General features: G+C 42.8%; 2 protein-coding genes and 44 non-coding genes across 46 annotated transcripts; 7 read left to right on the top strand and 39 right to left on the bottom strand.

Moving 5' to 3' along the window:
- Window positions 1–3,584: 3,584 nt before the first annotated feature.
- trnat-cgu (transfer RNA threonine (anticodon CGU)) lies at window positions 3,585–3,658 on the top strand. The gene has a single exon. It is a non-coding gene; the product is annotated as a tRNA-Thr (tRNA).
- Window positions 3,659–4,692: 1,034 nt separating this feature from the next.
- trnat-agu (transfer RNA threonine (anticodon AGU)) lies at window positions 4,693–4,766 on the top strand. The gene has a single exon. It is a non-coding gene; the product is annotated as a tRNA-Thr (tRNA).
- Window positions 4,767–5,473: 707 nt separating this feature from the next.
- Window positions 5,474–5,547, top strand: trnat-cgu (transfer RNA threonine (anticodon CGU)). The gene has a single exon. It is a non-coding gene; the product is annotated as a tRNA-Thr (tRNA).
- An 831-nt stretch (window positions 5,548–6,378) lies between these two features.
- On the top strand, window positions 6,379–6,452 carry trnat-ugu (transfer RNA threonine (anticodon UGU)). Its single transcript has one exon. It is a non-coding gene; the product is annotated as a tRNA-Thr (tRNA).
- Window positions 6,453–6,816: 364 nt separating this feature from the next.
- On the top strand, window positions 6,817–6,890 carry trnat-ugu (transfer RNA threonine (anticodon UGU)). The gene has a single exon. It is a non-coding gene; the product is annotated as a tRNA-Thr (tRNA).
- A 734-nt stretch (window positions 6,891–7,624) lies between these two features.
- On the top strand, window positions 7,625–7,698 carry trnat-agu (transfer RNA threonine (anticodon AGU)). The gene has a single exon. It is a non-coding gene; the product is annotated as a tRNA-Thr (tRNA).
- A 14,462-nt stretch (window positions 7,699–22,160) lies between these two features.
- Window positions 22,161–22,233, bottom strand: trnav-cac (transfer RNA valine (anticodon CAC)). The gene has a single exon. It is a non-coding gene; the product is annotated as a tRNA-Val (tRNA).
- A 745-nt stretch (window positions 22,234–22,978) lies between these two features.
- Window positions 22,979–23,051, bottom strand: trnav-cac (transfer RNA valine (anticodon CAC)). Its single transcript has one exon. It is a non-coding gene; the product is annotated as a tRNA-Val (tRNA).
- A 15,537-nt stretch (window positions 23,052–38,588) lies between these two features.
- Window positions 38,589–38,661, bottom strand: trnav-aac (transfer RNA valine (anticodon AAC)). The gene has a single exon. It is a non-coding gene; the product is annotated as a tRNA-Val (tRNA).
- A 407-nt stretch (window positions 38,662–39,068) lies between these two features.
- trnav-aac (transfer RNA valine (anticodon AAC)) lies at window positions 39,069–39,141 on the bottom strand. Its single transcript has one exon. It is a non-coding gene; the product is annotated as a tRNA-Val (tRNA).
- Window positions 39,142–39,355: 214 nt separating this feature from the next.
- On the bottom strand, window positions 39,356–39,428 carry trnav-uac (transfer RNA valine (anticodon UAC)). The gene has a single exon. It is a non-coding gene; the product is annotated as a tRNA-Val (tRNA).
- A 648-nt stretch (window positions 39,429–40,076) lies between these two features.
- Window positions 40,077–40,149, bottom strand: trnav-cac (transfer RNA valine (anticodon CAC)). Its single transcript has one exon. It is a non-coding gene; the product is annotated as a tRNA-Val (tRNA).
- Window positions 40,150–40,272: 123 nt separating this feature from the next.
- trnav-aac (transfer RNA valine (anticodon AAC)) lies at window positions 40,273–40,345 on the bottom strand. The gene has a single exon. It is a non-coding gene; the product is annotated as a tRNA-Val (tRNA).
- Window positions 40,346–40,898: 553 nt separating this feature from the next.
- Window positions 40,899–40,971, bottom strand: trnav-cac (transfer RNA valine (anticodon CAC)). Its single transcript has one exon. It is a non-coding gene; the product is annotated as a tRNA-Val (tRNA).
- A 475-nt stretch (window positions 40,972–41,446) lies between these two features.
- On the bottom strand, window positions 41,447–41,519 carry trnav-uac (transfer RNA valine (anticodon UAC)). Its single transcript has one exon. It is a non-coding gene; the product is annotated as a tRNA-Val (tRNA).
- A 2,617-nt stretch (window positions 41,520–44,136) lies between these two features.
- Window positions 44,137–44,209, bottom strand: trnav-aac (transfer RNA valine (anticodon AAC)). Its single transcript has one exon. It is a non-coding gene; the product is annotated as a tRNA-Val (tRNA).
- Window positions 44,210–44,976: 767 nt separating this feature from the next.
- trnav-aac (transfer RNA valine (anticodon AAC)) lies at window positions 44,977–45,049 on the bottom strand. Its single transcript has one exon. It is a non-coding gene; the product is annotated as a tRNA-Val (tRNA).
- Window positions 45,050–54,087: 9,038 nt separating this feature from the next.
- LOC143715745 (uncharacterized protein F54H12.2-like) lies at window positions 54,088–55,395 on the top strand. Its single transcript, XM_077207480.1, has one exon. The coding sequence runs from the start codon at window positions 54,088–54,090 to the stop codon at window positions 55,393–55,395; it is 1,308 nt and encodes a 435-aa protein (XP_077063595.1).
- Window positions 55,396–67,016: 11,621 nt separating this feature from the next.
- trnav-uac (transfer RNA valine (anticodon UAC)) lies at window positions 67,017–67,089 on the bottom strand. The gene has a single exon. It is a non-coding gene; the product is annotated as a tRNA-Val (tRNA).
- A 669-nt stretch (window positions 67,090–67,758) lies between these two features.
- On the bottom strand, window positions 67,759–67,831 carry trnav-aac (transfer RNA valine (anticodon AAC)). Its single transcript has one exon. It is a non-coding gene; the product is annotated as a tRNA-Val (tRNA).
- Window positions 67,832–68,266: 435 nt separating this feature from the next.
- Window positions 68,267–68,339, bottom strand: trnav-uac (transfer RNA valine (anticodon UAC)). Its single transcript has one exon. It is a non-coding gene; the product is annotated as a tRNA-Val (tRNA).
- Window positions 68,340–69,009: 670 nt separating this feature from the next.
- Window positions 69,010–69,082, bottom strand: trnav-aac (transfer RNA valine (anticodon AAC)). The gene has a single exon. It is a non-coding gene; the product is annotated as a tRNA-Val (tRNA).
- Window positions 69,083–71,748: 2,666 nt separating this feature from the next.
- On the bottom strand, window positions 71,749–71,821 carry trnav-uac (transfer RNA valine (anticodon UAC)). The gene has a single exon. It is a non-coding gene; the product is annotated as a tRNA-Val (tRNA).
- Window positions 71,822–72,490: 669 nt separating this feature from the next.
- On the bottom strand, window positions 72,491–72,563 carry trnav-aac (transfer RNA valine (anticodon AAC)). The gene has a single exon. It is a non-coding gene; the product is annotated as a tRNA-Val (tRNA).
- A 435-nt stretch (window positions 72,564–72,998) lies between these two features.
- trnav-uac (transfer RNA valine (anticodon UAC)) lies at window positions 72,999–73,071 on the bottom strand. The gene has a single exon. It is a non-coding gene; the product is annotated as a tRNA-Val (tRNA).
- Window positions 73,072–73,741: 670 nt separating this feature from the next.
- trnav-aac (transfer RNA valine (anticodon AAC)) lies at window positions 73,742–73,814 on the bottom strand. The gene has a single exon. It is a non-coding gene; the product is annotated as a tRNA-Val (tRNA).
- A 2,883-nt stretch (window positions 73,815–76,697) lies between these two features.
- On the bottom strand, window positions 76,698–76,770 carry trnav-uac (transfer RNA valine (anticodon UAC)). The gene has a single exon. It is a non-coding gene; the product is annotated as a tRNA-Val (tRNA).
- Window positions 76,771–77,440: 670 nt separating this feature from the next.
- Window positions 77,441–77,513, bottom strand: trnav-aac (transfer RNA valine (anticodon AAC)). The gene has a single exon. It is a non-coding gene; the product is annotated as a tRNA-Val (tRNA).
- Window positions 77,514–77,948: 435 nt separating this feature from the next.
- trnav-uac (transfer RNA valine (anticodon UAC)) lies at window positions 77,949–78,021 on the bottom strand. The gene has a single exon. It is a non-coding gene; the product is annotated as a tRNA-Val (tRNA).
- Window positions 78,022–78,358: 337 nt separating this feature from the next.
- On the bottom strand, window positions 78,359–78,431 carry trnav-uac (transfer RNA valine (anticodon UAC)). The gene has a single exon. It is a non-coding gene; the product is annotated as a tRNA-Val (tRNA).
- Window positions 78,432–78,817: 386 nt separating this feature from the next.
- trnav-uac (transfer RNA valine (anticodon UAC)) lies at window positions 78,818–78,890 on the bottom strand. Its single transcript has one exon. It is a non-coding gene; the product is annotated as a tRNA-Val (tRNA).
- Window positions 78,891–79,603: 713 nt separating this feature from the next.
- trnav-aac (transfer RNA valine (anticodon AAC)) lies at window positions 79,604–79,676 on the bottom strand. The gene has a single exon. It is a non-coding gene; the product is annotated as a tRNA-Val (tRNA).
- A 435-nt stretch (window positions 79,677–80,111) lies between these two features.
- On the bottom strand, window positions 80,112–80,184 carry trnav-uac (transfer RNA valine (anticodon UAC)). The gene has a single exon. It is a non-coding gene; the product is annotated as a tRNA-Val (tRNA).
- Window positions 80,185–80,521: 337 nt separating this feature from the next.
- Window positions 80,522–80,594, bottom strand: trnav-uac (transfer RNA valine (anticodon UAC)). The gene has a single exon. It is a non-coding gene; the product is annotated as a tRNA-Val (tRNA).
- Window positions 80,595–86,380: 5,786 nt separating this feature from the next.
- On the bottom strand, window positions 86,381–86,453 carry trnav-cac (transfer RNA valine (anticodon CAC)). The gene has a single exon. It is a non-coding gene; the product is annotated as a tRNA-Val (tRNA).
- Window positions 86,454–86,576: 123 nt separating this feature from the next.
- On the bottom strand, window positions 86,577–86,649 carry trnav-aac (transfer RNA valine (anticodon AAC)). Its single transcript has one exon. It is a non-coding gene; the product is annotated as a tRNA-Val (tRNA).
- A 214-nt stretch (window positions 86,650–86,863) lies between these two features.
- On the bottom strand, window positions 86,864–86,936 carry trnav-uac (transfer RNA valine (anticodon UAC)). Its single transcript has one exon. It is a non-coding gene; the product is annotated as a tRNA-Val (tRNA).
- A 460-nt stretch (window positions 86,937–87,396) lies between these two features.
- trnav-aac (transfer RNA valine (anticodon AAC)) lies at window positions 87,397–87,469 on the bottom strand. Its single transcript has one exon. It is a non-coding gene; the product is annotated as a tRNA-Val (tRNA).
- Window positions 87,470–89,135: 1,666 nt separating this feature from the next.
- trnav-uac (transfer RNA valine (anticodon UAC)) lies at window positions 89,136–89,208 on the bottom strand. Its single transcript has one exon. It is a non-coding gene; the product is annotated as a tRNA-Val (tRNA).
- A 266-nt stretch (window positions 89,209–89,474) lies between these two features.
- trnav-cac (transfer RNA valine (anticodon CAC)) lies at window positions 89,475–89,547 on the bottom strand. The gene has a single exon. It is a non-coding gene; the product is annotated as a tRNA-Val (tRNA).
- Window positions 89,548–90,495: 948 nt separating this feature from the next.
- Window positions 90,496–90,568, bottom strand: trnav-cac (transfer RNA valine (anticodon CAC)). The gene has a single exon. It is a non-coding gene; the product is annotated as a tRNA-Val (tRNA).
- A 529-nt stretch (window positions 90,569–91,097) lies between these two features.
- Window positions 91,098–91,170, bottom strand: trnav-uac (transfer RNA valine (anticodon UAC)). The gene has a single exon. It is a non-coding gene; the product is annotated as a tRNA-Val (tRNA).
- Window positions 91,171–92,155: 985 nt separating this feature from the next.
- On the bottom strand, window positions 92,156–92,228 carry trnav-uac (transfer RNA valine (anticodon UAC)). The gene has a single exon. It is a non-coding gene; the product is annotated as a tRNA-Val (tRNA).
- A 266-nt stretch (window positions 92,229–92,494) lies between these two features.
- trnav-cac (transfer RNA valine (anticodon CAC)) lies at window positions 92,495–92,567 on the bottom strand. Its single transcript has one exon. It is a non-coding gene; the product is annotated as a tRNA-Val (tRNA).
- A 123-nt stretch (window positions 92,568–92,690) lies between these two features.
- On the bottom strand, window positions 92,691–92,763 carry trnav-aac (transfer RNA valine (anticodon AAC)). The gene has a single exon. It is a non-coding gene; the product is annotated as a tRNA-Val (tRNA).
- An 18,122-nt stretch (window positions 92,764–110,885) lies between these two features.
- Window positions 110,886–140,820, bottom strand: LOC143715743 (FGGY carbohydrate kinase domain-containing protein-like). Its single transcript, XM_077207479.1, has 10 exons — window positions 140,780–140,820; window positions 138,701–138,816; window positions 138,452–138,580; window positions 132,056–132,159; window positions 131,872–131,979; window positions 112,915–112,976; window positions 112,697–112,847; window positions 112,047–112,121; window positions 111,791–111,911; window positions 110,886–110,908 (listed from the first exon to the last, which is right to left on the bottom strand). The coding sequence occupies exons 1-10, from the start codon at window positions 140,818–140,820 to the stop codon at window positions 110,886–110,888; spliced, it is 930 nt and encodes a 309-aa protein (XP_077063594.1).
- Window positions 140,821–142,280: the final 1,460 nt, after the last annotated feature.

Genomic DNA, 142,280 nt, shown 5'->3' with positions numbered 1-142,280 from the left:
AAATGAGTTATGCATGTTTAAACGGGTTAAAAGGGGGCGCCTATACTTTAAATCTTTCAAGAGCTTGATGTTACATTCAGTAAAATGCAAATGTGGTTTGGCATTTGCAAATTTTACTCATGGAACTCTTCTCTTTACTGTACGCAACTTATTCTATTTGTTTACAGAGTAAGGAAATAGATTTGCTGTAAGTCAAAGCTTGTCTAAGCCTATATAGTTACGTCCATCTCGTGCATAAATACTGACTTTTCAGCGAGTAAACAGTTTTGATCGCTAGGTAGCTCTCTGCTTGTAGATGCAGCCAAAATTTAGGTGAATTTACATCAACCTAACAATAATTTGTAAGGTCTTTACTTTGTAGAAAGGGGAGCATCACCCAAGTCTACGTGTATATAACACTGTACTGAGATTCCTTCGTCAGAAACAGATTAAGCAATACTGCAATTTGGATTCCTTCAACCAAAGCAGACTAATAAATACCGGTACAGTTTGCATGCCGCTGAGATGAGATTCCTTTGTCAAACAGACTTACGCTTTAATGCTGAAATTACCGATACCAGTTAAGACCCCTTTTTTTTTATTTTTTATTATTATTATTTTAAGTAGAGATGTCAATTCCAGCTATCGTTTTATCTGCATTTAGACAAGCCAGCAGCTAGTGATCAAAATGTGTATCGCATATCATGTCCCGTTTGGATCGGAATGATCAAATAAGCACTTTTTTAGGATAACAGTAGTTACGAAGGGGCTATAGGTCATGCTAGTTTTCCTGTAACCCTTCATTGTCATGGAAACTAATGTGTAGCAGTGCCAATTCAACCAGCATGTAGCAAATGTTTGTTTCAAAAGAGTCGTGCATAGTCTGTTGGCAGGTGAGGCTTACACGTCCATTCAAGATTTCCTTTATATCAGTAAAATTCTACTTTTACTAATGCAGAGTCTTGCTGCTCTTTGAGCACACATTTTCATCTACTTTAAAAGTTTTATGTCCTATGTTGACCAGGGACTTTTTAGCAGAGTCTTGCATTGTTTTCATGCTGTGTGCCTTCTGGCTTTGCAGTTCAGAATCAATGGGGTCTTAGGAACCTTTTCTGGGGAGGCCTTCTGTGTTAGAGGCCTTCTGCATCAGGTCACGCATCGTTGAGTGGGCATTGCGTGGGGGCAGGTGAAAATATGGTGACTAACTGGTTTTGGAGGAAAAGTTTCTTGAAGCTGGTGTCCTCCTCCGTCACAGGTTCGTTGTAAGTTCCACAGAAAACTCGTTCGGAGTCGGTGGTGGTAGCACAGGCCCTTCTAGGTCTGTCCTGCTTGGTGTTTGGGCAGGGCCCAGCTGGGCTAGATGTGTCTAGATCAGATGGAGTCTGTCTCGGTGTGCCACACCGGCTGCAGGTGCAGACTGCAGGTGAAAATCAATGTCTCGTGGATTGGCAGGGATGTCTCTGACCTTTCACTTGAGATTGTTGAGTGTCACTTCATGTGCCATTTCAGGGATTGTCTGAGTTACCTTTTCCTCCTGCAGCTGCAGGGGCTCTCAGGACACTGTCTGGTGAAGTGTTAAGCCGAGGGCTTTGGCTCCTCCCCCCCTTTGTGCAGGGCTGGGGAAGCTTACGCTGCTAATGTGAAGGTCAGCAGGGTCCATCTTTCTTGTGTGGTCCATTTGCAGTGGGTTGGACTGTTGCAGCTCTCTTTGGACCACATGGAGTGCGTCAATAATGTTACAGCATCGCTAAGTCAGTGTTCGGACTTCCGCTGCACATTGATGGCTTTAGCTCTCTTTGAGTTCAACCATTTCTTTAAGTTCTTTGAGTGAAACAGTTCTTTACCCGTCGGTTTGCAGGTGCTCAGAGCTGTCGTCCGCCTGAAAACTGATGATCTCTTTCAGTTGCTCTGCTCTGTCAGGGTCCTTGCATCTGTCCTGTGCCTTCTCCCGTTGAGCAGGGTTCGTTCTCTGTGGAGTCCTGTGGCTGGCAGCGTTAGTTCATTTACCTCCTGTTTGAGGCCTGCGGGAGCATGGCCAAGGAGAAGATAATGCTGGTCAGCTCTTGGTGGCTCAGGCTGGGTGTCAGACGTCTGCTTTCATTGTTGCCTAACTGTTCCTTCCTCTGCCGTGGCAGGTCGTTGCCTGCTTCAGGCTGAAGGATGTCCATGACACTGCTCTGCCGGGTCTTCAGGTGGTCCTGGTGGCAGAGCTGGGTGTCTGAGGCCTACTGGAACACTTGTGGGAACACGAGAGAGAAATGGCAAAGGCAAATGCAAGTTTCTACAGAGGTTGTGAGCTATCTGTGTGGGAGAATGGCTATGTGGAGCAGCTAAAATTTAGTGTTGGTGAGCACACACAACAAAAAAAAAAAAGTTTTGAGTATCTTAGTTGACGTGCTTTAAGCAGCATCGACTGATGACTGGGCTCTTACATGTCATAACCTATTACTCAAAAATGCTGATGGTTCTTCTCACATGTTGTGCTACGAGAGTAACAGATAGAGCAAAACCAAAATAAAACAATGGGATGAAACCAGAAAAGAAGAGGAAGAAAGGAGTGTTTTACCTATTTAGGTTTAGCTAGGAGACATAGGTAAACAGGAGTCACTTATGGGTTATGCTGCTGTTAGACTAAGCTACCAGGGACACATCAGACATCTCAAGGTCCAAAAGAAGAAGAAGAAACAATGGGAAGTGTTTCCAGTTCTGTCTGGGGCCTACTGTGCGTTTGTGTTTAGCCGTACTTCATGTACTTAGCTTGGTGCTAAGGAGTGAGGATGGGTAAAACACAGACAGGAAGTAGGATATTAATGACCTGTGTAACTCGCTATGGAAACAACAGTCGCTAGATATTGTAATCCTATAGAGAGAGCGAAGATGAGGATAGTGACTAGTCATCTAAAATAAGGTAAAGGTAAAGTTAGAACGTCCTTATAGCTCTAAGAAAACTAAAAGGAAAGGGAAGCGTATCAAGTAATTTAATTAAATTTCAAATTTAGTTAAGCCCTTCTTTTTTTCTTCAATCAGAAACGTCTTGGACGTCTTTACCAGACTGACATTTGCTTAAAGCTGGGGTTTTCCAACTTTTTCAGAAGCCTACGCAGCACATTTTTCTTCTTTTCCTTATTGAGCACACCCAAGTCAGATCGTCCAGTACGTTACTTATCAATCAATTATTTGATTCACCTGTATTAAATGAGAGAGATAATAAAAAAAAAAATATATATGTGGTGCAGATGCGCTTCAAGAATGGTTTGCAAGCTCCTGGCTTAGGCCTGAAATCTGCTAGTACCGATTGATATGGTCAAGCCTATGGATATTTGTACAAACAAAGTCTTTAAATATATGAAGAATAATACATGGATATCTTTCTGGATTTTGCCCTTTCATATCAGAAGAAGGCTCAGGAAACATTTTAGGCATTACTATCGAGAGTGTAGAGCCAAAATTAAATGAGTTCAGACATTCCCTTGAGGCGTGAAAGGCCCTCGTGTTTTGGAAACAATCCTCTTACCTCTAAGGGACCTCGTTCATGACGTGATCAGCTGTTTTCCTGATGTGGTACCTCTTTTAGACTTGTTTTACCAACAAATTTCACAGTACCTGACGCTGTGGCTTAGCTGGTCAAAGCGCCTGTCTCGTAAACAGGAGATCCTGGGTTCAAATCCCAGCAGTGCCTTTGGCACAGGATATGGGAGTGCTTAACCTTTTCACATATGAAAGTCTTTGCATGACGAACTGTGTTTACCTGCACAAAACTGGAAAAACTTAAGAAGTGCTGCGCATGCAACACTTCCCTGAAGTGTGTCATTTTATGGTACAATGGATAGAACTTTGGACTTCTAGGATGCGAATGGAGAAATTCCCTGGTTGTGAGTCCCACCAGAATAGTCAGTGGCCTCTTTTGCTCTGATGTCTCTGTGAGTCAGACATATGTTTAAAACTGGGGTCCACAAACTACTTCAGAAGCATACCCTTCACGTTCTGCTTATTTCCCTTATTGGACACACCCAACTCAGATCACAGAGTACTCTACTAAGTAGCTCAATTAACTCTGTTGAAATAAGGAAGATAACGAAAATGTATAGCGTCTGGGAGGTTTCGAGAATGGTTTGAAAACCACTGGCTTAGGCCAGAATCTGCTACTTCCTATTGTTGAGATCCAGCCTCTGGATGTATTCAAAACAGTCTTTACAAATATGAATATATAATTCATGAAAATCTTTCTGGATTTTGTCTTTCACAGGATTTTGTCTGGATACCCTTCACGTTCTGCTTATTTCCCTTATTGGACACACCCAACTCAGATCACAGAGTACTCTTCTAATTAACTTAAGTCACCTATTTAAATAAGAATAGGTTGAAATCCACTGGCCTAGGCCAAAATCTGCAACAACCTATTGTTGGCCACCTACCTAGAAAAAAAGAAGAAAAAAAACACGCTTTCCATTTCTCCAAGCTGAAACAGCATTTAGATGTATCGTAACTGGAGGTTCCCGAAACATTTGAGACACGAGTACTGAGAGTTTCGATCCAGAAATAAATGGCTTGAGATATTCCCTTGTCCATCAACAGAAGCCTGCACACCTTTCAGGTTTTGGAAATAATCCTGTAACTTCAAAGGGACCTATTCATGATGTAATCAGCTATTCTCCTGACATGCTACCTCTTTTAGACTTTGTATACAAAAGCATCGAACCACTGACAGTAACTGGCGCTGTGGCTTAGTTGGTTAAAGCGCCTGTCTAGTAAACAGGAGATCCTGGGTTCGAATCCCAGCAATGTCTTATCTGTGGCTTCTAAGAGTAGTCATTCAATCATCTCTGATGTGAAAGACAATCTGGACTTCTCGGTTGCAAATGAAGGTTTTAAAAAGTGTGCCGTTTTTTGGGTCCCACCAGAGTCACGAATGGTGTCCCTTTGCACAGACGTCTTTACCAGATTGACATTTGCTTAAAGCTGGGGTTTTCCAACTTTTTCAGAAGCCTACGCAGCACATTTTTCTTCTTTTCCTTATTGAGCACACCCAAGTCAGATCGTCCAGTACGTTACTTATCAATCAATTATTTGATTCACCTGTATTAAATGAGAGAGATAATAAAAAAAATATATATATGTGGTGCAGATGCGCTTCAAGAATGGTTTGCAAGCTCCTGGCTTAGGCCTGAAATCTGCTACTACCGATTGATATGGTCAAGCCTATGGATATTTGTACAAACAAAGTCTTTAAATATATGAAGAATAATACATGGATATCTTTCTGGATTTTGCCCTTTCATATCAGAAGAAGGCTCAGGAAACATTTTAGGCATTACTATCGAGAGTGTAGAGCCAAAATTAAATGAGTTCAGACATTCCCTTGAGGCGTGAAAGGCCCTCGTGTTTTGGAAACAATCCTCTTACCTCTAAGGGACCTCGTTCATGACGTGATCAGCTGTTTTCCTGATGTGGTACCTCTTTTAGACTTGTTTTACCAACAAATTTCACAGTACCTGGCGCTGTGGCTTAGCTGGTCAAAGCGCCTGTCTCGTAAACAGGAGATCCTGGGTTCAAATCCCAGCAGTGCCTTTGGCACAGGATATGGGAGTGCTTAACCTTTTCACATATGAAAGTCTTTGCATGACGAACTGTGTTTACCTGCACAAAACTGGAAAAACTTAAGAAGTGCTGCGCATGCAACACTTCCCTGAAGTGTGTCATTTTATGGTACAATGGATAGAACTTTGGACTTCTAGGATGCGAATGGAGAAATTCCCTAGTTGTGAGTCCCACCAGAATAGTCAGTGGCCTCTTTTGCTCTGATGTCTCTGTGAGTCAGACATATGTTTAAAACTGGGGTCCACAAACTACTTCAGAAGCCTACCCTTCACATTCTGCTCATCTCCCTTATTGGACACACCCACGTCAGATCATTGAGTACTCTACTAAGTAGCTCAATTAACTCTGTTGAAATAAGGAAGATAACGAAAATGTATAGCGTCTGGGAGGTTTCGAGAATGTTTTGAAAACCACTGGCTTAGGCCAGAATCTGCTACTTCCTATTGTTGAGATCCAGCCTCTGGATGTATTCAAAACAGTCTTTACAAATATGAATATATAATTCATGAAAATCTTTCTGGATTTTGTCTTTCAGATCAGCTGAAAGCATAGCAGAGATTGCTTTCCATTTCGCCCAGCTGAGACAGAATTTAGATGTATTGTAACTGGAGGTTCCAAAAACATTTCAGACACAAGTATTGAGAGTTTCAGATATTCCCTCTTTCTTCAACAGAGCCCTGCATGCCCCTCGGGTTTTGGAAATAATCCCCTAACCTCTTTCATGATGTAATCAGCTATTTTCCTGACCTGCTACCTCTTTTAGACTTTTTATGCCAACACATTGTAGAGAGTTCAGCAAGTGGCGCTGTGGCTTAGTTGGTCAAAGCGCCTGTCTTGTAAACAGGAGATCTTGGGTTCGAATCCCAGCAGTGCCTATGCCACAGGATGTGGGCACCACTCACTTAATCTTTTACATATGTAAATCTTTGCATGCTGAACAGTGTGCATCTGCACAAAATGAGGAAATCTAAGAAGTGATGTGCATGCAATAGCGTCTTAAAGTTCGTCTTTTGTGGCTCTTTGGCGCAATGGATAGCGCATTGGACTTCTAGATTGTGAATGGAGATATTCAAAGGTTGTGGGTTTGAGTCCCACCAGAGTCGTGCATACCCTCTATTGCTCAGATGTTTTGGAAACAATCCTCTTACCTCTAAGGGACCTCGTTCATGACGTGATCAGCTGTTTTCCTGATGTGGTACCTCTTTTAGACTTGTTTTACCAACAAAATTCACAGTGTCTGGCGCTGTGGCTTAGCTGGTCAAAGCGCCTGTCTTGTAAACAGGAGATCCTGGGTTCAAATCTTAGCAGTGCCTTTGGCACAGGATATGGGAGTGCTTAACCTTTTCACATATGAAAGTCTTTGCATGACGAACTGTGTTTACCTGCACAAAACTGGAAAAACTAAGAAGTGCTGCGCATGCAACACTTCCCTGAAGTGTGTCATTTTATGGTACAATGGATAGAACTTTGGACTTCTAGGATGCGAATGGAGAAATTCCCTGGTTGTGAGTCCCACCAGAATAGTCAGTGGCCTCTTTTGCTCTGATGTCTCTGTGAGTCAGACATATGCTTAAAACTTGAATCCACAAACTACTTCAGAAGCATACCCTTCACGTTCTGCTTATTTCCCTTATTGGACACACCCAACTCAGATCACAGAGTACTCTACTAATTAGCTTAAGTCACCTATTTAAATAAGAATAGGTTGAAATCCACTGGCCTAGGCCAAAAGCTGCAACAACCTATTGTTGGCCACCTACCTAGAAAAAAAGAAGAAAAAAAAACACGCTTTCCATTTCTCCAAGCTGAAACAGCATTTAGATGTATCGTAACTGGAGGTTCCCGAAACATTTGAGACACGAGTACTGAGAGTTTCGATCCAGAAATAAATGGCTTGAGATATTCCCTTGTCCCTCAACAGAAGCCTGCACACCTTTCAGGTTTTGGAAATAATCCTGTAACTTCAAAGGGACCTATTCATGATGTAATCAGCTATTCTCTTCTTATAGACTTTGTATACAAAAGCATCGAACCAGTGACAGTAACTGGCGCTGTGGCTTAGTTGGTCAAAGCGCCTGTCTAGTAAACAGGAGATCCTGGGTTCGAATCCCAGCAGTGCCTAATCTGTGGCTTCTAAGAGTAGTCATTTAACCTTCTCTGATGTGAAAGCTTAAAGCTTGTCTTTTGTGGCTCTGTGGCGCAATGGATAGCGCATTGGACTTCTAGATTGTGAATGGAGATATTCAAAGTTTGTGGGTTTGTCATATGGGTAATTAATAAATAAAAACGTATCGATACAAGGCCCCCACTCCAGAGCATTTTTTCACACACCGGCTTGTCTTGTGGATGTCTTGTGGATGCCATACCACCTTTGGAAGGTCAGGCTGTGCTGTCCTGTGTGTGGAGAATCAGAGTGTTCTGGTTAACCTCCACCAGCTGCATGGATGTTCCTCCCATCACCAAGCTGTTGCCCAGTACAAGCTGCCTTATCCTGCGATAGTCTTGCAGGATCAGAGACAATCTTGACAGGGCTCCCTTGCCTTTTCTTTTGGGGCTTGGGTGGACAGTGCAAAGTCTGATGAAGATGGTCTCCAGCAGACGGCAACAGTCAGGCCACTGAGCAGGTGCGCTGCTTGCACCCAGCACACATCTGGTGGTGCTCTCTACACCAGGGTGAGTGGGCTTCTTCGGGACCTTGAAGCGTCCACTCAGCAGTCTCTTTCGGCATCGACTGTCTTACACCACCCGTTCCTTGTCCCGGTCATCCAGGTTCTGCCAAAGAGCAATTATGGTGTTGGCTTCCTGGTTGGTCAGGCTGAGGGCTGTGTGGTCCCGGAGATCCACCAGATATTCTGCCAGCTGGTCCACATGTTGATAACCCGGGATATTTTGGTAGTCAACAGCCTATTAAAAAACACAAACATGCAATACAATTATTACATCACATCTGTCTAATGCATAATTCCATAACTGATTGTGTTATTTTCCTGTTTATCACCGTAAAGCACTGTATAGTACAAAGCAGAGAGAGCGCCATTCTTGACATTTTACAAAGCACCAAATAAATAAAGATGACTTGACTTGATGTGTATTTGCAGCTTACAAATGAATTTAGGCTGTACTTTTAAATGTAAAATATGTGGAAAGTCTGGATTTAAAGCACTGGATGTTAATTCATCATAATTATTCTAGTTAATTTGAAAGACATACAAAGGAGTAGTATTTACCGTCTCTTCTTCATCATCATCCTGACCAGCATCCTCTGGCTCTGAGGGGAGAGTTGAAACAGATGTTTCAGAGGGAACAGGTGTGACAGCAGTCCCTGAGGGTCCAGGTGATGAAGGAGACTGTGTGAGGACAAGTTTGGGGTCAGGGACCAGTGAAGGGGATGTGGAGCCCAGTACAGGTGTGGCACTGCTGGTGACCAGGGTGGAAGAACCCAGTGTCAGTGTGGAAGAGGGTGGTGACAGAACAGCCTCCGGATCTGCTATTGTGTGATCCTCGCTGATGTCACAGAAGCCCTCATCTTCATCTCGCTCCTCCACACTGAGGTCCTCAATGAGCTCTGCTGTCTGCTCAGAGTCAGGATTCATGTCCTGCAGTGCCTGACCAGTCTGCTGGAACAGATACTGCACTCCAATGAGCTCACCTGAAATAAAAACAATAAACAAACGGAAATTAAATAGAATGTTGTGTATCATATTTGATACATTAGGCTTTTGTAGTAGCTCATATAGTGTGAGAATATAGAGCTCATCGTCAAGGAGAAAAAAAACAAAATAGTTTTATTAAGAGGCCAAACACGTTTAATTATGGGGGCAAAACATGAAATGAAATGCAATACAATGATGATTGAGAGAAAAGTCTGATGATCATTTTGATATTTACATGTAACATGATTTTCTAATCAAGTGAACCCAAGCTGCTTCAGTCTAGTAACTAGTCATTAAATATTACTAACAATATAAAAGTTATTCTTACAATTACTTTATAAAATCAGTAAAGGTTTTACAATGAAAAGAAACGTGAAGCACGAGCTGAAGGTGGACACTTTTACAATTATACTAAAAGACTATAATCAATCAGACGACAGAGGGCATGTTTCCTAAAAATTTTTGATCATGTTGATCATTTAGAGTCCTTTAGAAACTTGCATATCAATTATGATACAATCGACTCTATAGGGTTAAATCTGACATACAGACGGAGGTTACACAGAAATTGCAAGTTGATAAAATAAAAAATATATAAAACAATTCTCACCGGTGTAACATGCAGGGGGACAAAACGTGGGGACCACTTTCCTGCCAAACAGCTTTTCATAATTGCCGTTTACACAGTGAACAAGTTCTCCTGTGTAGCTGCGGCTTCAAGCTGATGGCTCCAAAGCTGATGGCTCCGATGACAGGGAAGCAGCCTCCCGGTCCTGGTTCCACCGGTGTAGACCCTCCAGCAGATAAATCTGAAAGTTCAGACTGTTTGCACTGGTCCCTGTAAATAGACACAACAGTGTTTAGGAGGTGTTAAAGGAACACACAAAAACACTTAATGCTCTTTCTTTACACCTGCACAGTGTGTGTGACAAAGACAATACCTGGGATGAAACGGTTCAGGTGTAAATGAAAGGACTCGAGAGAAGTGGAGCCTCTGGCACATCTGTAGGTCTTCAGAAGCACACCTCCCTTGTTTAGGCTCCCTGTCTCTGTATAGAGCACAACACCAGGGGGGTCTTGAATGCATTTCACATGCTTCTTCTGGACATTCCAGATGTGCTCCATCCTTTCTCGGTCCAGGAGAGGAACACCCAGGGAGTCTTTGCCCTTGCTGCTCAGGAGCTCTGTAAGCAGCCGCTCAAGGAGAAGGATGGTAGTCTCCTCTCCACAGGTCCTCCTCCGGCAATGGAGTGCCAGCTCATTCCTGGTAAGATGCTTGTTGACATCTTCATCTGTCAGCGCAGGCCAACCCTGGGATATCAACAGCTCTCTCTTTGCTTTGCGAAGCATAGAAACATCAGCCGCATCCCACTCAAAAATGCACGCTGACAGCCGTGACATGAAGATGGGATACAGCTGATGGGCATCAGTTGTACACCCCATGGCAATCCTGCGCATAAAATGCCAGATGTCCAAGCGAATCATGAGATCAGGCCACCCTCTGAATCTGGTTTTCAGCTTGGTCTCACCCACATCAGTGCAGCAGCCACAGTCCACGTACAAAACAGCAGGTGGATCCACACTAGCCTGCTGGTACCTTTTCACCAGACCATCGACCATCATGTCCAGTCCTGCTCCTTCCTGTGCTGTCAGCACACTCATGAGCACCTGACCAAACTCATTGCCAACAGAGGTAAGCCAGAGTCCCGTTCCCCTTGCCGTCCCAGCCAGCTTCTTAGTGATCTGCAGTAGATGACAGGAAGCATGCAATGCAATGAAACATCACACCATGTAGAATATGATACTCATGCTCTTATAATGATATAACAGTAAACACCATAAATTAACAAAAATCCCCTGCTAACCTTTTTAGTGGAATCCATCTTCAAGACTGAACCATACGTAGATGTTATCCTTGCATGGATTCATCCAGCCTTGTCAGGATGTCTTGGCTGTACACGGTGAGCAGCCACTTGCAGCTTGGGACCACTGTAGGCTCTGGGGGTTCCTGGAATTGTATTTGCAACACCCCGGGTCGTTTGAGGAAGTCCACACATTGGGTGGTGTACCGGGCCATACGCTGGAGCCACTCCTCACTGTGGTTCTCACGCAGCTGTTTGATGACACGGGACTGTTGCCTAGGCCACGCTCACGCAGGAGCCGAATGACTCTCATATCACAGGCATACCTTAGGAAAAGCTAAATCCACACATTCATATATTTTACACAACTGATTTGTAAAGTATTTGCAAACATATGTGATGATGGGCTATCAACTGGATGTGGAATTAAAGTGTACTTACTTCCGCGTGAGGATGACCCGAAATTCAGAGCGATTGCCCAGATCCAGCTGTTGCAGGACAGTCTGACTCCAGGACACATGCGAGGCTTTACACTTGGTACAGATGAGGGTTTCTGTGACCATGTTGTACATCCTATCGATGTCCAGAACCTGCCGTGCCCTTTTGTGCAGACCGCCTCCAGTCAGCTGATGCTGCCCGCAGGCAGAATTGGGACAGAGAGCCTTGATCTTCCAAAGCTTGTACGGCATCCACAGCAACAGAGCAAGACAAAAAAATCTGTCTGGAGCTGGAGCCTGGTTGTAAATAAGTGCTGGCTGTGGTGGGTAATACCAGAGCTGTAGGTTGTCTCGAAGCTCTGGTTTTCCCTTGGGCCCCATTTTAAAAAGCCTGCTGGCAATCCACCTGTGATCCTCTGGTGGCAAAGTGTCCGACCACAAACGATGCAGTCGAACTAGAGATGCATCTTGCAGTAATGCCCCCGAAGGAGTAGTCTGTGAATGAAAAAGACAAAACATTTAGTCTAGCAGGTCATTTATTTAATTACCGCTTTATCTATTCAAGACTACCCTCATATAAAATAGAAAATATTGGATGTCAAAAACGTACTTAAGGTTATAGAATAAAATGTATACATTTGTTCCAATAGTTTTCAGAATTGTGTCAGCTGCTAGCACTAATTTGTGTGACTACTGAGTTGTGACAGTTAATATGCAAATTCAATTATTTTGGACCAATAAAATTTGAAATTACTTACCGAGACAACATGCAATGAAATATAATATATGTTGCATATATAACAAGAGAAAGAAACAGTCATAACTATCCAATAATTTTAACTAATCCTAGATGGAATTATACAATACTGTTTAAAGGTCTATGTTCAGTAAGATTCTTTTTGTTTTTGAAATATGATTAAAATACAGTCAAAAACAGTAATAGTGGGAAATAATATTGCAATTTAGGATCGCCGCTTATTTGAATCTGTTTTCAAAAGTATTTACAGTTTTTTTCAATCGCTAACAAGCGCTTACCCATACTTCAGATACTTTTTCCTAAACTCTTAACACAGACTCACACCAACAAAACACAATTGGCCAAATTGATAATTTTCTTCTCAAGAACACATTTTGTTACAGATTTTTATGATTGTTTACACACTAAAATAAAAATTTCCACACAATTTGCAAAATTCTACTCCAATGAGCAAAACCCCTCCGCAGATTTGCACAACATTACACACAATGTCTGCCTTACCCTTATAGCAAAACATTACACACGGTGATTTGTAAAACTCTACACACATTTTCACACCTTAGACACAGATAAGGATTGTGAGGTTACTTCCTTGTCATTACAAAGCCCCGGATTGCCATTGACCACACTAATGAATGAATTGGATATGCACATCCATCAGGCGTGGAAGCACACATGTGCTAATTTGAAAACGCATCACTCAGGAGTGCTATAAAAGGCAGCAGGTGAGTTCACCTGTCTTCAACAAAAATGGAAGGAGCTAGAAGAAGAAGAAGAAGAAGAGTGAGAATAAGAGGGGGGGGCTCAAAGAGGAGATGAAGGAGGTAGAGGAAGAGGAGAAGGAGGTAGAGGAAGAGGTGAAGGAGGTAGATGAAGAGGAGAAGGAGGTAGAGGAAGAGGAGAAGGAGGTAGAGGAAGAGGTGAAGGAGGTAGAGGGACCATGGACTGACACCGATGGAAGCTGGACAAAGAGTTCAACCAAATCTCTGGTTGATACTGTAACTGAATAGTTACAGTATTCTTGTTGCTTTTACAGCAGTTTTTCTTCAGAGTCAAACTGTATGTACTTCATGCAGTAATTTTAATTTGTCTACAGATTTTATTTTTTTCATTGATTTCATTGTTGGTTGATTACTTTAACTGATTATGGTAAGAAATACTGTAAATAAATACTTGAAATATGAGTCTGCAGAAATCAGTGTTGTGCAGTGCTTGGTAAGTTTATAGTAGGCCTATTTGTGTACATTCTCCCTATATCTCAAACTAATCATGAAGAATGTTGTTTGTGTGTCACAATTTTTTTTTTCATCTAAATTATCCCTTACATAACAATGTCTGGCCAAAAATCTAGCACATGCTATTTCCTAAAAATATTATTTTTACAAATGTGTTTTTTATTTATCACAACAGTGTGAAACTGGTTACAATAGTGTCTGATCATTGAGGACTGTGTTGGTTAAATGAAAACTAATAGCATTTTCACAAATATGTGTATATCTTTTGACTGAAGTGTGTATGTTTTGACAGAAGTGTGTCATTTTCCAAACAATCTAGAAATTATGCCAATTGAGTGTGGTGTTTGGATAATTGTGATTACATTTTGAAAAAAAGAACCCGGTTTTCAAAATTGCGTGTAAACAATTGAAAAAAACTGTAAATATATACTAACTCTTGTAAGGAACTCAGCTTTTTGGAAATATTAATAATCAATAATATCTTGTTATTATTAATTATAAATATTTGGGTCAGTTAATTGGATTAACTTGATGTGGCTGAATTAATATTACAATCAATTAATCAGTTCTTCCAACGAACTCTTTTGATTATTAATTTATTCTAAGAAAAGGGTATCTTCCATGGCCACCGAAGAATAATTATTTCTTCGCCTGTACTTGTACTTTGAGCCAGTAGCAAAAACCGTGATCGTAAAGTGACTTGTATTGCAAGCAAAACAGAACCAAATACATATTATGTACAAGTTTTATTAACTAAATATAGATATTTATATGAATATAAATAAACTAAACAACATACACACATGAATACATAAATAGGTTAGTGATAGGATGAAGTTGGAAACCGGAAGAGGGTCTATGAGAAGAACCATCAGAATTTCATTTTACACATTTCATTGAATTGAATACTTGCATTTGTAATGGGAACAATTCTTGAAGTTGTTGAAAATTGAAGTCGTTGATGGTTCCGGCAGTGTCAAGTGGAAGTTGGTTGAGCGTTCTCTTTCTCCAGGACCGCATGGCTGGTTTGGGCAAGGCCTGGGACTCTGTTGAGGCCACGCCGAGCACCCAGGAGAAGTGAGGAAGTCGGAAGGATGGGTGATTGGAGTCGTTGTTGGTTGGAGTCTTTGTTGGTTGGAGTCTTTGTTCCAAAACTCCTGAGATTGTCCTTGGTTCTTTGTGAGAGAGTCTTCTCTCTTTTCCATGAGGCCGGATCTGGTTGGAATCGAGGCCTGCTGGGCCCTGGGGCCCCCGTGGAGGGGGAGGGGGCTCCCCAGTCTCACCAGAACAGTGTTGCGGCTGGATGAAAAACTAAGAGAGGCAGGTCACATGTGGACTGTCTCTAATAAGGCCTGGAGAAGATCCTCCCCTAAGGGTTGAACTCGACCAATCAGAAAGGGGACATGTCTGAGAGGGAAAGTGGCTCTTAGTTGATTTATGGATCTTTGTCCCTAGGAAGATTATACCTTCATTAATGCTAAAATAGCTATAACACATCCACACTGCATTCTAGAAGAAGGTGATGTACATCAAAGTGTGAGTCATTAAATGAGGATTAGTTAGGTAGGAGGCACTATACAGGTGAGGTTACATTGATCGTTAGTTTGTTGTATACCAGGATACATACCATAATATATACCTAATAGTACACGAGACAGTAAACCATTTACACTGTTTCTTTCACAGTTTTATGCATGTTCATTTATAGATCAGTTAGTCTATGATTAATGCAGCAAAGTCTGTTTTAAAGAGGGTTTCTGTTTCATAGTCTCTCTCTTGAGTATGTGGCCACATTCCTCGGAGGTCGTAAAATCTCCTTGTCATGCCCTGTAACATGACACTGTTTCTGCCCTTGTGTTTGTTCATTTGGGCTGTGTGAGGAGTTTCATAAACCTTTGTATATAATGAATAATTAGTATGTGTCTGATTGGTCCATACCCTACAGATCCCCCCTCTCGATCGTTGTTGTCCCCCCTCAAGGACAACCACGAGCGAAGTTGGAAGTGCAGAGAGATCGGACACACACTTGTCATAGAAGGCTGGAAGGCCATGGTGGCCTCTGGTTGCTCGTGTCTTCTGGAGCGGTGGTCGTTCCACGGCTGGTGATGTGGACAGTAGCCAAGTCCAGGTCTCTGCAGCAGGTGTTGAGGCAGCAGGTGTTGGGACATTCTGAAGTTCATTAGTTTTGGGGCAGGTGTTTCCTTGTGGTTGCAGGAAGTGGTTAGGCCTCTATGTAGCATAGAGAGGTTTTCAAGCTGACATGGTGCTGGTGGCCGGAGGTCAGAAGGTGGTTGTTAGCCTCTCAGTCACGAGAGGTCTGAAGGATTGAAGTGTTGTTCTGTCCTTATGGTGGTTCCGACGCAAGCTTGCCTAAGCTGGGGTGGGCAAGGAGTCGGAAGCTTGTACCTTACAGGACTCCTCGGGTGAGTCCTGTGCAGGGAGCTATTTTGCGTGTGTCAGCGGCTCCAGTAACTCTGAGGCAGGTGCGTCCAGCTGTCCTTGCGGAGCCTCAGATTGACACCTGTGTGAAGGGTATGGAAGAGGATGCTGTCGTTGACAGCCGTGGTCTTCCTGTGGTGTTTGCAGGGTGCTGTCCTCCATGGCTTCTCCAAGGGGCTTGGCTGGTACCTGGGTTGTTGCCATGGTGACAGTTCTGTGCTGGTCCTGGGCATGCTCAGTCCAGCTGCATTGAATCTGGTTCGAACCTCAGTGTCTAGCTGGTCTGTAAGGCTTTGGGCACAGGTCCGCTCCTTGTGGGACGCTGTGATCTATTATGTGAGGTTGTTTACCTTCTGTTTTATACCCATAAGGTGGGGTAAGGAGATGAGAATCTTGATCACCCCGGTGTGGCTGTAACTCTGGCTTGGGGCATGGGTCGTTTGTCCTCTTCTCTCATGGTGCAGTTCCGTTGGCTCCGGTGCCGTCGGATGTCAGCAGCCATGGGTGGAACAGTGTTCCTCGCGATGGCTTGTCAGTCTTTTCGTTCTCCTAACCGGTTAAGGTCAGGTTAAGCAGAGGATCTGCAACATTTTGGCACACCTGTGGTGAGAGACTAATGCATGACCCTAGAAAGTTCAGAGCCACGGTTTAATGGGTTCGCTAGATATGTAGCATAAAGCTAGGTATTTCATGTGTAGCTAGCTAGTGAAGTGTGTATTGTATCCTTATCATCTTAGCTGTGAATGTTAGGAGGCTAAGACTTGTGTGGTTCCGAGAGTATTTCCTGGAAAGGGCATAGCCGAGATGAAATAAATGACTTAAGATGGTTCTTATGACTAAAATATTTCTCTGGACTTAACTGGTGGTTCACTACGGCTTGACGAAGTGAAGAATAGGAGGAAAAAGGACAGCTTTCCTATTCAAATTATGCTTATTATCAATCCTCGGGACTATAGTTATGCCCTAGTAATCGTTGAAGTTACTTGTGTTGCAGGGTCATAAAAATTAGTGCACTTGTTGAAAATAAACAAAATCACAAATAAAGGTGTCTCTGGTTCCTTTCTGGGCCCTATGGGAAATGGAACCACATTTGAACAAGAGAAGAAATGGAAATAAATCATATACATGACAGTATAGACAAGTGAATAGCTGACTGCTATTATTATCGAAGTAAAATAAAAATAAAAAGGACTTAAGTAAGTGATAAAAACAGCCGGAATGATCTGAAATTGAGAGTAATCAATAGCACTAGTGACTAACCTTTAGATTTGCCTGGACCAAAACTCCATAGTGGGTCACAGCTGTTGCGTGTTTAAGACCACACCGTGTGTGTCCCTCCAAAGGTTTAGTCAACATGCTGATGAAAATTCTCATAACTATAAGAATTCTTCTCTAGCTACATAGCTTACATGTAATTAAACTTGGGTTTAATTGACAGGGCATCTGCAAATTTAGCCTACAGCGCTCAGCAAGGACTATGCCTAAACTAGTGAAGGTGAAATTCAGCTGAGAAGAATTGAAAGTAAGGAAAGAGAAAAATTAGAAACCCTAAATGGGGTTAAAGAAAGTATTTTAGAATACTTTGCGCTGTATACATAAAAGCTGTAATTAAGGCTTCAAGTAAATGATGCTAACCGCTAACTGTAGAAGTTATTATGTAGCTTAGCCTAAGCTGGATGGATGCTAGGTTAGCTTAGCTTAGCCTAAACTGGATGGACACTAGGTTAAGTTAGCTTAGCCACCTAGGCTGGTTTGTTTACAAGATGACGTCACGAGTTAGCACTTCCTGTGACAAGTCGTTGTCATGGGAACCAGTGCATGTAAGAACAATTCAACAGTCCATGAAGAATGTCCGCACATTTTAAATGAGTTATGCATGTTTAAACGGGTTAAAAGGGGGCGCCTATACTTTAAATCTTTCAAGAGCTTGATGTTACATTCAGTAAAATGCAAATGTGGTTTGGCATTTGCAAATTTTACTCATGGAACTCTTCTCTTTACTGTACGCAACTTATTCTATTTGTTTACAGAGTAAGGAAATAGATTTGCTGTAAGTCAAAGCTTGTCTAAGCCTATATAGTTACGTCCATCTCGTGCATAAATACTGACTTTTCAGCGAGTAAACAGTTTTGATCGCTAGGTAGCTCTCTGCTTGTAGATGCAGCCAAAATTTAGGTGAATTTACATCAACCTAACAATAATTTGTAAGGTCTTTACTTTGTAGAAAGGGGAGCATCACCCAAGTCTACGTGTATATAACACTGTACTGAGATTCCTTCGTCAGAAACAGATTAAGCAATACTGCAATTTGGATTCCTTCAACCAAAGCAGACTAATAAATACCGGTACAGTTTGCATGCCGCTGAGATGAGATTCCTTTGTCAAACAGACTTACGCTTTAATGCTGAAATTACCGATACCAGTTAAGACCCCTTTTTTTTTATTTTTTATTATTATTATTTTAAGTAGAGATGTCAATTCCAGCTATCGTTTTATCTGCATTTAGACAAGCCAGCAGCTAGTGATCAAAATGTGTATCGCATATCATGTCCCGTTTGGATCGGAATGATCAAATAAGCACTTTTTTAGGATAACAGTAGTTACGAAGGGGCTATAGGTCATGCTAGTTTTCCTGTAACCCTTCATTGTCATGGAAACTAATGTGTAGCAGTGCCAATTCAACCAGCATGTAGCAAATGTTTGTTTCAAAAGAGTCGTGCATAGTCTGTTGGCAGGTGAGGCTTACACGTCCATTCAAGATTTCCTTTATATCAGTAAAATTCTACTTTTACTAATGCAGAGTCTTGCTGCTCTTTGAGCACACATTTTCATCTACTTTAAAAGTTTTATGTCCTATGTTGACCAGGGACTTTTTAGCAGAGTCTTGCATTGTTTTCATGCTGTGTGCCTTCTGGCTTTGCAGTTCAGAATCAATGGGGTCTTAGGAACCTTTTCTGGGGAGGCCTTCTGTGTTAGAGGCCTTCTGCATCAGGTCACGCATCGTTGAGTGGGCATTGCGTGGGGGCAGGTGAAAATATGGTGACTAACTGGTTTTGGAGGAAAAGTTTCTTGAAGCTGGTGTCCTCCTCCGTCACAGGTTCGTTGTAAGTTCCACAGAAAACTCGTTCGGAGTCGGTGGTGGTAGCACAGGCCCTTCTAGGTCTGTCCTGCTTGGTGTTTGGGCAGGGCCCAGCTGGGCTAGATGTGTCTAGATCAGATGGAGTCTGTCTCGGTGTGCCACACCGGCTGCAGGTGCAGACTGCAGGTGAAAATCAATGTCTCGTGGATTGGCAGGGATGTCTCTGACCTTTCACTTGAGATTGTTGAGTGTCACTTCATGTGCCATTTCAGGGATTGTCTGAGTTACCTTTTCCTCCTGCAGCTGCAGGGGCTCTCAGGACACTGTCTGGTGAAGTGTTAAGCCGAGGGCTTTGGCTCCTCCCCCCCTTTGTGCAGGGCTGGGGAAGCTTACGCTGCTAATGTGAAGGTCAGCAGGGTCCATCTTTCTTGTGTGGTCCATTTGCAGTGGGTTGGACTGTTGCAGCTCTCTTTGGACCACATGGAGTGCGTCAATAATGTTACAGCATCGCTAAGTCAGTGTTCGGACTTCCGCTGCACATTGATGGCTTTAGCTCTCTTTGAGTTCAACCATTTCTTTAAGTTCTTTGAGTGAAACAGTTCTTTACCCGTCGGTTTGCAGGTGCTCAGAGCTGTCGTCCGCCTGAAAACTGATGATCTCTTTCAGTTGCTCTGCTCTGTCAGGGTCCTTGCATCTGTCCTGTGCCTTCTCCCGTTGAGCAGGGTTCGTTCTCTGTGGAGTCCTGTGGCTGGCAGCGTTAGTTCATTTACCTCCTGTTTGAGGCCTGCGGGAGCATGGCCAAGGAGAAGATAATGCTGGTCAGCTCTTGGTGGCTCAGGCTGGGTGTCAGACGTCTGCTTTCATTGTTGCCTAACTGTTCCTTCCTCTGCCGTGGCAGGTCGTTGCCTGCTTCAGGCTGAAGGATGTCCATGACACTGCTCTGCCGGGTCTTCAGGTGGTCCTGGTGGCAGAGCTGGGTGTCTGAGGCCTACTGGAACACTTGTGGGAACACGAGAGAGAAATGGCAAAGGCAAATGCAAGTTTCTACAGAGGTTGTGAGCTATCTGTGTGGGAGAATGGCTATGTGGAGCAGCTAAAATTTAGTGTTGGTGAGCACACACAACAAAAAAAAAAAAGTTTTGAGTATCTTAGTTGACGTGCTTTAAGCAGCATCGACTGATGACTGGGCTCTTACATGTCATAACCTATTACTCAAAAATGCTGATGGTTCTTCTCACATGTTGTGCTACGAGAGTAACAGATAGAGCAAAACCAAAATAAAACAATGGGATGAAACCAGAAAAGAAGAGGAAGAAAGGAGTGTTTTACCTATTTAGGTTTAGCTAGGAGACATAGGTAAACAGGAGTCACTTATGGGTTATGCTGCTGTTAGACTAAGCTACCAGGGACACATCAGACATCTCAAGGTCCAAAAGAAGAAGAAGAAACAATGGGAAGTGTTTCCAGTTCTGTCTGGGGCCTACTGTGCGTTTGTGTTTAGCCGTACTTCATGTACTTAGCTTGGTGCTAAGGAGTGAGGATGGGTAAAACACAGACAGGAAGTAGGATATTAATGACCTGTGTAACTCGCTATGGAAACAACAGTCGCTAGATATTGTAATCCTATAGAGAGAGCGAAGATGAGGATAGTGACTAGTCATCTAAAATAAGGTAAAGGTAAAGTTAGAACGTCCTTATAGCTCTAAGAAAACTAAAAGGAAAGGGAAGCGTATCAAGTAATTTAATTAAATTTCAAATTTAGTTAAGCCCTTCTTTTTTTCTTTAGCTGAATATAAGAATTCAGGCTGAAACAAACGTAAATAACTAAATTGAAATAAAATAAAAATAAATAAAAAAAATGTATGTAAACATTGTGTGTTCTCATAGCTCTGGTAACTAGAGGGGAACTTGACTAAGCAAATTGATTTAATTAAATTCCCAATTTAATTAAATTCAATTTAACTGAATAGGACTATTCAGGCTCAACAGGTGTAAATACACAAAATAAAATAGGGGTAGATTTAAGTAAAAATAAAAGAAACACAAATAAAAACCCAAAGTATCTGGGTTTCAATCTGAAAGTGAAACCAAGAGGAAGGGGTCGAGAGAGAGAAAGAGAGAGAGAAGAGGGTGGTTTAACCCTCTTATGAGACGTGCTTCGTGAAGCTCTGACACCAGGGTGAATCATTCGTCTCAAATCATTCGGAGTGTATCACTGCTAAGGTCACGTGATTTTATTAAACTGGGCTTCGTTACGCGTCATAGCTGTTTCGAAATTGTTTTAAATTTCAACGGTTCGTGAACCATTGTGTATCTGGTCTCTATGTGATCTCGTATCACTTTATAGATTCGTACACATTTAATGACGCATTTGATAAAGGGTCTGATTGACTTTCAAGTCAAGCTTTCATAAAACGAGCCCTACGGTTTACTAAGATATTATGCCTTGAAAGACACCTCATATTAAACGATATTAGGTAGCTCGCGGATTGCCATTACCTGATTACACCTTTTGATAAAACCTTTGCGATTGGTTTGTAAAAGGTGTTTCGTTGATTTGAGTTTCCGCTACGCTTTCACGTGTTGGGCGAATGTGATGACCACTACACTACAGAAACCTAATGTTGAGAGGGATGTGCTTTTTAGAAGATGGCTCCTTCCATAATCTGCCCTGCAAGCAGTGTGACAGTCTGTAAATTCCACAAACAACAGAACAGAGGTTATTCGGCATGGCAATCTGCCTACAGCTCCTTGGTACGATGGCCTTCACAAGGGTTATGTAGCGAATTGCAGCATTTATATTTAACATGCCTCCACTTGTTTCCACCCAGTTTTGAACTGAGGACCTGTCGCGTGTAAAGCGAACGTGATAACCACTACACTACGGAAACTTGATGTGGATGTCAGTCCCACCTCTTCTAGGGTACGCTTGTTCAAAAACGACTGAAACTATAGACTGCCCAGTGTTTTAAACATGGCAAAAAGCTGCTAATTTTGTTGGCAGACCAAACATTTTTTATTACTGTACAGGAAACCTCAACGGTCATTTGTTTTATTTTTGACAGAAAATGTGCCTGCATCCCTGCAAGTGTACTGACCTGATCAAGCGAAAACCACACACAGTTTCCACCCAGTTTCGAACTGGGGACCTTTCGAGTGTGAGGCGAACGTGATAACCACTACACTACGGAAACACACCTTCAGGTTGCAGACATAAATCTTTAGGTGCACGCTTATTAAAAGGCATATAAAGGAAAGGAGCGCTGCTACTAGTGTGGCAAAAAGTTTAAATTTTCTGTCAGAATCCAACCACTGTTTCTGCTCGGTTTCGAACAGAGGACCTTTTGCGTGTTAGGCGAACGTGAGGAACACTACACTACAGAAACCTATTGATGAGGTACATGTGCTTTTTAGAAGATGGCTCCTTCCCATAATCTACTCTGCAAGCAGTGTGACAGTCTGTGAATTCCACAAACAACAGAACAGAGGTCATTCGGCATGGCAGTCTGCCTACAGCTCCTGGGTACGATGGCCTTCACCTGTCTTAAAAGTAAGGGTTTTGTATCGAATTGCAGCATTTATATTTAACATGCCTCCACTTGTTTCCACCCAGTTTTGAACTGAAGACCTTTGCGTGTAAAGCGAACGTGATAACCACTGCACTACAGAAACTTGATTTGGACGTCAGTCCCACTGCTTCTAGCGTACGCTTGTTCAAAAGCGACTGAAACTATAGACTGCCCAGTGTTTTTAACATGGCAAAATGCTGCTAATTTTGTTGGCAGACCGAACATTTTATATTACTGTACAGGAAACCTCAATGGTCATTTGTTTTATTTTTGTCCTTTTCTAAAGAGATTAAACCACAAACATCCCTGCAAATGTAACTGACCTGCTCAACAGAAAATCGCATACGAAATTTTTGCAAAAACCACCCACAGTTTCCGCCCAGTTTCGAACTGGGGACCTTTCGCGTGTGAGGCGAACGTGATAACCACTTCACTACGGAAACACATCTTCAGGATGCAGACATAAATCTTTAGGTGCACGCTTATTAAAAAGCATATAAAGCAGTGGTCTCAAACTCAATTCCTGGAGGGCCAGAGCTCTGCACAGTTTTGCTCCAACCCTAATCAAGCACACCTGATTCAGCTAATCAAGGTCTTCAGGATTGCTAGAAACTTCCTTGCAGGTGTGAGTTTGAGCTGGTTGGAGCTAAACTGTGCAGAGCTGTGGCCCTCCAGGAATTGAGTTTGAGACCACTGATATAAAGGAAATGAGCGCTTCACCCACCTAGTGTGGCAAACAGTTTACATTTTCTGTCAGAATCCAACCACTGTTTCTGCTCGGTTTCGAACCGAGGACCTTTCGCCCTTTAGGCCACCGGGTTAGGGAAGGGGACCCCCGCGCGTCGCCCCCTAGGTGATTTTTCGGGGACCGGCCGACGGTGCCGACGAAATCCGGCCCCCTCGCCCGCGATCCGGGCATCGGCCACAGGGGGGCGACTCGCCGACCGCCCTCAGTCGATTCGACACGCGCCGAACAGGTTGCGGGCGGGCGTCCACGGAGCGCACGCGCGTCCCCCTGACCGCCCTTTCGCGAAATTCCCTGACCGCACCCACCGACCACGGAGCGCCCGTCCGTCCCACCTGTGACCTGCGAACAGCCCCCTGGCCACGCCCACTGACACGAACAGCCTATTCGTCCCACCGACCGCCTGTGTGACCACGAACGGCCTTTTCGCCCACGGCCAACCTGGGTGACGGCCCCTGGCCCCGCCCACTGACACGAACAGCCTATTCGTCCCCCTAACCGCCTGTGTGACCACGAACGGCCATTTCGCCCACGGCAAACCTAAGTGACGGCCCCTGGCCACGCCCACTGACACGAACAGCCTATTCGTCCCCCTAACCGCCTGTGTGACCACGAACAGCCTATTCATCCCACTGACCACCTATGTGACCATGAACGGCCTATTCATCCCACCGACCGCCCAGTGACCACGGACAGCCTATTCGTCCCACTGACAGCCTATGTGACCACGAACGGCCCGTCCGTCCACGGCCAATCTAAGTGACGGCCCGTGGCCCCGCCCAGTGACTACGGACAGCCTATTCGTCCCACTGACAGCCTGTTTGACCACGAACGGCCCGTCTGTCCACGGCTAATCTAAGTGACGGCCCGTGTCCCTGCCCAGTGACCACGGACAGCCTATTCGTCCCACTGACAGCCTGTTTGACCACGAACGGCCCGTCTGTCCACGGCCAATCTAAGTGACGGCCCGTGGCCCCGCCCAGTGACCACGGACAGCCTATTCGTCCCACTGACAGCCTGTTTGACCACGAACGGCCCGTCTGTCCACGGCCAATTTAAGTGACGGCCCGTGGCCCCGCCCAGTGACCACGGACAGCCTATTCGTCCCACTGACCGCCTGTGTGGCCACGAATGGCCTATGTGTCCCATCAGAAGAACTATACATTATTAGACTTAAAATGGCATGTCCATGGACAGCCTATTTGAACTCTGTCAAATAAGTTACAGGTCGGCAAAGTAAGGGCCCACCTGTAACTTATTTGACAGGGTCCAAATAGGCTGTCCGTGGTCAATGCATTAATAGGTCATATTTCATAATTACAGTGGTTTTATTAGGTGAAACCTACTGTACACCACACAGGGGCCACAATACAACACACTGATGTACATTAAAGCTATCAATTATGCATAATTAGCCTAAAAATGGACTGTCCACGAACAGCCTATTTGGACCCTGTCAAATAAGTTGCAGGTGGGCAAAGTAAGGAACCACCTGTAACTTATTTGACGGGGTCCAAATAGGCTGAGCGTGGTCAATGCATTAATAGGTCATATTTCATAATTACAGTGGTTTTATTAGGTGAAACCTAATGTACACCACACAGGGGCCACAATACTACACACTGATGTACATTAAAGCTATCAATTATGCATAATTAGCCTAAAAATGGACTGTCCACGAACAGCCTATTTGGACCCTGTCAAATAAGTTGCAGGTGGGCAAAGTAAGGGCCCACCTGTAACTTATTTGACGGGGTCCAAATAGGCTGTCCGTGGTCAATGCATTAATAGGTCATATTTCATAATTACAGTGGTTTTATTAGGTGAAACCTACTGTACACCACACTGGGGACACAATACAACACACTGATGTACATTAAAGCTATTAATTATGCATAATTAGCCTAAATATGGACTGTCCACAGACAGCCTATTTGGACCCTGTCAAATAAGTTACAGGTGGGCAAATTAAGGGCCCACTGTAGCCTAAAAATGGACTGTCCACGAATAGCCTAATTGGACCCTGTCAAATAAGTTACAGGTGGGCAAATTAAGGGCCCACTGTAGCCTACAAATGGACTGTCCACAGACAGCCTATTTGGACCCTGTCAAATAAGTTACAGGTGGGCAAATTAAGGGCCCACTGTAGCCTAAAAATGGACGGTCCACAGACAGCCTATTTGGACCCTGTCAAATAAGTTACAAGTGGGCAAAGTATACCTGTAACTTATTTGACGGGGTCCAAATAGGCTGTACGTGGTCAATGCATTAATAGGTCATATTTCATAATTACAGTGGTTTTATTAGGTGAAACCTGCTGTACAACACACTGGGGACACAATACGACACACCTATGTACATTAAAGCTATTAATTATGCATAATTAGCCTAAATATGGACTGTCCACGAACAGCCTATTTGGACCCTGTCAAATAAGTTACAGGTGGGATCTTTTTTATATTTTGTTGTCATGATTGATAAAAATGCATAAAAATGATTAAATATCAATTTTAAGTTCATCTTTGGGCCCCCCTGAGCAATTAGCAGCCTTCAGAACCCCGAAATTCCACTGTCCACGAACAGCCTAAATTTTTGAATGGGATAAGTTGCAGGTGGGACGTCCAGATCTCAGCCTCTGGACACAATTTGGAGCTGAAACCTGAAACAGGGCCCACCTGTAACTTATTTGACGGGGTCCAAATAGGCTGTCCGTGGTCAATGCATTAATAGGTCATATCTCATAATTACAATGGTTTTATGTCGTCAAACCTACTGTAAACCACACTGGGGACACAATACAGCACACTGATGTACATTAAAGCTATTAATTATGCATAATTAGCCTAAATATGGACTGTCCATGAACAGCCTATTTGGACCCTGTCGAATAAGCTACAGGTGGGATGCTGTTTTTAACTTAGACATTTTCAGCGGATGAATCCCCGTAATGATTAGGCGATTTTATCACATGTGGTGAAGTCCCACCTGCAACTTATTTGACGGGGTCCAAATAGGCTGTCCGTGGTCAATGCATTAACAGGTCATATTTCATAATTACAGTGGTTTTATGAGGTGAAACCTACTGTACACCACACAGGGGACACAATACAACACACTGATGTACATTAAAGCTAATAATTATGCATAATTAGCCTAAAAATGGACTGTCCACGGACAGCATTTAGGGCACCCGTCAAATAGGTTACAGATGGAATGCTGTTTTTAACTGTAACGAACTTAACGGGGTACTACGGACCCCAGTCTTTGCGGACCGTCTGAGGGGACCCTGAGGGGCCACAGATTTCAAATCGGAGCCATTCGGAGCTATTGGGACCGTTGCGTGGGGATGTCCACCAAACGCCTATGAAAATGAATGGGATAAGTTGCACGTGTCAGTGGCTCCCGCGCGGCCCCCGGGGGTCCGAGGGGCCCCAAACTCTACAAAAAGTTGCGTCACGTGGCCCTCTGCGACAGACAGAGCGGGCTAGGTCGAGACATGCCAAGTTTATTTTTAGCTATTTTTTATGCACCTCTCTGTCTCCCATTGATCTCTATGGGAGCATGTGTCTGCAAGGGTTAATTCAGCAGTTAGGATTAGACGGCCTACTTGTTCCAACTTATGTGCAACTTATTCCATGGGGCTGTTGGTGGCCAATTAGCGTGAAAAAAGGTCAGAGGGACGCGGAACTCTAGAACCCGTCCCCGGGGCCCGTGACGAGACCCACGTGTCGGTTTCGGGCCGATCGGGCGTTTCCTTCAAAGCGTTTGGCTGAAACACATACTTAGAACCGATCTAGAACCACCAAGCCCGTGATCTAGAACCGGGGGCCCCCGGACCACAGCCGTGCCGAATTTGGGGCCGCTGCGACCTTTCGACCCCTTTTGGCCCCTGTTTTTTTGACGTCCCACGTGCAACTTATTCCATGGGGCTGTTGGTGGCCAATTAGCTTGAAAAAAGTTCAGAGGGACGCGGAACTCTAGAACCCGTCCCAGGGGCCCGTAACGAGACGCATACGTCAGTTTCGGGCCGATCGGACCTTTCTGTCCACCCTTCACCGAGCACATGGTCCAATTAATGGCAGCCCTCTTGCACACACAGAAAGACATATGCTCAGTAGAACCAAAAGTGAGGAGATTTTTGAACAAAAAAATGATACACTTGGAACCGATCTAGAACTCTGCGATCCGGGATCTAGAACCGGGGGCCCCTCGACTACCAGGGCGGCGAATTTGGAGGCGGTGCGACCTTTCGACCCCTGTATTTCCGCCCTCCCACGTGCAACTTATTCAGTTTAAACTTCACAGTCGCTTCCAGGTCAAGGGGGGCTTTTTTCGGCCAAATGAGCAGTTTTGGGCACGGAACTCTAGAACCCGTCCCCGGGGCCCGTGAAGGGACGCATATGTCAGTTTCGGGCCGATCGGGCGTTTCCTTCGAACCGTTTTGCTGAAACACATACTTAGAACCCATCTAGAACCACCAAACTCGTGATCTAGACCCGGGGGCCCCCGGACTACCGCCGTGCCGAATTTGGGGCCGCTGCGACCTTTCGACCCCTTTTGGCCCCTGTTTATTTGACGTCCCACGTGCAACTTATTCCCTGGGGCTGTTGGTGGCCAATTAGCGCGAAAAAAGGTCAGAGGGACGCGGAACTCTAGAACCCGTCCCAGGGGCCCGTGACGGGACGCATACGTCAGTTTCGGGCCGATCGGACCTTTCTGAAACACGTCCACCAAACACCTGTGGAAATGAATGGGATAAGTCACACGTGTCAGTGGCCCCTGTACGGCCCCCGGAGGTCCCACGGGCCCCAAACACTGCGTGCCGGGGCCCCTCGGGCCCCCGAACGACATAGCAGGTGGACGAGTCTCTAGAGCTCAGGGCTAATTTTTTCTCCACATTTGTTCAAGTTTCTCTTCAAATGCCACTTGCACTCATAGTCAGGTCATAGACTGGCATTCCCTCTTGAAGGGTCAAACTGAAAACACACTCGGAACCGATCTAGAACCACCAAACCCGGGATCTAGAACCGGGGGCCCCCGAACACCCACCGCGTCGAGTTTGGGGCCGCTGCGACCTTTCGACCCCTTTTGGCCCCTGTTTTTTTGACGTCCCACGTGCAACTTATTCCATGGGGCTGTTGGTGGCCAATTAGCGCGAAAAAAGGTCAGAGGGACGCGGAACTCTAGAACCCGCCCCAGGGGCCCGTGACGGGACGTACGTGTCAGTTTCGGGCCGATCGGACCTTTCTGTCCACCCTTCACCGAGCACATGGTCCAATTAATGGCAGCCCTCTTGCACACACAGAAAGAAATATGCTCAGTAGAACCAAAGCGAGGAGATTTTTGCACAAAAAAATTATACACTTGGAACCGATCTAGAACCCTGCGATCCGGGATCTAGAACCGGGGGCCCCTCGACTACCAGGGCGGCGAATTTGGAGGCGGTGCGACCTTTCGAGCCCTGTATTTCCGGCCGCCCACGTGCAACTTGTTCAGTTCAAACTTCACAGGCGCTTCCAGGTCAAGGGGGTGTTTTTTGGCCAAACGAGCAGCTTTGGACGCGGAACTCTAGAACCCGTCCCAGGGGGCCGTGACGGGACGCATACGTCAGTTTCGGGCCGATCGGGCGTTTCCTTCGAACCGTTTTGCTGAAACACATACTTGGAACCGATCTAGAACCACCAAACCCGTGATCTAGAATCGGACCACCGTCCACCAAGTACCTGTGAAATCGCATTGAATAAGTTGCACGTGTCACTGAACCTCGTTCGGCCCCTGGAGGTGCTAGGGGCCCGAAACTTCTTGGAAAGCTGCGTCACTCGGCCCCGGAAAGCACACAGAGAGGGGAACGTCTAGTCACACAAAAAAAATACTTGTTGCCCAATGTCCACAGAACACCTATGAAAATCAATGGGATAAGTTGTACGTGGGACGCTTTGCCGTTTGGCCCCCGGGGGCCCTGGCGGCCCCAAACTTAATCTGCCTACTGTCACTGGGGCCCAGAAAGACCCTGGGGGATGTAGAAAGCTGAACCATGTGTGGATCAGGCCGAACCACCGAAACGCACACTTGGGAACCACGTAGAACCTTGAAACTAAGGATCTCGCCCCGGGGCCCGCTGGGCTACCCTCACGCCAAATTTCGAGGCCCTGTGACTTTTCGGCTCAGAGTTAGAGACACAGTGAATTGAGACAAAAAACAGGTGGTTAGGGGTCAAAATAGGCACTTTGTGGTACTGAGGATGACTATGGTGAAGTTTAGGTGGTTAGGGGACCCCACAGGCACTTCGTGGCAATGGAGAAGAAAATAGGTGGTTAGGGGTCAAAATAGGCACTTCGTGGTACTGAGGAAGACTATGGTGAAGTTTAGGTGGTTAGGGGACCCCATAGGCACTTCGTGGCAATGAAGAAGAAAATAGGTGGTTAGGGGTCAAAATAGGCACTTCGTGGTACTGAGGAAGACTATGGAGAAGTTTAGGTGGTTAGGGGACCCCATAGGCACTTCGTGGCAATGAAGAAGAAAATAGGTGGTTAGGGGTCAAAATTGGCACTTCGTGGTACTGAGGAAGACTATGGTGAAGTTTAGGTGGTTAGGGGACCCCATAGGCACTTCGTGGCAATGAAGAAGAAAATAGGTGGTTAGGGGTCCAAATAGGCACTTCGTGGTACTGAGGAAGACTATGGTGAAGTTTAGGTGGTTAGGGGACCCCATAGGCACTTCGTGGCAATGAAGAAGAAAATAGGTGGTTAGGGGTCAAAATAGGCACTTTGTGGTACTGAGGAGGACTATGGTGAAGAGTAGGTAGTTGGTGTACCCCAAAAGCACTTGGTGGACTCCCACGTGGTGCAATGGCACCCCCAGAGGCGTCCACAGAGAGCCTATGGTAATATATGCTAATCTTGGCCTCTTTATATGCGATTTTGGAAAAGTGACACGGCACCACTGAATAAGCAGCTTGTGTCGTCCATTTCGAGCACGCGGACCTCGAAGTGTCGGTGCTGACAATGGCAACTTAAATGAATGGGGAAAAGCAAACGTGATAACCACTACACTACGGAAACTTGATTTGGACGGCACCCACCTAGTGTCATTCGGCATTGCAGTCTGCCTACAGCTCCTTGGTACGATGGCCTTCACCTGTCTCAAAAGTAAGGGTTTTGTAGCATTTATATTTAAAATGCATCCACTTGTTTCCGCCCAGTTTTGAACTGAGCACCTTTCGGGTGTAAAGCGAACGTGATAACCACTACACTACGGAAACTTGTTTTGGACGTCAGTCCCACCTCTTCTAGGGTACGCTTGTTCAAAAGCGACTGAAACTATAAACTGCCCAGTGTTTTTAACATGGCAAAAAGCTGCTAATAGGCGGCGAGCTACATAGGCCTACCGTGCACCCCCCCCACCTCCCAACAAAACCATACTTTTCTGAAAGGTCTGGATGTGTAGAATATGAATCTGAATGTTAACATTGAAAATGTTGGGTTGCACTACCTGTTTTAGGCCTGTGAATAGGGAAACCCTAAAAAACGATTGTAAGCGATTTTAACACGTCGAGATTGTCCTAGTCAATCAGAACAGCTTTTAGGGGACCCAATACACACTCAAACTTAACATATGATGACTTAGGTCAAATATCTACCATGCTGCTTATTGGTAGGTGTCTAAAATGAACATAGGTAAGGCTTTATGTTGATATAATGAGCCCATTTCATGCATAGGCCACGACCTAGATTCGCCTATCATACACCCCAACCCCCTCCCCTGACAAAATCATGCTTTTCTGAAAGGTCTGGATGTGTAGAATATGAATCTGAATGTTAACATTGACATTTTTGGGATACACTACCTGTTTTAGCCCTGAATATGGAAACCCTAAAAAACGATTTTAAGCTATTTTAACACGTCGAGATTGGCCTAGTCAATCAGAACAGCTTTTAGGTTACCCAATACTCTTACTACACTACATTGATAGTTACTTTAAATAGTTGTTTTTAATTATTTTTTATTTAATATAGTTAAGGCCTTGTATGGATATAATCGATCAAGGTCCATTTCCATAGTATCAGTTAATATGCTAACGTGCTAACATTCCAACCCTCATTACCCTTTCCATCAAAGGTGTGTGGCTCACAAGTCATTTCATTGACAAATCAGAAACCTGTCTGGGTTGTTCATCCAATGACAAAATAAGATATTTGTTGAATTTTCATTAATAGTTTCCTCTGTGTCAGACAGGTATATAAAGACCGTCCTGAAAGACTGTTCTTACTCACACAGACAGATTCTCCAAGTCTGCATCCTCTGCCTATACAGCAAGAAATTTGTTTCACTGAATTGCTCGATGTTTGATATTTTAGTTTACAATTTAATATAATTGACCCGTCTTACTACACTACATTGATGCTTACTTTAAATATTTGTTTTTAATTATTTTAAATGACATTTGATAGATTAATAGATATATACTTTATTCATCCCAAAGGGAAATTTTAGACGTCCAGTAGCTTATACATACACACACACACACACACACACACACACACACACACACACACACACACACACACACACACACACACACACACACACACACACACACACATATCTCATACACATAGATAATCTAGTCGGTTATATAATTGGTTTCTTCAACATAGCTGAACTGCTCAGTTATGTCTGAGTCAAGACATGAGTCAGTGGGCCAAGTGACTGCAGGTCCTTCAAGGCATAGGGGATGTCATGGGACAAAACCAAAGTCCAGATGCATTGTGCATGTCCCTGGTCTTGTATATGGACCACTCGTGCAATTATGGGCAAACGCAGATTCTGATGCAAGATTAGCCAGAATGAAAGAAATACGTGACAAGAGATTAGCTGAACCACTGGAATCTGCTCACAGAATGACTGTAACCTGTGAACTTACACCAGACACCCTTACAGAAGGTGATGGATATCACAGAGAATGCTACCAAAGATTCACCATGAATCTCAAAAGACTCGACCAGAAGCCTGAACTATTAGCAGCAAGTTCAAGGCAAAGTCAGAGGGCCTCAACTGGTGACAAGGTGCTCTTCACACCTGACTGTATATTCTGCAACTCAATTACACGGAAGAAGGTAAAAAATAAAGGGATATGGACGACTGAGGGGTTAAGAGAGTTTGAGTGTGATGGGTAGAGAACAGTCCTCAAAGTTGCAGAACAAAAATTTGATGAAAATTCATCAAGAAAAATGGAGAAGTGCAAGCACAGAAAACAAGGCCAAACAAATCCAACTAGTAGAAGCTCACGGTGAGGCATTTGGTGCTGTATCTCGAGTAATTGACAAGGAAATCATCGGCAGAAACAAAATGATGAAATTGACTGATCTGACCAAAATCTACATAGCTCATCTGGAATGCACAAACTTCCCCAATCCCAAATTGCGTGGGGAAAAGCTCAAAGCTAAGCTAGAAACACATGGACAATACAAGGAAAAGGTGGCATTCTGCAAGCTAAACAAAAAAGGCCGTTTCTCGACATACATTGTGTACAACTCACAAAGTGACATTACAAACCTAGTGCAGTGTGCATATGAACTTGGTTCCAAAGACATGATCCAGGAGACTGGCCATTATCTACATGAGGAGATTCTGGAAAGCTTTGCAAAAGCTGATGAGTTGAGATGGCCACCCTCTGCCCAGGATCTTGTAAGCATGAACATTGTAATTCCATCTAATTTGGAGACATTTCTGTGTCATGTGATATGTGGCAAACCAAAATCACAAAGCTCCAAAATGAACAGGCTTGTAAATTCAATAGGGCAAGACATATGTCGCGCCACAACAAATGGAGAATGGAAACTTCCAAAGCATATGCTTATATGCATGACACTTAGACACCTTTTCAGGAGTGAAAAATGAATTACCCTATTTAATCGATTGGGCCATTCAGAGAATTATACATTCTCCCTTGAACTGGAAACTGCACTTGCTGAGGCTGTGGCTGAGACATCCAGTCTTTTGTCTACACAAATCATTAGATCACCAGGATCCCCTTCCATTTTCCACTCAGAATTTGATAATTTTGATCAGTTGCTCAACAACTTAACTGGAATGGATTCAATTCACACTGCACATGGCATTATGTTACAGGACATAGAAGGCAAGCCGGAGAATCATGGCGGAGTCCGTATCGATATTCCATCCACTTCCAGGAAAACAAAACGACATTCTTTTGAGCAGGGGTCAGCTGAAGCTCTTCCTGACTGCTATATTACACAACGGAAAAGTCCTCAAATAACCATACACCAAAGAGTAATTCCTGATGGTGAGAGGGCTCTTCAAGATGCTACCATGAAGCACTTTCTGTGGGTCTTGATCCGTACAGCATGCAGCAAATCAGATCAACAATTTCCAGGATGGACAGGTTTCATCACAATGTCAGGACGAACCCCTGAAAGTCTGACAACTATTGATTATTACCCTGTTATTCCAAGCCCAATTACAGACTACAAGACAGTAAAAGAATGCCTTCGATATGCTGAGGAGGCAACAGCAGAAATCCAACAACAGTATGTTGTTACAACATTCGACTTGGGGGTATGCATGAAAGCATATCCCCTGATTTGGAATGATCAATCTAGGTATGATAAACACATAATATTGATTGGTACATTTCATCTGGCTTGCGCATATCTGAAGATGGTGGGCAAGAAAATGGATGGATCGGGTCTCTCTGATATCTTGTTGGAAGCTGGGCTGATTGCATTAGGTTCTCTTCAAGGTGTCCTTACTGGTAAACATTATGACAGATCACTACACTGTCATAAGGCAGTATTGGAATGTCTTGAAAGACTTCTCCTATCACAATACCTCACAAGTATTGGAGAGAAAGAAGTATTCTCTCAATTACCAGAGGGATCAAAGGGGATACTAGATGAACTGCTGAAAGCTCCTTCTAAAGAAGCCTTAGATGCAACAAGGAATGATGTTCCACTGCAGAAGTACATCGAAGGATATCAACAGTTTCGAGAGAGTGTAAAAGCTGGACATCTAGGGAAGACAGCACAGCTGTGGACATCTTACATGGACCACATCTGGTTGGTACTGTCTCTCATCCATGCAGTGAAACATAATGATTTTCCCCTTTATGCTCAGTGTTTGCACCTTATGGCAGACCTGTTTTTCAGCTTTGGAGGCCAGAATTATGCCAGATATCTCTCTTACTTCTCCATATTCATTGCGAACATTGAAGTGTCACATCCTGGAGCCACAGAGTTGTTGAAAAGAGGGGCTATTAGCGTTGCACGTTCCTTCATTCCAGGTAACCGCTGCGTCGTAGATAAAACTATGGAGGAGACCTTCATGCGACATGCTAAATCTCATGGGGGTGCTGGTGGAAATGCTTTTGGTGTGTCAGGAATTCTGACAAATTATGATGCCTACCAACGTTGGGTACGAACAACCCATGCTAGATCTCAGTATGTTAATGCAACCCTCAGTATGGCTGACATGCTGTCTGGAACAGCTGCAGAAACCAAGCATAATGAGCTTCGTCCAGCTGAGATGTTGAGGAGTGAAAAGTTGGTGAGAAAAACAATTGAGGCAGTGGAGAGCTTCCTTAACCCTTTTGAGTTGGGAAGCACTGACAACTTGTTTATTCTTTCTTCTGATGCTGCAGTATCTGCTGAGGTCCAAAGAGATGTTTTGAGAGCTGAACAAGCAGGCAAGGTTGCCAAGGATATTTTTATTGCGACACGCCTGGAAAAAGGTTGTGACTTCTTTGAGCCTATCAAGCGCCTTGGCCTCAAAACCTTCACGGACATGAACAAAAAGAGCAAAGTTACAACAACAACACACAAAGTAATACAGTATCAGCAGCAAGGGAACATTGCTTTCCAGTTGTTCATGAAGTCCCAACAGCAAGGTCTACAATTGGACATGAGGGAACTACTCACGTACCCCTTGACTCCTGTGCCGTACAGTATAGGCACTGCTGATGGTTTCTTGTCCAAAACAGATAAGTCAAAGTCATTTGCTTACCTGGTAAAAGCCATCAATGATGCTGCCCTACCATCCACAGATCAAACTCTTGTAATTATTGATGGAAATGCCTACTTTTACTTCTTGAAGGAGGTACCAGGCAGCTTCAAACAGATATGCAGTAAGGTGTTTGACATGATGCCAAAGACAGGCAATGTTGTGTTCAGCACAGATAGTTACTTCCCCAATTCTGTGAAAACAATGGAAAGACAGAGGAGGGGTTGTGGTCAAAAGCTTATCATAAAAGGTGAAAATACCAAAAGGCCAGCAGATTGGAAACAGTTCCTCGCCAATGATGAAAACAAGCAACAATTTATTGCACTACTCATCCGCCTTTGGAGTGAAGACTCATATGCCAGGAAGCTACATGGGAGACAAGTGATCATAACCTGTGAAGGAACAGCATATCTGCTAACGTCTGAAGATGGCAGCTCAACATGCAGAACAGAAGTCCTGAGCCTTAAGTCTACCCAAGAAGAGACAGATTCTAGAGTCATTCTCTACTGTGACTTTGCCAGAGACAACAACTACAGCAATGTTGTCGTTAAGAGTCCTGATACTGACATATTTTTCATCTTGTTACACTATGCTCTGGCAATGTCAGACTTAAATATTATGTTTCACACTGGCACAGGAAACAAGAAAAGGCTCATTGATGTGAGTGAAATGTCTCGTAGTTACTCTCAGCAACATTTGACAGAACTAATGGCACTTCACGCCTTCAGTGGTTGTGATACCACTAGTGCATTCAAGGGGTTAGGCAAAGTCAGGCCATTGAAAACCCTCTCTAGGATGCCAAAGTTTGGAGAAACTCTTGCCAGGCTGGGAGACACATGGGATGTACCGAGGGATCTCTTTGATCTCCTCAATGAGTTCACCTGTGCTCTGTTTAGTAGACCACGAGTACGAAGTGTTGATGAGTTGCGTTTCTTGCGAATGAGTGAGCTGTGCTCCAAAGATGACAAGCATCTAGCCCACTCAAGAAATGTGGACCTGGCTACACTCCCCCCATGTGGGAGGAGTTTAGAGCAACACATCAGCAGGGTTAACTACCAGGTTGGAATATGGAAGGTGGCCCATATTGCCAACCCTGACATCCCTGATGCTTGCAATGGACACGGTTGGACACTGGTTGACCAAAAGATTGAGCCTCTGTGGTATGAGGGATGTGTTCTCCCACAGCAATTGGCAGATATCATTGAATCTGTGAGTGGCAGGGATGAGGAAGATGAATCAGATGATGATAGCGTAACAGATGAACAGTACTTATCTGATGATGACAACTCTGAGTCAGACCAGGATTGAAAAACAGTTTGAGTGTCATGTTACACCTGACATATGCATGAAATATACATGTATTTTATTGATTGGTAAAACATATTACCCTAATAGTAGGTCATTATACCTACTATTTGTTCAGTGTTTCTTTGGGAAAGGGAAGCTATGTATGCTGTAGTTCTCTTACAGCATGTGTGTGTGTGTGTGTGTGTGTGTGTGTGTGTGTGTGTGTGTGTGTGTGTGTGTGTGTGTGTGTGTGTGTGTGTGTGTGTGTGTGTGTGTGTGTGTGTGTGTGTGTGTGTGCGCATGATGTATATAGGTCTTGTGTGTTAATGTGTGTTCTTGTGCATTTGTGTGTGTGTGCGCATTCAGTATATAGTTATTTTCAATGCTGTATGTAGTTCTTGTATATAATTATTGTGCGTTTGTGTGTCTGTGTGCATGCTTGCATGCTGTATATAGTTCTTTTCCATGCTGATTTTAGCTTTTGTATATAGGCCTAGTTATTTTGTGTGTCTGTGTGCATGCTGTATATAGTTATTTTCCATGCTGATTGTAGTTTTTGTATATAGTTATTTTGTGTGTCTGTGTGCATGCTGTATATAGTTCTTTTGAATTTGTGTGTGTGTGCATGCTGTATATAGTTAATTTCAATGCTATATGTAGTTCTTGTATATAGTTATTGTGCGTTTGTGTGTCTGTGTGCATGCTGTATATAGTTCTTTTCCATGCTGTATGTAGTTATTGTATATAGTTATTGTGTGTGTCTGTGTGCATGCTGTATACAGTTCTTGTGAATTTGTGTGTGTGTGTGTGCATGCTGTATATAGTTATTTTCCATGCTGTATGTAGTTCTAGTATATAGTTATTGTGCGTTTGTGTGTCTGGGTGCATGCTTGCATGCTGTATATAGTTCTTTTCCATGCTGTTTGTAGTTTTTGTATATAGTTAGTGTGTGTCTGTGTGCATGGGAAATCCGGAAATTACAAAGGTAAACAACAGCACGACACACGTAGATGGTGCACGTGTCAGCAACGTCTTTGTTATTAAACATTGTGAAGTGCTGTTCCAATCCCATCTATACCTATCTGAGCTCATGTGGTCTCACACACTCACTAACTTAGCACCTGAGATCAATTAAGTCTGTGAGTCTTTAGTCCTTAGTCCTCAGGGCTCACTTTGGGATTGGCCCTTCGTGTGTGTGTGCATGCTGTATATAGGAAATGGGCTCATTAAATCAACATAAGGCCTTAACTATATTAATTTTAGTCACTTACCAGGAAGCAGTATAGGGTGCCCTTTGATCTAAGTCATCATATGTTAAGCTTGAGTGTGTAATGGGTCACCTAAAAGCAGTTCTGATTGACTAGGCCAATTTCGACTTGTTAAAATCGCTTAAAATCGTTTTTTAGGGTTTCCCTATTCACAGGCCTAAAACAGGTAGTGCAACCCAAAATTTTCAATGTTAACATTCAGATTCATATTCTACACATCCAGACCTTTCAGAAAAGTATGGTTTTGTTGGGAGGTGGGGGGGGGGGGGGTGCACGGTAGGCCTATGTAGCTCGCCGCCTATAATTTTGTTGGCAGACCGAACATTTTATATTACTGTACAGGAAACTTCAATGGTTATTTGTTTTATTTTTGTCCTTTTCTAAGAGATTAAACCACAAACATCCCTGCAAGTGTACTGACCTGCTCAACAGAAAATCGCATACGAAATTTTTGCAAAAATCACCCACAGTTTCCGCCCAGTTTCAAACTGGGGACTTTTCGCATGTGAGGCGAACGTGATAACCACTACACTACAAACACGTCTTCAGGTTGCAGACATTAATCTTTAGGTGCACGCTTATTAAAAAGCATATAAAGGAAATGAGCGCTGCACCCACCTAGCGTGGCAAAGAGTTAAAGTTTTCTGTCAGAATCCAACCACTGTTTCTGCTCGGTTTCGAACCGAGGACCTTTCGCGTGTTAGGCGAATGTGATGACCACTACACTACAGAAACCTATTGATGAGGTGCATGTGCTTTTTAGAAGATGGCTCCTTCCCATAATCTGCTCTGCAAGCAGTGTGACAGTCTGTAAATTCCACAAACAACAGAACAGAGGTCATTCTGCATGGCAGCCTGCCTACAGCTCCTTGGTACGATGGCCTTCACCTGTCTCAAAAGTAAGGGTTCTGTAGCATTTATATTTAAAATGCATCCACTTGTTTAAGCCCAGTTTTGAACTGAGGACCTTTTGCGTGTAAAGCAAACGTGATAACCACTACACTACGGAAACTTGATTTGGACGGCACCCACCTAGTGTCATTCGGCATGGCAGTCTGCCTACAGCTCCTTGATAAAGGAAAGGAGCACTGCTACCACCTAGCGTGGCAAAAAGTTTAAATTTTCTGTCAGAATCCAACCACTGTTTCTGCTCGGTTTCGAACCGAGGACCTTTCGCGTGTTAGGCGAACGTGATGACCACTACACTACAGAAACCTATTGATGAGGTGCATGTGATTTTTAGAAGATGGCTCCTTCCCATAATCTGCTCTGCAAGCAGTGTGACAGTCTGTGAATTCCACAAACAACAGAACAGAGGTCATTCGGCATTGCAGTCTGCCTACAGCTCCTTGGTACGATGGCCTTCACCTGTCTCAAAAGTAAGGGTTTTGTAGCGAATTGCAGCATTTATATTTAACATGCCTCCACTTGTTTCCGCCCAGTTTTGAACTGAGCACCTTTCGCGTGTAAAGCGAACGTGATAACCACTACACTACGGAAACTTGATTTGGACGGCACCCACCTAGTGTCATTCGGCATGGCAGTCTGCCTACAGCTCCTTGATAAAGGAAAGGAGCACTGCTACCACCTAGCGTGGCAAAAAGTTTACATTTTCTGTCAGAATCCAACCACTGTTTCTGCTCGGTTTCGAACAGAGGACCTTTTGCGTGTTAGGCGAACGTGATGAACACTACACTACAGAAACCTATTGATGAGGTACATTTGCTTTTTAGAAGATCGCTCCTTCCCATAATCTACTCTGCAAGCAGTGTGACAGTCTGTGAATTCCACAAACAACAGAACAGAGGTCATTCGGCATGGCAGTCTGCCTACAGCTCCTGGGTACGATGGCCTTCACCTGTCTTAAATGTAAGGGTTTTGTATCGAATTGCAGCATTTATATTTAACATGCCTCCACTTGTTTCCGCCCAGTTTTGAACTGAAGACCTTTGCGTGTAAAGCGAACGTGATATCATGGCATGTGCTTTTTAGAAGATGGCTCCTTCCCATAATCTACTCTGCAAGCAGTGTGACAGTCTGTGAATTCCACAAACAACAGAACAGAGGTCATTAAACCAAGAACATCCCTGCAAGTGTACTGACCTGCTCAACAGAAAATCGCATACGAAATTTTTGCAAAAAACACCCACAGTTTCCGCCCAGTTTCGAACTGGGGACCTTTCGCGTGTGAGGCAAACGTGATAACCACTACACTATGGAAACAAGTCTTCAGGTTGCAGACATAAATCTTTAGGTGCACCCTTATTAAAAAGCATATAAAGGAAATGAGCGCTGCACCCACCTAGTGTGGCAAACAGATAAAATTTTCTGTCAGAATCCAACCACTGTTTCTGCTCGGTTTCGAACCGAGGACCTTTCGCGTGTTAGGCGAACGTGATGACCACTACACTACAGAAACCTATTGATGAGGTGCATGTGATTTTTAGAAAATGGCTCCTTCTCATAATCTGCTCTGCAAGCAGTGTGACAGTCTGTGAATTCCACAAACAACAGAACAGAGGTCATTCGGCATTGCAGTCTGCCTACAGCTCCTTGGTACGATGGCCTTCACCTGTCTCAAAAGTAATGGTTTTGTAGCGAATTGCAGCATTTATATTTAACATGCCTCCACTTGTTTCCGCCCAGTTTTGAACTGAGCACCTTTCGCGTGTAAAGCGAACGTGATAACCACTACACTACGGAAAATTGATTTGGATGTCAGTCCCACCTCTTCTAGGGTACGCTTGTTCAAAAGCGACTGAAACTATAGACTGCCCAGTGTTTTTAACATGGCAAAAAGCTGCTAATTTTGTTGGCAGACCGAACATTTTATATTACTGTACAGGAAACCTCAATGGTCATTTGTTTTATTTTTGTCCTTTTCTAAAGAGATTAAACCACAAACATCCCTGCAAGTGTACTGACCTGCTCAACAGAAAATCGCATACGAAAGTTTTGCAAAAATCACCCACAGTTTCCGCCCAGTTTCGAACTGGGGACCTTTCGCGTGTGAGGCGAACGTGATAACCACTACACTACAGAAACCTATTGATGAGGACATGTGCTTTTTAGAAGATGGCTCCTTCCCATAATCTGCTCTGCAAGCAGTGTGACAGTCTGTGAATTCCACAAACAACAGAACAGAGGTCATTCGGCATGGAAGTCTGCCTACAACTCCTTGGTACGATGGCCTTCACATGTCTCAAGAGTAAGGGTTTTGTAGCGAATTGCAGCATTTATATTTAAAATGCATCCACTTGTTTCCGCCCAGTTTAGAACTGAGGACCTTTCGCGTGTAAAGCAAACGTGATTACCACTACACTACGGAAACTTGATTTGCACGTTAGTCCCACCTCTTCTATAATCTGCTCTGCAAGCAGTGTGACAGTCTGTAAATTCCACAAACAACAGAACAGAGGTCATTCTGCATGGCAGTCTGCCTACAGCTCCTTGGTACGATGGCCTTCACCTGTCTCAAAAGTAAGGGTTTTGTAGCATTTATATTTAAAATGCATCCACTTGTTTCCGCCCAGTTTTGAACTGAGGACCTTTTGCGTGTAAAGCAAACGTGATAACCACTACACTACGGAAACTTGATTTGGACAGCACCCACCTAGTGTGATTCGGCATGGCAGTCTGCCTACAGCTCCTTGGTACGATGGCCTTCACCTGTCTCAAAAGCAAGGGTTTTGTAGCGAATTGGAGCATTACATTTAAAATGCCTCCACTTGTTTCCAACCAATTTTGAACTGAGGACCTTTCGCGTGTAAAGCAAACGAGATAACCACTACACTACGGAAACTTGGTTTGGACCTCATTCCCACCACTTCTAGTGTACGCTTGTTCAAAAGCGACTGAAACTATAGACTGCCCAGTGTTTTTAACATGGCAAAAAGCTGCTAATTTTGTTGGCCGAACATTTTATATTACTGTACAGGAAACCTCAATGGTCATTTGTTTTATTTTTGTCCTTTTCTAAAGAGATTAAACAACAAACATCCCTGCAAGTGTACTGACCTGCTCAACAGAAAATCGCATACGAATTTTTTGCAAAAATCACCCACAGTTTCCGCCCAGTTTCAAACTGGGGACTTTTCGCGTGTGAGGCGAACGTGATAACCACTACACTACAAACACGTCTTCAGGTTGCAGACATAAATCTTTAGGTGCACGCTTATTAAAAAGCATATAAAGGAAATGAGCGCTGCACCCACCTAACGTGCCAAAGAGTTTAAATTTTCTGTCAGAATCCAACCACTGTTTCTAGTCGGTTTTGAACCGAGGACCTTTCGCGTGTTAGGCGAATGTGATGACCACTACACTACAGAAACCTATTGTTGAGAGGGATGTGCTTTTTAGAAGATGGCTCCTTCCCATTATCTGCCCTGCAAGCAGTGTGACAGTCTGTAAATTCCACAAACAACAGAACAAAGGTCATTCGGCACCCACCTAGTGTCATTCGGCATGGCAGTCTGCCTACAGCTCCTTGATACGATGGCCTTCACCTGTCTTAAAAGTAAGGGTTTTGTAGCGAATTGCAGCATTTGTATTTAACATGCCTCCACTTGTTTCCACCCAATTTTGTACTGAGGACCTTTCACGTGTAAAGCAAACGTGATAACCACTACACTACGGAAACTTGGTTTGGATCTCATTCCAACCTCTTCTAGCGTACGCTTGTTCAAAAGCGACTGAAACTATAGACTGCCCAGTGTTTTTAAGATGGCAAAAAGCTGCTAATTTTGTTGGCAGACCGAACATTTTATATTACTGTACAGGAAACCTCAATGGTCATTTGTTTTCTTTTTGTCCTTTTCTAAAGAGATTAAACCACAAACATCCCTGCAAGTATACTGACCTGCTCAACAGAAAATCGCATACGAAATTTTTGCAAAAACCACCCTTAGTTTCCGCCCAGTTTTGAACTGGGGACCTTTCGGGTGTGAGGCGAACGTGATAACCACTACACTATGGAAACAAGTCTTCAGGTCAAGCAGTGTGACAGTCTGCCCAGTGTTTTTAACATGGCAAAAAGCTGCTAATTTTGTTGGCCGAACATTTTATATTACTGTACAGGAAACCTCAATGGTCATTTGTTTTATTTTTGTCCTTTTCTAAAGAGATTAAACAACCGAGGACCTTTCGCGTGTTAGGCGAATGTGATGACCACTACACTACAGAAACCTATTGTTGAGAGGGATGTGCTTTTTAGAAGATGGCTCCTTCCCATTATCTGCCCTGCAAGCAGTGTGACAGTCTGTAAATTCCACAAACAACAGAACAAAGGTCATTCGGCACCCACCTAGTGTCATTCGGCATGGCAGTCTGCCTACAGCTCCTGGGTACGATGGCCTTCACCTGTCTTAAAAGTAAGGGTTTTGTATCGAATTGCAGCATTTATATTTAACATGCCTCCACTTGTTTCCGCCCAGTTTTGAACTGAAGACCTTTGCGTGTAAAGCGAACGTGATATCATGGCATGTGCTTTTTAGAAGATGGCTCCTTCCCATAATCTGCTCTGCAAGCAGTGTGACAGTCTGTGAATTCCACAAACAACAGAACAGAGGTCATTCGGCATGGCAGTCTGCCTACAGCTCCTGGGTACGATGGCCTTCACCTGTCTTAAAAGTAAGGGTTTTGTATCGAATTGCAGCATTTATATTTAAAATGCATCCACTTGTTTCCACCCAGTTTTGAACTGAGGACCTTTCACGTGTAAAGCAAACGTGGTAACCACTACACTTCAGAAACTTGATTTGGACGTCAGTCCCACCGCTTCTAGGGTACGCTTTTTCAAAAGCGACTGAAACTATAGACTGCCCAGTGTTTTTAACATGGCAAAAAGCTGCTAATTTTGTTGGCAGACCGAACATTTTATATTACTGTACAGGAAACCTCAATGGTCATTTGTTTTATTTTTGTCCTTTTCTAAGAGATTAAACCACAAACATCCCTGCAAGTGTACTGACCTGCTCAACAGAAAATCGCATACGAATTTTTTGCAAAAATCACCCACAGTTTCCGCCCAGTTTCGAACTGGGGACTTATCGCGTGTGAGGCAAACGTGATAACCACTATACTACAAACACGTCTTCAGGTTGCAGACATTAATCTTTAGGTGCACGCTTATTAAAAAGCATATAAAGGAAATGAGCGCTGCACACACCTAGCGTGGAAAAGAGTTAAAGTTTTCTGTCAGAATCCAACCACTGTTTCTGCTCGGTTTCGAACCGAGGACCTTTCGCGTGTTAGGCGAATGTGATGACCACTACACTACAGAAACCTATTGATGAGGTGCATGTGCTTTTTAGAAGATGGCTCCTTCCCATAATCTGCTCTGCAAGCAGTGTGACAGTCTGTGAATTCCACAAACAACAGAACAGAGGTCATTCGGCACCCACCTAGTGTCATTCGGCATGGCAGTCTGCCTACAGCTCCTTGGTACGATGGCCTTCACCTGTCTCAAAAGTAAGGGTTTTGTAGCGAATTGCAGCATTTATATTTAAAATGCATCCACTTGTTTCCACCCAGTTTTGAACTGAGGACCTTTCACGTGTAAAGCAAACGTGGTAACCACTACACTTCAGAAACTTGATTTGGACGTCAGTCCCACCGCTTCTAGGGTACGCTTTTTCAAAAGCGACTGAAACTATAGACTGCCCAGTGTTTTTAACATGGCAAAAAGCTGCTAATTTTGTTGGCAGACCGAACATTTTATATTACTGTACAGGAAACCTCAATGGTCATTTGTTTTATTTTTGTCCTTTTCTAAGAGATTAAACCACAAACATCCCTGCAAGTGTACTGACCTGCTCAACAGAAAATCGCATACGAATTTTTTGCAAAAATCACCCACAGTTTCCGCCCAGTTTCGAACTGGGGACTTATCGGGTGTGAGGCAAACGTGATAACCACTACACTACAAACACGTCTTCAGGTTGCAGACATTAATCTTTAGGTGCACGCTTATTAAAAAGCATATAAAGGAAATGAGCGCTGCACACACCTAGCGTGGAAAAGAGTTAAAGTTTTCTGTCAGAATCCAACCACTGTTTCTGCTCGGTTTCGAACCGAGGACCTTTCGCGTGTTAGGCGAATGTGATGACCACTACACTACAGAAACCTATTGATGAGGTGCATGTGCTTTTTAGAAGATGGCTCCTTCCCATAATCTGCTCTGCAAGCAGTGTGACAGTCTGTGAATTCCACAAACAACAGAACAGAGGTCATTCGGCACCCACCTAGTGTCATTCGGCATGGCAGTCTGCCTACAGCTCCTTGGTACGATGGCCTTCACCTGTCTCAAAAGTAAGGGTTTTGTAGCGAATTGCAGCATTTATATTTAAAACGCATCCACTTGTTTCCGCCCAGTTTTGAACTGAGGACCTTTCGCGTGTAAAGCAAACGTGATAACCACTTAACTTCCGAAACTTGATTTGGACGTCAGTCCCACCGCTTCTGGGGTACGCTTGTTCAAAAGCGACTGAAACTATAGACTGCCCAGTGTTTTAAAAATGGCAAAAAGCTGCTAATTTTGTTTGCAGACCAAACATTTTTTATTACTGTACAGGAAACCTCAACGGTCATTTGTTTTATTTTTGTCCTTTTCTAAAGAGATTAAACCACAAACATCCCTGCAAGTGTACTGACCTGCTCAACAGAAAATCGCATACGAAATTTTTGCAAAAACCACCCACTGTTTCCACCCAGTTTCGAACTTGGGACCTTTTCGCGTGTGAGGCGAACGTGATAACCTCTGCACTACGGAAACACGTCTTCAGGTGGCAGACATAAATCTTTAGGTGCACGCTTGTTAACCCTCTGGGGTCCAAAGTGTTTTTGGGGTTCTGGAGGTGTTCTGACATGCTCTAACATTTGAGCTTTTTTCAGTTATTTATAAACATGTTAATGGCAAAGGTGTAAATTCACTCTATATAGCACAAACAGGGCTACCATAATATGTTAGCAAGATGTATGTACATGTTTGTATTTTTGAGAGAATATTGTTTATGCATGGTTATTGAAAAAACTAAAACTTAAAGTCTCTGAAATAAGGCCACAAAACACATACTAAATATGTGTCCACAAGACTTTTGACTAATTGATGTTCTCGCCTAGGATTTTTGCTTCAAAATGATCTGAAAATCATCCTTCCAAATCATTCACATAAAACAATACATTGATTTAAATTTAGTAAAACACTTTTTGTTTGGAAAGGCAATATGCGAAATGGGCGTGACTCATGTATAATGGTCTGATTCACACCTGTGAAGACAAAAGACCTGCTTAATGAGCCGCATAATGAGCTTTCCACAGGTGTGTCACTGAGCCACAAGAAAGAATACAAGGACACAAGAAAAGAAATGTGTATATATACTACAAAATTGGTTCACAGTTGGAAACATCTATAAAAAATAGTATTTTTCCACTTGTATTTTTGCTTGCAAATTGTATAATATCCAAGGTGAACATTTCTAGTAATTGTGTAGTTAATTCTCATACTGTATTTTCAGAAAGTTTTGAATATGTATCCTCTCCCCAAATTTGTCACTAATAAAACACAATACAAATAATTTGAAGAGAAGGCTTATATTGACCTTTTAAGATTTTGTTTACATCTACCTTGTAAATATATTATTTGCTATTTTATTAAAAAGGTTACAATTACAGCAACAATTAAAATAACAATATTTCAAGTGTAATATTTCTTTGTAAAAACTAAAGTGTACATTTTATCATACATATTTCAAATTTAAGGATTCATTAGTTTGAATAAAGCCTACATTGGAACAAACACTATAATAGCATCCTAGTTGATGACTTTATTTTTGACAAAACAAACATAGCCTAATATATTTAACATTTGAGCAGAAATTGGTGAACAAAAGCTTATTCAATGTGGCAGTAGTCTATAGTTTAGGCTACAGTAAACAGTTAATAATCTATTTAAAACTAGTCAACAAAATGTTGTCTTTCATATTTCTTCTGTAACATAGGCATATTGTTTGTTGTTTTTATGATAGCCTATATTAGGGCATATAAATATTAATTTGCAGTTTAATACGTTGCTAATACAAAGACATTTTAACGTTATTTCAACCTATTTCAGTCGATTTTCACTCATCTCAGTATAGCAATAGGGTTTGGTAAAAACTGTTCAGTTCATTCATTCACACACGCGATTCATATTTAAACAGTCTTTTTGCAGTTTACATACACTATGATATCGCGATTAGAACAATAATAAAAAAACTTACTTCTCAGATGGATATTTCATATTTCTTTGTAAAAACTAAATTATACATTTTATCATACATATTTCATAGTTAAGGATTCATTAGTTTGAATAAAGCCTACATTGGAACAAACACTATAATAGCATCCTACTTGATGACTTTATTTTTGACAAAACAAACATAGCGTAATATATAACATTTGAGCAGAAATTGGTGAACAAAAGCTTATTCAATGTGGCAGTAGCATATTTTACATTAAACAGTTAATAATCTATCCAAAACTAGTCAACAAAATGTTGTCTTTCATATTTCGTCTGTAACATAGGCATATCGTTTGTTGTTTTTATGAGCCTATATTAGGGCATAAATTTTAATTTGCAGTTTAATACGTTGCTAATACAAAGACATTTTAACGTTATTTCAACATATTTCAGTCGATTTTCACTCATCTCAGTATAGCAATAGGGTTTGGTAAAAACTGTTCAGTTCATTCATTCACACACAGACGCGATTAATATTTAAACAGTCTTTTTGCGGTTTACATACACTATGATATCGCGATTAGAACAATAATAATAAAGAACTTACTTATCAGATGGATCCGTTGCTCCTCGGAATGAAAAAAAAACAGCACATGTTCTGAGGTAAATGTCCCAGGATTACTCCTCACACAGCCTCGCAAGAAGAAATAGTAGGCTACATTAATCTGATGATTACATTTGTTGTGTTATCGCGTTTATGAGGGGCGTTGACACTTTGCATGTGTTGCTTCAGATCATTTGCGTTTGAATACCGCGCGCTCTCCGTGGGCGTGTCAGATTAGCAGAATAATGAGCTAAGAGAACGATAAGTAGATCGGCTGACACCTCTCTCTTTTTTAATAGATTACATAAACAGAGAATATTTATTTTAGTTTTGAATTAGATATTTTAAAAGTACAAACTTAAATGATTATAAAGATATATTGCTCGTGCTTGTGTGAATAGTATTCGCTGAGCTTTGTTTAAGTTTAGAGACGTGCACCAGAAAAAAATTTAACGGAGACAGAGAGGCAGAAAGCACACCCTGTTTATTTTCTTCATTTTACAAAAGCACACGGTTTTGATGTTAATGTGAGTGTACACAAAAAAAGAAGACCCTCTATAGTTTATAATCATGTATTGATTTTATTTATATGACGTAAAATGACGGAGTATTTTAAGTCTATGTTGCTGCTATGTGGAAAAAAAACGACCCAAGAGAGTTAAAAAGCGTATAAAGGAAATGAGCGCTACACTCACCTAGCGTGGCAAACAGTATAAATTTTCTGTCAGACCCCAACCACTGTTTCTGCTCGATTTCAAACCGAGGACCTTTCGCGAGTTAGGCGAATGTGATGAGCACTACACTACAGAAACCTATTGATGAGATTGATGTGCTTTTTAGAAGATGGCTCCTTCCCATAATCTGCCCTGCAAGCAGTGTGAGTAGTTATAACCATTCGGCTTATGTCAAAATGATTTATGACCCTATGATTGACAGGTGGGCGGGGCTAACCTTTGACCTTCCGGAGGGTGTTCCGGAGGTCCTTTGATGTAGGGATTAACCTTTGACCTTCCGGAGGGGTTGTTCCGGAGGTCGCTTAATTTAGGGATTAACCTTTGACCTATCGATCGATCAAGTTGACAGTTGTCTTTACCCTATTGACCTTTGTATGATATGTGAAGTGGCCAGTTGTCTTTGCCAGTTGTCTTTGCCCCATTGATTTTGACCTATTGACCCCGGGGGGAAATAACTTCTTGGTGTGGGAAATCCCCTCCGTGTCGGGGTGAGAAAATAATTTTTCTAATGTCGCATATAGATTAGAATAGATTAGAATTACAAAAGTAAAATCATCTTACCGTTTCACTATGGTGAAGAATTGGATTAAAGTTGACAGTCTCCGCACTGTGTGTGTGTGCGTCTGTCTGTGAGTGTGTGCGTGTCATCCGATATCCTGGCATTCCTGAGCACGCTATATAAATAGGGACTGTGTGTTGTAGCCAGACCAGAAAGAGAACCATGAGCTACATGAGCATGGATGGTTCATCCTCCCCTAAAACCCCAGAGATGGCGCTGACCAGCAAGATGATGGAAAGTCTGACTATGGCACCGAGAAAGGCCATTGGACACGTCCGTTTGACAAACTTTCTCCATGAAACTTCGGAATGGACTCAAGCTGAATATATGATGTGTAGTAACCGTGTATTCGGGTACAAATTTCATAAACCCTCACGAATTGTTATACTCTACACCGCCGACGGCGTGGGTGAGTTTCAGCCTGGGGAAGATCCGTGTGTTGTATTTCCTGAAAAAGACTGGACTCTATTTTACACGTTTGTCTGGAAGGATCTGCACGACATCGGCGAAGAGCCTTTGTACACTGCCGAGTGGGACGGTGTAAGCCCAAACACCCGGTACCGTGTGGTAGGTGACCATACTAAAAAGAAGCCGAATGATTCTGTCTACATATTCTGCTGTAAAGACAAGACAAAGCTAGACAGCACTCGATCAGGAGTTATCCGGCCTAACGAGCATCACGATCTGTACGAAATGCAATTTGTGTTCAATTGGTGCGATCTGAATCTGCTGACTAGTTTTTTTTCAGCCATCAACAAAATGTTCAAATGGTGTGACCTGCACGACGGATACAACAAAATCAAAGTGCTGCTGTTCCACCCCGAGAGATGCGCGCGCAGCAGTTCGTTTACTAAGCCATCCACGCCCATTCACTACAGTCATCCTAAAGCTCGACTGTCAGACCCTCCCAAGCGTCTTTATAAACCGTGGTTAAAATTCTAGAACGTTCCGCCCTCTTCTACAACCTCATAAATTCCAGCGACCAGACCCTCCCGAGCAAACACATATAAACCATGGCTGAAGACGGAGGTCCAGAACCCACACACGTGTGCAGCTGCGGTATCTCTTTCGGCAACATTCTCGACCCTGACGATAGCGTGACCGACCATATTCTGACCGACGACGCCGGACCATCGGGTCTCCACAAAGACTGGCCCCCGGCCAAAACTACCAGACGTCGCATAGCCTTGGCACCGTGCTTTGAAAACGACTGGGCTCAGACTAAAACTACCAAACGTCGCTTAGACTGGGATTTGGAGATCGAGTGCGACTGCGCTTGCACTAAACCTTCACCACCATCCAACAAAAAGCTTGGATCTCACAACCTGACTTACGAGTCCGACGGACGCAACGACCCCGATGCTAAACCCAATTTAGATGCTACAGACGGATGTTTCAGCGACGTTGGATTCAAAATCATAAAAGCAGCGGTCGTGGTGCTGTTGCAACATCTCATTGGTGATAAGCTGAAGGAGGAATGTGAGGGGTGTGCGATTGATCATCCTAGCCAGCTGCAGCATTCCTGCCTGTTTGACCCTCCCAACTACTTCTTCGACCCACACTTTGATGAACTGTCAGGCAAGCTGTTTAAACCCAATTTTCATACCATCATTACTATTATCCTCAACCGGTGTGGGTTAAAATCTCGACCCCACCGTATTCAAGGAACAGTCGGGGGTATTCTGCATGAATCAAAAGACGAACCATTCATCACAGCCAAGCTAGAAGAAATCAGGGGGAGACTTCTGGACAAACCCTGCAAGGAGATCATCTACGACGTCGTTGATCTCTGGGAAGGTCTCTCCATCGTGAATGGGGAGTGACCAAACCTCCTCCGACATGGGCGTTGTGGGGAGTATAACACACTTTATAGCATCCATGTTTAAAGATCATTACAAAGACCAGATCATCGGTCTTATGAACAAGATTATTGAGGACGCATCCGATTCCCCGTTTGAAATTTTACGGGATGATGACGACAGTACACGTGAGACCAATCTCAAGAAAATGATGATAAATGTAAGAGGTCTGGGTCGTAACAATACATGGTGCTCTATGATCTCCGCATGTCTTGACGATGACGAACAAGTATTCTATGTGATAAAACAGGTTCTCGATTGGCTGTACGGTTCACAGTCTGACATCGGTGTCTATGATACGTTATCCATGTTCACGTTTGTAGTTGATGTATGTATCCATTTGGTCAAAAAGTCAAAGGGGTTAGACACTGATGATGAGGAGATGGTCGAACGTCGTCAATTGATTAACAACGTCGACCAAATTATTGAACTGTTTACCGATTATGTCCTAAACAGAAACATGTTTGTGTTCCGCGACTTTTTATTCTGGCTAGATTGTGATTAGACCGTTGTATTATATCCGTTTTACTTAGACTGTAACGTCATTATATCCATTTTTTTACTATGTTGTATTATATTCATTTTAACCTTGAGTGTGCATGTAGCATGATTATATCCATTTTTACTTAATGTTTGTTGTATTATATTCATTTTTTTTACCTAGCGTGTACAGACATGTCATTATAACCATTTTTACTTAGCCTGTATATTCTGTAACGTCATTATATCCATATTTTTTTAATAAAAGATTGATTCAAATCATCCGTACCTCTCATTCTTTCACAGCGGGTGAAACATCATCATCATCATGTCCGAGCTCATGAAAAAGGCTTATTATACACCGTCCAACCCAGGTTCTTTAGGGGGTAAAAAACGATTAAAAGATGCCGTCTTAAAAGATAGCGGAGTCCGCCTAAGCGATAAACAGGTTTCAGAATGGCTGGCTGGTGAGGATGCTTACACATTACACAAAACAGCGCCGATAAAATACAAACGAAATAGGGTGGTTGTATACGGAATCGATACTCAGTTCCAGGCTGATCTGGTCGACATGACCGCTTATGCCAAGGATAATGACGGTCATAAATATCTGCTGACCTGCGTGGACGTTTTCACCAAACACGCGTGGACCAGGGTGTTGAAGAATAAGAGCGGGGTTGAGGTTACCAAAGCGTTCGAGTCTATACTCGAAGAGGGGCGTGTCCCACAGAAATTGCAGACGGATCAGGGGAAGGAATTTTTTAACAAACATTTTCAAAATCTCATGAAAAAGCATGACATTAATCATTTCGCTACCGCTACCGATTTGAAAGCCAGCGTCGTTGAACGATTTAATAGAACGTTAAAAAGTCGCATGTGGAGATTTTTAACGGCTACCAATTCACGACGATACATAGATGTTTTACAGGACATTATTCAAGGGTACAATACCAGTTATCATCGCAGTATCAGAATGAGACCCGTGGACGTCAGCAGAGTCAATGAGGGTCAAGTGTTTCAAAACTTGTATGGGGATGTAAAGAAGAATAAGACCGAGAAACCCGTATTAAAGTTCAAAGTCGGCGACGTCGTCAGGATTTCTAAAGTGAGAGGTCCGTTTGCCAAAGGTTATGAGCAGAACTACACAGAAGAGTTTTTCACTGTATCCTCATGTATCCCGCGCCAACCCCCGGTCTACAGACTCAGCGATTATGACGGCGAAGTCCTTGAAGGGGTTTTTTATGAAAAAGAGCTGCAAAAAATAATTGTGAGTAAAAACAAATCTTTTAAGGTGGAAAAGATTTTAGGTCAGAAAAAACAAGGCAAATCTACGCTTGTTTTAGTGAAATGGCTAGGATGGCCTTCAAAATTCAACAGCTATGTAGATAAAAAAACTGTGGTGGACTTGCAATCTCCTTAAAACGCATCGACCATAACGGATGAGATCATACCATCATGGACGAGCACGGGTTCTACGTCACGCTACCATGCAATGCATCGTCGTGGGTTTACCCCCAAAATCGAATATCCAGCTATACAACCAGACTACCAAAAGCTATAAGCTTGAAAGGACCCTGGCAAGTCGGACTAGTCGAAATCGAATATCCTAGAAGTTGGTATAGCTTTAACGACAAAGAAGGATATTTCACCCTAAACATTGCGTCGGATGGTGATACGGTTAAAAAAAACACAGCGAAGCAATTAAACATAGCTGGAGGGTACTACCCGAATATTCGCGCCATCGTACGTGTTATAAATCAACTTATCCTAAATCATGGGGTATTGACTCATGATGAAATAAAAAACAAACTGTTTCTGGTGGCAAAACCCAACGTTTCACTCTACTTCCGAGGGAGACTCGGCATTATTTTAGGATTAGCGAAAGGCGGGTATCTCGGACAATCGAGCTACGATAAAGAAACAGATTTGACGAAAACCATTATGATGTACGCCCCCCATCAATGCGACATCAACGCAGGGTTCTACACGCTCTACGTCTACACGGACATTATCCAATATCAAGTGGTCGGCGATTCTCACGTACCCCTTTTGAGATGCGTACATATATCGGGTAAAACCAACGAGACGGTCATTGCTAGATACGACAAGCCGCATTACGCATCGATCGCCAAGGATCACATCACTGACATCACCATAGAGGTTAAGGACGATCAAAACAAACCGGTACCCTTCACTTACGGGAAAGTCATCGTAAAACTACACTTTAAACCAAAAAATGAATTATCATTATAGACCTAGAGAGAGTCCGGACTATGTCGCCTACTATCAAAACCAAGCCAGGGGAGCTTTACCGGGTTATGCCGGGGGAGGGGTTATGTATGGTAGCGGCTTAGGGGGTATTTTTAGAGGTCTGTTCAGGATGGCCGTACCTCTGTTAAAAAGAGGCTTCAGCATTGCAAAGCCCCACCTAAAATCGGCTGCTAAAAATATAGTATCCGACGTCTTCTCAAATGTATTGATGCGTTCCCACGACAATGATGCTAAAGCTCAAGGCGGATCTGGTCTGATGGTCATGGCACGTAAGAGAACGTCCAAACCTCCCGGTGTGAGAAGGCGTGGTCAATCGGGGGTGAAAAGGAAGAAAACAACACATGTATCAAACAAACGCTCACTCGTACGTAGAAAGCGTAAGAAGACTGTTAGGCGAAACGCGTCGGTCAAGAGAGGGGTAAAAACCATATTCTAACATGGCGTTACTGCATCGTATGTCGGGAGAGTGCATCAAGTCCGAGCTGGACTTATTTACGGTACCTCTGACACAGACCATCATCGAGAAAAACAGCTATTTAGAAGTAGCTCCGTTATCGGCCCTTTCGCCCTCTGCCCCGATAGAGTTTTTTATCGCGGGAAACGGGGATGATTATATGGATCTCAATAACACCATGCTCTATCTACGGGTGAAAATCACGCAGCCTGACGGAGACGATATCCCGCATCCGGCTAGGGTTGGACTCATTAACTACCCGGGCGCTACAATATTTTCGCAAGTCGACATAACCCTGGGTGATCGCCTGATATCTCAAAGCTCAAGCACCTATCCTTATCGCTGTATCATAGAGAGTCTGCTCAACTACGGTAAGGATACGTTGGAATCTCTGTTCTCCACATCGTTGTTTCACAAAGATTCGGCGGGTCAGATGGATGTGCATGACCCCCCTGGCAATAACGAGGGACTGACAAAGAGGGCGACCTATACCAGCCGGAGCAGGGAGGTGGAACTGTTTACCCCCATACACGCCGATATATTCTTCCAGGAGAAACTTTTACTGAATGGGGTGGATGTTAAGTTGCGATTTATTCGAGCAAAAGATGAATTCTGCCTGATGAGGGGCGACGACATTGCTTACAAATTAAATATAACGGCGGCATCCCTATTTGTCAAGAAAGTGTCTGTATCACCCCCGGTGAGACTGGCTCACGCACAGGCGTTACTGTCAACAACGGCCAAGTACGCCGTCGACAGGGTCTGTCTAAAAACGTTCTCAATCCCTACTGGGTCTCGTGTTCTGAATCAAGAAAATCTGTTTTTAGGAACATTGCCAAAGTCTATCATCATCGCCATGGTCGACAACGATGCATTCACCGGATCCTACACAAAAAATCCATTTGCGTTCAAACATTACAATCTGGAGTTCTTAGCCGTCTACGTCGATTCTCAGCAATTCCCCGCTAAACCTCTACAACCTAATTTCGAAGCCGGTGTGGCGGCGCGTGAATTTTATCAGCTTTCGATGGCGACCGGTAGACACCTTAAAGACCGCGCACTCTGTATCGACAGTAACGATTTCATAAACGGATACACGCTTTATGCGTTTAACCTCACCCCGGATGAAGAGTGTGGCCAGCACATTTCGCTTATCAAGTCCGGAAATATCAGAGTCGAAGCTCGTTTCAGACAACCGCTGCCAAATACCGTTAACTTAATCATTTACGCCGTTTTTGATTCTCTCATTGAAGTGTCTAACCGCAGACAGGTGCTGATCGATTACTATTGAGAGATGAACACACTTCAACTCACAGCTATCGTGGATAAAATGACGTGCAGAACACATTTTCTTGGGGTTCTACCGAGCGATCAACTACCCAAAAAACCTGTGAGGACCTTACCTGCGATGGGGATCATTAACACCGACCCCGCTCGGCTACCCGGTGAGCATTGGATAGCCGTTTATTTACCCGAAGAGGGGCCCGCTTGTTTTTTCGACAGCTTTGGCAATCCACCCAACAGCACCCGCTTCCCAACCAGCATCGATCACTTTCTAGCGACCAACCACCCCCAAGTATTATATTCCGACAGACAAGTCCAGGATTATTCATCCAATACCTGTGGGGAGCACTGTTTGTTTTTTCTATATCATTTAACTAAAGGTTGTGACTATGACCGTGTGTTGAAACTATACACCGACGATTATATTAAAAATGATAAAATGGTATCCCTATTTGTGAAGAGATTAAGACCGCATGTGTGTAATGATAAAATGTCATCCTGTGTGCAAACGTGTTTGATCTATAAATAAGAAATCTTAAAACATTTTATTTTTTATCGTCTTTATTTAATCGTAAGATACATTCGTTAAAATTCCAACCATTGCCTCGGATCACCGGTCGATATTTTAAACACAGAGTCTTTCGGAGTCCTGTAGCATGAATATTTCCGTGCCTTTTTATAAGGTCTAACATCGGGTGTGGTGGCGGGGGTGGCGGGTTTACTCTTTAGAGACTTAATCACGCTCCTGACCTGTTGATTCGGCACTGTAGAAAAAGGAATGTTTAACTCGCCAAAAGCCTGTAGAAACTCCGTCCATCCCAGAGGTCTCCGGTCATCCCGAACCTTTTGGGGGGCCGTCACATTTTTTAACAAATCAACCATGTGTGAACCTGGTACGACTTTACCCTTGAACACAAACTCCCCCGATTCGTTCCACCCGCTTAGTCCTTTAGCTTTAGACATCTTGTTTAATATGTATCTACTGTTTTTCACGCTTCTCGAAGGGACATTCTTCAGCACTTCGTCCTCCACAGCCCCCTCAGCAACACCGTCTTCAACATTAGCAGTGCGGGGAGCGGCTGGCGTTTGCGCATCTTTAGGCTCAGGGTCACTATGGGGTAACGAGAGGGTTAAAACCCCGCTCTCACGATCCCCTTGTCTAACGATGGTCAAAAACCTGCTTAGGGTATTGGTGTAAAGTTTGGCTTTTTCGTACGGATTCAAATCGGTGCGATGTAAAATATTTCTTATGGCACCGTCCAAATCGTTTTCCACAGTCTGTTGAATGTTCTCGCGTACATTCTCAGTTTTCATCTTATCCAGCTGATGCTGCGGGACTAAATACATCTTCTCAGCGTACTCCATCCTATCGATTGGCTATCAAGCTTGTCAGGAACGGGACGGCGACGCTTAATAAAGGTAAAAGGAAGCCGCCCTTTTGGTTGATGACTCGTTTCTTGGCCGCTATGCCAATTTTTTTATCGGCCACAAATTTGATTTCCGCTTTTCTCTTTTTCAGTTTTTGGTACTGCTGGCGATTGACCGGGATCGTGCCGTAGAGGATGTTTAGCGCCAATTCGCACAGCGATAAAATGAATTCGTCGGACACCGATTGTAAAATAACACGTCGTTGTTTAGGAGACGCTTTATGTAGCAGTTTTAACACCGGCAGATGTTTACAAAGTCTGGCGGACATGACGATTTATCACGTTCTTCTTTTTTTCGGGATATAAACCACTTGACGGTCGGACAGCAATCCTGTTCTGAGACGGTACTGCTCCGGAGTTTTAGCTTTATAGTCTATCAATAGGTATCCGAAAGATCGGTTGACCGCGTCGTGATAACATTCCATAAAGTATTTTGTGTTTCCCGGGTACATTTGTCGTCCTAGCATCGCTACCTGATTGACGTCCCTGGGGTTTTTAAACAAAATCATGTAATTGGCGTTTAAGCTGATGGTTCGACTGGACTTACCCTGTGCAAATAAATTTTGCACTATATAGATGCTGCTGAGATTCCGATGGTGACAATATTGCGTAAATACGCGCTGGAGTTCCAGGTTGGCGCTAGCTTGCTGCATCAAATCATCCACGATGAGAAGATTTGTTTTATGAGTAAATCATCGTCATTCAGACTCTCGGGTATTCCATGCACAAATTTAATGTCGTACAATTTCAGTACATCGTCGTACAAAGGCTGCCAGCAATCATACAACCATACAATGTTTTCAATTTTCTTGGAGATTATAGTCAAACCCTTTTCCAACAAAAGTTTTACAAAATAAGACTTTCCAGAATTGGACGGCCCACTTATAACACAACTAAATGGATGTTGAAGTCTGAAATCAAAATCGGAAACAACCTGAGACCCTCTGTGCATCACCTGATCAGTAGCCATAAGGAAGAGTGGTGAAATCGGGCAAAAGTCTGCGTTTATTATACACCACCTTGAACTTTTTAACGACTGATTTGTTGTGCAATGTGAGAGTCTTTTTATTCCTCACAATATTTTCGGTGTGAGCCAGGATGTGTTTGGCGCTATCCTGCGACGTCACATAACCGTCAACCAGACCAATCAGGGATTCCAGACAGATGGCTCGGGAGTTTTTTGCATTCAATGTTATACCCTTAGCTTTCATGCACGTCTTACCTTTGGCCGTCTTGTACCCATAAGATTTAGGCCCGCTCGTGCAAAAACACGTTATGAAGTCGCCGTCGTCTAGCTCGCTCGTCAGCTCCCCCAAATGACCCCCTAGAGGCGGTTCCCAGTCCCCCTCCCTAGACACAAAGACGACGGAGTCCGTATCTGAGTAAAGAAGCCGGTCGCCGAGTCTGTCCATCAATTCGTACAATTCCAGTCGTGCATGAGCCGTTGTAAACGCTCCTAGAAACACGTTAACGTCGTGCGCCTTACAAACATCGTCTTTGTCAGGTTTATGCTGAACGAGAGCTACGTCGTCCGAGACGAATGTGAAATAGGACAGTGTGTCGGTATTACCAAAAACGATTCTGGTGAAATCTTCGGGGTCGTTCACCAGAGTCGTTTGAGGCAGGTTCTGTCTTAACGAGAACCAACCCCAAAGCGAATTGAGAATCAATTTCGTGATTGCCCTCTGGGCGGCGTTGTACTTGATCTTTTCGGGGTCGAGTTGAACCCCCTCTTTTTCAAAATACTCAGGGATGTAAGTCTCTTTCTCAGCCTCCGTGACCACATTCGACGGATACCCTGACGCTTGTTGTTTCAAACGCAGAAACGTTTTGACATAATCGCCAAACAATGCGTCTGACCGCTGAGGAAAATGCCAAACCTCGTCTATCTTGGCTACCACATAACCCTTCTCGACGGCTTTTAAAAGCTCGATGCTGACCCAACAGCCCGACAGCGATCTTTCCTGATCCGTGTGGGTACAGGTTGAGGTCTGGTTTTGCTCGTGAGCGCAAGTTCTACATAACGGGAACATGAGTTTTCCTTCGCATCTGTAAGGGAGAACCGGGTGCAGTAATTTGCGGGGAGGGTACACGGTCGCTTTGATAAGGCCGAAATAATTTTCAATCGGTTCAAAATCTTTGAAAATGATTTGTGGATGATCGATCGGATTGCTTTTCCTAGCCTGGCAAAAGGGGTAGAGGCTGGTGAAATCGAGATACCTTATTTTTTCATCTTCGGTCACCTTGTGATAGAGTTTATAAGCGTTAGTTCGACCACCAAACAGAGTGTCTCGCGGTTTCAATCTCTCGGGGGCCGAATAATTGTCCATAAATTCTATCACGGAGGGATCGGTCTTTTTCATTTTGCTCCATTCGCATTCCCAAAGAACCTCGATTTGCAAACCGTCTTCTGCAGAATTTCGACCTTATCGTCAAACTGTCTCCTGAGAACCCCGTAAGGTACTCGCGACAAGGGGTGTGTCTGATGGGCTTCAAAGCGACAGCAGTGTCCATGGTGTACACAACCATTGTATTCTAAGCCAAACCTCAACCCGTTCTGTTCGTAGTAACCGTCTAAAAAGTACTTACCGAAGGATACTTCGCCATGGTTCAAGGCGTGGTGTAGGTCGACGTTTCGAGTCTTTTTGACATACTCCAGCCATTCTATTGAACCAGATGAATAGCATTTGCTCTGTCGGATGTACGCTTTGTTATGCGTGAGAGCCAGCGTATTTTTCTTAAGGAAATGTGTTTTGAAGATCCCCATCGCACAACTAGCGATCGTCGTAAAACTGAAAGGGTCAAGTTTGGTGCATTCGATGAACGACTGGCGATATTTCATACAACCTTCGCGTAATAACACAACGTCGTTAACGCCGTACTCGTACAGTTCTTTCTTAAAGTCAAAGAACTTACCCTCAACCGTGCTGTACCAGGCATCGAACTTTTGTTGGTCTTTATCCGACATGTTATCGTAGTTGTAAAACTTTTTGTCGGGGTAAGGTCCGAAATACTTCGCATTTTCCACTCTGTTGAAAAGATGTGGAAAGTAGCCTTTTTCAGTCGTCGTCAAGTCTAACGCAGCTGGCATTTTGGCTAGGGCAAACGGGGAAAAATGAATGACTGTCGAGGTATCGCTGCGCAAACGTTTCATCATACATAAGGATTAATTTACATCCCTGCATGATAACCTCGATGGCAATCCCAGCTTTGCAGAAATACTCCAGAATGAGAAAGGAGTCAAATCTGGAGGCGTAATGAGCAATGAAGCAGCAGCCTTCATATCGCGGCTGTCTGAAGCGCTTGATTAGCTTAGCTATACAGCCTGTACCGCGAGCTACAAATTTCTCCCCTTGGAACGTGATCGCGCAAACAAAATTAGCCACGTGCCTCCCATTTTCATAACGCGTTTCAAAATCGTAGAAAATGTATTTTTCGCAAAACTCCTTAGGCGCTAGGGGCTGTATGAAGCATTGGTGTTCTCCCTCGTCCACCAGAATTTCGCGACAATGGTCGCATTTGTCCGGAGCGCATACGTGTTTGGTTTTCTTGTTTCCCGGTTTAACCTGGTAGCGTCTGTTGCATAGTTTACAGTATTTTATAAGATCACAGGCGGGGTTTTCGTGACCCGGAGGTGGGTTTTTTTTATGCATTTCGAAGCAATAGCTCGATTTACAGTAACGCATGCAATCTAGACAGTGTATGGTCGTTTTAGGGTAGGTGTAACATTCTGAGTCGAAGCATACGTTACAGACGTGTTTGCATCGATGGTCTCTGCGACTGGTGTAACTTTTGTAACAAAATTCGCATACGTATTCCGAACCGATGAACCCTGTCAAACTCGTTATCATGTAGTAATGATCGTTATGGTGATAGAGGAACACCGTTTTCGGATGGGGTTCATCACAAGTTTTGTACGTTTCTAAGACAGCTGCGTTAGATCTGTGAAATACGACAATTTTAATGCCTAGAGCTCGTTCAAATGAGGCTATGTCGCTAAAAGCGATTGGATCTTGGATTGAGAAGCCTGCACTGTTTTGGATGGTGGTAGCCAGATTTTCTAACTCGGTCTCGGGTGTTGTGGGTTAAGAAAACGGGCGAGACAAATGGAGAAGCACAAATTATTCGAAATATTTGTGGGGCAAAATAAACTGTTTTTTTTTCTTTTGATCACCTCACCAATGGCCAGATCCATAAGTTTACGTCGTTGACCCCCACCTCCTTGCCTGTTCATAACAACGGTAGCTTCTATCTCAACGGCCTGGTCCGATAATAACTGATCGTTGCTCTGTAAAACTTTTTCAATTTGGTCGTAAAGCAAATTGGGGTCATAATTATTTCCATCGGTTAAAACAGCGCTGATGGGTATTTGTAGACTGGAGGCTGACACGGTCAAATTAATCACGGGTACATCCTCACCAAAATCTCTAGCAAAAGTAACAATCCCGCTCAGTGTGTCGTGTAAGTAACGATGATAATCGGCCAGATCTGCAGAGTTGATGACTCTCAGATTCATGCTCCTTCTCAACGATACGCTATTGAAACGAGGTCGTGGTAAAACGTGATATCCGTTAACGAACCCACCCCGGCGAATCAACGCATCAATGTCGAGGGGACTTAATCGCTCATGTGTAGGAGGATTACCTTCGCGGAAAGTATTATCATCGTCGGTAGGATGTTCTACACTATCGTCGTCAGGATCTGGGGGTGGTTCGGCGGTATTTAACCCTGCACCGTGTTGTATGGGTGGGTCATAGAGATTCATATTTGGATTTACGACTAATTCAAAAAGATCCAAATCAGCAGATTGGTGTGACGATTCTACATTAAGATACTGTTCTAAAGAATCTGGAAGCATACTTATCGTTTCAAGCTCATCCGGAGACAGTTCTGTGTCAGATTGGTCTGATTGACGAGCGTCTGAAAAGAAGTATTTTGATCCATCCATTTTTGAAATTCAGACTAACATCACAGAGTATAAAACAATCACAGAGTATAAAACGTGAGATATTACAAAATCATAGAGCATAGATAAAATAGCATAGTGTATACATGTAATATAATAAGAGTATATAAAAGGAATATAAATCAAAGAGTATAAAATCAAAGAGTGTATATAACAATCAATACATGATCTAACGCGGTACAAAATGGATCGTGAGTAAACTATTAATTGTAGCAGACATCTCATCTATGAGGGTATGGAGAAGATGAAGCCTGAGCAGCATTTCACTATGGTGTTGCGTTGACATATGCTCGTTTATATCAGAATCCTCATCCATGATTAATCGGATAATATGGATGCGGTGAAATATTTCATCGCTCACATTCTGAAAAAAACGATCCTGAACATCGAATCTGCTATGTATCTCTGGCTGAAAGGATCGTAGCTCGTTACGTAAGGCATCTATTCTGCTATGGTTTTCTTCCTGCCTTGCAGGATTTGCATCAATTTTCCTGTTTATATCCGCATTCGCCTCACGAAACTCACTGCGAAATGCATCTATTGAATTAATGAGCTGGCGAATCAGAGGCTTATCGTTGGATGGTTCATCGACTGGTTGAGGGGTCAGCGCTACTTCTTCAACATCGATCTCTTCCGACGATTGGTGAAAATGAAATGGCGTCTGACCGGCGTTCGACGCTTCGCCACGCTCGCTCGTCCAAGAGCTCTGATCCCAAGCGTGGAGTTGAGCCACACCCCAGTCAGTCACATCGTCATCATCATCATCATGGATTCTATCCGAACCTGCTGTATGGAAATATAACAATCAATCATAATGGTATGACAAATTTGAGTTTAAATTTTAATACATGTAGATAGCCTCACCATTAAATAGCTCAGGACTAAATGGGGGTACAGAATAATTCGTTTTTCTAGTCTTTTTCTTTGGTTGGTCTAAAGCTGTGGGGGTAGGAACTATTTGATCTCCGACTATGTCTCGCCTATCTGTTACGACGATGGTGTCTTGTTCATTCTCGTCTTCAGTAAGGTCGACCACCGGGAATCCAGGCTGTGTGACGAATTGGATGAAATCTATAAAATAAATAAAACGTTAGATTTCCTTAAACGTAAAACATTACGTTGAAGGTGGATCTTGTTCTTACCATTGGCAGTGCTGTCTCCATCAAACCCATGCGTAGCCACTACGAATTAAAAATAAGTAAAACTTAAAATAAATTAAAATTAATAAATAAAGACGCATAAAAATTGGTACATTTAATTTATAAAGAATAGAAAATAAGTTCTCACATGAATTAATGGCATCAAAGGCGTTCCGCTCGACGTTTGAATCTGAGGGGGAAAAACATATTATGATTTGAAGCCGCCTGGTGGGGCCGTTTTATATGGTTGATGACGCGCACACACACACACACACACACACACACACACACACACACACACACGCCTATAATTTATGAATCATACAACTTGGAAAATTTAAATACATCACATCAGCATTTAAATAGCTAGATTAAAACAATTTGCTCTAAACAAAATCATCTCCAACCATAGGATGACCTATCACAGTAAGGAGTGCATTGTATATCATTTCAGGGCACTAGGGGGGGCTATTTGCCTGTGAACTGGATGTTGTTTGAACTCCGGGACTGGTGGGGGCGCTATTTGCCTGTGAACTGGATGTTGTTTGAACTTCGGGACTGGTGGGGGCGCTATTTGCCTGTGAACTGGATGTTGTTTGAACTCCGGGACTGGTGGGGGCGCTATTTGCCTGTGAACTGGATGTTGTTTGAACTCCGGGACTGGTGGGGGCGCTATTTGCCTGTGAACTGGATGTTGTTTGAACTCCGGGCCTGTGGGGGCGCTATTTGTCTGTGAACTGGATGTTGTTTGAACTCCGGGCCTGTGGGGGCGCTATTTGCCTGTGAACTGGATGTTGTTTGAACTCCGGGACTGGTGGGGGCGCTATTTGCCTGTGAACTGGATGTTGTTTGAACTCCGGGACTGGTGGGGGCGCTATTTGCCTGTGAACTGGATGTTGTTTGAACTCCGGGACTGGTGGGGGCGCTATTTGCCTGTGAACTGGATGTTGTTTGAACTCCGGGCCTGTGGGGGCGCTATTTGTCTGTGAACTGGATGTTGTTTGAACTCCGGGCCTGTGGGGGCGCTATTTGTCTGTGAACTGGATGTTGTTTGAACTCATGGGCAACCATATCCATTCCATACCTGAATGTGACGCTTCAGAAAGTGTTTAAAACGATGATTATTTGGTAAAATATATACCAGTATACCGTCAGAAGCATCAGCAATGTTTTTCTGAAACATATACAGACAAAAGCAAAATGATATAGCGCCCATAACAATGTGTGAGATCCGTTAGCAGCGTAGCACGAGATGCTAACCAACACACATGTTCTATCACCATGCCGCATGGTTAGCTATCCGAAAGATCGGTTTACTAAATTATAACGCTGTATATATCACCGTCTTTTCACATTAAAAGATAGCGCTGCATTATAACACACAAATAGCATTCGTAGAAGAGTGAAGTATGTTGCGGTAAGCCGACGGCTGATCCATGATTTTCATAATAAAAGCTTTTTCACATAAAAAGTTTCACATAAGCAGTAAATCCGATGATAATCCATATTAATACACATAAGCATGGATATGCAGACTGATTTGGTTTAAAATCACCAATGGTCCATATTTTAAAAATCAAACTTTATGATAAATGAATGTGATGTTGCATATTATTAAAAATCATATCTACTGTTTTTCACCCTAGGTGAAAACAATATTTAAATCACCGTAGCATAACCCCATAAGCATGGGTATGCAGACTGGTGTGATTTAAAAAACAAAACAAAAAAAACACCAATGTTCCATATTTTTAAATTTCAAACTTTTATGAATATAATCTTACTTATTTAAAAATCATATCTACTGTTTTTCACCATGTGAAAACAATATTTAAATCACCGTAGCATAACCCCATAAGCATGGAAATAAAGACTGATGAGATTTTTTAAAATGTACATATGCAGACTGATATTTTTAAAATCATAGTTTATGATACTTAATATCTGTACCCAGATATTTTTAAAAATCATACTTTATTAATATAATTTTACATATTTAAAAATTCACATCTATTGTTTCACACCCTATGTGAAAAAACAATCTTTAAAACACCATAGCATAAAAGAATTACAAAGAGAAAATACTCACTGTTTTGCATGTTGATGAGTTGAGCTGTGCAGTCTTGAAGTTTGGACAAGATATGGTTTGCCAGGGTTCGAGCCGTCATCTATATATATATATATACATTCTGAGATGCAGTGAAAATGTATGGGAAAGATATAACTATGTGTGTCCGCTAGATGGCGCGTGTGTTCTATGAATGGTACAGGCGAGTTCACAGAGAGGTCGTTCTCAGAGATCTATCCAACATTTGTCGCCGTATTTCACGGATAGAAGGTCAAAACTGTCACAAAAGAGACACTCCTCTCTTGAGATACGATTTTTTTTAATTGGAAAGCGTATCGGTAGGGTGAAGTGGCACGTACAGCGGTACCGGCTCCTTTGAGTCTTTTCTATACAGTTGTTGTTTTTCAGGATATGCTCGCGACCATAAATTAGTATGAATCGTGAAAACAACAGGTGCTAAAGACGGTCCATGGATACATCTCCCAGTGTTGCAAGCACACACACACTTAGCGCTTTGAGTGTCAACTTTAATCCAATTCTTCAGTACTCTGAAACGGTAAGCTGATTTTTATTTTTGTCATCGGTTCGTAAACTGCATGAAATACGTTATGATTTTATTTCTGATCATCCGTTCATACTGTATAGCTTCTTCAACAGTCTAAATGGAAGATGATTTTTATTTTTGGACTGCTATAATTGGAATATTATTTATTTACAATGAATGATGCAAGCATTTTATTTATATACTTTTAAATGAACAATGTTGTTCAACTTTAGTTACTGGGAGATATTTTCTCACTTTCACCCCCCAGCAGGGGGTGCAGGAATAGGGTGGTGTCTCACTCACAGACAGACGCACACACTTAGCGCGGAGACCATTGCTGTCATGCGCTGGTGTTTGAGAGACTGAGGGGAGGGAGGGTGTCATGAAACACACACGCACACACACATACACACACACACACACACACACACACACACACACACACACACACACACACACACACACACACACACACACACACACACACACACACACACACATTCCTCCACCACTCTGAATCACAGAGTGTCAAAACACAGAGTGTTTAAAAACTTTAAACTTATTTAATCTGAAATGACTGCTTCAGTAGATTTTTAGTAAGATATTTATTTTTGTTTTGAAAAGATTTTTTATAATCATTTATATACTTTTTAAAAGATCAATGTGTTCAACTTTAGTTAGTGTGAAAATTGTAAATGACTAAATGTAAATTTTATAAATATTTCATTCATATACTTTTAAAGGAGCAGCATGCTTTTCAACTTTAGTGTGAGAGTATTAGAAAAACCTTTTCTCACTATCCCCATTTATATAGCGTGCTCAGGAATGCCAGGATATCGGATGACACGCACACACTCACAGACAGACGCACACACACACAGTGCGGAGACTGTCAACTTTAATCCAATTCTTCACCATAGTGAAACGGTAAGATGATTTTACATTTGTAATTCTAATCTATTCTAATCTATATGCGACATTAGAAAAATTATTTTCTCACCCCGACACGGAGGGGATTTCCCACACCAAGAAGTTATTTCCCCCCGGGGTCAATAGGTCAAAATCAATGGGGCAAAGACAACTGGCAAAGACAACTGGCAACTTCATATACCATACAAAGGTCAATAGGGTAAAGACAACTGTCAACTTGATCGATCGATAGGTCAAAGGTTAATCCCTAAATTAAGCGACCTCCGGAACAACCCCTCCGGAAGGTCAAAGGTTAATCCCTACATCAAAGGACCTCCGGAACACCCTCCGGAAGGTCAAAGGTTAGCCCCGCCCACCTGTCAATCATAGGGTCATAAATCATTTTGACATAAGCCGAATGGTTATAACTACTAGTGTGACAGTCTGTAAATTCCACAAACAACAGAACAGAGGTCATTCGGCATGGCAGTCTGCCTACAGCTCCTTGGTACGATGGCCTTCACCTGTCTCAAAAGTAAGGGTTTTGTAGCATTTATATTTAAAATGCATCCACTTGTTTCCGCCCAGTTTTGAACTGAGGACATTTTGCGTGTAAAGCAAACGTGATAACCACTACACTACGGAAACTTGATTTGGACGGTACCCACCTAGTGTCATTCGGCATAGCAGTCTGCCTACAGCTCCTTGGTACGATGGCCTTCACCTGTCTTAAAAGTAAGGGTTTTGTAGCGAATTGCAGCATTTATATTTAACATGCCTCCACTTGTTTCCACCCAATTTTGAACTGAGGACCTTTCGCGTGTAAAGCGAACGTGATAACCACTACACTACGGAAACTTGGTTTGGATCTCATTCCCACCTCTTCTAGCGTACGCTTGTTAAAAGCGACTGAAACTATAGACTGCCCAGTGTTTTTAACATGGCAAAAAGCTGCTAATTTTGTTGGCAGACCGAACATTTTATATTACTGTACAGGAAACCTCAATGTTCATTTGTTTTATTTTTGTCCTTTTCTAAAGAGATTAAACAACAAACATCCCTTCAAGTGTACTGACCTGGTCAACAGAAAATCGCATACGAAATATTTGCAAAAATCACCCACAGTTTCCGCCCAGTTTCGAACTGGGGACTTTTCGCGTGTGAGGCGAACGTGATAACCACTACATAACAAACACGTCTTCAGGTTGCAGACATAAATCTTTAGGTGCACGCTTATTAAAAAGCATATAAAGGAAATAAGCGCTGCACCCACCTCGCGTGCCAAAGGGTTTACATTTTATGTCAGAATCCAACCACTGTTTCTGCTCGGTTTCGAACCGAGGACCTTTCGCGTGTTAGGCGAATGTGATGACCACTACACTACAGAAACCTATTGTTGAGAGGGATGTGCTTTTTAGAAGATGGCTCCTTCCCATAATCTGCCCTGCAAGCAGTGTGAAAGTCTGTAAATTCCACAAACAACAGAACAGAGGTCATTTGGCACCCACCCAGTGTCATTCGGCATGGCAGTCTGCCTACAGCTCCTTGATACGATGGCCTTCACCTGTCTTAAAAGTAAGGGTTTTGTAACGAATTGCAGCATTTATATTTAACATGCCTCCACTTGTTTCCACCCAATTTTGAACTGAGGACCTTTCGCGTGTAAAGCGAACGTGATAACCACTACACTACGGAAACTTGATTTGGACGGCACCCACCTAGTGTCTTTCGGCATGGCAGTCTGCCTACAGCTCCTTGGTACGATGACCTTCACCTGTCTCAAAAGTAAGGGTTTTGTAGCATTTATATTTAAAATGAATCCACTTGTTTCCGCCCAGTTTTGAACTGAGGACCTTTTGCGTGTAAAGCAAACGTGATAACCACTACACTACGGAAACTTGATTTGGACGGCACCCACCTAGTGTCATTCGGCATGGCAGTCTGCCTACAGCTCCTTGGTACGATGGCCTTCACCTGTCTTAAAAGTAAGGGTTTTGTAGCGAATTGCAGCATTTATATTTAACATGCCTCCACTTGTTTCCACCCAATTTTGAACTGAGGACTTTTCGCGTGTAAAGCGAACGTGATAACCACTACACTACGGAAACTTGGTTTGGATCTCATTCCCACCTCTTCTAGCGTACGCTTGTTCAAAAGCGACTGAAACTATAGACTGCCCAGTGTTTTTAACATGGCAAAAAGCTGCTAATTTTGTTGGCAGACCGAACATTTTATATTACTGTACAGGAAACCTCAATGGTCATTTGTTTTATTTTTGTCCTTTTCTAAAGAGATTAAACAACAAACATCCCTGCAAGTGTACTGACCTGCTCAACAGAAAATCGCATACGAAATTTTTGCAAAAATCACCCACAGTTTCCGCCCAGTTATGAACTGGGGACTTTTCGCGTGTGAGGCGAACGTGATAACCACTACACTACAAACACGTCTTCAGGTTGCAGACATAAATCTTTAGGTGCACGCTTATTAAAAAGCATATAAAGGAAATGAGCGATGCACCCACCTAGCGTGCCAAAGAGTTTACATTTTCTGTCATAATCCAACCACTGTTTCTGCTCGGTTTCGAACCGAAGACCTTTCGCGTGTTAGGCGAATGTGATGACCACTACACTACAGAAACCTATTATTGAGACGGATGTGCTTTTTAGAAGATGGCTCCTTCCCATAATCTGCCCTGCAGGCAGTGTGACAGTCTATAAATTCCACAAACAACAGAACAGAGGTCATTCGGCACCCACCTAGTGTCATTCGGCATGGCAGTCTGCCTACAGCTCCTTGGTACGATGGCCTTCACCTGTCTCAAAAGTAAGGGTTTTGTAGCGAATTGCAGCATTTATATTTAACATGCCTCCACTTGTTTCCACCCAATTTTGAACTGAGGACCTTTCGCGTGTAAAGCAAACGTGATAACCACTACACTTCCGAAACTTGATTTGGACGTCAGTCCCACCGCTTCTAGGGTACGCTTGTTCAAAAGCGACTGAAACTATAGACTGCCCAGTGTTTTTAACATGGCAAAAAGCTGCTAATTTTGTTGGCAGACCGAACATTTTATATTACTGTACAGGAAACCTCAATGGTCATTTGTTTTATATTTTTAAAATCATAGTTTATGATACTTAATATCTGTACCCAGATATTTTTAAAAATCATACTTTATTAATATAATTTTACATATTTAAAAATTCACATCTATTGTTTCACACCCTATGTGAAAAAACAATCTTTAAAACACCATAGCATAAAAGAATTACAAAGAGAAAATACTCACTGTTTTGCATGTTGATGAGTTGAGCTGTGCAGTCTTGAAGTTTGGACAAGATATGGTTTGCCAGGGTTCGAGCCGTCATCTATATATACATATATACATTCTGAGATGCAGTGAAAATGTATGGGAAAGATATAACTATGTGTGTCCGCTAGATGGCGCGCGTGTTCTATGAATGGTACAGGCGAGTTCACAGAGAGGTCGTTCTCAGAGATCTATCCAACATTTGTCGCCGTATTTCACGGATAGAAGGTCAAAACTGTCACAAAAGAGACACTCCTCTCTTGAGATACGATTTTTTTTAATTGGAAAGCGTATCGGTAGGGTGAAGTGGCACGTACAGCGGTACCGGCTCCTTTGAGTCTTTTCTATACAGTTGTTGTTTTTCAGGATATGCTCGCGACCATAAATTAGTATGAATCGTGAAAACAACAGGTGCTAAAGACGGTCCATGGATACATCTCCCAGTGTTGCAAGCACACACACACTTAGCGCTTTGAGTGTCAACTTTAATCCAATTCTTCAGTACTCTGAAACGGTAAGCTGATTTTTATTTTTGTCATCGGTTCGTAAACTGCATGAAACACGTTATGATTTTATTTCTGATCATCCGTTCATACTGTATAGCTTCTTCAACAGTCTAAATGGAAGATGATTTTTATTTTTGGACTGCTATAATTGGAATATTATTTATTTACAATGAATGATGCAAGCATTTTATTTATATACTTTTAAATGAACAATGTTGTTCAACTTTAGTTACTGGGAGATATTTTCTCACTTTCACCCCCCAGCAGGGGGTGCAGGAATAGGGTGGTGTCTAACTCACAGACAGACGCACACACTTAGCGCGGAGACCATTGCTGTCATGCGCTGGTGTTTGAGAGACTGAGGGGAGGGAGGGTGTCATGAAACACACACGCACACACACACACACACACACACACACACACACACACACACACACACACACACACACACACACACACACACACACACACACACACACACACACACACACACACACACACACATTCCTCCACCACTCTGAATCACAGAGTGTCAAAACACAGAGTGTTTAAAAACTTTAAACTTATTTAATCTGAAATGACTGCTATAGTAGATTTTTAGTAAGATATTTATTTTTGTTTTGAAAAGATTTTTTATAATCATTTATATACTTTTTAAAAGATCAATGTGTTCAACTTTAGTTAGTGTGAAAATTGTAAATGACTAAATGTAAATTTTATAAATATTTCATTCATATACTTTTAAAGGAGCAGCATGCTTTTCAACTTTAGTGTGAGAGTATTAGAAAAACCTTTTCTCACTATCCCCATTTATATAGCGTGCTCAGGAATGCCAGGATATCGGATGACACGCACACACTCACAGACAGACGCACACACACACAGTGCGGAGACTGTCAACTTTAATCCAATTCTTCACCATAGTGAAACGGTAAGATGATTTTACTTTTGTAATTCTAATCTATTCTAATCTATATGCGACATTAGAAAAATTATTTTCTCACCCCGACACGGAGGGGATTTCCCACACCAAGAAGTTATTTCCCCCCGGGGTCAATAGGTCAAAATCAATGGGGCAAAGACAACTGGCAAAGACAACTGGCAACTCCATATATCATACAAAGGTCAATAGGGTAAAGACAACTGTCAACTTGATCGATCGATAGGTCAAAGGTTAATCCCTAAATTAAGCGACCTCCGGAACAACCCCTCCGGAAGGTCAAAGGTTAATCCCTACATCAAAGGACCTCCGGAACACCCTCCGGAAGGTCAAAGGTTAGCCCCGCCCACCTGTCAATCATAGGGTCATAAATCATTTTGACATAAGCCGAATGGTTATAACTACTAGTGTGACAGTCTGTAAATTCCACAAACAACAGAACAGAGGTCATTCGGCATGGCAGTCTGTCTACAGCTCCTTGGTACGATGGCCTTCACCTGTCTCAAAAGTAAGGGTTTTGTAGCATTTATATTTAAAATGCATCCACTTGTTTCCGCCCAGTTTTGAACTGAGGACATTTTGCGTGTAAAGCAAACGTGATAACCACTACACTACGGAAACTTGATTTGGACGGTACCCACCTAGTGTCATTCGGCATAGCAGTCTGCCTACAGCTCCTTGGTACGATGGCCTTCACCTGTCTTAAAAGTAAGGGTTTTGTAGCGAATTGCAGCATTTATATTTAACATGCCTCCACTTGTTTCCACCCAATTTTGAACTGAGGACCTTTCGCGTGTAAAGCGAACGTGATAACCACTACACTACGGAAACTTGGTTTGGATCTCATTCCCACCTCTTCTAGCGTACGCTTGTTAAAAGCGACTGAAACTATAGACTGCCCAGTGTTTTTAACATGGCAAAAAGCTGCTAATTTTGTTGGCAGACCGAACATTTTATATTACTGTACAGGAAACCTCAATGTTCATTTGTTTTATTTTTGTCCTTTTCTAAAGAGATTAAACAACAAACATCCCTGCAAGTGTACTGACCTGGTCAACAGAAAATCGCATACGAAATATTTGCAAAAATCACCCACAGTTTCCGCCCAGTTTCGAACTGGGGACTTTTCGCGTGTGAGGCGAACGTGATAACCACTACATAACAAACACGTCTTCAGGTTGCAGACATAAATCTTTAGGTGCACGCTTATTAAAAAGCATATAAAGGAAATAAGCGCTGCACCCACCTCGCGTGCCAAAGGGTTTACATTTTATGTCAGAATCCAACCACTGTTTCTGCTCGGTTTCGAACCGAGGACCTTTCGCGTGTTAGGCGAATGTGATGACCACTACACTACAGAAACCTATTGTTGAGAGGGATGTGCTTTTTAGAAGATGGCTCCTTCCCATAATCTGCCCTGCAAGCAGTGTGAAAGTCTGTAAATTCCACAAACAACAGAACAGAGGTCATTTGGCACCCACCCAGTGTCATTCGGCATGGCAGTCTGCCTACAGCTCCTTGATACGATGGCCTTCACCTGTCTTAAAAGTAAGGGTTTTGTAACGAATTGCAGCATTTATATTTAACATGCCTCCACTTGTTTCCACCCAATTTTGAACTGAGGACCTTTCGCGTGTAAAGCGAACGTGATAACCACTACACTACGGAAACTTGATTTGGACGGCACCCACCTAGTGTCTTTCGGCATGGCAGTCTGCCTACAGCTCCTTGGTACGATGACCTTCACCTGTCTCAAAAGTAAGGGTTTTGTAGCATTTATATTTAAAATGAATCCACTTGTTTCCGCCCAGTTTTGAACTGAGGACCTTTTGCGTGTAAAGCAAACGTGATAACCACTACACTACGGAAACTTGATTTGGACGGCACCCACCTAGTGTCATTCGGCATGGCAGTCTGCCTACAGCTCCTTGGTACGATGGCCTTCACCTGTCTTAAAAGTAAGGGTTTTGTAGCGAATTGCAGCATTTATATTTAACATGCCTCCACTTGTTTCCACCCAATTTTGAACTGAGGACTTTTCGCGTGTAAAGCGAACGTGATAACCACTACACTACGGAAACTTGGTTTGGATCTCATTCCCACCTCTTCTAGCGTACGCTTGTTCAAAAGCGACTGAAACTATAGACTGCCCAGTGTTTTTAACATGGCAAAAAGCTGCTAATTTTGTTGGCAGACCGAACATTTTATATTACTGTACAGGAAACCTCAATGGTCATTTGTTTTATTTTTGTCCTTTTCTAAAGAGATTAAACAACAAACATCCCTGCAAGTGTACTGACCTGCTCAACAGAAAATCGCATACGAAATTTTTGCAAAAATCACCCACAGTTTCCGCCCAGTTATGAACTGGGGACTTTTCGCGTGTGAGGCGAACGTGATAACCACTACACTACAAACACGTCTTCAGGTTGCAGACATAAATCTTTAGGTGCACGCTTATTAAAAAGCATATAAAGGAAATGAGCGATGCACCCACCTAGCGTGCCAAAGAGTTTACATTTTCTGTCATAATCCAACCACTGTTTCTGCTCGGTTTCGAACCGAAGACCTTTCGCGTGTTAGGCGAATGTGATGACCACTACACTACAGAAACCTATTATTGAGACGGATGTGCTTTTTAGAAGATGGCTCCTTCCCATAATCTGCCCTGCAGGCAGTGTGACAGTCTATAAATTCCACAAACAACAGAACAGAGGTCATTCGGCACCCACCTAGTGTCATTCGGCATGGCAGTCTGCCTACAGCTCCTTGGTACGATGGCCTTCACCTGTCTCAAAAGTAAGGGTTTTGTAGCGAATTGCAGCATTTATATTTAACATGCCTCCACTTGTTTCCACCCAATTTTGAACTGAGGACCTTTCGCGTGTAAAGCAAACGTGATAACCACTACACTTCCGAAACTTGATTTGGACGTCAGTCCCACCGCTTCTAGGGTACGCTTGTTCAAAAGCGACTGAAACTATAGACTGCCCAGTGTTTTTAACATGGCAAAAAGCTGCTAATTTTGTTGGCAGACCGAACATTTTATATTACTGTACAGGAAACCTCAATGGTCATTTGTTTTATATTTTTAAAATCATAGTTTATGATACTTAATATCTGTACCCAGATATTTTTAAAAATCATACTTTATTAATATAATTTTACATATTTAAAAATTCACATCTATTGTTTCACACCCTATGTGAAAAAACAATCTTTAAAACACCATAGCATAAAAGAATTACAAAGAGAAAATACTCACTGTTTTGCATGTTGATGAGTTGAGCTGTGCAGTCTTGAAGTTTGGACAAGATATGGTTTGCCAGGGTTCGAGCCGTCATCTATATATACATATATACATTCTGAGATGCAGTGAAAATGTATGGGAAAGATATAACTATGTGTGTCCGCTAGATGGCGCGCGTGTTCTATGAATGGTACAGGCGAGTTCACAGAGAGGTCGTTCTCAGAGATCTATCCAACATTTGTCGCCGTATTTCACGGATAGAAGGTCAAAACTGTCACAAAAGAGACACTCCTCTCTTGAGATACGATTTTTTTTAATTGGAAAGCGTATCGGTAGGGTGAAGTGGCACGTACAGCGGTACCGGCTCCTTTGAGTCTTTTCTATACAGTTGTTGTTTTTCAGGATATGCTCGCGACCATAAATTAGTATGAATCGTGAAAACAACAGGTGCTAAAGACGGTCCATGGATACATCTCCCAGTGTTGCAAGCACACACACACTTAGCGCTTTGAGTGTCAACTTTAATCCAATTCTTCAGTACTCTGAAACGGTAAGCTGATTTTTATTTTTGTCATCGGTTCGTAAACTGCATGAAACACGTTATGATTTTATTTCTGATCATCCGTTCATACTGTATAGCTTCTTCAACAGTCTAAATGGAAGATGATTTTTATTTTTGGACTGCTATAATTGGAATATTATTTATTTACAATGAATGATGCAAGCATTTTATTTATATACTTTTAAATGAACAATGTTGTTCAACTTTAGTTACTGGGAGATATTTTCTCACTTTCACCCCCCAGCAGGGGGTGCAGGAATAGGGTGGTGTCTAACTCACAGACAGACGCACACACTTAGCGCGGAGACCATTGCTGTCATGCGCTGGTGTTTGAGAGACTGAGGGGAGGGAGGGTGTCATGAAACACACACGCACACACACACACACACACACACACACACACACACACACACACACACACACACACACACACACACACACATTCCTCCACCACTCTGAATCACAGAGTGTCAAAACACAGAGTGTTTAAAAACTTTAAACTTATTTAATCTGAAATGACTGCTATAGTAGATTTTTAGTAAGATATTTATTTTTGTTTTGAAAAGATTTTTTATAATCATTTATATACTTTTTAAAAGATCAATGTGTTCAACTTTAGTTAGTGTGAAAATTGTAAATGACTAAATGTAAATTTTATAAATATTTCATTCATATACTTTTAAAGGAGCAGCATGCTTTTCAACTTTAGTGTGAGAGTATTAGAAAAACCTTTTCTCACTATCCCCATTTATATAGCGTGCTCAGGAATGCCAGGATATCGGATGACACGCACACACTCACAGACAGACGCACACACACACAGTGCGGAGACTGTCAACTTTAATCCAATTCTTCACCATAGTGAAACGGTAAGATGATTTTACTTTTGTAATTCTAATCTATTCTAATCTATATGCGACATTAGAAAAATTATTTTCTCACCCCGACACGGAGGGGATTTCCCACACCAAGAAGTTATTTCCCCCCGGGGTCAATAGGTCAAAATCAATGGGGCAAAGACAACTGGCAAAGACAACTGGCAACTCCATATATCATACAAAGGTCAATAGGGTAAAGACAACTGTCAACTTGATCGATCGATAGGTCAAAGGTTAATCCCTAAATTAAGCGACCTCCGGAACAACCCCTCCGGAAGGTCAAAGGTTAATCCCTACATCAAAGGACCTCCGGAACACCCTCCGGAAGGTCAAAGGTTAGCCCCGCCCACCTGTCAATCATAGGGTCATAAATCATTTTGACATAAGCGGAATGGTTATAACTACTAGTGTGACAGTCTGTAAATTCCACAAACAACAGAACAGAGGTCATTCGGCATGGCAGTCTGCCTACAGCTCCTTGGTACGATGGCCTTCACCTGTCTCAAACGTAAGGGTTTTGTATCGAATTGCAGCATTTATATTTAACATGCCTCCACTTGTTTCCACCCAGTTTTGAACTGAAGACCTTTGCGTGTAAAGCGAACGTGATATCATGGCATGTGCTTTTTAGAAGATGGCTCCTTCCCATAATCTGCTCTGCAAGCAGTGTGACAGTCTGTGAATTCCACAAACAACAGAACAGAGGTCATTCGGCATGGCAGTCTGCCTACAGCTCCTTGGTACGATGGCCTTCACCTGTCTCAAAAGTAAGGGTTTTGTAGCATTTATATTTAAAATGCATCCACTTGTTTCCGCCCAGTTTTGAACTGAGGACATTTTGCGTGTAAAGCAAACGTGATAACCACTACACTACGGAAACTTGATTTGGACGGTACCCACCTAGTGTCATTCGGCATGGGAGTCTGCCTACAGCTCCTTGGTACGATTGCCTTCACCTGTCTTAAAAGTAAGGGTTTTGTAGCGAATTGCAGCATTTATATTTAACATGCCTCCACTTGTTTCCACCCAATTTTGAACTGAGGACCTTTCGCGTGTAAAGCGAACGTGATAACCACTACACTACTGAAACTTGGTTTGGATCTCATTCCCACCTCTTCTAGCGTACGCTTGTTCAAAAGCGACTGAAACTATAGACTGCCCAGTGTTTTTAACATGGCAAAAAGCTGCTAATTTTGTTGGCAGACCGAACATTTTATATTACTGTACAGGAAACCTCAATGTTCATTTGTTTTATTTTTGTCCTTTTCTAAAGAGATTAAACAACAAACATCCCTTCAAGTGTACTGACCTGCTCAACAGAAAATCGCATACGAAATATTTGCAAAAATCACCCACAGTTTCCGCCCAGTTTCGAACTGGGGACTTTTCGCGTGTGAGGCGAACGTGATAACCACTACATAACAAACACGTCTTCAGGTTGCAGACATAAATCTTTAGGTGCACGCTTATTAAAAAGCATATAAAGGAAATAAGCGCTGCACCCACCTAGCGTGCCAAAGAGTTTACATTTTATGTCAGAATCCAACCACTGTTTCTGCTCGGTTTCGAACCGAGGACCTTTCGCGTGTTAGGCGAATGTGATGACCACTACACTACAGAAACCTATTGTTGCGAGGGATGTGCTTTTTAGAAGGTGGCTCCTTCCCATAATCTGCCCTGCAAGCAGTGTGAAAGTCTGTAAATTCCACAAACAACAGAACAGAGGTCATTCGGCACCCACCTAGTGTCATTCGGCATGGCAGTCTGCCTACAGCTCCTTGATACGATGGCCTTCACCTGTCTTAAAAGTAAGGGTTTTGTAACGAATTGCAGCATTTATATTTAACATGCCTCCACTTGTTTCCACCCAATTTTGAACTGAGGACCTTTCGCGTGTAAAGCGAACGTGATAACCACTACACTACGGAAACTTGATTTGGACGGCACCCACCTAGTGTCTTTCGGCATGGCAGTCTGCCTACAGCTCCTTGGTACGATGGCCTTCACCTGTCTCAAAAGTAAGGGTTTTGTAGCATTTATATTTAAAATGCATCCACTTGTTTCCGCCCAGTTTTGAACTGAGGACCTTTTGCATGTAAAGCAAACGTGATAACCACTACACTACAGAAACTTGATTTGGACGGCACCCACCTAGTGTCATTCGGCATGGCAGTCTGCCTACAGCTCCTTGGTACGATGGCCTTCACCTGTCTTAAATGTAAGGGTTTTGTAGCGAATTGCAGCATTTATATTTAACATGCCTCCACTTGTTTCCACCCAATTTTGAACTGAGGACCTTTCGCGTGTAAAGCGAACGTGATAACCACTACACTACGGAAACTTGATTTGGACGGCACCCACCTAGTGTCTTTCGGCATGGCAGTCTGCCTACAGCTCCTTGGTACGATGGCCTTCACCTGTCTCAAAAGTAAGGGTTTTGTAGCATTTATATTTAAAATGAATCCACTTGTTTCCGCCCAGTTTTGAACTGAGGACCTTTTGCGTGTAAAGCAAACGTGATAACCACTACACTACGGAAACTTGATTTGGACGGCACCCACCTAGTGTCATTCGGCATGGCAGTCTGCCTACAGCTCCTTGGTACGATGGCCTTCACCTGTCTCAAAAGTAAGGGTTTTGTATCGAATTGCAGCATTTATATTTAACATGCCTCCACTTGTTTCCACCCAGTTTTGAACTGAAGACCTTTGCGTGTAAAGCGAACGTGATATCATGGCATGTGCTTTTTAGAAGATGGCTCCTTCCCATAATCTGCTCTGCAAGCAGTGTGACAGTCTGTGAATTCCACAAACAACAGAACAGAGGTCATTCGGCATGGCAGTCTGCCTACAGCTCCTTGGTACGATGGCCTTCACCTGTCTCAAAAGTAAGGGTTTTGTAGCATTTATATTTAAAATGCATCCACTTGTTTCCGCCCAGTTTTGAACTGAGGACATTTTGCGTGTAAAGCAAACGTGATAACCACTACACTACGGAAACTTGATTTGGACGGTACCCACCTAGTGTCATTCGGCATGGCAGTCTGCCTACAGCTCCTTGGTACGATTGCCTTCACCTGTCTTAAACAAGTGAATCCACTTGTTAGCGAATTGCAGCATTTATATTTAACATGCCTCCACTTGTTTCCACCCAATTTTGAACTGAGGACCTTTCGCGTGTAAAGCGAACGTGATAACCACTACACTACTGAAACTTGGTTTGGATCTCATTCCCACCTCTTCTAGCGTACGCTTGTTCAAAAGCGACTTAAACTATAGACTGCCCAGTGTTTTTAACATGGCAAAAAGCTGCTAATTTTGTTGGCAGACCGAACATTTTATATTACTGTACAGTGTATTATTACTGTACAGTGTACAGTGTACATTGAGTATATTACCTCAATGTTCATTTGTTTTATTTTTGTCCTTTTCTAAAGAGATTAAACAACAAACATCCCTTCAAGTGTACTGACCTGCTCAACAGAAAATCGCATACGAAATATTTGCAAAAATCACCCACAGTTTCCGCCCAGTTTCGAACTGGGGACTTTTCGCGTGTGAGGCGAACGTGATAACCACTACATAACAAACACGTCTTCAGGTTGCAGACATAAATCTTTAGGTGCACGCTTATTAAAAAGCATATAAAGGAAATAAGCGCTGCACCCACCTAGCGTGCCAAAGAGTTTACATTTTATGTCAGAATCCAACCACTGTTTCTGCTCGGTTTCGAACCGAGGACCTTTCGCGTGTTAGGCGAATGTGATGACCACTACACTACAGAAACCTATTGTTGCGAGGGATGTGCTTTTTAGAAGATGGCTCCTTCCCATAATCTGCCCTGCAAGCAGTGTGAAAGTCTGTAAATTCCACAAACAACAGAACAGAGGTCATTCGGCACCCACCTAGTGTCATTCGGCATGGCAGTCTGCCTACAGCTCCTTGATACGATGGCCTTCACCTGTCTTAAAAGTAAGGGTTTTGTAACGAATTGCAGCATTTATATTTAACATGCCTCCACTTGTTTCCACCCAATTTTGAACTGAGGACCTTTCGCGTGTAAAGCGAACGTGATAACCACTACACTACGGAAACTTGATTTGGACGGCACCCACCTAGTGTCTTTCGGCATGGCAGTCTGCCTACAGCTCCTTGGTACGATGGCCTTCACCTGTCTCAAAAGTAAGGGTTTTGTAGCATTTATATTTAAAATGCATCCACTTGTTTCCGCCCAGTTTTGAACTGAGGACCTTTTGCATGTAAAGCAAACGTGATAACCACTACACTACGGAAACTTGATTTGGACGGCACCCACCTAGTGTCATTCGGCATGGCAGTCTGCCTACAGCTCCTTGGTACGATGGCCTTCACCTGTCTTAAATGTAAGGGTTTTGTAGCGAATTGCAGCATTTATATTTAACATGCCTCCACTTGTTTCCACCCAATTTTGAACTGAGGACCTTTCGCGTGTAAAGCGAACGTGATAACCACTACACTACGGAAACTTGATTTGGACGGCACCCACCTAGTGTCTTTCGGCATGGCAGTCTGCCTACAGCTCCTTGGTACGATGGCCTTCACCTGTCTCAAAAGTAAGGGTTTTGTAGCATTTATATTTAAAATGAATCCACTTGTTTCCGCCCAGTTTTGAACTGAGGACCTTTTGCGTGTAAAGCAAACGTGATAACCACTACACTACGGAAACTTGATTTGGACGGCACCCACCTAGTGTCATTCGGCATGGCAGTCTGCCTACAGCTCCTTGGTACGATGGCCTTCACCTGTCTTAAAAGTAAGGGTTTTGTAGCGAATTGCAGCATTTATATTTAACATGCCTCCACTTGTTTCCAACCAATTTTGAACTGAGGACTTTTCGCGTGTAAAGCGAACGTGATAACCACTACACTACGGAAACTTGGTTTGGATCTCATTCCCACCTCTTCTAGCGTACGCTTGTTCAAAAGCGACTGAAACTATAGACTGCCCAGTGTTTTTAACATGGCAAAAAGCTGCTAATTTTGTTGGCAGACCGAACATTTTATATTACTGTACAGGAAACCTCAATGGTCATTTGTTTTATTTTTGTCCTTTTCTAAAGAGATTAAACAACAAACATCCCTGCAAGTGTACTGACCTGCTCAACAGAAAATCGCATACGAAATTTTTGCAAAAATCACCCACAGTTTCCGCCCAGTTATGAACTGGGGACTTTTCGCGTGTGAGGCGAACGTGATAACCACTACACTACAAACACGTCTTCAGGTTGCAGACATAAATCTTTAGGTGCACGCTTATTAAAAAGCATATAAAGGAAATGAGCGCTGCACCCACCTAGCGTGCCAAAGAGTTTACATTTTCTGTCAGAAACCTACAGAAACCTATTATTGAGACGGATGTGCTTTTTAGAAGATGGCTCCTTCCCATAATCTGCCCTGCAGGCAGTGTGACAGTCTGTAAATTCCACAAACAACAGAACAGAGGTCATTCGGCACCCACCTAGTGTCATTCGGCATGGCAGTCTGCCTACAGCTCCTTGGTACGATGGCCTTCACCTGTCTCAAAAGTAAGGGTTTTGTAGCGAATTGCAGCATTTATATTTAAAATGCATCCACTTGTTTCCGCCCAGTTTTGAACTGAGGACCTTTCGCGTGTAAAGCAAACGTGATAACCACTACACTTCCGAAACTTGATTTGGACGTCAGTCCCACCGCTTCTAGGGTACGCTTGTTCGAAAGCGACTGAAACTATAGACTGCCCAGCAGTGTTGTATAAAGTACTAGAAAGCAATACTTGAGTAAAAGTACAAGTATCGTACTAGAAAAAGACTTTGGTAGAAGTGAAAGTTACCTTTTAGAATATTACTTAATTAAAAGTCTTAAAGTATCTGATATATACTGTACTTAAGTATCAAAAGTAATTTTCTGATATTTAATGTACTTAAGTATTTGAAGTAAAAGTAATTTTTTTTTTTTGATATATATATAAAAAAAAGCAAGCGGTTAGAACTTTGATTGTGACATTTATTGTGGCTTTCTTACAGTAAAGCATATTCAGGGTTCCCATATCTTCTTAATCTCACTTATCAAATCAAAATCAGTCTTTTCCAGTACTTTTCAGGCACAATCTCTTAAGTTCAAAGAACAAACAGCATATTTTTAGAGCTGACAAAGAAAAAAACAAACATGAACTTGTATGAACTTCAGGTAAAAATGAAAAATAAATAACTTATTTCTTTCAACAACAAAAAAAACCTGCTGGTAGGGAGAACATTTTGGTCATGTGGTATTGGCATTTGTAGGGCTCCATCACACGCTCGCTCACTCACTCACTCACTCACTCACTCACTCACTCACACAACCTATGTCCAGCAGCTACTAATACGCCAGTCATTAGTTGAAACTGAAAAGGTGTCTGTTCATCTTCAAAAGAAGCTGGTTTTCAAAGTTGCCAGAATTCAGTCTTACTCTTCTTGGACTGAAGACAAGTCCTGCGATGCTAAATAGCCTTTCACAGGCCGCTGAGGCAGGTAGAGGAGTGTTCAGCTTCACAGAAAGCTTGCACACTGCTGGGAAGGACTTCAGCAAGGCCATGTGATCTGCTGAACAGGCCATGTACCCATCCAGCTGTTTGGTGCCATCTTGTATTTGAGACGACTGCAGGGCAGAGAAAAAGTCATCCTCATCAGACGAAGTGGACCTGCTGGCATCGCCTATCTGCAGTGAGGGCTCTTCCAGATGCTGCCTGATGTAGTCAATTCCTGAAATAGTGTGGATAAAAATATAAATTATACAACTAATGCAACTGTCTAATCTGCCATGGCATGACCCCAACACAAACTTTTAATTTAAGGTTTGCTATTTTAGTTTCATGTACCATCCATGCACCTATAATTCAAGGTTTCTTTATTAGTACCAAGGGTAAATTTGTTGTGCAGCAATCAGAATCTTGATTTGTGAATTGCCAGTATGACAAATTGTGAAAATATACACCTAATGTTGCTCTATCCCCATGATATCTTACCCGTTTTGATTGTGGCTTCATCCTTTGTCCACATCGTTCGGAATTTCGGAAGCAGAATCGCAGCAGCGATCAACTCTGGTTCTCCTGACATGTGGCCAAAACGGTTCATGATTCCCACCTGCAAGGCAGGTTATTTATAGCAGATTTCAGCAACAAGGCAATTCACAATGTACTTTACATAAAACATTTAAGCATTGAGACAAAGTGGCAAAGAAACTTAAATTAATAAAAATGAATCATTGAAGAGATAAGACAATAGAAAATAAATACAATAGTAAAAGTTACCTGTAGAGCATCCACCAGAGGCTTGCAGTACTTCAGTGGCAACTTGACTCTGTCAAGTTTGACAGTGAGCAGGTTGATGGTTGGAAGTAGCCACCCCATCATGACATTTGCTTCTGCTTGCAAGATGTTGGTAGCCTGGGCGACAGGGCTCATGGCAGCGGCATACTCTGCGAGAAAGGCGAGTTCAGCTGGATTAAACCTGTTGAAAACAAAACACAACAACATTGTTTTTATAACACTGTAACCATTTCATTGGATTCATCAAAATAACTGCTGGAAGAGTAATTCAGTAAAATTGAAGTGGAAGTTGGGATAGAATGTGATGTAATGTAAAGTTTTTAGTGTCCACGAAAGAATGGGACAAAGAAAGACATTCCAGATGTTCGATTATGATGAAATAAAACACATAATTCCTACTTACATTGGAAGCTTTAAGTCAGTGCAGATGACTCTGATGGTCCCCTCTCCCTTTTCTTTAATTATTCTCAGCAGTCTTTCCACTGCCAGGAACAGGGAGTTCCACCTGGTGGAATACGGACGCAGCAGCTGGAGGGAGCAAGCATCTTCAACAGTTTCGGCTGCAAGGGTGGATTTTCCACATTTGTTCCAAAGTGCACTACACTTGCCAAATGTTGAACGGTACACTTTCTTGTATGCCTCATTGGATGTTGTTGCTTTCATGGCATCAACAGTAGCTATTAGGTTGAGTAGGTGACAAGCACAGCGCTGGTGCTTTGGGAGCTGGAATTCTAAACCATCATCTTCAGTCAGAAGTGCTGACACATCAACACACTCCACTTCTTCATCCCCTTCTTGATCTTCTTCTTCCTCTCCTGGTTGAGATGCACTGCCATGATCACCATCACTTCCAATGGCATTATTGTTCTCATCTTCACCAAAAATGTTGAACGCTTTTATGAAGTTAGAGGCATTGTCTGTTGTTGTTCGCACAATCTTCCCTCGAATTTCAAATTCAGAGTGGATGTCATTAAGGGCACTTGCCAACACATCAAATGTGTGCGAACCTCTCAGCTGTTTACAGGCTAGGGCTGCTGAGCATCTTTTGAGACTGTCGGGGTCAATCCAATGGGCAGTAACACCAATGAAGCTCCGCCTTCTGACAGACCAGCAGTCGGTGGTGGTGGCGATATGGTCAACTCCTCTCATGGCCTCAGTCACAGCCCTCTTCATTCCCCTGAAGGCATCATCAATCATGGAGCGCAGAGTCAGCCGTGACATAATTTTTGCATTAGGCTGCAGTTCCTTCACAAAATCTTTAAATGGTTGTTCTTCAACAACATGGAATGGCCGGAGTCCTTGGACCACATAAGTCACTATAGCTTTGTCAATGGACATCTGAGACACAGTCCTGGTGTTCACCAATGTGCTCTGCTTGATGCTGGAGGTGGTGGTGGGAGACTCAGGAGCCCTTTTTCTCTTTGTTGATGTAAGCTCTTCATACTTTTTGAGGTGGTGTACATGCTTTCTCTGTTTCAGAGGAAGAGACATTTAATGAGCAACTTTAGCTACAAGATTTAAAAGTCACACAACACAAACAATTGTCATTTGACTGTTAAACATTATCTAACTGCAAGTAAGTTAATGAAACTATTTCCATCAGTGATGCAAATTACTAGGAACTAGATCTAATTTGCATCACTGATGGGAATATGGTTTCATTTATAAAAACGTGTTAACTTAAATGTCACCATATTATCTTGTTTTACTAAATTAGAATTATAAACACTCAGACTGCCACCCTTACTAGGCAATAACACTATTAACTGGTACAACCTGGCGTTGTTTGTGTTTTGTAGCCTATACTGTACTTGTGTTATCGTTTAGCTCCCACTGCATGTACCTTAAGTTAGCTGCTTTACTAGGAAAGAAAAAAGCACTGTGACTTTGATCAACAATGCAAGCCTACATTCACAATTTATAACATTAGCCCAACATTATGCAATAACCACTGAGTTTTGAGTTCATTAACATAAAAGGAAATCTCAAGTTTGACTAAACATATTATGCTTTTGAAGACGTGAATAGCCTTTAACACTTTCTAACCTCCCACTGATTAACGTAGCAGTTTTCAAAAAATATTTCTCAATCTAACATTAGCCTACCTGAGGAAATATTCGGCCCGGCAGTTAACGTTATGATATACCAGTTAAGTGTGTTTCAGTATTATGGACATATCTTTGAGAGTTCTCTGTTGAATTAAATTCAGGGGAAAATCAGTGGTGTAACGTTGACGTTAGTTAAACATGTGCGCCATATCAGCTAATTAGCAACGTTAACAAGCAGACGTTAGCCTGGCCATCACGTTAGCCAGATATCTCTGATACGGCTTATGATAACTAATGTTGAATCACATTGACATTGTGTCTTTACTGAATAACTATTAATTTAACCTACCTCGATGTGCTTCTTCAGGTTGGACGGGGAGTTTTTGAATGCCAAAATTTCAGTTTTCTTCGGTAGGCATAAGAGGCACTTCATCCGGTAGGAAGAATCTTTCGTTCCAATGTACAAAAACATTTCTTGCAAATACGGCCACGGGTGTATAACGTTATCTTCACCACTATCGTCGGGGTGGTCGTCTACGATAAGAACGGCAGGTCCTTCAGGTGCTTCCATGGCGGTATACACAGTTGTGCTTCCTCCTCTTTTGGAAATGGCAACAAACAAGCATTTCGCGCTGAAAAACAGCGTGCGTAGCGTGCGTGATGCAATCTAGCTCAGTGATTCGCCAAACCTCCCTTATTGCAGTCGCACACATTTCTTCTGATTTTATTTTGTAGTAACGAGTAACGAAGATGCATTGTGGAAATATATCGGAGTAAAAGTATACATTTTATCTAGGAAATGTAGTGGAGTAAAAGTGAAAGTTGACATAAATTTAAATAGCGAAGTAAAGTACAGATACGTGAAATTTCTACTTAAGTACAGTAACGAAGTATTTGTACTCCGTTACATTACAACACTGCTGCCCAGTGTTTTTAACATGGCAAAAAGCTGCTAATTTTGTTGGCAGACCGGACATTTTATATTACTGTACAGGAAACCTCAATGGTCATTTGTTTTATTTTTGTCATTTTCTAAGAGATTAAACCACAAACATCCCTGCAAGTGTACTGACCTGCTCAACAGAAAATCGCATACGAAATTTTTGCAAAAATCACCCACAGTTTCCGCCCAGTTTCGAACTGGGGACCTTTCGCGTGTGAGGCAAACGTGATAACCACTACACTACGGAAACAAGTCTTCAAGTTGCAGACATAAATCTTTAGGTGCACGCTTATTAAAAAACATATAAAGGAAATGAGCGCTGCACCCTCCTAGTGTGGCAAACAGTTTAAATTTTCTGTCAGAATCCAACCACTGTTTCTGCTCGGTTTCGAACCGAGGACCTTTCGCGTGTTAGGCGAACGTGATGACCACTAAACTACAGAAACCTATTGATGAGGTGCATGTGCTTTTTAGAAGATGGCTCCTTCCCATAATCTGCTCTGCAAGCAGTGTGACAGTCTGTAAATTCCACAAACAACAGAACAGAGGTCATTCGGCATTGCAGTCTGCCTACAGCTCCTTGGTACGATGGCCTTCACCTGTCTCAAAAGTAAGGGTTTTGTAGCGAATTGCAGCATTTATATTTAACATGCATCCACTTGTTTCCGCCCAGTTTTGAACTGAGGACCTTTCGCGTGTAAAGCGAACGTGATAACCACTACACTACGGAAACTTGGTTTGGATCTCATTCCTACCTCTTCTAGCGTACGCTTGTTCAAAAGCGACTGAAACTATAGACTGCCCAGTGTTTTTAACATGGCAAAAAGCTGCTAATTTCGTTGGCAGACCGAACATTTTATATTACTGTACAGGAAACCTCAATGGTCATTTGTTTTATTTTTGTCCTTTTCTAAAGAGATTAAACAACAAACATCCCTGCAAGTGCACTGACCTGCTCAACAGAAAATCGCATACGAAATTTTTGCAAAAATCACCCACAGTTTCCGCCCAGTTTCGAACTGGGCACTTTTCGCGTGTGAGGCGAACGTGATAACCACTACATAACAAACACGTCTTCAGGTTGCAGACATAAATCTTTAGGTGCACGCTTATTAAAAAGCATATAAAGGAAATAAGCGCTGCACCCACCTAGCGTGCCAAAGAGTTTACATTTTCTGTCAGAATCCAACCACTGTTTCTGCTCGGTTTCGAACCGAGGACCTTTCGCGTGTTAGGCGAATGTGATGACCACTACACTACAGAAACCTATTGTTGAGAGGGATGTGCTTTTTAGAAGATGGCTCCTTCCCATAATCTGCCCTGCAAGCAGTGTGACAGTCTGTAAATTCCACAAACAACAGAACAGAGGTCATTCGGCACCCACCTAGTGGGTGCTTCTCATTTCTTATTTGTGCATCCTCGTTTCCTTTCCTCGCTTCCTTTCCTAGCGTCTCAGCTCCACCCCCTGTAGGTTTTGAGGGAAGGACGCAAGGAAAGAAAATGAGGACGGAGGAATCGAATGAAAGCTTTTTTTATTCATTGGAATACTTGATCACTCGCGCGTCACTTCATAGCGTCATCAGCAGCGCTCAAAGGATCTGCCCTTATGTTGTTGAAGTTTGTTTATTTAAGAAATTCATAATAAATGATAATAAAGCAAGATACCCTGTTGAAATATGTGTAATGTGTGGTTTATATAAACTGCAAAGGTAAAGTATACATTAAAAGAGATTGTGATCGATGTGAAGGGGGAGGAGAATGTATACGCGCGTCACGTTTAGTCGATAAATCTCTTCCGCATAGGATACACCTGTGTATCCTCGCTCATGACTCCTCTGGAAGCCTCCTCACTCCTCGATCCTCGCCTCCTCGCGGTGCAATTAGAGAACTGAGATGTCCTTCAAGATGGCTGCGCTCGATCGGTTTCCGGGTCATAGGATGGAGGACAGAGGAACGAGGAGACGAGGAGGGATATTGCGAAGCACCCAGTGTCATTCGGCATGGCAGTCTGCCTACAGCTCCTTGATACGATGGCCTTCACCTGTCTTAAAAGTAAGGGTTTTGTAGCGAATTGCAGCATTTATATTTAACATGCCTCCACTTGTTTCCACCCAATTTTGAACTGAGGACCTTTCGCGTGTAAAGCGAACGTGATAACCACTACACTACGGAAACTTGGTCTGGATCTCATTCCCACCTCTTCTAGCGTACGCTTGTTCAAAAGCGACTGAAACTATAGACTGCCCAGTGTTTTTAACATGGCAAAAAGCTGCTAATTTTGTTGGCAGACCGAACATTTTACATTACTGTACAGGAAACCTCAATGGTCATTTGTTTTATTTTTGTCCTTTTCTAAAGAGATTAAACCACAAACATCCCTGCAAGTGTACTGACCTGCTCAACAGAAAATCGCATACGAAATTTTTGCAAAAATTACCCACAGTTTCCGCCCAGTTTCAAACTGGGGACGTTTCGCGTGGGAGGGGAACGTGATAACCACTACACTACAAACACGTCTTCAGGTTGCAGACCTAAATCTTTAGGCGCACGCTTATTAAAAAGCATATAAAGGAAATGAGCGCTGCACCCACCTAGTGTGGCAAAGAGTTTACATTTTCTGTCAGAATCCAACCACTGTTTCTGCTCGGTTTCGAACAGAGGACCTTTCGCGTGTTAGGCGAATTTGATGACCACTAAACTACAGAAACCTATTTGTGCTTTTTAGAAGATGGCTCGTTCCCATAATCTGCCCTGCAAGCAGTGTGACAGTCTGTAAATTCCACAAACAACAGAACAGAGGTCATTCGGCACCCACCTAGTGTCATTCGGCATGGCAGTCTGCCTACAGCTCCTTGTTACGATGGCCTTCACCTGTCTTAAAAGTAAGGGTTTTGAAGTGAATTGCAGCATTTATATTTAACATGCCTCCACTTGTTTCCACCCAATTTTGAACTGAGGACCTTTCGCTTGTAAAGCGAACGTGATAACCACTACACTACGGAAACTTGGTTTGGATCTCATTCCCACCTCTTCTAGCGCACGCTTGTTCAAAAGCGACTGAAACTATAGACTGCCCAGTGTTTTTAACATGGCAAAAAGCTGCTAATTTTGTTGGCAGACCGAACATTTTATATTACTTCACAGGAAACCTCAATGGTCATTTGTTTTATTTTTGTCCTTTCCTAAAGAGATTAAACCACAAACATCCCTGCAAGTGTACTGACCTGCTCAACAGAAAATCGCATACGAAATTTTTGCAAAAAACACTCACAGTTTCCGCCCAGTTTCGAACTGGGGACCTTTCGCGTGTGAGGCAAACGTGATAACCACTACACTACAAAAACAAGTCCTCAGTTTGCAGACATAAATCTTTAGGTGCACGCTTATTAAAAAGCATATAATGGAAATGAGCGCTGCTACCACCTAGTGTGGCAAACAGTTTAAATTTTCTGTCAGAATCCAACCACTGTTTCTACTCGGTTTCGAACCGAGGACCTTTCGCGTGTTAGGCGAACGTGATGACCACTACACTACAAAACCTATTGATGCGGTGCATATGCTTTTTAGAAGATGGCTCCTTCCCATAATCTGCTCTGCAAGCAGTGTGACAGTCTGTAAATTCCACAAACAACAGAACAGAGGTCATTCTGCATGGCAGTCTGCCTACAGCTCCTTGGTACGATGGCCTTCACCTGTCTCAAAAGTAAGGGTTTTGTAGCATTTATATTTAAAATGCATCCACTTGTTTAAGCCCAGTTTTGAACTGAGGACCTTTTGCGTGTAAAGCAAACGTGATAACCACTACACTACGGAAACTTGATTTGGACGGCACCCACCTAGTGTCATTCGGCATGGCAGTCTGCCTACAGCTCCTTGGTACGATGGCCTTCACCTGTCTTAAAAGTAAGGGTTTTGTAGCGAATTGCAGCATTTATATTTAACATGCCTCCACTTGTTTCCACCCAATTTTGAACTGAGGACCTTTCGCGTGTAAAGCGAACGTGATAACCACTACACTACAGAAAATTGGTTTGGATCTCATTCCCACCTCTTCTAGCGTACGCTTGTTCAAAAGCGACTGAAACTATAGACTGCCCAGTGTTTTTAACATGGCAAAAAGCTGCTAATTTTGTTGGCAGAACGAACATTTTATATTACTGTACAGGAAAGCTCAATGGTCATTTGTTTTATTTTTGTCCTTTTCTAAAGAGATTAAACAACAAACATCCCTGCAAGTGTACTGACCTGCTCAACAGAAAATCGCATACGAAATTTTTGCGAAAACCACACACAGTTTCCGCCCAGTTTCGAACTGGGGACCATTCGCGTGTGAGGCGAACGTGATAACCACTACACTACGGAAACACATCTTCAGGTGGCAGACATAAATCTTTAGGTGCACGCTTATTAAAAAGCATATAAAGGAAAGGAGCGCTGCTACCACCTAGCGTGGCAAAAAGTTTAAATTTTCTGTCAGAATCCAACCACTGTTTCTGCTCGGTTTCGAACAGAGGACCTTTTGCGTGTTAGGCGAACGTGATGAACACTACACTACAGAAACCTATTGATGAGGTACATGTGCTTTTTAGAAGATGGCTCCTTTTTTTGCAGCATTTATATTTAACATGCCTCCACTTGTTTCCGCCCAGTTTTGAACTGAAGACCTTTGCGTGTAAAGCGAACGTGATATCATGGCATATGCTTTTTAGAAGATGGCTCCTTCCCATAATCTGCTCATCAAGCAGTGTGACAGTCTGTGAATTCCACAAACAACAGAACAGAGGTCATTCGGCATGGCAGTCTGCCTACAGCTCCTTGGTACGATGGCCTTCACCTGTCTCAAAAGCAAGGGTTTTGTAGCGAATTGGAGCATTACATTTAAAATGCCTCCACTTGTTTCCACCCAGTTTTGAACTGAGGACCTTTCGCGTGTAAAGCAAACGTGATAACCACTACACTACGGAAACTTGATTTGGTCTTCAGTCCCACCACTTCTAGGGTACGCTTGTTCAAAAGCCACTGAAACTATAGACTGCCCAGTGTTTTTAACATGGCAAAATGCTGCTAATTTTGTTGGCAGACCGAACATTTTATATTACTGTACAGGAAACCTCAATTGTCATTTGTTTTATTTTTGTCCTTTTCTAAAGAGATTAAACCATAAACATCCCTGCAAGTGTACTGACCATTTATATTTAACATGCCTCCACTTGTTTCCACCCAGTTTTGAACTGAGGACCTGTCGCGTGTAAAGCGAACGTGATAACCACTACACTACGGAAACACGTCTTCAGGTGGCAGACATAATTCTTTAGCTGCACGCTTATTAAAAAGCATATAAAGGAAATGAGCGCTGCTACCACCTAGCGTGGCAAACAGTTTAAATTTTCTGTCAGAATCCAAACACTGTTTCTGCTCGGTTTCGAACAGAGGACCTTTCGCGTGTTAGGCGAACGTGATGAACACTACACTACAGAAACCTATTGATGACGCACATGTGCTTTTTAGAAGATGGCTCCTTCCCATAATCTACTCTGCAAGCAGTGTGACAGTCTGTGAATTCCACAAACAACAGAACAGAGGTCATTCGGCATGGCAGTCTGCCTACAGCTCCTGGGTACGATGGCCTTCACCTGTCTTAAAAGTAAGGGTTTTGTATCGAATTGCAGCATTTATATTTAACATGCCTCCACTTGTTTCCACCCAGTTTTGAACTGAAGACCTTTGCGTGTAAAGCGAATGTGATATCATGGCATGTGCTTTTTAGAAGATGGCTCCTTCCCATAATCTACTCTGCAAGCAGTGTGACAGTCTGTGAATTCCACAAACAACAGAACAGAGGTCATTCGGCATGGCAGTCTGCCTACAGCTCCTTGGTACGATGGCCTTCACCTGTCTCAAAAGCAAGGGTTTTATAGCGAATTGGAGCATTACATTTAAAATGCCTCCACTTGTTTCAGCCCAGTTTTGAACTGAGGGCCTTTCGCTTGTAAAGCAAACGTGATAACCACTACACTACGGAAACTTGATTTGGACGTCAGTCCCACCGCTTCTAGGGTACGCTTGTTCAAAAGCGACTGAAACTATAGATTGCCCAGTGTTTTTAACATGGCAAAATGCTGCTAATTTTGTTGGCAGACCAAACATTTTATATTACTGTACAGGAAACCTCAATGGTCATTTGTTTTATTTTTGTCCTTTTCTAAAGAGATTAAACCACAAACATCCCTGCAAGTGTACTGACCTGCTCAACAGAAAATCGCATACGAAATTTTTGCAAAAACCACCCACAGTTTCCGCCCAGTTTCGAACTGGGGACCTTTCGCGTGTGAGGCGAACGTGATAACCACTACACTACGGAAACACGTCTTCAGGTTGCAGACATAAATCTTTAGGTGCACGCTTATTAAAAAGCATATAATGGAAATGAGCGCTGCTACCACCTAGTGTGGCAAACAGTTTAAATTTTCTGTCAGAATCCAACCACTGTTTCTACTCGGTTTCGAACCGAGGACCTTTCGCGTGTTAGGCGAACGTGATGACCACTACACTACAGAAACCTATTGATGAGAGACATGTGCTTTTTAGAAGATGGCTCCTTCCCATAATCTGCTCTGCAGGCAGTGTGACAGTCTGTAAATTCCACAAACAACAGAACAGAGGTCATTCTGCATGGCAGTCTGCCTACAGCTCCTTGGTACGATGGCCTTCACCTGTCTCAAAAGTCATACCGATCTTTATGGGAGCTCCCTGGGCACAGCGCTATGGAGGGCCAGGATCGGAGTTGGGCTTGCACGATTGGAAGGCGCAGACGGAATATCTGGCCGGATTACAGGGACTGAGTGCATCATAGAAAGTACAGTTTGTGTTGGGGTCTTTGGAAGCAGAAGCCAAAAGAGAAGTTCTTGCTGCATCAGAAGCCACACGGGCTACCGCGAAAACTATCTTCGATTTCCTGTCCGGATTATATGGAGACTCTACCCCGGTGGCCACTCTTCGTGCCCAGTTCTTTAACTATCAACAGGGGCCTAAGCAGACTCTTCGGGCATACTCCTTGAAATTGTGGGAGCAGTTTGGCCGGCTGTTGGGTGAACTTCGTCGGGGTCGAGTCGAGGGCGGATCGATGGTGAGAGAGAGGTCGTATTCGGAGAAGGGGCGAGCTCCTGTGCGCCGCCCCCTACGTCCTGTGGGCCCCCGGTTCCAGTGGGATGACCAGGGAAGGCCCATCTGTATTAATTGTGGAGACCCGGGACACATCAGTCGTCAGTGTGGGCTCCGTCGGGGTTCTCAAGGGGGTTTTTAGTCCCACCGGCTACTGTGGGTCAAGTGGCCGGGACCCCTTTGTGTGACCCTCCTTCTGTTCCTGTTTTACGAGACGACAGGGTTGGGCGCTGTCCCACCGTGGAGGTTCAAGCTAACGGAGTCACTATAGATTGTCTGGTCGATACAGGTTCTCAAGTTACGTTATTTTCGGAGAGCCTGGCCCAGGAGTTGGTTGCAGATCATCGGCTCCAAGCAGTGGACGCTTCTAGTCTGACTTTACGGGGGCAAATGGTCTGGACATCCCTTACACTGGGTACATCGTGGTAGACTTTCTGGTCCAAGGGGTTCCCGTCCAACAGAAAGGGGTCGTTATCGTCCGAGATCATTGCTTGGGCATTCATCGAGCACTCCTAGGGATGAACGTTATACTGGATTGCTCGGAGGAATTGTTTCTGGGACGGCCAGCTCGGACTTCTCTGTCATCGGCGAAGCAGGACAGGGACCGGATTCTGGCCGATTGCCGAAGAGTGCACGTGGCTAGTCAAGTGAAGGAGAGAGAAGGCATCGGTCGAGTAGCCTGTCGGTACGCTTTGTCTGTCCCAGCCCAGAGCGAGACCGTGCTTTGGGTCCGAGTACCTGCAGGACCCTGTGGGACGGGTACCTGTGTCCTGGTAGAGCCCCATGAGGACTGTCAACCCATTGAAGTGGCTCACGGGCTGACGGCCATCCACCGTGGGCGAGTCTCAGTAAAGGTGCGGAATGCCAATCCCTACTCCGTGCTCCTTCGTCGACACCAACGTCTGGTTCGAGTTTCCTCGGTACGCTCTGCCCAGGTTCACAAGCATCAGTACGTCTGCTTCAGGCAGGTGAGCTCTGCGGTGGTGGAAGTCGCCGTCCGCCCAGTTGAGGCAGAACCAGGCTCTGTGGGAGGAGGGGTGCCGACCCATTTGATGGGAGAGTCCCTGAAGGGTGAAAATCTGGAGGAGGAACAGGTGTTACAGCTCCAGGAGCTCTTGAGAAAATGGCAACATGTGTTCTCGACCCACGAAGAAGACTATGGCTGCACAGGGGTAGTGAGGCATCAAATACCTACCGGTGAGGCGATGCCTAGCCAAGAGCGGTATCGTCCGGTGCCACCCACCCTCTATGCCGAGGTCCGCGCCCTGTTGAAAGGGATGCTGGAGGGAGGAATTGTTCGAGAGAGCAGTAGTCCCAGGGCGGCGCCAATTGTTCTGGTTCAGAAGAAAACGGGAGCTTGGAGGTTCTGCGTTGACTACCGCAAACTCAACAGTGTAACGAAGAAAGATACATTCCCGTTGCCACGGATTGAAGACTCACTCACCTGTCTCACACAAGCGGCGTGGTACTCCACATTGGACCTGGCGAGTGGATACTGGCAGGTGCAGGTAGACGACCGAGATAGAGAGAAGACAGCCTTCACCACCCCGTTTGGGTTATTTGAATGGGACCAGATGCGGTTCGGCCTGTGCAATGCTCCTGCGACCTTTCAGCGCTTGATGCAGCACTGTCTAGGGGGACAACTGGTCGACTCAACGCCGGTATACCTGGACGATGCGATCGTCTTCTCCCCTGACTTCCGCACTCACCTGCACCATCTAGGTGGGAGGAGGACCACCTAGGGAGGAGGAGGAACACAGGAAGTGTTCAGGGCCATGGAGAAATATGGGCTAAAGCTTAGGCCAGACAAATGCCAGTTATTGCGGAAGAAGGTACAGTTCTTGGGACATCGTGTCAGTGCTGCAGGGATATCCCCCGACCCGGAGAAGGTGGCGGCTGTCCAAGGGTGGGAGCCACCCCGGGCAGTGAGACAGGTGCGGTCGTTCCTGGGGTTCGTGGGATTTTGTCGACGCTTTATAAAAGGATTATCTGGGCTTGCTTGGCCATTGAACCAACTCCTTGCTGGTTCCGGACGTGCCCGTGGCAAAGGCTCCCCGTCAGTGCATTGGGATTCCACCTGTGAGACCACCTTCCAGAACCTCAAGCAGGAACTTCTGAGGGCCCCTATCTTGGCCTACGCAGACTTCACCCAGCCGTTCCTTCTGTACACTGACGCCAGCAATGCAGGTTTGGGAGCCGTGTTGGCCCAAGAGCACCAAGGAGTGGAGAGAGTGATTGCATACGCAAGTCAAAGTTTACATCCCGCAGAGCGGAACGCGGCAAATTACAGTTCCTTCAAAATCGAACTACTGGCAATGAAGTGGGCCATGACGGAGAAGTTCAAAGATTACCTGTTGGGAGCCAAGGTGACGGTGATTACGGATAATAATCCATTAGTACACTTGCAGACCGCCAAGTTGGGGGCAGTAGAACAGCGTTGGGTGGCACAACTAGCAAATTATGATTAACAGCTTAAATACCGACCCGGCAGAGAACACGTAAATGCGGACGCCCTGTCCAAACTCCCAGTCATCCGGAGGGACAACCAAACACCCCTTTGTACCCCTGGCCCTGAAGACGAGTTGCTGATGGCAATGGTGGAAGCTCCCGGGACCCTGAGGGCTGTTCCGTCTAGTTGGGGGTGGGACCCCGGGCGGTGGAGAAGGCTGCAGCTGGGAGATGCAGACCTGTGTCAGGTTACGTTGTACCTTAGACAGGGATACATGCCGAGAGCAGAGGAAAGCGGGCTCAGACGGTGGGAGTACAACATCTCCTAAGGCAGTGGAAGAGGCTGCGACTTAGAGAAGGGGTAATCTGCCGTTCGATGCAAGATCCCCGAACACAGGAGACAGTACACCAGGTGGTGGTACCGGAGGGCCAAGTCTCGAGCTATTGACTGCATTCCACACCCATACTGGCCATCAGGGCCAAGAGAAGACGCTGTCTCTGCTGAGGAGGTATTTCTACTGGCCTAGGATGGAAAAGAAAGTTGAGGAGTTCGTTCAGAGTTGTCCACTGTGTACGTTGTTCAAACGCAGGAAGGAAGTCCGAGCCCCATTGGTCCCCCTGTGGCCCAAAGCACCTCTGCACATCATAGGAATCGATTTCCTGACTTTAGGTCGGCCGACGGATCGATTTCAAAATATCCTGGTGATGACTGACCTATTAACTAAATACGCCTAGGCCATCCCCACTGTAGATCAGACGACAGTTACCACAGCCAGCGCCCTTTGGAGGGCAGTGATACAACCTTTTGGCTCCCCAGAGACCCTACACTCAGACCAAGGTTCAAATTTTGAGTCTCGAGTGATCCAAGAGCTGAGCCACCTTTATGGGTGCCGGAAGACCCATACGACCTCATACCATCCTCAGGGTAACGGGGGTGCGAAAGGTTGAACCAGACCCTGTTGGGGTTATTGGGGACCCTAGAGAGTGAACAACAGGGCCAATGGGCCGAGAGTCTCCCCTCTCTGTTGCAAGCCTATAACAATAGTGTGCACAGTATCACCGGGTATGCTCCTTCCTACCTTATGTTTGGGCGCCATCTCCGCTTACCTGTGGACTTGCTCCTGGGGACCGAGGCTGCAGAAAGAGGGTATAGTACCACTGACTGGGTGAATCGGCACCACCACCAACTGCTCGATGCCTACCGACGAGTCTCAGATCATCTGAGTGCAGCAGCCGCCAAGAACAAGCGGCTATACGACCGGACTGCCCGAGAGGCCCCTTTGTTACCAGGGGAGCGAGTGCTGGTAAGGGACAACCGGCGCTCAGGGAAGGGGAAGCTCCGCGATCGCTGGGAGTCGACGCCATATGTGGTGGAACGACGACAAGGGCCTGATGCTCCAGTTTACTCGGTACGACCCGAGGGGAAACCAGGACCGATACGGGTGCTCCATCGAAACTTGCTCCGTCCATGTCCGAACTATTCGCAGCTAGCGGCCGAGGCCCCAAGTGCGCCACCCGCCCCAGAGGTACTCATGGTAGGGTGGTCTGTGGTCCCGAGGGACCCTGAAGTTGAAGCAAGAGTGGCTCCGCCCTCGCCACTCCGACGGTCTCAGCGGGACACCCGAGGACAGCCTCCTGAGAGGTATGGCGAATGGAATTGAAGAACACCGGTTCTCGGGACTAGAACCGATTGGCGGGGGGGATGTCACGGGTGACAAAAACGCGTAGTGAGCGGAACCCTCTTGGTGAGTCACGAGTTTCTCGAGGGAACGATTTGTTTGCGACACATCCCACTCCAGTTCCAGGTGTGGCAGAAACATTGCCCGGCCTGATTAGCGCTAATGCACTGCAGGTGCAAGAGAGAGAGGAGCGGCGTTCACACAGGTGTCCGGCTTCACAAGCCAAAGATAAAAGGGCTATCCAGAGAGGTTTCGGGGAACGGGACGTGGATGAGGTCTGTTTTGTTTTTGGAGCAGTTTGGGGCTCAAGCTTTACTCGGGGAAGTTGTCTGGATGTGGGGAAGAGAGAAAGATAAGTGAATTGATTTCATCTTATGAACATTCGAAAAGCTTGAAGAGGATGCAGTGAATGTAAATCTGACTGTTGGGGAAGCTATGTGTTTCAGAGTGTGTTGAGGAGGAACCGAGGATTAAATATCCCCCACGGGAGTGTAACGAATGGATTGAGGCCTCTGATCAGCCCTATCGTGTGAGTGAATTGCAGTGTTTTTGCCTTATTTATATACATTGATTCATGGCTGTGGATTTGAAGTGAACACGAGTGTGATGTGCTTTTACTGAGAAGCGGCCCCAACCCCTGCTTACACGTTTGTGAAAAGTTATTATATCTGCTCTCCATCAGAAGCCCAGAGTGATACAGCTGAGTTTGGAAGTATGCAGTATCGCTGGTGAAGTAAGCTTTTAAATCACTGTCTCACTACTTTGCACTGACGAAAAGTATCCTATGTTGAGAAGAATCCTTTACCTTCCTACTTACCATCTAAGTCTGGAAGTATGCAGTATCGCTCGTGAAGTAATTTTTTTAAATCATTGTTTCACTACTGTGTACTGACGAAAGTATTCTATACTGAGAAGAATCCTTACCTTCCTACTTAACGTCTGAGTTTGGAAGTATGCAGCATCGCTGGTGAAGTAAGCTTTTAAACCACTGTCTCACTACTGTGCACCGACAAAAAGTGTTCTATACTGAGAAAAATCTTTATCTTCCTACTTACGGTCTGAGTCTAGAAATATGCAGCATCGCTGGTGAAGAAAGCTTTTAAGTCACTGTTTCACTACTGTGCACTGCTGAAAGTATCTTATACTGAGAAGAATCCTTACCTTCCTACTTACTGTCTGAGTCTAGAAGTATGCAGCATGGCTGGTGAAGTAAGCTTTTAAACCACCGTCTCCCACTACTGTGCACTGACGAAAGTTTCTTGTACTGAGAAGAATTCTTACCTTCCTACATACCGTCTGAGTCTAGAAGTATGCAGCATTGCTGGTGAAGTAAGCTTTTAAATCACTGTCTCACTACTGTGCACTGACGACAGTATCCTATACTGAGAAGAATCCTTACCTTCCTACTTACCGCCTGAGTCTAGACGTATGCAGCATCGCTGGTGAAGTAAGCTTTTAAAATCATTGTTTCACTACTGTGCACTGACGAAAGTATTCTATACTGAGAAAAATACTTATCTTCCTACTTACTGTCTGAGTCTAGAAGTATGCAGCATTGCTGGTGAAGTAAGCTTTTAAACCACCGTCTCCCACTACTGTGCACTGACGAAAGTATCTTGTACTGAGAAGAATTCTTACCTTCCTACTTATCGTCTGAGTCTAGAAGTATGCAGTATTGCTGGTGAAGTAAGCTTTTAAATCACTGTCTCACTACTGTGCACTGACAAAAGTATCCTATACTGAGAAGAATTCTTACCTTCCTACTTACCGCCTGAGTCTAGAAGTATGCAGTATCGCTGGTGAAGTAAGCTTTTCAATCACTGTCTCACTACTGTGCACTGACGAAAGTATCCTATACTGAGAAGAATCCTTACCTTCCTACTTACCGTCTGAGTCTGGAAGTATGCAGCATCGCTGGTGAAGTAAGCCTTTGAATCATTGTCCCACTACTGTGCACTGACGAAAGGATTCTGTATTGAGAAGAACTCTTACCTTCTTACTTACCGTTTGAGTCCTGAAGTGAGCCGTATCCTTGGTGAAGTTGTCACAAGGTGACGAACTAGAGAAGGAACTACACAGCCCACGGAGCGGTTTCAACTGAACACCAAGCCGGCCTCAGATGCGTCGCTACCATAGGAACAGCAGCCGCTGATGGCAAAGTGACAGCAGGTGTGGCGCATTAAGTGACTGTGTGACGATTGGGACAAGTCGCTTTTAGGAATAGACAAAAGCAAAACTTTGAGAGACTGAGTGGGTTGGGTGGGATTGCTGCGGCGTTCTAACTTTTCTTCTTGCTGAGAGAGAGTGAGAGATTTCTGTGGGACAAATCGGCTGGCTAGATTGATCCGTGGGAAGGGAATCCGCTACGAAGAACTGGGTGACGGAGAACAGAGAGGCAGAGGGCGAAGTCATCTATGAAGTATTATCGAGTCCACTTACTGGGGTGAAGATAAGTACCAACCTTCTACTGGCTGTATTATATGTGGGTTATACACGAAAACATTATATATGAGGAGAAATGACATAAAAAACGGAGTCCAGACGTCTGAATGAGAAGACAGCTGTTAGGATTTGTGATTGCAGTCGCTGAATTCTTCCGTCTTACTACCCCCGCTGTCCAGAGCGAGGAGGTTGGCCGTGACCTTAAATTTCACGGAGTGGATGAGAGTGCCGTGAGTTAATGCTGTGTCCCACGGTGTGTGGTTGAAGTGGAATTATTGAATGCTTACTGTACAGAATTCTGTCACGTGTCCATCGGTCTTGCCTTGTGTTACAGTCGGGAGTTTTCTGAGGAAGAGATTAAGTGAAAACGGACTTTAAGCCTGCTGTATTCTGATTCATCATTGATGCTGTTCTGGAGAACGGGGAAAATCCAGTTACCTGCTGTTCTGAGTGTTGAATATCCAAAGCCTGTTGTATTCTGATTCATCATTGATGCTGTTCTGGAGAACAGGGAAAATCCAGTTACCTGCTGTTCTGAGTATTGAATATCCAAAGCCTGTTGTATTCTGATTCATCATTGATGCTGTTCTGGAGGACGGGGAAAATCCAGTTACCTGCTGTTCTGAGTGCGTCCCATCTGAAGCCCGCTGCATTTGTCTCATCGTTGCTGTTGTGGAGAACGGAGGAAACCTCAGGTACCCGTTGTTCTGAGTGTTGTGTATCTAAATCCTGTTGTACTCTGCTTCATTATTGATGCTGTTCTGGGGGACGGAGAAAATCCAGTTACCTGCTGTTCGGAGTGTGTTCCATCTGAGGCCGGTGCATTCTCGTCTCATCCTCGCTGTTCTTGGGAGTGGGAATAAACCCAGTTACCTGCTGCCCAGTCGACGCCCTTCACAGCCCCAAGCCTTCTGCACCGACGTATTGGGAAGACCAAACGTACGTGGAGTACCTACTTGCTGTCCAGTGGACGCTCCTTCACAGCCGTAAGCTTTCTGCACCTGTTGAACTAAGAAGAACCAACCGTATTTAGAGGATTTACCTGCTGCCAGTCGACGCTCCTTCACAGCCCTAAGCCTACTGCACCGACGTATTGGGAAGACCAAACGTACGTGGAGTACCTACTTGCTGTCCAGTCGACGCTCCTTCACAGCCGTAAGCTTCCTACACCTGTTGTACTGAGAAGAACCAACCGTACTGAGAGTAAGCCTTTGGCACCTGAGAGACTGAGAAGAGTCAACCATACTGAGAGTAAGCCTTTGGCACCTGAGAGACTGAGAAGAGTCAACCGTACTGAGAGTAAGCCTTTGGCACCTGAGAGACTCAGAAGAACCAACCGTACTGAGAGTAAGCCTTTGGCACCTGAGAGACTCAGAAGAGTCAACCGTACTGAGAGTAAGCCTTTGGCACCTGAGAGACTGAGAAGAGTTCACCGTACGGAGAGTAAGCCTTTGGCACCTGAGAGACTGAGAAGAGTCAACCGTACTGAGAGTAAGCCTTTGGCACCTGAGAGACTGAGAAGAGTCAACCGTACTGAGAGTAAGCCTTTGGCACCTGAGAGACTAAGAAGAGTCAACCGTACTGAGAGTAAGCCTTTGGCACCTGAGAGACTGAGAAGAGTCAACCGTACTGAGAGTAAGCCTTTGGAACCTGAATGTATCGAATAGAATCAAATGTAGCTCTTTAATGAGAACTAGTAATGTAGCTAGTTTTATTTAAGTTACTTATAAGCCATAAGCAATCGTCGATTAAAAGAGTATTTGGGGATGGCAGTTTGCTGTTTGACTTATCAATTTGTGTCGATAAAGTATAATAGGGTGAATCATGTATATAGTGCTTGCATAGTGCATATACTTGTAGCTGTTATGTATCTTTGGAAGTCCTTGAAATTAATAGGTTTCAAAGCGCAGCGCAGCGTTCCGCGTCCTGTCTAAAAGGTGCTTCAGTCCTTGGCGCGCGCAAGTGCACGAACCCCAACCCCCCCTGTATGTAGATAGATAGCCTATATATACACACACACAAACATATACACAAAAAAAAGTGTACATGCAGACCCGCTAACAACATGTCTATAATTAACCAAGAATGTGAATTATAAAAAACATGAATTATAGAAAGCATGAAAGGCCCAGTTCCTCATTAAGGCCATTTGGTTCTACTGTGTTAAGAGTTAAAATCCAGAAAGCGTCCCGTTGTAGTAGGGACTTCACTATGTCACCTCCTCGCTGGGATTTTGGTTTTTCAATACCCCAAAATTTTAAGGACGCATTGGAACCATGATTAGCTTGTACATAATGCCTCGCAATTTCATAGTCCATATTTCTGTTATGAATTGCTGCTTTGTGTTCTCAAATGCGTAGTTTGAGGGGGCGTTTAGTCTGACCTACGTACTCCAACCCACATGGACATTTCAACATGTAAATCACATGGGTGGTGTTACAATATTGTATTTTTTACCTGACTGGGGATGGAAAAATTGTTTTGTGTCATTTGAGTTAGAGCAATGGGTGCAGTGCCCACATCTTTCATGCTTTCTAAAATTCATGTTTTTTATAATTCACATTTTTAGTTAATTATAGACATGTTGTTAGCGGGTCTGCATGTACACTTTTTTTGTGTATGTTTGTGTGTGTGTATATATATAGGCTATCTATCTATCTATATATACATACAGGGGGGGTTGGGGTTCGTGCACTTCCGGTCTGAGCGAACGCTGGCGTGTTCTGACAGCCGCTGCTCTCTCGCTATCTCGCTATCCTTTTGTTTTCGTGACAAACTGTGGACTAATTATGGACTACTCAAGCGTGTTTTTTTTTCAACGCTGATTTTAAACGCTGAATTACGGTGCTGTTTAAAAAATTGTCTCTGCATCCCTTCAGTCAAGCTGCTACCTGCCAAACGCGAGCTTTCGCCACCGAAGCAAACAGGCTACTTCAACTGTTTTCCGTGAGTAAGCTTCTACTTTCTCTCGGACTATTGGTTGCCATATGCTAGTCAGGTTGATATGGTCTTAGAAAGGGCTGTATCTTCCACATACTTGCACTGTGTAGTAGTTCAGCTGCCCGGTGTGCTGGCTAACGTGGTTTAAAAATCTGGCTGGGTATGCGCGACTCTAGGATGATCATCCTCTTTTTATTGCACGTAACTTTTTTATCTGCTTCTTTTTATTTTTGCGCGCTGTCTCAAGAAACTTTGCTGCCTTTTTGCCAGTGGGGTTTTTATGACATGACTTTTTATTCGTCGTTGGATCTGCACCATCTGAACCCTAAAGTTCGGTCATCGCTGCCCACTAATCTTTACAATCACTGCGCTGCTCTTGGTATCGCCCGCCGGCCTCGTTACATACATCGGGGCTCCCACAAACATTGTACTGGGCTCTCTACTTCAGCTCACTCAGTTGACTCAGTTGACGGATGTATTATTCCCGTCGTCTGGTCTTCCTCTCGTCGGCTGTCTACAAAATCTCGCAGAGAAGGCGGAAATATTAACTCTGCAAATCACCGTTCTCTGGAATATGCCCCACTTGGGGCCCTATCACCAGCTAAAACTTCCTCTGCATCAGCTCAGCCTTCAGTGAAAATGGCTCTAGTAAACGCTAGATCACTATCAAATAAAACATTCATTATGAACAACTTCTTCTCATCTTATGCCTTGGATTTTCTGTTTGTGACTGAAACCTGGTTGAAATCTGACGATGTTTCGTCTCTGGGCGAATTATCTCCTCCTGACTGTTCCTTTTACAGCACTCCCAGGCCAAATGGATCTGGTGGTGGTCTAGCTACAATCTTCAAGATGTCATTTAAATGTCAACTACTGCCCGTAGATACTTTTTCCAGTTTTGAAGCACAACTATTGCACATCGACCTAAATGGTCCTCTAATTTGCATCCTGATTTATAGACCACCGAAAGTCAACACAACGTTTATCCATGAGCTCTCAGACTTCCTGTCAAATCAAGTGTCACGCTGTGATAGACTGTTGGTTCTGGGGGATTTCAATATCCATGTTTGCTGCCCCTCTAAACCTATGGTTAAAAATTTTATGAACCTCATTGACTCACTCAGTTTCGCACAGTGTGTCTCTTCTCCTACTCACAACCTGGGCCACACACTAGATCTTATTTTGACTCGTGGTCTCTCTATGCATTCATGTGAAGTATTTGATGCTGGTATTTCTGATCACTATTCTGTTTTATTTGAACCTGCAGTTCCATATGTACAGCCCGTCCTCTTTCAGCCTGTGTGCTGCTCCCGTGTTTTTCATGCCACTACTGCACTAGAATTCTCAACCACCTTTTCTAATTGTGAGGTCTCTTTGTCACCTGATATGAACACTGATGAGTTGGTTCTCGTCTTCAACTCTGCCTGCTCTACTGCATTGGATATTGTTGCCCCTTTGAAGCCTAGAAGGCAAAAACCTAAATCAAACTCTCAACCTTGGTTAAATGACTCTACCCGTGTGCTCAGACGGGAATGCAGAAGGGCTGAGCGCAGGTGGAAAAAGGACGGGCTACAGGTCTCTTATCAAATTTTAAAAGATTGTCTTGCCACCTATCAAAAGTCGGTCAGTGATGAAAAGTCTCAATATCTTTCAAATTTAATTGCTATGAATGCAAACAGGCCACAAGTTCTTTTTAAAACTATAAACTCAGTTCTTAATCCAGCCACCTGCTCAGCTCCTGCTGGCAATCTCGAGACCTGTATAGAATTCTTAGGTTTCTTTGTACAGAAGATACTAGATATCAGATCTCGCCTCTCTCCTTCTGACACGGCTGTTTCTCCCCTTATCTCTCCTTCTAGTAATTTTACTAGTTTTAAACCAGTGTCTCAGTCTCAATTAAGTGCATTAATTTCCAAAATGAAAGTGACATACTGTCAATCTGATGTACTGCCTGGCCGTTTGCTTAGAGAGGTATTAGACACTATTAGCCCTGCGCTTTTAACTATTATAAACAGTTCTCTGTCCACTGGGGTTTTCCCTGAGTCTTTTAAGCATGCTTCTGTACAGCCCTTGCTAAAAAGATCTAACCTTGATCCATCTGTTCTTAGTAACTACCGGCCAATTTCTAAACTCCCATTCATTTCAAAGGTTTTAGAGAAAGCAGTGCTCTCACAGTTTACTTCTTACTTAGATGCCTTTAACATTTTGGATAAGTTACAATCTGGTTTTAGAGCACTTCACAGTACAGAGTCAGCCTTGCTTAAAGTTACAAATGATCTATTGTTGTCTACTGATTCAGGGTCATCTGTCATTCTGTTACTGCTAGATCTGAGTGCAGCTTTTGACACGATTGACCATGACATCCTCTTGAAACGACTTCAATATACAGTAGGGGTTCAAGGCACGGCATTACAATGGTTCAACTCTTATTTAAAGGGTAGGACGTTTTCAGTAAATATCGGGTCGTTTACCTCACCTACTGCACCCGTCACTTATGGTGTTCCCCAGGGTTCTATTCTTGGCCCTTTGTTGTTTTCACTCTACATGCTTCCCCTGGGCTCCATTCTCCAGAAACATGGCATAAACTATCACTGCTACGCCGATGACCTACAACTTTACCTTCCAATCAAACTTGAAAATGATTTCTCTATACAACTCCTTTTATCATGTCTTGATGAAGTGAAAATTTGGATGGCGAACAATTTCCTGCAACTAAACACTGACAAAACTGAGGTGCTTCTGCTAGGCCCCACTGCACTCAATCCTACTCTGACAAGTAGGTTAGGCTCCCTCAGTGATAGCTTACAACCCTATGTAAAAAATCTAGGGGTCTATTTTGACCCTTCACTACAATTCGACAAACAGGTGAACACGGTTGTAAAGAGTAGCTTCTTCCACCTCAGATCTGTTGCGAAGGTAAAACATTTTCTTTCTCAAAAAGATCTTGAAATTGTCATCCATGCACTAATCTCTTCTAGACTGGACTATTGTAATTCTCTATATGTCGGTCTTCCACAAAGCACTCTATCTCGGCTTCAGATGGTCCAAAATGCGGCAGCCAGACTGCTGACAGGAACAAAAAAACGGGAGCATATTACTCCTGTTCTTGTTTCATTGCACTGGCTCCCTGTCAAGTTTAGAGTTGATTTTAAGGTCCTTCTTTTTGTATATAAGGCTCTCCAAAAATCAACCCCGGATTATCTCTATGAACTTATCCAGCCACATACAACCTCTAGGTCATTAAGATCCTGTAACCAGCTTCTTTTATCAGTTCCTCGTTCACGTTGCAAATCAAAAGGCGATAGAGCTTTCGCGGTTGCTGCACCTAAACTTTGGAACAGCTTACCCTTTAATATCAGGGCCTCTCCATCGCTCAATGCTTTTAAATCTAGCCTAAAGACTCATTTTTATACTCTTGCATTTGAGTGACGCTGTGTATGGTACACTGTGTAAATGTACGTAGAAATGTTCTTTTATTCGTTTATTATTATTAATAGTTTTCTTTATTAATTTTTAATTTTTATTTTTGACCGTCTGTAAAGCACTTTGGATCAACTAATGTTGTGTTTATGTTGTGCTCTATAAGTAAATTGACTTGACTTGACTTGACTTGACTTGCGCGCGCCGAGGACTGAAGCACCTTTTAGACAGGACGCGGAACGCTGCGCTTTGAAACCTATTAATTTCAAGGACTTACAAAGATACATAACAGCTACAAATATATGCACTATGCAAGCACTATATACATGATTCACCCTATTATACTTTATCGACACAAATTGATAAGTCAAACAGCAAACTGCCATCCCCAAATAGTCTATAGCTACATAGTCTGTCTTTGACTTGAACAAGGGTTAAATTACTCGTCAGGCTACAGAATACCATAATTCCTCCGTTCTATTTGGCCTAAGAAATCGAGAGTCACGCAGACCTATAACAACCCAGCCACAACATAATTGGGAATAACATGCCTTACCTTAACAAGAAATGGATTTCAAGGACTTCGCGCGCAGATCAATGGCCTCCACAGTTTATATTTTTTCTACGAATCTTTGAGTTAACATGTAGCCTACTAACCATGATTGGAATTTGCACCGCAGCGCCACCACACCTTGATGCTCATGAATAGCATGTACAGTTTTCTTTATTGAAGTGAATTAGGTTTAAATCGCCATCATACATGCATGAATGAATGATATTTTGCTATTTAAGACATAATTCTCCACGATGATCACATTACACAAAACTGAAATTGCACGTAAAAATGAAACATTGTCAATATTTTTTGAGACCCCCCCAAAATTTCATGAATCACGTTTTCAGGGGAGCCCATGTCTTATTAAGGGGAGACGAGCTCCCCCTAGCTCCCCCGTAGTTCGCACCCTGGTCGAAACGTTAGTCATTCTATACTAATAAAAATATTAAAACGTTCTGTGCTCCGGTCCTGCTCCTTGGTCCTAGCTAGACCTTGGGTCCTTTTCCTCAGATTTTTGTGTCCTTTTCTGTGAGCACTAACTAGGCTGAAGCGCAAGTGGCTCCTTTCTACTAGAGCAGGGCTGTTCAATCGTTTAGATGCCTCAGATCCCCATATATGATCATTCTCCTGCGAGGAACCCCACCCTAAAGTTAAAAAGACAACACACAACCTCACTCACTCACACACTCACTCACACACTCACACACACACACACACACACACACACACACACACACACACACACACACACACACACACAACACACACACACACACACAAACACACACACACACACACACACACACACACACACACACACACACACACACACACACAAAATAATAAATATTGCAAAAGTATATATTTTTAAAAGCCTTTTATTGCTCTGAAATGCATATTACAACACTGATTCTAGTTATGGTCGAACACTTGTTTATAAAGTGGTTTCATCTGGTGATATTTTCCTCACTCCTGCTCATTTGTGTAAAAGGCTGAACACTTATAATGTTAAGATGAATACAAATCTAGTGTTTTTGGTCATTTGAAGCAGACTCTTCTAGTGTTTAATCTGGCCGTCTGTGTGTCAAACTCCATCATCCTCCATCAGCGCCACACACTCCTTCTGATGATCATAAAGACGTAGAAACACAGCGTACTTCCTTCTGTAAAAGCTTTACACACAGAGACCAATAATCATTCATTACTCATGCAGGAGACATGAATCCTGATCTATGACTGTATTAAATCTCTGCTATGTGGATTAATGCTTTATTACGAGAAACATCATTGGATGGCACCTTTCTAGAGCAGGGTTTGGTCTCACGACATGCCCGATTCTGCTCATCTTCATCATTGCTTCCTGAGAAGAGAGACAAGAAGTTCGGTGCATGAATTTACACGGAGAATACACTGTATAAAAATAAATGCAAATTAATTAATGTAATGCGGGACTACTGTTACATACGCGGGTTCTTTAGGGACACATAATCTGTAGCCCCGCGCCTTAGGCAGTTTTTTGTCAGGTCGACGACTGTCCAGTGAGTGAGTCACAGACAGCAGCACTAAGGACGAGTATGGCGAGTGGTGGCGACCCACAAGAGTTAGGCCTGTTTTATGCTTCTGCGTCAAATCGGCGGTGTACCCCCGCAGACCCCTCTGCGTTGCCACGAACCCCTCTCCGACCCCTCCGCTCTGATTGGTCAGATGCACCACGATGCAACGCAACCTGAAGCAGAACCATAAAACGGCCATGAAACCGTAGGAGTGACGTCGTAGCTACGCCATGGAGTTGACGCAGAAGCATAATGAGGCCTTTAGAGGACCCGCCGGCCTCTTTAAAGGGGGGGTGAAACACTCAGTTTCAGTCAATCTCATGTTAATCTTGAGTTCCTATAGAGTAATATTGCATCCTTCATATCTCCAAAAAGTCTTTAGTTTTATTATATTTATAAAAGAAAGATAGGCTGTACCGAGTCTTTCCGGAAAAAACTGAGCGGGTGTGGGCGGAGCTAAATAATCACGAGTGCGCAAAGCATTTGCGTTGAGAGCGTCTGGAAGCTGTGACATCCCAAAACAAACCATGGCTAACAATCAGATTCAGCCATACATTTTTGATCCCGAATCAGATCCCGTGAGATGGGCAGTGAAATGGGGGAAAAACGCAAGGTCTCGAGAGTTTTTTAAAAGTAGAAATTATTTGAACTTGGTGTTTTTAGAACACCGTGTCATGCGCGAGTTTTACAACATTTGTGTGTGTTTACTCGTGGTTTATGAGGACATGATTTGGTTTTACAATAAACAACAAGACACCTACAGTGGCCAGCTAAACAAATGTATTTAAACACACACACACACACACACACACACACACACACACACACACACACACACACACACACACACACACACACACACACACACACACACACACACACCATACATCCCATGCTCCATAGATACATTAACTATACGTGATCATGTTGTTTACTTGCTGTGCTTACACGCCGATAGTTAACAACACACGACATTGGAAGCAGTTTTACTCATCGCCTGCGGTTCCAACGCACGACCGTGAACCTTTATCAAGACTGCTCCATCCTTAAGCATTAGACGATCTGCAAAAGCCGAGCACAGCGCTTTGATGGGCATACTGCCTTCACTCTCTCGCTCTAGGCTACAGGTGCGCGCGCGCCCTTCCGGGAGAAGTGCCTTTAGGACCCGTATAAGGAAATTCCATCTTTTGGACATTCATCATATTGCATTGGTTTTCATTTCTTGTCCTCAGAGCACTAATCTGTTTAGTTTTTAGTTACACATTCTACATTGATTAAAAAAGAAAATCAAATGTTTTATTAATGATAGTATTATTTTATACAGAAATATTTTTTTTTATATAATTCAGATGAGAATAAAGTTAGTGTTAATTAAAATTAAGGAAAACAAATATATTGAACTGAAATATCAAATTAATTTTAAATTAATTCAGGTACAATTACCATCAATGTCAATGTTATCAATGTCTTTTTTTTTCTTTTTATTAATTTAATTAATAAACGAATTATATATAAATATTGTCAATGCACTACAAATAAACTGGTTATATGCCTTTACTTTCACACAGAGAAAGAGAGAAATGTAGTAATACACTAGGTGGTACAGCCTGAGACATGCACAATTAAAAAAAAATTGCCTTCTGCATTTTTGTTTTGCTTTTCGCTCCATTGTACCAAACTGGTATCGAACCGTGACTTCTGTGTACCGTTCCACCCATAGTGTGTGTGTGTGTGTGTGTTGAACCTGTATGGAGTCACAGTCAGATGAAGGACAGGCTCCGATCACAGCGGCTGAGTGTGTGTGTGTGTGTGTGTGTGTGTGTGTGTGTGTGTGTGTGTGTGTGTGTGTGTGTGTGTGTGTGTGTGTGTGTGTGTGTGTGTGTGTGTGTGTGTGTGTGTGTGTGTGTGTTTTTACCTGTATTGAGCCACAGTCAGATGAAGCACAGGCTCCGATCACAGCGGGTGTGTGTGTGTGTGTGTGTGTGTGTGTGTGTGTGTGTGTGTGTGTGTGTGTGTGTGTGTGTGTGTGTGTGTGTGTGTGTGTGTGTGTTGAACCTGTATGGAGCCACAGTCAGATGAAGCACAGGCTCCGATCACAGCGGCTGAGTGTGTGTGTGTGTGTGTTTTGTACCTGTATGGAGCCACAGTCAGATGAAGCACAGGCTCCGATCACAGCGGCTGAGTGTGTGTGTGTGTGTGTGTGTGTGTGTGAGTGTAGAGACCTGCACTTCTGCGAGACTACCCCGGGACCCAGCGCAACCGAGTGCGGCGCGGGACAATATTTGATGGGTGAATGCGGGTGCGGGCGGCAAGATATTATTGTGTGCGGGTTGCGGGAAAATACATTTTTTTGTGGGAAATATAGAACAAAATAAAATAACTAGAAACACATAAACCGTTATTTATCTAATGCACAAGCAACAAGGATAACTAAAATAAAAACGATTTACAGGCACATGGTCGGAAGCTAACTCTCGCGTGGTTCATAGGCGCAGAACAGCCAAGCCTACCACACAGAGGCAAAATGTCTGCACCGCATGACACACGCCATGTACTTTGCATTCCAGCTTCCAGCGCACCATCGGAGAGGGCTTTCAGTATTTGCGGTCGCATACTGGAGCAGAGACGGATTAATCTGAAGCCCTCATCAGTGAACGACATGCTATTCCTGCATGGGCACATTAAGTAGTCATACAGTTTTTTTTAAATTGTTTTAGTTAATTCAGTTTTTTTATTTATTTAGCTAAATATTTAAAATTGGTATATTTTGTTATTGAGGAATAAGGATAGTTTTTGTTTAATGTTTGAAGGAATTGCTAAAAGCAAAGGCGGCATTCTTAAGCAGTATTAGGCCCTATATATAGGCTACTTTTGAACATGAAAGAAATCCAGGTTTATTATTATTATATAATTTATTAGGCTATACTATAATCATTATGGTATATTTTTATTTATGTACATTTCTTACTTTTTTTACTGTATTTATTTGTTCTAAGTTCCTTGTTCAAGTTCATCCATTGAATTAAACGCAAATAAAACAAAACATTTGTTTATTTTCCGTTTCTTTTTTTTTCTTTTTTATATTCAACAGGGGAGCAAGTGAAAAAAATCACAGAGTAGCAGGCAGAATATGCAATGTATTTAAAAAAAAAAGTACTTATACGTTTACCCGCGGGATTTTGCGGGCGGGAGCGGGACGAAACTTGATTGTTGGGGGCAGCAGCGGGAGAAAACAACATATATTTTTGCAGGAACGGGATAAAATCCGTCCCGCGCAGGTCTCTACCATGTCAGATAAATGAGTGAGTGTGTGTGTGAGTGAGCATTGACCCGTGGTGTTGGTCATGTCATGTCAGATATATGAGCGTGTGTGTGAGTGAGCACTGACCCGTGGTGTTGGCGTGTGTCTGTACGAACAGCGCGTTCTTGCTCAGCCCCCCGCACAGGAAGAGGGTTGTGATGTCATATCCTGCCTCTTTCATGGCATCTAGGATGTGTCTGGTGCCAAGCTTCATACAACAGAGACACACAATCACATTAACACTGTAATACTGAACACTTAGAACACTTTAGTGTGTGAGTGAGAGTGTTTTTGTGTGTGTGTATGTGAGAGAGAGTGTGTGTGTGTGTGGTGTGTGTCTTACAGCGATGGCCTGAAGAGTTGCTAGATACAGCAGAGCTAAATCATCCAGTGTCTGTGATAAAGTGAGTCCCACAACCTGCACACACCAGCAGTGACATCATCAATCAACTCTCCACCACTGCAAACATTAGTTATAAAAGCTAAAACTATCTGATGTGTCTTTTTTCTTAATGGTTAAAAATAAGAAATTATATTAAACGTAAAGAAAATCTTTCTTTCTAGAACGTAAAGAAAAAAGTACTTTCTAGGGCTATTAACATTATTTTCATGACATTAAGCAAATGTCCCTGTTAAATCCACATTTCTGTCCTCTGAAATAAAGGAAAAAAGCCCAAAAATATAATTAAAAAAAAAGATTGTCATTACTATAAATGTTAATTTGGAGTTCATTCTCAATATTCTCATTCTAGCAGCAACATAGCAACTGCCTACCAACTACACTAACAACCCTAGCAACCACCCACAACATCCGAACAACTGCCTGGTGCCAAATTTTGCCGCAGTAAGCACCACTCACATATTCTGCAGAAAATGTACGTCCAGTTATCAGTTTTATTAATAAATAATAAAAAATTAAATTAAATTAAAGGCAGTACAATGAAAACTATTATATTTTTTCATCAGCACTGTAACAAGCACAGCGTTCCTCACCGATCCCCGTGATGTCTGGTCGGCCAGAGGAGAGCGGTTGCCGTGGAAATCAGGCCAGATGTGCAGGCCGGCCGTCAGCTGCTCCAGCTGTGCTGCGTCTCCAGACATGTGCTCCAGATGGAGGTTCAGGCAGGAGTAAACGTGTTTCCCACTGCAGAGAAAAGCTCAGCGATCAGACTGAGCGAGAACAGAAACGCATCAGAGCGACTGATGCTCACCTCTTCTCCGCCTGCTCTTTCAGCTGCCTGGAAGCGGCGTGTCCGTTCACCACATGGTCCACCTGAAAGGACATGACATCGCTCTAATTAAGATATTCATATATTTTCATGTAAACCATCTGTATATATAGCGTATTATGTGTTTATTGTAACGTTTGTCACAATGTCCTGTAGTACAGTGATGACTGTCTGGAACCAAGCAGCCAAACTACCAACCAACCAATAAACTAAAAAAACAACAGCCAACCAATCAACTACACCAATCAATCAGACCAAACAACCAATTTAAAATATCAACCAAACAACCAACCTAACGACCAACAAAACCAACCAATCAATCAAACTACCAAGGAAACAACCAACCAAAAACCAAGAAAATAACCAAACAAACAACCAAACAACCAAGAAACCAACTAATAAACCAAACAACCAAGAAAACCACCAACCAAGTAAAAAAACGACCAATCAACCAACAAACCAATAAAGACAACAACCAATCAACCAACCACCCACCAACCAAGAAAACAACCAACCAACTAATAAACCAAACCAAGAAAATAACCACCCAACTAATCAACCAATCAACTAAACCAACCAATAAAAACAATCCATCAATCAACCAAACCAAGTAGAAAACTAACCAATCATCCAAGAACAATACAACCAATCAACCAAAAAACCAATCGAATCAATCAACCGATCAATAAACCGAGAAAAAAAAACAACCAACCAAATCAACCAACCAACCCAAGAAAAACAACAAAAACCAAACAACCACTCCTTTCAAGAACAAAACAACCAATCAATCAACCAATAAACCAAGAAAAAAACCCAACCAACCAATCAAATTAATCAACCAACCCAAGAAAAAACCAACAACCAATCGAATCAATAAACCAAGAAAAAACAACAACCAACCAATCAAATCAATCAACCAACCAACAAACCCAAGAAAAAAACTAACGAATCAATCAACCAAACAAACAATCAACCAAGAAAAAAACCCAACCAACTAATCAAAATCTACCAACCAACCAATAAACCAAGAAAATAACAAAACAACCAACCAATCGAATCAATTAACCAACCAATAAAAAAACAACCAACTACCCAACCAATCAAATCAATTAACTAATCAACCCAAGAAAAAAATAACCAACCAAGTAGAAAAAACAAACAAACCACCAATCATCCAAGAAAAATCAACCAATAAAACAAACAACCAACCAATCAAATCAATCATAAATCAATCAAGAAAAAAACCCAACCAAGTTACCAATCAAATCGATCAACCAACCAACCAATCAATCAATTAATCAACCAAGACATCATGGCTCTGTTTCAAACCCAAATAAACTGTCTTTCTGTCAACATTCTCAAGCAGCGTCTTTTACTAAACGGTGCCTGAACCGATACTTTAAAAAAAGAGCCTCAAAACGATGGTGAATGACATTAAAGAACGGCTTTTTTATTGAAAAATAAATAAATAAAATAATCTTAAAAATTAACAATATATAGATTTTTTTAAAGTATACTGAAATATTTAAAGTGTACTAAATACAAAACACAACAAATTTTCATAATAAATTCACAATAAAACCCAAGCCACCTAACCCAACTACAATAATTTAACACTAAATAGCAGTTACATTTCTAATAACAGCAAAGTAGTGTGTATTCTTGGTGTGCCACAAACTAGCTTCTCTTTTGCAGAAATATTAACACATTTCTTGTCTTCTCTGGCCAAATATGACACCTCTCCTGACTCCTGACTAATTTATTAGATGTATGTAGGTCTGTTATTGTAGGGACATCAACTTTACATTTTCACACTAAACATGGTGCGGAACAAAACGTGATTGTGATTGGTTGCGTGACGGGCGAGTCAGTCCTTGGCTGATATTTTTTATTCTTAAATACGTGTGAGTGAATGTGTTTTGTCTTTTAAGAAACCTTTATAATGGTCATGACTCATGTTAGTTGATCTAACGCATAATGTTCGACATGTTAGTACGCACCGCAGTTCAGAGAATTGCATCTGTCAGATTTAGGCCTATAGCGCGTCAATTCATCCACTTCTCCCAAAATACATGAAAGTGGCCAGTGAAGTGTGAGAAGAATAGAGTAAATTTTATAGTTACCTACACAATATGCATATAAACACTTCTTCAATTTATAATTGAAAGGATTGTTATTGCTGCTTCCATGGACATCGTTGTGTATTTTACAAACAATAAATGTATTGTTTGCTAGTAGGTAGTCTATTTATGTGTCTAATCACACCGGCGTGAACGATCGTACGTGTTAAAGGGTTAACTAGCGATCACGTGCGGTGATGATGCTTCTTACGTCCGTTTCGGAGAACCAGAGGGAAGTATTTCAACCGACAGCTGAGGCATAAGTCCGAGTACATGTCGGTTACTTATGGCTCGTTTCCGAGCGGTGCGGTACGGTACAGTACAGTATGGTACGCAACTATTTCCGTTTCCACTGCCAAAAGCCATACCACTTTTTCAGTACCCTTCCGTTGGAGTACTTAGCACAGTGGTACGGTACCTAAAGGGTGGAGCTAGACTCACTGCATAATGTTGATTGGTTGACAGAGAATAGTCACTTGCACGTGCTAAAAGGGGAATGACAACATAAGAAGCACCATTTTTTAATATACAGTTGAAATATATTACTGTCATTGTGTCTCAAAATGTCATTTTAAGAGTTTTTCAGGTGAGAATGTAGTTGTTTAAAGCTGAAATCTGTGGTTTATTTATAAAGATTTATGAAAATTTGATCTAGGTTGTGAGATCCATTCCAGGCGATCACAGGGCGTTCGGCGCTCATGTACCCCGCCTGGAACAGCCTTTCCTCGGCTAGTCGTTCTGACGTTTGCTGCTGACGTCTCTGTAGTGGTTAAATATGAGATATAATTCGTCTTGTGTAGACCTAACGGGCGATCTTTGGTCTCGTGAATCTATCATTTGTTCCCTGGCCAATGGTTGAGGGCTAAGTGAAGTTTCAAAACTTTATATATTTAGGCTATTTAACTTTACTGTTGTAACGTTAGACTAGAGCGCTGACTTTTGACTGAATGGTTTGCTTTATTTCTTATTGTATAGCTTCTTGTACCTTTTACTTATACTTTTATAATGGCTATTATTGATAAAACTGAAGTTTAACAAAAAGAGACAGAGTTGAGTTTTGTCATTTTTAATTTTATTACAGTGAAGATGAGCACTGTAATGTTGTTTACTGCAACATTTGTTGTTTAGTACAAATGCACATATTGCCTGGACCATATTAATAATTGTAATATTTTTAGAATTTAAATGAAAAGAGGCAGGGTTCTTTTATATTTCGTTTTGTTATGAATAGGCTAACGTTATGCATGCAGTGAATATAACCAATACGCATTGCCTGAACCCCATTTGTGTGGCTATGATGTTTAAGATTTCTTTAACCCTCTGGGGTCGACAAACGCGCCAGCACGTTTTGCTCGATTTTTTCACATACAGTAGCAGGAAAATAGACTTAAAATACTCTGTCATTTTTGGTCATACACACTTAAGAAATATAAAAAAATAAACTGTTGAATGTCTATTTTTTTATGTGTCCACTTACAATCGAAATAAAACATTGTGCTTTTGTAAAATAAAGAAAATAAACAGGGTGTGCTTTCTGTCTCTCCATCTCGGTTAACCTTTTTTCTGGAGCACGTCTCTAAACTTAAACAAAACTCAGCGAATACTATTCACACAAGCATGAGCAATATATCTTTATAATCATTTAAGTTTGTACTTTTAAAATATCTAATTCAAAACTAAAATAAATATTCTCTGTTTATGTAATCTATAAAAAAGAGAGGGGTGTCAGCCGATCTCATTATCGTTCTCTCAGCTCATTATTCTGCTAATGTGACACGCCCACGGAGAGCGCGGTATTCAAACGCAAATGATCTGAAGCGACACATGCAAACGTGTCAACGTCCCTCATAAACGCGATAACACAACAAATTTAATCAACAGATTAATGTACCTTTTCGGCTTGTGAGGCTGTGACTGTGAGGAGTAATCCTGGGACATTTACCTCAGAACATGTACTGGTTTATTTTCATTTTGAGGAGCGACCGATCTAGCCGAGAATTGTGAGTAGCTACCCTAAGTTTTTTCTTCTTGTGCTTTGTTCTAATGTCTGTAAATGCAAAAAGACTTTAAATTTGAATCAGGTTTCTGTGTGTGAATGAATTAACGGCACAGATGGGCGCTGTTGTTTATGTTTAGCCTACTATGTTACAGATGAAATATGAAAGATAACTATGGGATCAAATTCCCGCCAAATATATTGCGGCCACGGATCAAAATATAATAAGCGTGAATCAAAAATGGGATCAAATTCCCGCCAAATGTATTGCGGCCACGGATCAAAATATAATAAGCGTGATTCAAAAAATAACAAGCATGAATAAAAACTTTAAACACATTAAAAAATATTTTTCACAAAAAGTTTATTTTAAACTTTACAAGGACTTTTAAGCAGTAAAGCTATCTGAACTCTGGACATATACAAATAATTAAATTCCTCCTTTTTTGAGGTAGCCTACATTTTAATGCGCACACTGGTAATTGGTGTTAAACAATGGCTCATGATTATCCTAAAGCAGCTCTAAAACATCATGCAGTTTTGAAACACTACATTTCTTTGCTAAAATTAAGTTAAAAACGACCATTTTACCCGTCTGAAGAATTTAGGACTTTGACCTTTCAATGCTACACACAGCCTTTATATTATTTAGTTCCATTACAGACAAGGCATACAGTGCAAAAAGTACAAGACGAATACAAAGGCATTTGTGGTACAGTTCAGAGTATGTAAAACAAAGAACAACAACTAAAATTTAAAATAAACCTGTAGCCTTTGTAAAAGGAAAAAAGATGCACAGCATACCTGGTGATCCGTTACAGTTAAATACGCCATCCTGAAATATTTTCTTAATTGTTGTTGTTAAGCGATCATATAGCCTAGGTAGCATGGTAAATTAATTCTAGACTAGATAGATGTACCATTTGACTAAAGATTAATGAAAATGATAGTGTACAGAGGAGATTACAGAAACCAGGTGGATTTGATATGCAGTGATTTATTATAATTATTGTGTTCATTTGCATTGAATATTTTTAGTTACAATTTTTAATGTAAATTACTTTTAATTGTCATAAACAACATGTTATCAACGTTGATTTTTTTCAGTTCAGTTCATCTTTAAAGGTTAATATGATGGATCGTCAGACAGGCACAACTGTCAACTAACGACACAACAGGTCGTCGTCGTTAAAGTGACGAATTTAACGATAACGGATCGCCAGGTAGACGTAACAGGTCGAGTTCCAGGCACACATACAGTTTAACGGTGTCCTGCCACGGAAAGATTTTTACATGAACATGAATTTACATGAATTTACATGAAACTCGAACTGCAACATTTGGAAGAGCAAGCCCAGAACATGGAAAGATGAGCGAAGAGGAAAACAGCACAAGCGTACCAAAAAATAAATTATGAGCAGAAAATGAAAGAGCGCAAAGTACAGAGTTATAAAACCAAGGAAAACATCATTTTAAAGAAAGCATGAAAAATATTTTTTAATGTGTTTAAATTTTTTTTTTCCATGCTTGTTATTTTTTGATTCACGCTTAATATATTTTGATCCGTGGCCGCAATACATTTGGCGGTAATTTGATCCCATAGATAACATTTCGTAGTTTTGGATAGATTATAAAGATTTTATTCTAAAATATCAAATAAGCTTTTGTCATCCAGTTTCGGCTCATATTTTAAATATATAGTAGGCTATGTTCTGTCAAAAATAAACTCATCAACTAAGTTGTTATTATAGTGTTTGTTCCAATGTAAGCTATATAAAAACTAATGAATCCTTAACTTTAAAATATGTATGATAATACTGTAGGATAATACTGAGGAATACTGTAGTAAGTTTTTTTCATTCTCAAGTGAATCGCGTTTCTGTGTGTGAATGAATGAACAGCAGAGATGCGCTGTTTACCACAACTCGCAAAAAGACAGTTTAAATTTGAATCGCGTTTCTGTGTGTGAATGAATGATCCGCTTTTAGCAAACTATATTGCTATACTGAGATGAGTAAAAATCGACTGAAATATGTTGAAATAAAATGTATTTGTATAAGCAACGTATTAAACTGCAAATTAACATTTATATTTCTAATATAAACGAAAGACCTATGTTACAGACATATGAAAGACAACATTTCGTTGACTAGTTTTGGATAGATTATACATTTTTACTGTAAAATCTTTGCCATCTCAAATAAGCTTTTGTTTGCCAATTTTGCTGATATGTTAAATAGCCTATAGCAGGGGTTCTTAACCTTTTTGATGTCGGGGCCCAAATTTTACAGTACAAAGTGGCCCAGGGCCCATTCAAATATTAGCACTGTATTGGTTTATTGATCTCACCATTGGTTTGATTTGTATTCAATAACTAAATGAAATCCACTTGCAGTTTAACAGGTTATTGTGTATGTAAACATGCACATAGGCTACAACAAGATGCAAAACACACAACAATTCATGGAACAAATCAATCTGCATCAAGAACAAATTTAAAGGCTCAAGTCAGGCATATTAGCCTAACTAGTGCTGCACGATTAATCGTATCGCAATCGCGATGTCAAGCCAATGCGATTATATGAAGCAAAATGCTGCGATTTTATATGAAATAAACAAATAGGGCTATTAACGCAATTAACGCAGCATCTGTTATTTTTGTCATCCTTTGGCTAGTGTTACATGATCCCGCTCTTATTCGTGCGAATGCTTTTGAACCATTCATGCGCGACAAGACAAAAGAGAATTTGCTGTATCACTTGAATCACTGTCTGTGAATGTCACTGCCTGTGAAAATGTATATAAATAAAAATAAAAACAATAAAATGTGTTGCTTAAATAAATAAATGCATAATAATATTTTTCAAAATAAATAAGTTGTAAATTAAAATTTAAATAAAGTGCAAATTAAAAAGTATAGCTTTATAATCTGCAAAATAATTTGATAATTGTTTCAGCAGTCTACATTTTTGCATGGTAGAACCTGAAGTTGCTCTTCATATCTGTTATAAATGAACAATAACAACAGTCCAATTTGAACAAGCTACAACTCCCTATTTATGTTCCCCTCTTAATGAGACACTTGGGCCTGCTTCACAGATAGTGGTGGGATGGTGCATTGTAACGGCTGTTTCACACCGCAAGCGTGAGCGGGGCTTGAGCAGTGCGTCAGCGTAACTACATCGTCACTGCAGCTGCAGACACGCGAGAGTATTCACACTGGAAGCGTTTGTACAGTGTCACAGTAGCGGCTCCAAAGCTACATATAAGCGAACAATTATTTACAAAGACAACTATACATTTGATTTTAGAAGTTGGTAAACCATATAAATGTCAGTAAACAACAAAACAACCAAGAAAACAGCTCCAATCTTGTCGTTTCAGTCATAGCATATTTTCAATAGGTTTACAAGAATGCAAACTCCGCAGATAAAGCACACACACACACACAAAACCGCACACTCGGGTTTGATTTGGGTTGTGCTAGCCTATGTAGCTGTCTGTGTATTTCATAAACTAAAAGAAAGTTTTTATATAATATTTTCTGGCTATTTTACTTTAGGTTTTTTAGTTTTTTATAATACACCATACTTTCACCCAAACTGAATTTGCCTATATTCCTTGCCTTTTTTGCCTACTCTAGTTCTTGTTAAAACTCACTAGACATGCTTATTCTGTGCATTTTGGGCACTTTTTGTGTGAAATAAAATTTATTTTGTCCATCTAAAGTGTGCTTTCACTTTAATGGAGCGTGAGCATCGCAGCAAAAATAGACTCGGCGCCGAATCCCCCGCTTCACTGCTGCTCACGCGACGCTCCTGCTTGACGCTCACGCGCTGCTCCTGCTCGCAGTGTGAATGCACTCATTGATTAACATGCAAGAAAAAAATATGCGCTGCTCACGTGCCGCTGACGCTTGCGGTGTGAAGCGGCCGTAACTGCCTCATGGATAACAGTGGTCATTCTGGTGTCTTCAATTGATAACTAGTTTGGTCCCGCGGCCCTCGCGGCCCACAGGTGAAAAACGTAAAGTTTTTTGCGGCCCTCCAGGTGGCGCTCGGGCCGCGGCCCTATGGTTAAGAATAGGTGGCCTATAGTATGTTTTGTCAAAAATAAAGTAATCAAATAATATGTTATTATGTGTTTGTTCCAATGTAGCCTAGGCTATATCCAAAGTAATGAATCCTTAACTTTGAAATATGTATGATAAAATGTATACTTTAGTTTTTACAAAGAAAGATTGCACTTGAATTGTTGTTGTAATTGTAACATTTTTAATAAAAAAATATATTTACAAGGTAGATGTAAACAAACTATTAAAAGGTAAATATAAGCCTTTTCTTTAAATATTTTTTATTGAGTTTTATTAGTGACAAATTTGGGGAGAGGATACTGTTGTAAACCTTGTTCTTCTTAAGTGTAGAAAAACTCAGAAGCGAAGACCAGGAAACTTGGCTTATCTTTTAAGCAGGATTCTTTATTTGCTTTAGTCTGCTTCGTCCAAAATCTTACCCAAGTCTAACTAAGGCAGTATACATTTTAGTTCATATACCCTTTCAGGGGGAGGAATTACATAAAGGTGGAGACACTCTGAAACAAAAGCATGTAAATGAGGCATACAAGTTTAGGAACTTGCCCTAGACTGAGAGTGTTACCCATCCTAATCCAATCAGCATAACAGTGTAATGTAAATATCCTAATCCAATCAGCCTGACTCTTCACCGATACCTTCACATTATCATACAGCTTAATGGCCAGGCAGTGGATAAAGACAAAAGGTGATAGTCTCAGTGCTCTGATCAATTTAACTTACAATAGAGAGAGCAGGACAGACAGGAACAGGCAGGTCTGTGACATCAGATGAGAAGTAACAAAACGGTTAATGTCCTATGCCTCAAAATGGTAACTTTCTCAGATAAAATACTGTTGAACCTAAATTGAAACATTTTAATAAATTTGTAACACTACAACGCCTATCAAGTAAGGGTACTGTTGGCGGTGGAAATGCAAGCCAGATCAGGGTTTACCATCCCAAATCGTACTGTACTGTACTGTACCGTAACGTACCGCTCCGTGGAAACGAGCCATTAGGTACCGGTTCCATATTGGTACCAGGTTTCGGTACACAACCCTTGTTTTCACTATGAAAATCTTCACACCCTGTTAGAAATATATTTTCTCCCTCAGCATAAATCTATAACATAAGAAGGATTCTTTGTTCAGCCTAAAACTGACACGTTTGCACATTCTTTTCTATGTATGTAAAGTTAAACATCTGGTATTCATTAATGAGGAAGGGAGCCCCCTCCCTTCTCCTTTCTCTTCCTTTTCTTTCTTTGTGTTTCTATGTTACACATTGAAGAGCTTCCTCTGAGCTCCAGGCTTGCAAGGAGATTCTAGCGCATACTGCCCATATAAAGAAGTTGTAATATAAAGTCTATATGATATGCCAATGATGTAATGTTTGGTTCTATTGGTTAGACTTACACTCCTCCCTGTAATACTTTGCCTATATAATGTATAATTTAGACATTATGAGCCGAGCGTTTTGTCTCCCTCCGGCCTGGGGTTGTGAATTGTTTATTCATAATAAAAAAACAAGAATTTGGGCACTTCTCGTTTGGACCATTTCATTTCGATTCTAACACTTGGGGGCGTCGTCAGGGATTTCTCCAGACAGGTAAGAATTTTTTTTTTTTACAAAAGAGAAAGTTGATTCTTACTGTCTGCTGAGAAAACGTATTTGTAGTGCCGTGATTTTTACCATATTTGGTGAAATCAGCCTCGTGTTTTAATTAATGCGGGAAGAGCAGAAAAAAGGGAACTGATCTCTCTCTCTTTTTTGTTATTTGTCCTTGTATAAAACGATACAGGACGGTAGCCTCGTATTTTTAATAAAAAATGTGAGAAGAACAAGCAAAAGAGATTTGAGCTCCCTCTTTCGATGTTATTTGTCTTTGTTTAAAACGATACGGGACCGGTTATCCTCGTGTTTTCGATAAATGCGGGAAGAATGTAAGGAAAATTGATCACTTTCCTCCGTTTTTTGCAAGAAAAAAATAGATTTGCTACACAGATAATTTGTTTTCTTTTGCAAAGTCTATTTTAATTTCCCTTTGGTCTAGGGCTATGAATAAATAAATCACTATTTTTTTTCTTTTAACTTTCTCTTTTCTTTTCTTCTCTCTTATTTCTCTCTCTATTTGCCAATTTACTAACACAATTAATTTGAAATTGTATACTTTTCTTTGAGTTCTGTAAGGAACCTAGCTATATGAAATATTAATAATCAATAATAACTTGTTATGATTAATTTTGAATATTTGGGTCAGTTAATTGGATTAACTTGACATGGCTAAATTAATATTACAATCAATTAATCAGTTCGTCCAACGAACTCTTTTGATTATTCATTTATTCTAAGAAAAGGGTATCTTCCCTGGCCACAGAAGAATAATTATTTCTTAATATGTACAGCGTTTTGAGCATGTAGCAAGAACCGAAACCATAAAGGGACTTCGTATTGCAAGCAAATCAGAACCAAATACATAAAGTGCATAAGTTTTATTAACTAAATCATAAACATGAATAAACTAAACACACACATATACAGAAATAGGTAAGTGATAGGATTAAATTGGCAACCGGAGAAAGGGTCTATGAGAAGAACCATCAGAATTTCATTTTCACATTTCATTGAATTGAATACTTGCATTTGTAGTGGGAACAATTCTTGAAGTTGTTGAAAATTTAAGTCGTTGATGGTTCCGGCAGTGTGAAGTGGAAGTTGGTTGAGAGTTCTCTTTCTCCAGGAACGCATGGCTGGTTTGGTCAGGGCCTGGGGCCCTGTTGAGGCCACGCTGAGCACCCAGGAGAAGTGAGGAAGTCGGAAGAGTGAGTGATTGGAGTCGTTGTTGGTTGGAGTCTTTGTTCCAAAACTCCTGAGATTGTCCTTGGTTCTTTGTGAGAGTCTTCTCTCTCCTGCCTGTGCCCATATCTGGTTGGATCGAGGCCTGCTGGGCCCTGGGGCCCCTGTGGAGGGGGAGGGGGTTCCCCAGGATCACCAGAACAGTGTTGCGGCTGGATGAAAGAACTAAGAGAGGGAGGTCACATGTGGGCTGTCTCTAATAAAGCCTGGAAAAGATCCTCCCCTAAGGGTTGAACTCGACCAATCAGAAAGGTGACATGTCTGAGAGGGAAAGTGGCTCTTAGTTGATTTACGGGTCTTTGTCCCTAGCGTGGTTATACCTTCATTAATGCTCAGATAGCTATAACACATCCACACTGCATTCTAGAAGAAGGTGATGAACATCAAAGTGTGAGTCATTAAATGAGGATTAATTAGGTAGGAGGCATGATACAGGTGAGGTTACATTGATCGTTAGTTGGTTGTATACCAGGATACATACCATAATATATACCTAATAGTACACGAGACAGTCAACCATTTACACTGTTTCTTTCACAGTTTTATGCATGTTCATTTATAGATCAGTTAGTCTATGATTAATGCAGCAAAGTCTGTTTTAAAGAGGGTTTCTGTTTCATAGTCTCTCTCTTGTGCATGTGGCCACATTCCTCGGAGGTCGTAAAATCTCCTCATCATGCCCTGTAACATGACACTGTTTCTGCCCCTTGTGTTCGTTCATTTGGGCTGTTAGTTTTGGAGTTTCATAAACCTTTGTATATAATGAATAATTAGTGTCTGATTGGTCCATACCCTACAGTTCCATTTGGCTATATTGCAATTTATTTAAGTTGCATGAAGGAGAAATTTTTGTGTGTGTACAATGGGGAATAAAATTAGTCCACCGTTAGAAAATGAATCTCCGAAAGATTTTATGATTAGAAATAATCAAGCATTTTTTACAGAGCCATATGTGTCAAATTTAGCTGGCTGGTCAACTGGCAAAACACAATTAGATGCGTTTCCTCGTGACGGCTCATTTAAAGACACATATATGCGTGAAGCAAAATACATGATTTTTGGAAATTGGGGCGATCCCGATTGGGATTATTCGTATATGAAACGTACCTATAAGATCTGGAAAGACATGCAATCTTATTGGAATCGTGGTCCAAAAGTGGATAACAACAAAAATCTTTCTCCCCCTCAAGCTGAACAGCCTGAGAAGGAGAAAGTTATTTCACATCCTGCTGAAGTCAGAGCGCCCCTCCCTCCCAGATATGAGAGCATTCAAACTTCTCCTGTCTCGGAACCTATAAAAAATAAATCCTACCCTGTTGATGAAAAAATGAACACATTTTTGAATAACATGCACAACGAGACTGCACAAATGATTCGAATAACTATAACCAACATTAGTAACATTTCTGTTGATGAATTGGGTAGACGCTTGCGTGAACTGTCGTCTGCTGGGGCATTTGAAAACTCCAGAGGAAAAGTTCCCGCAATGTTCCAAGTAAATTCCACTGTCCAAAATCGCCCGCCACCCAATGTTAGGAATGACATAAAGTGTTTTTTTATGTCACACACAGCGGACACACACAGCGATTTTGCAGAAAAAAAGCTGAGAGATTTCAGCAAACTAATGAGAAACCGATGTTTAGGCGCTCTGATGGCCTCCCTTTCTTTCTCCCTCTGAAAGACAGAGACCTGTGTATCCGACTGAATGGGGAAAGGAATGACGGACATTAAATTCTATAGGAATAGATAATATTCCAGTGGTTTGTAATTTGACACCACCTTTATTTGTTACTTCTAATGATATACCATCATTGTTCAAAATGCATGATTTTTTGCAATTATACCTGATTCTTTATTCTGCTTGTTAGGTAGAGATTTAATGCATAAGTTGGGTGTTAAATTAGGATTTGACTCTGACTCTTTGCAACTCATGTTTCCAGCAGCCTTTTCTCTTACGACCGACACAGGAAGTGCTCTCTTCGAGGATGTATCTGCAACTGAGCTCGGACAGGAAGTAGCTGATGTAAACCCGAAATTGTGGGCGGCCCATAAGGATGACGTGGGACTTCTTGATATCCAACCTTATGTGGCCAATTTGACAATGAATAGGCCTGTTTTTTTTTTAAAAAACAACATTCGCTTTCAAAGGAAAAAGAGGAGGGAATTCGACCCCTCATTGATCAGTTTCTGGCTCAAGGCATTCTGGTTCGCACTCATTCACCTTACAACACACCAATTAATCCAATCAAGAAAGCAAATGATTCTTGGCGCTTAATGCAAGACTTGAGAAAAATTAATGATTTGATAAAACCACATGCTCCTATTGTGCCAGATGTACAAACTATTATTAATTATATTCCTTTAGAACATGCATTTTATTCTGTCATTGATTTATGCTCCGCCTTCTTCAGCATTCCTGTTGACCAACAAACTCAGCCACTTTTTGGTTTCTGTTTTCAGAATTGCCAGTACATATGGACAAGACTCCCTCAAGGGTTCAGAGATTCTCCGGCTGTTTTCTCCGCTGTAGTGCACGCAAGGCTGAAGGATGTCAGACTCCCTCCTGACACCTGCCTGCTCCAATACGCTGATGGCATTCTCGTCACTGGTGCCTCTGCGGACATGTGTGCTGCTGCCACTACAATTGTCTGCAACGTTTTAGCAGAGGCTGGTTCCAAGGCATCTAAAGAGAAACTTCAGTGGGTGCAGAGGAAAGTCAATTACATCGGCAATGAACTGTCACAAGGCCAAGTTCGCCTGTCTGCGGACAGAGTCAAAGCCATCGCTTTGTTCAAGCACCCTTCAACACGGAAGCAAATGCAGAGCTTTCTGGGACTGGTCAATTACTGTCGATTATGGGTGCCAAATTGCTCCATGTATGACAAAATCCTGCGAGACGCTACGCTGGATGATAAAGAGGACATTACATGGACAAGTGAGATGGACCAAGCGTTAAGACATTTGAAATCCTCTCTGTTAAGGCCTCCCGCCCTCGGCCTTCCTTGCTACAAGCGAGATTTCCACCTGTACGTGCACGAAGGTGGGGGCACAGCCGCAGGAATCCTGGCCCAAGAGCATGGGGGCACTTTTGGTCCAGTAGCTTATTTGTCTAAAACTCTTGATTCAGTGGCTCGGGGACTCCCGGCCTGTTTACGTGCAGTGGCTGCTGCAGCGATCATGGTACAGGATGCTGAAAGGGTTGTTTTATCATATCCACTCACAGTTCACACATCACATCAGGTAGGAGCAATTATGCATAACATTTCTACTCAACACATGACTGCTCAACGTCGTTCAGGCTATGAGGCTATATTATTAGCAACTGCTAATTTAACGTTGAAAGTAACTTCTGTTATTCATGGTCCTACTGTACATCTGCACAGGTTGTTGACAGATGGTGAATTTGAGAGTGACGACCACGACTGCCTTACCAGAATCCAAACTTCGACTGCCTGCAGGCCAGATGTGTCGACATCTTTCCTGGAGGAGGGAGATAATTGGTATATAGACGGATCCTGTTTCAAGCCAAATGACAATTTATACTTGTGTGGATATGCTATTGTCAAATTACCTGATCGTGTAATTGAGGCATATTCATTGCCATATAAATCAGCTCAAGTAGCAGAATTAATTGCTCTAACAAGAGCTTGTCAGTTGGCAAAAGTTCAGTGCATCAATATATACATTGATTCCAAATGCGCGTACGCCGTTGTCCATGATTTTGCTAAATTGTGGGAAGAAAGAAATTTCAAAACCTCCGACGGAAAAACAATTTTGACCATCGAAACCATCGAAACTTGCTGTTATTAAAGTAGCTGGTCATAAAACAGGTTAATCGGATGAGGCTAAGGGAAACAGGTTTGCAGATGAAGTCGCGAAATGGGCTGCTAAAGAAGTAATACTTAGTCCATACGTAAATGAAAAGAGCAACGATGTACCTATGATGAATTTGTCGCTGATTAATGATTTGGACATTAAAGTACTGCAAGCTAACCCTACGCAAGTTGACTTGATTCATTGGGCTGCGAACGAAGTGAAACCAGATCAAGCTGGTATTCTGAGAGACAAGCAGGGTAGAATCGCTCTACCAGCATCCACCGTTGTAATGCTGTGCAGGCATTATCATGGTGTATCACACGTGTCAAAAGAAAAAGTGATACAAAATTTGAATCAATCATACTGCATAGCAAATGTTCGAAAGAATACTTTGTTGATATTGGATGCTTGCCTGGTGTGTGCACGAACAAACAGACACAAGGCAACCCGCATGAAGCTTTACCGCATCCTGAGGTTCCTTTTTAATATTTACAGATCAATTTTACACACATGCCTCCATGTGGAAATCACAAATATTTGCTCATGATTGTTGATCGATTTTCTAAGTGGCCTGAAGCTTTTACGTGTGGTAAAGAAAACGCTCAGACGGTGTAAAGGTTCTTGCAAAAGAAATTATACCGCGTTTCAGTATTCCAACCGTTATAGCGAGTGATAATAGAACTCCGTTTGCTTCAAAAGTCACACAATTGTTAGCCAAAGAGTTTAATATTAATTGGCACTTCCACATTCCCTATTCGCCGCAATTATAAGCTAACGTAGAACAGACAAATAAGACGATAAAAGAACGTCTCAATAATGCGTGTCTAGATACAGGCAGAAATTGGGTTGATTTGCTGCCTGCCGTATTGACGGAAATGAGAATGTCCCCATCAGCAACCACAAAAATTTCTCCATTTGAAATTCTGATGGGTAGACCTTTCCCGACCCCTTGGGTCAGAGGTCGCGCTGGCAATCTCTCCACAGGTGACACGGAGGTGATCATCTCGGATTACGTGGATTCCTTAGTTAGAACGTTAAAAGGCATAAATGGTGATGTTTCTCTCTCTCTCCCTCTTCCTTCAGAAAAGCCGACTCATCCTTTCGTTCCAGGACAACAGGTGCTGATAAGGTGTCTGAAGCCCACGTAACTCGGTGAGCCGAACTATTCAGGACCATCCACTGTTATCGCTGTGACGAGGATCGGTGTTCTGACTGACCACCAGCCGCAGTGGGTCCATGCTAGCCGGGTTAAGGCAGCTCCATCCCAGGGGAACGCACAAGCCTATGTGGAAGCACTGATCGAAAGGAGAACGAGGAAGAGAAGTAGACGAAGAACGAGATTGCTGATTGATATTAGCAATAATTATAACTGAATCTATTAAGATTCATCGTGCTATGAATACTTTTGAATTTTTTGTATATGCTTTGATGAAAAGAACTGTCAAATATTAATGATTTTGAAGGAAATGTTTGATTGAAGAATATTGCATGTATTATTGTACTAGAATGAATATGCTGAGAATGATGTGATATGATAATTCTATTATGTGATAATTATCTTATCAATGGGGCCATTGTTAGAAATATATTTTCTCCCTCAGCATAAATCTATAACATAAGAAGGATTCTTTGTTCAGCCGAAAACTGACACGTTTGCACATTCTTTTCTATGAATTTATACTAACTGGACTTATACTCCTCCCCGTAAGACTTTAATTTAGACATTATGAGCTGAGCGTTTTGTCTCCCTCCGGCGCTGGGGTTGTGAATTGTTTATTCATAATAAAAGACCAATAATTGGGGCACTTCTCGTTTGGACCATTTCATTTCGATTCTAACACACCCTTATAGGCACACCCACCTTGAGGGCAAGGCTTTCCTATGTACTAATGTAGCAAAACAGAGATATTAAAAGATCACATTCAATACACACCTTATTGATGATGCATACTGTGTACAGGCGAGCAGATGAAACGTTCCTCAAGTGTTGTCCCATATAAAACATCTCGGTTACTAACATAACCTCGGTTCCCTGAGATAACGGGAACGAGTATTGTGTCTTTGCTAGATGCTATGGGGGAAAATTCCTTTTTGTCCGATTTGTTGAAGCCTTTTATTCAATAATGCAGTATTACTGCACGGCCATAATAGTGCGGAGATGCACGCTCGCTATTGGCTGGGCAGTGGGAACGGCACATGTCTATGGCGAAGTGGCACATCTGCGCGAGCCAATCAGGCTGCGTCTCGCCGAACCGAGCGCAGAGCCGGCCAAAGAGGGCGGGGCATCTGCCTATAGCACAGCTGTCTACGCAATACTCGTTCCCGTAATCTCAAGCCCACTTGCTTGACCGATGCTAAGGCTAGCAAGTGTGCGGTCTTGAGCGAAAGTGCCCTTAATTCGGCCGACTGTAGCGGCTCAAACGGGGGCCCCTTGAGGGCCCTGAAGACTGTAACAGGACTGATAGGTCTCAGGAAGGTGTTGTGAGGGGGCGAGGCAGGTTGAGCATCCTTGCCCACTTCTGGAAGCGAACAATCAAATTGCTTCTACCCAACATCTGGCCGGCCACAGGAGCATCTAACTTTGCTATGGCCGCCACATAGACGGAGCGTGGAGGGGTACGACACGCGTTCAGCAGCACTTGTAGGAAGGAAAATAGGAGCGGTACATCACATGAAGTAGGGTCTTGGCTCCATGCTGAGCACCATTTGGAGAAGACAGAACACTTAAGTACGTGGACGAGTCTCGTGGATGGGGCTCTGGTCTCAGATATAGTGTTTAGGACACTCTCGTGGATAGCCCACATGGATAGCCCATGGCATTGGCCATGGGGCTGCTGCTAGCAGCTGAATCATCTCGGGAAACCAAGGCTGGGTCCACCAAAGGGGGGCCACCAGACAGACTGTGCATCTCTCCTCTCTGATCCTGTTGATGACCTGAGGGAAGAGCACGACTGAGGGAAAAGCATAAAGGGGAAGACTGGGCTATTTGTGGGCCATGGAATATTGGGCAGTGAGAGTTGTCTTTGGAGGCGAAGAGGTCAACCTCTGCCCTGCCGAAGACACTCCAAATTGTTTGAACCTGGGGCTGGAGGGCCCATTCTCCCGGGGACACATTGAATCAGGGAGCAGACATGCTGTCGCGAGACAATCTGCCAGACACGTGCATCGCTCTCAGCAAGCGCAGGCTGTGTTGTGCCCAAAAGAGCAGACGTCTGGCTACCCTGTACAGAGGCTTCTACCTGAGTCCAACCCTGGTGGTTTATGTAGGATACTATCGCCATGTTGTCCGACCGGATTAAGACGCGATGTCCATTTAGGTCTGGTAGGTAGGTTTTGAGGGCGTGCGCCGAACGATCAGGCTCTTGGTCGCCGGAGAGTGCCGAAGCTTCACTCATGTGGAATAAATGAAGGGCAGTTGATCATTACTGAAGTAGAAAAATTTCTGAAATCCCATGGCAAAATGAGCAGCTGTATAGGCAGAAGCCCCGCCTCTTTGGCGGGCTCTGCGCACGGTTCGGCGGGACACCCCCCCCCCAGCCCCGGATGGGCTCGCGCAGACATGCCAGTTGGCCATAGGTTTGTGCAGTTCCCACTTGCCTAGCCAAAAGCATGCGTGCATCTCCGCACTATTATGGCTGTGCAGTAGCACTGCGTTATTGAAAAAAGGCTTCAATAAATCATTTAAGTTTTCAAAACTAAGTTTTCCCCCATAGCGTCTAGCAAAGACGCAATACGAGTAAACGTTTAGGAAGGAAACCAATATAGAGGAAATTCTTAAACATTTAGTATTGTGTTAACATTCTGTGCTCATCTGCATCATCAATAAGCTGTACACTAAATTACACTTTTAATGTCACTGTTTTAGTATGTTAAGGGGCTTGAAGTGTTTTGAGTGTGTTTTTCCATTCCACTGCGCTACATCTTGCATTTTTAACCACAAAAATATGTTCTGTGTGAATGGTCTCTTAGACTGGTTTGTTTTGCAATTATGCTTTCAGTATTGAATAAAATCTAAATGTATTTTGTCCAGTGCATTCTGGGATTTCCTTCCATATTAAAGATAGATGTGATTGACTCACCAGTCGTCCCGTGGCGCTCTGACCTCCCCCATTAAGCCACAGTCCCGGCAGCATGGCGGACAGATATGGGCCCCAGACCCCAGGGACGAACAGTGGCTGTGTGCTCACCTGAGAGATACAGACACACGCTGACATCAACAGTCACATGCTTTGAACACAAACAAGTACAGGAACTGAAGCTCACAGCCATGTGACATGAGGACGTCCCACATATGACAGCCAAACGGGACGTGACTGGTTGCTCTTCACAGGGCAGCTGGTGTCCCCTCACATCGGCCCCGATGACCTCTACAAGACAATAAAATTACAGAAAATATAACTGACACTGCTACATAAATTTAAACTCACAGATCTTACGATAATTACCCAGCTAATTAATCACAGTACAGTAACACAATTGTTTTTGCATTGCAATATGCAAATGAGTCACTATCTAATTAAATATGTACTCATATGCATATATTTCCTGTCCAGAAACTAGATTCATCATTTTTATTTGATTTTGTTGACTTATTACTGTTTTCTTCCAGCAGGGATTTTGGATTTTTCTTTTTATCACTCTATAAATCAGAAAAGACTGTCAACAGACAGAAACAAATACATTTTCATCATGTTTTTAGCAGTTGTATAAAAATGTTGCATAAATGTGGTGAATGATATATGAACAAACTTTCATATAGATATAGATTTCATATAAACTAAAATTTTGGCGTGTGTGAAGCTGCTGAATTGGAGATTTCGGACTCAAGTTCACCGTCTTTAAGGATTAAAATTTTTAGACACTAATAGATAAAGTGAAATAAAATAAGCACTTGTTTTCTTTCCACTAGTTTGAAAGAAGACAAGCTATGGAAGCAGTTAGAGCTCAAAACTGACAAGTGGATGAAAAAACCCTGGTTTTGCCTGTAAAATCTTGCACTAGTTTACATGTTTTGCCTGTTTATTTATTGCTATATATCATCTGAAGGTTTAGATTAAGCAGGTCAGGACAGTTATTACAGGAACACTGTGATGAAACCAAGAAGAGGCTGACTAAACATCAGGGCCATATTAGGAGCACACAAACACTGCAATGCTCCTCCTGTGTCAACAGGATTTAAAAAGCCCCAATTATGCTTTTTAGTGTATTTCCTTTAATGTAGTGTGTAATAAATATGTTTGCGAATGTGAAAGATCTGCAGTTCTCTTACAAGAGGTTCTCTCGTATTGCGTAAGCTAGCTTACGCTACGGGGAAAGTCATCTTTGCTCGAGATATTGAAGCCAAAAATTATCCTTAATTTTGTATTTATTGTCAACGTAGTGCAGCAGCCAGCAGACTTAGAGCAGGCCATCTTGCGTGCTCATTGGCTGCCCTGCGGCAACTGCTGCAGCCTACCACTGAGCCTCGCGCGTGACGTCACGTCCCATGAGGGCGCTTTGCGCCCTTATGCGTCATAGCCCGCCAAAATGGGGGTGGCTTAGCGTATAAAAGCCAGGCTCGTTTGCTGCGTCACTGATTTCATCATCTTCAGCGAAGCTCTCCGCATCGCGGAGTCAGTCAGAGATAGAACTGTTATCTCACAGAGCTGTGCTTCTCAGCCATCTGGAAAGCTTGGGTCTCATGGTCAACTGGACCAAGAGGTCATTACTGCCCACTAGTCAGTCAGGTTTCCTTCCTAGGAATAGAACTGGACTCTGTGGCTATGACGGCCCGCTTATTGACACAGCACGCCCGCCGTGTTCGACAGCTAGCCGCGTCTTTCCAGGAGGGCAGCATTACACCTCTGAAGACATTCCAGAAGATGCTAGGCTGTATGGCATCAGCTGCGGCTGTGCTTCAGCTGGGCCTCCTGCGCATCCGCCCGCTAAAACGCTGGCTGAACACCCAAGTGATAGTTCATACAGCACCACCATGTACTGGTCCGCTCGGACAACATGTCTGTGGTGTCCTACATAAACCGTCAGGGCGGCGTCAGATCCAGAAACCACTGCCATCTGACGGAACGCCTTCTTATATGGTCTCAGGGCCGCCTGCGCTCGCTGAGAGCCACGCATGTGCCAAGCCACTTGAACGACGATCCAGACAAACTGTCCAGGAACTACGTTCCCCAAGGGGAATGGTCCCTGCATCCCCAAACAGTCCAGTTACTGTGGCGCCTCTTCGACAAAGCGAAAGTCGACCTGTTTGGGTCAAAAGACAACACTCATTGCCCGCTGTTCTTTTCAAAGAACGAGGATGCGTTGGCCTAAATCTGGCCCAGCCTCCCACTTTATGCTTTCCCTCCGGTCTCTCTGTTACCACAGGTAATCAAGAGAATCAGGGAAACGCGCCACTCGGTGCTCCTTATAGCCCAGAATCAAACCTGGTTCCCGGAGCTTATGCGGCTGCCCCAAACAGCCCCTTGGCCGATTCCGGTGAGGAGAGATCTCCTCTCTCAAGCCCGCGGCTCAATCTGGCATCCCCATCCAGAGCGCTGGTCTCTGCACGTATGGTTAATCAACGGATACCCGTTGTACTGCCAGAAGGAGTGATGAACACGATTACGCAAGCCAGAGCTCCCTCTACGAGGCGACTTTACGCGTCTAAATGGTCGTGTTCTCCAAATGGTGTGCTGATAGAGATCTAGACCCACGAATGTGTGGGGTCACGGGGTTGCTTAGCTTCCTTCAAGAGAAGTTGGATAAGGGCAGGTCCCCACCCACGCTTAAAGTCTATGTGGCGGCCGTCGCAGCGTTCACTGAGTCGACGCGTGGCCAGTCAATAGGAAGGAACGAGCTCGTCATTCGCTTCCTTATAGGAGCTAGACGGATGAATCCCCCGCGACCCTCGTCGGTTCCCATGTGGGATCTTTCACTGGTCCTAGAGGCCCTGAAAGCTTTCCCCTTAGAACCATTAAACTCCGTGGACCTAAAGTACCTCTCGCTCAAACCCGTTTTTCTGACAGCTCTGTCATCAGTTAAACGTGTGGGGGATTTACACGCGCTATCTGTTAGCGCAGCGTGTCTTGAGTTCAGGCCAAATGACTCTAAAGTCATCCTCAAGCCAAGACATGGTTATGTCCTTAAAGTGTTGGGCACCGCCTTCAGAGTGCAGGTCATTTCTCTTTCGGCTCTGCCAGCATCCGATAGTGAGGGTGATGTGGATCTCCTCTGCCCCGTCAGGGCACTGAGGGTTTACATTACGCGCTCCGCCTCTTTCAGGCGTTCGGAACAGCTCTTTGTCTCGTTCGGTGGGCGCACCAGGGGTCTCGCCGCCGCTAAACAGAGCCTGTCCAGATGGATAGTGGAAGCTATCACATCTGCTTATAAGTCTAAAGGTCTGCAATGCCCCTTGGGCATCATGGCGCATTCCACCAGAGGCGTGGCCTCGTCGTGGGCTTGGTCCAGCGGAATTTCCATTCATGACATTTGTGAGGCGGCAGGCTGGGCCTCTCCCTCCACATTTGTTAGGTTTTATAACCTGGAAGTTCCCGCCTTGCAGGCTAAACTTCTGTCAGTGTGAGCAGTGTGTTTGTCCTGCCCAGATGATCATGCGCAGACTTCTCTCACGCGACGTTCGCCTTCCTGGTTGAGCTGCACTATATAGTGAATAGTTATATGGACCGGCGACGCCGCTCTGTATACCCTGTATGTGCTTATAACATGTGCTGGCCCGCATTGCTGGCCACCTGTTTCCCACTTATCTATGTTCCCCGGGAATCCCTGGGACTCATGAAGTGGAGGCTGGGCGCACGGCCTTGACAATGGGTTCCCGTAGTGTAAGCTAGCTTACGCAATACGAGAGAACCTCTCGTAAGAGAACGATACTTGGTTACTAACGTAACCTCGGTTCTCTCTAGAAGAGGGAACGAGTATTGCGTAACCTGACTGTGCAGGCGCCACGAGCGTTTTTCGCTTCAGCTGCTGGAACCAGGACACAGCCAACGAGCCTGGCTTTTATACGCTAAGCCACCCCCATTTTGGCGGGCTATGACACGTAAGGGCGCGAAGCGCCCTCATTGGACGTGACGTCACACGCGAGGTTCAGTGGTAGGCTGCAGCAGTTGCCGCAGGGCAGCCAATGAGCACACAAGATGGCCTGCTCTAAGTCTGCTGGCTACTGTACTGCGTTGACAATAAATACAATATTAAGGATGATTTTTGGCTTCAATATCTCGAGCAAAGATGACTTTAGCTTAGCTTACGCAATACTCGTTCCCTCTTCTAGAGAGAACCGAGGTAACGTTAGTAACCGAGTATCGTTTCAATGATCAAAGTTCCGATAAATAGATTTTTTGTCTCCAAAAAGAAAGCGATTCTGAACTGAAATGAGTCAACCTGTAATTCCAGTCTCACTTCCTGATATGGTAAAACCCACGGTATTGTTAATGTTCGCATCCCAGTGTATATCAAGAGCTGAGATTCAGATATGATAATGAGGGTTTGGTTTCAGACCAATCACAGCAGACTGGGCCATCTGACCAATCAGAGCAGAGCAGCTCTCAGAGAGGTGGGGTTTCGAGAGACTGAATCCTTGATCGAAGCATTTCAGACACAGAGAGAAAAAAGCTGATGCTGCAGTGGATATTATGAGGAAATTAAAGTGTTCCTGCTTGTTCTTGTTGTTTACAGTAGAGGTCGACCGATAGTGGATTTTACAGATACAGATATTTAGGTTTGACCGTACATGCCGATAACCGATTATTCAACCAATATTTTTTTAAATGGATACTGGATTAAAAACAAACATAACACTCCAGTAAAACAGTGCTGAACTGAAATGTGCTAAATTAAATAAATATATAAATATGAATATATTAAAATGAGAAGTTCTACATAACTAACTATACAGAAATAAATTTAGACATTAAAATATTTGTAGATATGTGTTTCTTTAGCTATTACCTAGAAACATAGCCTATATAAATTTCATAGGTAACACTTTGGAAGTCCCATTTGTTAACAAGGATGTATTAGCTAGCTTTCATGAACTATATGCATTATGCAATATATGTTTTACTGCATGTATTAATATTTGAGCAATACAATTGTACCTTGATCATTCATATTAGTTCATAGTACATTAACTAAGGTAATAACAGATAAAATAAAAATTAAAACTCAATTTAAAATGTATTAGTAAATGTTGAAATTAACAAACTAACAATGAATAATACTTATACAACATTTATTAACCTAAGTTAATGCTCAAAAATGTAATCTTATTGTAAAGTGTTACCATTTCATATAAATCCAAAGAGTCATGCTTAAAGATGGCCATATTTTAAATATCTGCAAAGGCCAGAGCATTAAAATTACATAAATGTAGACCTATATTACATGTATAGTCTCTTTGCTTCTATTTTAGAACACATGATGATTGTTTAATCAAAATAACAATATGTGTTGTAGTGATAAAAATATAAAGACCTGATCTATTTAGGAGTGAAGCGGGTTGTCGAAGGTCACACACTCAAACAGAAGTGGAGTGACACCGTATTTAACGCAGTGTAAATGCATTCATTATGGCCTTGGTTACACTGTCAGTGAAATGAGACCAAATTCAGATTTTTTGTGACACAGATCTTATGTGACACAGATCGGATGTGTTATATGACTGTGTAAACAGGGAAAAAACGCATGCATTCGGATATTTCGAGATCTGTTTCAGGCCTCGTTCATATGTGGAAATAAATCAGATATAAATCATATATGTGCCAATGCGACTGTCATGTAAAAGGTAGGATTTTCTGAGGCATTACGTCTCCGCGGTTTAATGACGAGAGACAACCCCGACACGCATCTGCGAAGGGACGGATGGTGTCGTCATAGGAGAGGAATGTGGACACACGATGACACAACATATCAAAAGTTGGCTAGCTCATCCTAACATTTCGGACCCACTGCTTCTCGTTAAAGCCCGCCACAATCTCATGAAAGTGCATATCTATACCACTAATTTTATTTCTCGTGCCATTTACACCAAAAATAGTTTTTGAGTGCATATGATATAAATGAATGAGGCATTTATATAGCGCTTCCAAACAATGGTAATTTCAAAAATATGTTCTTTATGGTGTGTAATACGCACGCACTCCACACCCCTAATCCTACCCAAGGGGTTTACAGTGCGTATTATGCACGCAAAACTATTTTTGACGTATAAATGGCGCGAGAAATAAAATTAGTTACGCACTTTCATGAGATCGTGTTGTATGTTCCCAGCAGTCCCGAGATCTCTCGCACACAATAACTGAAGCACATGCGCTGCTGCAATGATGGCCCTTTTTGTCGTCCTCCGCCTCACAGTCATGCTGATGTTTGGCGAACTTTGCATATATCGCAGAGCTAGCATCAAGCATATTTCGCATTCGTCCATCTGTGCAAGAACCAACTTTAAGCATGCGCAATGTTTCAGATAGTATGTCAAATCGGAAATGGGTCACAATTGAAAAAGACGTGTAAACGGACAGTCAAATAAATTGGATATAGGCAACAAATCAGAATTGGGCATCAAGACCTGCAGTGTAAACGAGGCCATGACACAGTTTTCTCTTCATTTCAAAGAGACGTGGATGAGCGAGCGCTGCATTAGCACTCAGCTGGTGTGGCGTATCATACCTAACCCTCCTGCGTGTGCGTCTATGAGTGAAGCGGCCACAGCCGTTCCCGGTCTCAGGCCCAGATCTGCAGCCGCCTCTGAGGTCAGTCCTCGTCCTACAGGAGTCCCAGGAATACAAGTCTGCTCACCTGCACACACACACACACACACACACACACACACACACACACACACACACACACACACACACTATCAGTCAACACGACCGGCTGAACACACACAGACACCTGAGCTTTACTCTCTCCCACCGATTTTACAATAGCAGTTTTCCATCAGGTCCTCCAAGCCGATGGCGCTCCAGAAGGTGTCGTCCCAGCCTTCAGACGGAGAATACGTCCACTTACAGACAAGAGTACAGAGAGACCTGCATCAGGAGAGCAAGACATGCTGTGTATCACTGCTTGAGCACCTGGCCCTTTGCCCCTTGGTGCCCAAAGAGCCCTTTTGTCAAGGCAAAATTTCCTATCCTTTTTTTGTAATTAAAGGCCCTTTTGTGGATGCCTGCCCAATCTAACTATTAGTAAAATTAATGAATAATAATTTAGCCGTAAATAAAATGACCCACATGATGACCTTTCACCTGACGAACTCACCCGGATGACACGCCGCACGCGCATTTTTTAATATCGCGCGCACTACCAGAGGATATCTTCAACTCCTCGGCTGCTGGTGTATCATACTCAGCAAAGTGATTTTATGGTTTGTTTACTTATTATTGTTATTATTTTACTAGAACGACGTGAAGAGATGTTGTTTATATTGCTGTGTGTAGCCTGCATAAGTAACGTTAGCTTGCTGTTTGAGGGAGAAAAGTTTTAAGAGTGTCGAGGGGCCCGGTCTTTTTATGTCATTTGACTAAAAACTATTCATACTTTGAACTACTATTATTATTATTACAGTATTTATTTAAAAAATGTCGAGAACCTTAAAAATAATTATCACATTACTGGTAAGGCTTACCATATTTATATTTAAGGCTTTTCTTATTTTTTTCTACCTGCAGGTCTTGGTGTGCAGCAGCTTCTGTGAGCATCTCCCTCACAGCAAAGGCAGCAAACTCACTTAACGACTTCAGTAAGAATTTACCAGAACAGGCATATCTATATATTTATATCGCTGTGGGCCTCTAGTCAGTCAACGTAGTGTGATTGCGTAGATCTACGTCACACATAGGCTCACTATTGGCCGACGCTCGACACAAGCAAGAGCACCCTCAGTTGATACTGTAATAACACATTGTATTTGGATAACAGATTTTGGCCCGAACCCAGAGTAATCCCAGGTTTGGGATAGGACAACTAAGTGAGGAGATGGGGTGGTGGATGGACGCTGGAAAACTGTCATATAACAGCGGTAAAAGCTACTGTATGTATACCTCCTTATGTTAATTGAGTTGCCTGGATGACTCCCATGACAATTACTAGGTTAATTATCTGAAAGTGCTTCTCCCGAACTTTGTTAATAAAACATCATTTCACGAGTTCACACTTACATATAGGGGTGTGACAGTTATTATATAACCGTGAGACCGACGGTTATAGTTAAACACCGTCATTAGAGCTCTATAACCGCCAAAACCGTGTTATTTAAATTATTTTTACAAACATGTCTTGTTTGTAATGTAATGTTTGTAATTCAGAATGTTTAAATACTAATATCAGCTTACGAGGGAAACGGAGGCGGAGTTAAGTGATGCTTGGCCGGAGACTGCTGCAGGAGATGATTCGAGAGAGGTCTGTGCCACTTTACCGATCAGAGCGCGCGCTGACACGGAGTAAAGCCTTGTTTATACTCGACGCGTCCGCACGAGCGCGAAGATGCGCGCGGCAAAAATGACGCGTCAGGTATGCAAGATCGGTAAAGCCTTGTTTATACTCGACGCGTCCGCACGAGCGCGAGTCTCGGCTGACTGCGTGCGCACCTCTCCAAACAGACGAGGCGTTTATACTTGACGCGCTCGCCGTTGTGCTATTCTGTGAAACGACAGGGGGCGACTTGGAGTAATTCTCCTCTAAACCACCAGGAATCAGCAGTGAAGAAGTAGCTTGCCGGTTATTAATTGCTGAAATTCATATAAAAAGAGTAATAAATGCAGTAGGTTTATTGTACTTTCACTGCATGTAAACTAGTTAAACAACTGAAGCCTTATTGAAGAGTGTTTAAACCTTAATTTCATCAGCAGGGCTTACTTCTGCTATTGTAGGCTTATTTTGTAAATGTAAGCAGTTACTTTAGACAAGTGCAAACTGGGTGCTTAATGCAAATGTGTTCCTATTCACAAAATGCAAATGTCTCTGTGTATAGAAGGATCATAAACATGCTGGTACAGACGTACCAGTTCGGCCAGATTCGGCTCAAAGTCGTTCATCTTCGGATGCGGCGCCGAGCGAGATTTTACAAAAAGTGCCGTGCACACCGCCAGGCGAAATGGGGTCTTGCGCACCCAAACGCACACGACCGCCCACACCGCAATGACGTCATTTTTGCCGCGCGCACCTTCGCGCTCTAGCGGACGCGTCGGGTATAAACAAGGCTTTAGGTGTTTGGTTATTACTTCGCTCGACCGGGAGGGGTCGCGCTGCATCCGACGGGAGCCTGCAGCTCACAACATCGGAAGAGCGATAATTATAGTGTAAAGAAAACAACCAACCAAATTAAAAAGTCATTTTTTTATTCCATTTCCACCTATCATAGTCCTCAAGTATCTCTGGTTATTTTAACGTCTATTTTTAATCAGTAATTATGTTCAGGATAGGGTACACATATTCTAAGAGCTATTTCCTTGTTGTGGATTAAAGTCCTTGTCTCTTCAAACGTGTGTTTGTGTGTGTGTGTGTGTGTGTGTGTGTGTATTTATGTATTATGCACATTTTATTATTGTTCTTCTGTCTTTTACAACTGTTTTAACTATTGTTCTTGTGTAGTGATGTTTCAGACAGTTGTAATTGTATAACTGGAGTGACAAACAACTTGAATGTGAGCCTACATGGTAAATTCAAACTATCCAAGCATGACTTAGCCTACCAACCTGTGTAGGAGGAGCTGACTGCTCTTCATCAATACTGCTGTACCTATACTGAGCCGTTTCACTGCTGCTGTAGAAGCTGTGGCTGCCTCTGACTCTTTTCTTTTTTGAAGAAGCTCTGAATATCTCTGCTTCTCTTCATAACTATTCTCTTAACCCTAACCCTGGGGGAAATGTAATTCAATCACTCAATCAATCAGTTAGTCAATTCACTTTGAAGTAATAGCTATAACTACAAACATAAAGCAGGATCATTGTCAAATTGGGTTAGAATCAGTGTGCAAAATACAGGTGTTCGTGGGGCTCTGGAACCCCTTAAATAACAGCTTTGACTCCATTAAAATGTCAAAAAGAAAGGTGTCAGCAATGTGCCTAAATATAGGATCTACAAAGGTTTATTTTTACATAACTAAACTATTTTTATAACGTACTCGGTTACTAACGTAACCTCGGTTCTCTCTAGAGAGGGAACGAGTACTGCGTAATATCTTACACTATGGGGAAAACCTCTTTTCCACGAGATATTGAAGCCAAAAATTATCCTTAATTTTGAATTAATTTAAAACGCTGTGCAGCAGCATGCAGATATAGGCAAGACGGCTTTCGCGCCTATTGGCTGCCCTGCGGCAACAGCAGCAGCCTATCGAGAGAGGCTCTGCGTGACACATATCCAATGGGGGCATTTCACGCCCATTTCATCACGTCCCGCCAGAAAGGGCGTGGTCACGCCCTATAAACATAGCTCGATTAGGCTGGTACAACTGGTTTTCATCGCCGAAGCGAACCAGAGCTGTGTATGCACG

The sequence above is a fragment of the Siphateles boraxobius genome, unplaced genomic scaffold (assembly GCF_051911475.1).
Source record: "Siphateles boraxobius isolate OS27281-9 unplaced genomic scaffold, OSU_SipBor_1 6, whole genome shotgun sequence".
In the NCBI taxonomy this organism is placed as follows: domain Eukaryota; kingdom Metazoa; phylum Chordata; class Actinopteri; order Cypriniformes; family Leuciscidae; genus Siphateles; species Siphateles boraxobius.
This window is presented reverse-complemented; position numbering and strand designations above follow the sequence as displayed.

What these genes read in the sequence shown, in the direction of transcription:
- LOC143715743 (XM_077207479.1), bottom strand. Translation starts at nt 140,820, where the DNA reads ATGAACGACTTTGAGCCGAATCTGGCCGAACTGGTACGTCT. An exon ending in CGCACACGCAGGAGGGTTAG is followed by an intron (nt 132,160 to 138,451) that starts GTATGATACGCC and finishes ATTGTCTTGTAG; the next exon opens with AGGTCATCGGGGCCGATGTG. An exon ending in CAACTCTTCAGGCCATCGCT is followed by an intron (nt 111,912 to 112,046) that starts GTAAGACACACA and finishes TGTTGTATGAAG; the next exon opens with CTTGGCACCAGACACATCCT.
- LOC143715745 (XM_077207480.1), top strand. Translation starts at nt 54,088, where the DNA reads ATGGCGTTACTGCATCGTATGTCGGGAGAGTGCATCAAGTCCGAGCTG.